Source organism: Micromys minutus, assembly GCF_963924665.1.
Source record: "Micromys minutus genome assembly, chromosome: 8".
NCBI lineage: Eukaryota > Metazoa > Chordata > Mammalia > Rodentia > Muridae > Micromys > Micromys minutus.
This window is the reverse complement of record NC_137977.1, coordinates 68262624-68406802: the sequence shown is the minus strand read 5'-3', so window position 1 is coordinate 68406802 and position 144179 is coordinate 68262624. Positions and strand designations below refer to the sequence as shown.

Sequence of the window (144179 nt, the reverse complement as noted above, 5' to 3'; positions counted from 1 at the left end):
CCCGTGACTCTTCCACTCCCAGTGGAACCAGCCCAGAGAAGAGCTGCCTCTGTCCCAGACCTGGGAATTGGGAGCCTTGCTCTGCAGGCTAGACCATGTCACTAGCTATGAGACCCTGCCAGCCTGGACCTGGGCACCTACACGGGCTTTCACTTTTCCTTCTGGCACAAAGTGACCTGCACAGGCTCCCACAAGAAACAGAAACAGAAAGCAAGTCCCCGGTACAGGACGGACAATAGCCTTTAAGAAAGTCAGCCTTGTCTGGTGAGCTGCTGGTGGGTGGCATGAAGGGATGGGGACGGCAGGACACAGCCATCTGCAGCCTTCAGGACCAGAGCTTTAGGACTGCTGTGACCTCTGACTATGCCCTAGTGCCACAGCTCAGGGTAGGCAGGATGCAGTCTGTGCACAGCCCTCAGAAGTGCATCTGCAGGAGTTAGAGAGGCAATTCTCTAGATTGGAAAGGTGAAGAGAAAAGATGAGGCTCCGTCTTTCTGTACATGGTTAAAACTCCAAATTTTGTCCTTTTTCTCCTAATAAGCCACTAGCACACCTTCCAAATCTTCAAGACAGCCTATCCTTCTTGAGTCCCCTTCCCTGTAACTTGCAGCGTTTTGGTCCCTGTTCTGAGCAGAACCGAGATGGTAAGTGTAAGGCTTGCTGGTTCCTCTCTCTGTACAGTTGACTGGCTTTGTGCCACTGGAAACCTTCATCAAAGGTTCCCAAGGAGCACATGGCACCGCAGTGCAGTCTAATGCCCACAGCTGGGTCTTCAGAAGAGCTGCTCCACAGTTCTGCCTGTGGTCCACCCCAGCACTGTACTGAAACTGTCTCCATCACAGAAAGACACACTGCGTGCTGCAGACACTTGGTCCAGCTCGAAGGAAGATCTGCTTCGACGCACGGTAAAGTGCTCCCTAAAATCACAAGACGAAAAGCACTAAAGGCTGCCACTCCACATACTCCCCAGAGCAAATCACGCCCCTAAGGACACAACGTTCTATTGCATTCAATTCCAGGGGAAAAAGTAACCCTTCTTTGCCAGCCAGGCAAGATTCCTAGGGACACACTGAAAAGCCTCTCCACACAGGCTCTGAGTGCCCACCCACTTACTCACCTATGGACGTACCACACATGCATGCACTTCTGGGTGGACTCACAATGGTTCATCCATGAGTACAGATTTACAGGCAGAATGACTGGTTCATGGGCACGTGTACAGACACACACATTTGCAGGAACGCTCATAATTATGAAAACATGTGTAACCCCACTCACATATACACAAGTCTATGCGTATTTACACACAACATACTCATGTGTATACAATACACAATTATATATACAAATCCACTCATACTCTCATGGGCGCACACATTATTTGCAAGCATATTTATCTGTATGCCCACAGTCACTCTTTGCTAGTGGCAGACAGGGAAGAGCAGCTGCCTCTTGTCTCTAATGGCAAGGTATATGAACAATCCTCAGAGGGGTGCATACTGGCAGCTCTAATGAAACTCCTCCCTTTGTCACGTCTGAGGGAGTGACAGGCTAACCAGATCAAACCAAGTTGGGCAGGAGCAAGAAAGGTCCTATCATGGCCACAGAAGGGGAGTTTAGCTGCACACTTCAGAAGAGCACACCTATGCCTCCGACAGCTCATTTGCATAGCAACTACAGAAGGAGTCACTTGGCGGTCACTTCTTCTGTCCACTCTTGATGACAGAGAGGCTACTTCTTCACCTCCTGAAGTTCTTTCAGAGTGGCCTGCAAGAGCCATCGAAGCTTCCAGAACACACTGGAAGAGGCTGTCCAGGAATTCCCAGAGGGGCCTCCATGGTGAACGCACTCCTGAACGGCCTGCTGTAGCTGTAGCCGAAGCTGGGGGGAGATGGCGGGGCTCCTGTGTGATGAGGAGAACCAGTGCTGAAATATTTTATCACAGATGACCTGGCGGAGGGAGGAGAGAGACGTTAATTCAGGGGAGCGACTCACTCTTGACATCTCCGAGGTCTCTAGGACACCCTTGCCTCGTTCCTTTGGGGACAGTGCTACAGAGAGGATCATAACACCTGCAGGAGTTTCCCTCCTAACCCTTCAGCCAGGCAGCACTGGGAACCACGGGGCGCCTGAGAAGCTCTTCAGACTCCATCCATACACTATTTGCTTACAGGGTCCCTGTAGCGGTATTAAATGATGTAAAAATCACCATGCCACACTACCTCCTGCTACTCTCTGGCCCCAGAGGTTAGCCCCTGTGGCTAGCCCATGCATCGACCACCCATCTAATTCCCATGGCAGGTCATGCCACGCCAGCCCAATGTAAAGACTACCTATCCCTTGGCTCTCTTGTTGCAGACTCTGCTCACATACACCCCCCCCCCATGTCGCTATTCCCAGTAACCTGGTAAAATCAAAACTCTAGAAGCTTGTAACTTATTAATCAGATTTCCATCAGTAAATTCTCACTCCACAAAGTGTCCACACAATAAACTTAGAGCCAATTGATATTGATATAAACTGCCCACCTAGAGAAGATAATTATCCTGTAATTATCTATTCCTTGTAGGATATTCATAGCTACTTGTGACTATTTAAAGCCACACATGTCCAGGTCTTCCTTCTCTTCCTTCATCTTGGTTTCTTCTCCCTTCTTCCCTATCTTTCCTGCCTCTCAAAAACTCTGCCCGTGCTTTTCTTCAAGGCACAGGCCTTGCCTTATCCTGTGCCCGCCCTCACCTGCATATAGACATCAACCCACAGGTCCCCAGTGGGGACCATGCCTGGGAGCTACACAGAGGACAGTGCTTAACTTTCCCTTCTGGCTTTCTGTTTGCCTCATTTACCAAACACCTTCATACCTAAGAAGCATTTTTGACATCTATGTTCAACTCCTTGCATAGGTGTTATTTTTTCAACATTTTGATTTCTTTTGACTATTGATTACCCTTTTCCTATGCAAAAAAATTTTAGTGTCTAGAAAGATATACCATGGTTCCAGTTCTCTATAGCAGAGTCATAGGCAGGAGCTGCTGGGTAACAAGTAAGCCCTAATCCCTGGCTCCCCCAAGAGGCCACAGCTCCTCTGAACATTGTCAGAAACTGAGTCTGTTTTCATCAGACGTGTGCAATGGATTGTATCTTAAGTGTGCCTCAAAGACCCATATGCTGACGGCTTAGTCACCAGCCTGTGTTGCTATTAGGATGTGTTGAAGCTGTTAAGAGGTATGACTTAGGTCCTTGGTGTGTGCCTTGCAAGGGATGCTGGGATGGAGATCTCTTCCTCTCCCTCTTTGCTTCCCTGACACCATGAGGTAAACAGCTCTTCTTTGCCATACACCCCAGCCAGGATGCTGTGCCCCACCACTGGCCCCAAAGCAAAGGATCAGGCTGACCATAGACTGACCCCAAACTTCCTTCATCATAAGCTATTTGTACCAGGTGTTTTATTTCAATAAAATACTGCCTGGTAAACATGAGATCTTGTTACAAATGCTGACTTATAACCTGACCTTTTTTTCATTTAGTGCTTTATATTACATCCCAAAGGAAGCTCATTTTCACTTCTAGAGCTGTGTTCAAAGACAGTAGTCAGGCACAGGGATGAGTGTGTCCACCTCCACTCCAGAGCCACAATGTAATGTCTTGAGAAGGGTGGACACACTCATCTAACTCCCTAGAGCTTCAACTGGTACTTAATAGCATTTTAATGACTATTCCCAACTGGCAAAAGCATATTTTTGTTGAGTTTTAATTAACATCATTTTAATTATGTCTTTAAATGATGAGATGAGATATGAGATAATTTCCTAAGTCCTTCAGCTGTTTGGATTTTTCATCTGTGTCTCATTATACCTGCCCTCTCCTGCCAGTTTTCTTTGGCTCAAGGTTCCACTTGCTTCTTAGTGAATCTGTAAGAGCTGTGTGTGTGTGTGTGTGTGTGTGTGTGTGTGTGTGTGTGCATGTGTGTATATGTGTTTGTGTGTGTGTTTATGTGTATATGTATGTGTGCATGCATGTTTGTGTATGTCAGAGGACAACTTGCAGGGGTCCGTTCTCTCCACTATGTGAGTTCTAGAAATCAAAACCAACGTGTTGACAGTTTGCTCAGTGACTTAACCCACGCAGCCATTTTTGCCAGTCCTTAGTTTCTCCATGCAAAGACTTGTGGATGAGATCAAACACGGTAAAAACCATCTTGTCCGCATGGCTCACGGGCAGCAGAATCACAGATCCCGTCGGAGCGACTGAGATGGACACCCTGCAGCCCACGTCATTGATTAGCCTTCTTAGACACAAAACGCCAGTGACCAGAGCACTTGACTCAGAAGTCTGTAGACCCAGAGGTGACAAAGCCAGTCTTGCCTGGCCTGGGCTAGAGCCACCCAGTGGACAGCTGTGTTGCCTGGGTCTCTCCTTCATGACAGGAAAGCCCCACTGTGTGCTTTCCTGGGCACCTGACCTACTCTGCCGCTCTTCAGCTCAGGAGTCCCATCAGACCCTAGGTGCAAAGCTCTTGGGAAGATGGACTAGAGAGAGCTGTGGCTGGAAGAGCGAGCTGAATGACAGAATTAATAGGTAGACGTTATAGGGCAAGGGGACTGAGCTCTCATTCTTTCTCTCTTTGTGAGAACTTACAGGAAGGCAGACACTTGCAGACAGAACGGATTAGGGCTGAGGACAATTTGGCCGAGGACATGCCTCCTTCTTATGGGTCATTGAGGTGAGTGTGGCTGATCTGGCTGGCCATGCAACTGTCCCCTTCCTATTTCAGAATTCAGAGTGCTTCCTGCTCCCTGCTCTAAGTGGCCAACCTCCTAGAGAGGAGGGACCATTCTTCAGCGCAGCTTGAATCTCCAAACAAACTCTCAGAGGAAGCCCCAAGAGGAAAGAGATAAATCCACTGGGGGCTGTGTTGGGACCTCCACCCACCAGATCCCGATGGACCACTTAGACAACAACCACACAGGTAGTAAGAAAGAGAGTGTGGTGAACTCCCAGCCCCCTGCCCTGGAGGCTGCAATGAACCCAGAGGCATGCAGACACAAACATCATTATCCCCAGCTGTCTAGTCTGCTCACCTGCAGGTTGCTGTTGACACGCCGGGCTCCACACTTGTTCACTCGCAGATCACACTTGGAGAAACAGTCGAAGAAATTGCAGTCTTCATCCCCTGTGCAGTTTTGCTCAAGGATTTCCCTCATTTTAGGCTCAAAAAAGGCCATGTCTACGTCAATAGCTACCACCTGAAATCAAAAGAGCACGGACAGCCGTCCAATCAGAACGTGGGACACCCGGAAGAGCCTACTTACGGCTCTCTCCTGTCCTGACAACAGTGGATCACAGTTGACTGGAGGGTTCACTGCAGAGCTGTGACCACAGAGTCCACCTGTCAGGAGGAAACGCCAGCTCGTGACTTGTTTCCCGAGGGCATTTGTAAGTGCTTCCTTTGACACAAGCTACTAGCATAGATTGTGTCCCAAAGTTTTACTGTTAAAAAATTCTTTCATGTCACTAACTCAAGCCTGGGACCAGAGACTGTCTCCAGCGATAACACTTCCATCTTTGGGCCTTTTCTGGATATTAAAAGTGGAATATGTACAATACTTTAAAATAAATTTTCTTTCTGTTGCTTTTTTAAAGATTGTTTCCATTTGTACTTAGGTATATGTGTGTATTTGTGTGCAGGTGTGCCACATGTGTGCAAATGTTTGTGAGGCTGAAAAGAGGGCGTTGGATCTCCTGGGGCTGGGTTACAGGTGGTTGTGAGCCATCTGACCTGGGTTCTGGGAACCAAAATCAGGGGAGCAGCTTGTGCTCTTAACCACTGAGCCATGTCTCCAGCCTGTACCTTCTGTTTCCTTTTTGACTGTCTATGACATCTGTCAACATAAGCAACAGAAACAACCAGAGACGCTTTCCCAGACAGTACTGATCTTGGGAACAGAATGGCAAAGTGCTGTCAGGGCATGAGTCGCAGGTGCTGGTGAAATACAGGCTCCCTGTTAGAGGTCAGGGGACGGAGGTTTTAAAGGCAAAAATAAGGGAGCACAAGAGATAGCTAGGTTACTAATGAGTAACCTGAGTTCAATCTCTAAAACCCATGTTAAAAAAGAAAAAAAGAAAAGAAATGTTGGAATTCCAGACCCATGGAAGCAAAAATATATCCCTGGAGTTCAAGAGTTAACCAGCCTAATTATTATTATTATTATTATTATTATTATTATTATTATTATTATTATTATTATTTAAAGGTACACGGCTCCTGAGGAATGACACTGGCCTCCACACATACACAAGCAGGCACACTCAGACACACACATGTGTGAACAACCCAATACACCAGGCAAAAGTAAGAGGGTGACACCAGAGGATTTGAATGAGTGACTGACACAGCATGGCATCTATCCAAGGGTCAATGAACAGCAATGGGCCGGACATCCTTGTGACCTCGAAGTATCTTGTCCAAGGCTGTGGTGGCTTCTGTGAAAGCCACTAGATTTGACAGGGTCCATGTGACACGATCAGGCATCAGGCACAGCACCCCCCACCCCTGCTATCCCCTTGTTTATGTTTGTTGTGAGAATTCCATTTTGACCCTGTTAAGTTTCACATTTCCTCACAGCTCTCCGGGTGAAGATTACAAATGCTGCAAGAGATACAAAATTGAGCCCCAAAGACTATGAACAGTCACAGGCTGCTGTTTCTGGCACATCCGGTCCCCACATCAACACACCAGCCAGATGGGGAAACAGTACTGAAGTTAGGATCCGCATATATCAGCCCCGAGCCAAGGGCATCAAGCACTAATTCCACTGTCAGAGCAAGAACTCGAGGACTGCCAGAATTTCAGATTTATCCTTCTGGCTTTCAACCAAACGGGCTTCAAAACCAGAAAAAGAATAACTTATAAATTATGCAGATTTTCCTCCACCACCTGGATAAAAAAAAAAAGTGAGCTCAGATTTGCAAGAATCTGGAGTCTGCCCAAGTCCAATAGCTGAAAGCTTTGAGATAAGAAGTCATTTAAAATGTGACATCTTTGATGGAACTGGCTTCCACAAGCCCTCACAGGCCATTGTGAAAATGTCGGTCCCCTTCCCCCTCAACAGGGTAGCATCTCAGAGAGGGTTCATTCCCTGGTGTCATTTGGCTTCGGAAGGGCGTGTTTTCTCATTTCTACCTTTGTTTCTTCTCTTCACTCAGAGCCATGGGGATTATCAGTGAAACAGCAGAAGGGACATAAACTGTTTTAAAACCTGCAGAACAACGAGAGAAAAGTACAGAGACCCCTCCCTGCTCTGAGATCTTTGCCTAATAACAAACTCAATCCAGGCAAATGGGCCATTGCTATCTGTTTGTTTTGAAGGAGTTAATCTTTTTTCAGTTTTTTATAATATCTTTTTTTTCCTTAGCCATTGGCAATTTCACGCATGTGTTCCAAGTATCTTGATCATATGTACCCTGAGTCCCCACATACCTGCTGGTATCAAGCCTGCCAGATGTCACACCCACCAATATGTCCCATTCTTACATCCCCCACACACCTGCCAACATGTCCCCTTCCTACATCCCCCACACACATGCCAATAATGTCCCCTTCCTATGTCCCCACACACCTGCCAACATGTCCCCTTCCTACATCCCCCACACACCCACCAACATGTCCCCTTCCTATGTCCCCACATACCTGCCAACATGTCCCCTTCCTATATCCCCCACACAAAGGCCAACATGTCCCCTTCCTACATCCCCCACACACCTGCCAAAATGGTGTAAGTAGTGTCTGCTGTGTGAACCTGGTCTAGACACCAGCCTGGAAACACTGCTGATAATCCTCTCTTCTCCACTGATCTCCCCACACACTTCTGCTCCCCCCACTCAGAGCAGGAAGACCCCTTGCTTGTGAGGTTTGGGGTCACCTTCTGTACTGGCTGGTTCTGTGTCAACTTGACACAAGCTGGAGTTATCACAGAGAAAGGAGCCTCAGTTGAGGAAATGCCTCCATGAGATCCATCTGTAGGGCATTTTCTCAACTAGTGACCAAGGGGGGAGGGCCCAGCCCACTGTGGGTGGTGCCATCCCTGGGCTGGTAGACCTGGGTTCTATAAGAAAGCAGGCCCGAGCAAGCCAGGGGAAGCAGGTCAGTAAGTAACATCCCTCCATGGCCTCTGCATCAGCTCCTGCTTCCTGACCTGCTTGAGTTCCAGTCCTGACTTCCTCAGGTGATGAACAGCAATGTGGAAGTGTAAGCTGAATAAACCCTTTCCTCCCCAACTTGCTTCTTGGTCATGATGTTTTGTGCAGGAATAGGACCCTGACTGAGACACCTTCCCTTTACGAACTACTCATACTTCATAAATCCTGAAGGCCTGTACTGGGAGCCTTGGAATCTTCTATCCTTGTGTCTGTCTCACCTATAAGAACCCCTCCCTTTCTTTAGGCCAGGAGTCAGCCAGGGATTAAAAATAGAGCTCACCTTTTGGAAGCAGTGGTTCTTAATGACCCCAGCAAAGGTGCTTTGTTTGTTAGCTGCTTGTGTATGTGTTTCTGAGACAGGATCTCATCATGTATCCCAGGCTGGCCTTGAACTCACCACCCCCCTGCTTAGTCTTTCTGAGTATTGGATTGGCTCACAGTTGGTACCTTGCCCTTGTCCTGAGCCTCAGATTCAGTAGGTCTGAGGTAAAGTATGAAAATTTACACTGCTGCACTGGTAAGATGGCTGGACAGGTAAGGGCACTTGTCACCAAATCTGAGGGCCTGATTCCAGACCATATGGTATTAAGAACAGAACCGACTCCCACAAATTGACATCAAACTTCTCTGCATATGCTGTGACATTTATGCCCACCACATGATAAATAGGTAAAAATTACCAAAAAATAGAATTTGCATTGCTAGCAAGCTCTGTGATGTTAAGGGTAACCACTAACATACCCGAGGGTGGAGCTGACTCCTGGTAATAGTGTGAGCCTCACCAGCTCCTCCCTCCCTCCACTGTGGATCACAAATAGCCCTGATGTCTCTCATGCAGGCAGTCACAGCTTCTAGAAGCGTCTAGAACCTACCAGAACTACCTCCACCTCTACCTTTTCCCTTCTAAAGCTGTCCCTTGGGTCTTCAGCCCCTCCAGGGCACCCACAAACGGGGAGTTGGGAGAACACAGTAGAATCGTGGACACAACACAGACGGAAAGTTTATTTCCCTAGACTCCAGGCTGCTTTTGTATATTTTTAAAGATTATTTTATGTATATGAGTACACTGTCAGTGTCTTCAGACACACCAGAAGAAGGCATCAGATCTCATTACAGATGGTTGTGAGCTACCATGTGGTTGCTGGGATTTGAACTCAGGACCTCTGGGAGAGCAGTCAGTGCTCTTAAGTGCTGAGCCATCTCTCCGGCCCTCCGGGCTGCTTTTAAAAGAGCTATATCAGTACAGTACAGCCTGCCATGAAATCCCATGGCGCAGCAATAACATTGTTACTGATAATTATAACAAGAACTCAGGGACCAGGATGAAGAGTTTATTCCTCCACCATGAGCCAATCCCCCAAATGAGCAATTTGATTTGAGCAGCGCTTGCTGCATAAGACCAAAGTCATTGAGTGGCCAGAGCACAGCCCTCCCCACTGCCTGCCCTATGCTTGTGACATCACGGGCTTCCTGTCACCTCATTCTTTTGGGTGGCCAAGCACCTGCCCATGGAGGCAAAGAGACCAGGGGTAGGAAACACAGCAGGAACCTAACATATTACTTTTAGCCCGGAGAGGAGGGAGTCGGAATCTACCCTATCAAATATACAAGTCTTTCCGTCTTTTCTTATCTACCACAGTCTATCTCTGGGGCAGCTTGCATAGCCCCAGAGTTGCGAATGAAAGGGCACTTCCGGTCTGCATGAGCTGCAGGGTTAGACATCCCCCTCTCCTGCCCTATTGTCAGCACACTGTCGCCGAGGACACAGAATGCCGGGCCTGGAAGAACAGTTCTCCGCACCACGTGCAGCTCAGGAAGTCTACCCTTTGCAGACCACAGATCCTGTAGCAGCACTAACTGGCCATCAGAGCTGCCCTTGAGGAAGTGTGACATCTCCTCCGCCCCCTGCCTGACTCTGCCTCCCGTGGGTATCTTCACTGGACTGGTCCTCTCCTCTAGGAGCCAAAGATGCATCTGTCTAAATCCCTTTGTCAGCCTGGCAAGGAAGTGGTCTGGAACAGGAGTCACCAGGAACCACAAGGCCAAGAACTCACTTCCTCCCACACAGACCAGAATCTCTTCTCTTACCACAAGCCTGGCCGCCTGCTTCCACTCACCGTGAAGTCCCTCTTGATGGCAAAGTTCTCAGGTTTGACATCACAGAGGTGGAGGCGGTGGGAAAAGTCACTGTCGAAGTGGCTCACCATGTCCAGGAAGCTGAGGGCGATGTGGCTAATGGCCTGTGCTTGGCCAGAGTCATCCAGTGGGAAGAGAGCCTTGTGGTGAGGGCTGCCAGCAGCCAAGTACTCCACTGCGTAAAAGTGACCACAGGACCCCAGCACCGGTAGGATGTGGCGGCTCAGACTTGGCAGCAAGCTGAAGTACACATATTCCTCCTGCTGGAGCAGTGACCACGCACTGGCCAGCTGTCGCTGCCAGCCGGGGCCTTGCCTGGCCGGCCACAGGGGGGCGATGCTGTTGTTGGGCAGCTCCAAGCCTAGTGTGTTCTTGATCTCCCCAGCCACCATCAGGAGCAGCTCAGCCTCGGGGATGCCTGGGGCACTTGGCCCTGCTTCCTCCTCCAACAGGCTGAGGGGCGGGAAGCTGGAGAAGGCTTCCCTCTTGGATTTGAGGACAACAGTCCGGCCGCGCCACTGGGCCTGCAGCACCTTCTTACCGCGCTCGTAATACAGGCAGCGTTGGTACAGCAGCTCCCCGGCCACGCACAGGTCCTCGCACAGGGCGCCCGTGAGCCAGCCACCGCGGTAGTCCTGGCACTGAAACAAAGGGGACAGAGGGTCACGGCAGGGCAGGGATGGGGGCAAAGGACAACACAGATTGGCACCTGTATCCTGGGCCTAATTAGCTGAGGAGAGAAAATGTCCATTTAACAGTGTTGGAGGCCACCTGGGAGGTGTGTTCAGGTGACCACCTCGGCCTGTGAGTTCCCCAGGCAACCCAATGGAAACACTGATTAAACATTGCACAGAGCATGCGCCGGCAGTTCCATGTGCTGTCACTCTGTTATACAGCCCATGAGCCCACATTCATTCACCTTACTCCTTACATGGTCCTAAGACAGTCCTTTCACCCTGTTCTGCTCGTTGTGAAATGCTTAGATGGCCCACTGTGGAGTAGGCAGTATGGCAGGCACACTGAACAGGCCTCAAGTCTGACCGCGAGGCTGCAATGTTACCAGCTTACCTCCCACTGGTCAGGGCCCCTCTGTCTGAGCTGTTCTGTCTTCTCTGCGCAGTGACTCTTCCTGCACAACCCAGTGAGACGCACACGAGGGAAATACAAAAGATGCCCAGAGCCAGGCTAACAAGATGACCTTTGAACCATGATCAGATATGTCAGCATGTTCTCTGCAAAGGCGGGTGGGTAGTTTCACATTAGTCAGCTTTATTGTTTCTGAGTTGACTGTAAGACGTGCCTTAAAGTCAGGAAAATAAACTCCTGGTGCTTAGACGCAGATAATTTCAACCCCAAAAGCTGTCCAGAAACCACAAGCTTTCATGACTCATTTTGCCACATGTGGTGTCAAGTGGGGCAGAAGCAACGGGGCATCTGCAGCCGCTGCTTGACTCTGACTGTATACATCCTAATGTGCCGGGCGACTGTTGCTGCCCCGCATGCAAAATGTAACGTGCACACCACACTTCCTCTGGACCGTGAAAAAATTCCAAACCACAAAGTTGTCAAGAAGCTGTGGAATTCTATGAATATTAAAGACAGAATGTCCAAAAGACCTGTTTACAAAGAACACACCTGCACTTGGAAGTGATGCCTGGTTGTCTGACCACTTTAAGACAGTGACTTCACAGCAGACCCAAAACCTGAAGCCACAGAGCCATGCTGCTCCCCCCCACAATAACAGGTCTCTCCTTATGATGCCCTTTAGATCTCTGTGAGGCACAGAGACTGAGGATCGTGCCAGTCAAACCCCATGAACAGGTCTCATAACAGGCTCCCCAGAAAGAAAGCCTGGGACCCAGAGCGGGAGAGGTGGCTCGGCAGCCCATCCTGTTGCTCTTGCGGAGGATCTGAGTTCAGTTACCAGAACACACATGGCACCTCACAGCCATCCGTTCCATTCCAGAGGAAGGTCTGACACCCACTTCTGACTCAGACACCAGGCACACACATGGCACACATAAGTAAATGTAATTAAAGCTTCTATACATGAAATAAATTAAAAGTTTAAAATAGAAAGTGCTGGGTCTGATCTCCCAGCTAGAGAGTAGTACCATAAATCCAGAGCTCTGCTGCTGCTGATGCTGGTGGTAGTGTGTGTGTGTGTGTGTGTGTGTGTGTTTGTGTGTGTGTATGTTTGTGTGTGTATGTGTGAGTGTGTATGTGTGTGTGAGTGTGTATGTGTGTGTGTATGTGTGAGTGTATTGTGAGTGTATGTGAGTATGTGTGTATATATGTGTGTGAGTGTGTATGTGTGTGTGTATGTGTGAGTGTGTGTGTATGTGTGAATGTGTGTGTGTATGTGTGAGTGTGTATGTGTGTGTGAGTGTGTGTGTGTGTGAGTGTGTGTATGTATGTGTGAGTGTGTGAGTGTGTGTGTGTGTATGTGTGTGTATGTATGAGTGTGTGTGTGAGTGTGTGTGTATGTGTGAATGTGTATGTGTGTGTATGTGTGAGTATGTATGTGTGTGTGGGGGGTGAATGTGTGTGTGTGCATATAGAGGCCAGAGATTAACTGTGAGCTTTCTCCTGTATTGCTCACTACCTTCTCTTTTGAGACAGGCTATCTCAGTGACCTGGGAACTCACTGTTTTGGCTACACCCATCTGCCAGTGATTCCAGGCTCTGTTGTCTCTGCCCTACCCCCATGCTGGGGTTACAGGTGGACACCACCAGGCCTGACACAGTGACAATCTAAGCTCAGGCAGCATGTTTGCTCAACAAGAACTTCACATCTTCTGAGACATGTTCCTAGCCTCCTTGGGCTGCGTTTTTATGTCGTAAGGAAAGTGTATAAGCCTACTCGGGTAAAATTGTTTTACGTGACCTTGCTTGAAGTTGTGCTCCTGTGCTGTGGTGTTGGCGGGACTTGACAGAATGTGGAGGAAATGCTGTCCTTTGACCTTAGTTCTGGGACCCTTTTCCCAGGCACAGGGGCAGGAAATGAGGGTGGGGAGGTAGTGTCAGTCACTCCTAAGTCAGCACACAAGGAGCGTCCAGTCAGGCTTCTGGAGTCTTCCCAGATAGTCTTGGGAAGGGTAGGTACTGAGACAAGCAGTGAGTGCGGGGATGTGGTCGAACCACCCACCACCTGTATCTGGGTTTCCCGACGGTGTCCCGTGTTTACAGTTTCATGTCTCTATAATAAACCCGATAAGAAAATGCAACACTCCCACGAGATCTTTTAAATTAAACAAGAAAATCTGTGTGATACCCAAAAGTGTCTTGGATCAATTCTGCAAGCGTTTCTCTAACATTGCTGCGTTGGTGATTTGATTGAGGATGCTCTGGCACCAGGTACCAGCAGAACTGGAAGGAGGAGTGCCTGGGTGGTGGGGGGAGAAGACAGAGCGGCATAATCTCACAGTGCTGCAGAGGGAGAGAGGAGCCAGTCCCCGATGAAGCCTAGAGAACAGGCGCTGGAGACCAGGTCACAAGCTGGGCCCTGGCTCTGCCCCCAGCCAGCCACAGAGCTGTTCTCCTTTGCTTATGAGTGTATGTGGCAGGGGAAGCTTGTTGCAGTAAACATTAAAAGGATGTCTTCTCCTTTTATCAGCCCCCTGAGGTCTCCCTCCACGGACCTACTGTGGAGCAGACCGAGCTCTGTCACATGTCCTGAACCACCATCTCCACTCCGCGCCCTTCCCAGGTGGTTCACTCTGCCCGCCCTGTTGCTTCTGTCCCGGGTGGATAGGACCGCTCTGTCCCGGGTGGATAGGACCGCTCTGTCCCGGGTGGAAAGGACCGCTCAGCCCCGGGTGGAAAGGACCGCTCTGTCCCGGGTGGAAAGGACCGCTCAGTCCTGGGTGGAAAGGACCGCTCAGCCCTGGCATGTTCCTTCCCTTCACCGCCCAGCACAAACATGACTCCAAAGCCTGGTAGCTTATCAAGCAGGTTTATATATTAAATTCTCAATCAACAAACCCTCTACACAATAAGCTTACAACCAATGGACGAAGATACAAACTGCCCTTCTATATGAGATAAAAAGACCCACAGAAACCCTTAGAAATAATGACAACCTCGTCAAGCTAGAAATGTGCCGAGAGACATAAACATCTGCCTCCATCTTTGTTCCTCCCGGCTCTTCATTTTTCTCTCCTCTTCTGCCTTCCTAGACCTTTCCGAACCTGTCTCTCTTCTGTCCAATCATGTATCGCCTTAACATAAATCTACAGGAGCTGGCCCTTCTCTACAAGTGACTGTCACAGTCATGAGTTACTGTTGGGACTCTGTAAACCCCACCCCTCAGTTACCTGGCAATAGCTTCTCTTGCTCTCCCTCCCCTACCCTTCTTCTTCCCCTTCCCTCCCCCCCCATCTCTCCATGTGCTCATGGCCGGCCTTTACTCCTCTGTTTCTCTTCCTCTCCCTCTCCCTCTCTCTCTCTCTGTCTCTCTCTCTCTCTCTCTCTCTCTCTCTCTGCCTCTACTACCCTCTTAACTCGCCCATGACTTGAATAAAATCTATTCTGTACTATACTGTCTTGTGGCTGGTCCCTCAGAGGGAAGGGATTCCCAACATGGGCCCCTCAGAGGCATCTCCCTTCCCCAGGCCTCGCTGCACCTCCATGGGCCATATGCCCCCCCCCAACTCTCTCCATCCTTTTCCCAACAGTTACACCTGCAGATTTCGGAGCCAGAGAATCCCACCAGACTGGTCTAGAGCAAGGCCTTGAGGGTTAGTCCCCATCTAAACACAGATTAGCATTGACAACTTTCCAAGTTAACCCATTTGTGAGTGAGTACTCCTGGGACCACGTCTCCACTACAGCTCCCTGGCTTAGGTCACAGAAGAAATGACAACTTTCCAGGCTCCTGAGTAATACCAGAGCACAGTATGAAAGGACCGGAACACAACTCGGTTTAGTGTCAGGCTGGGTTTGCCTCTGGGCATGTAGAATGAGGACAATTGCTCAGTGTCACAGGACGCAACACAAGGTCCAACAAAGTCAGAGGCACAGTCCCTAGCATGGAACTTCTGGGCAATGTAAGCTCCTCTCTCCAGCTTCCCAGACCTGGTTCTGAGAAGTGTGCTCAGGACTGCCTGGGAACATGGTCTGGCCTCAGTGCTAACAGTGAAGGGAGCCTCGTCATTAGACAATGAAGCAGAGGGTTTTTTCTGCCACGGCAAGCATCCAGAGAATCAGAAAGGGTGCTTCAGAATGAAGAGCAGTTAAAACCTGGGCCTGAGGCCAGACTGGAAAAGTCTATCGAAAATACTATTCCAGGGCTTGGACGAAGGCTCGGTGGGTGAAGTGACTGTAGCCCAACTGTGAGGCCTGAAGGTATGTTAGCACTAGTCTGTAGTCCCAGCGCTCTCTTGGCAGAATTGGGGAGGGGGCCGAAATAAGAGACTCTCTAGAATACAAGGTGGCAAACAACAAAGTGACCCTGTTTTCAAACAAAGTAGAAAGTAAGGCCTTCACCCAAGGTTGCAGTCTGAACTGCACACGTACTATGTAGGATGCATTTACAGGCGCACGTGCACACACATACACACACACACACACACACACACACACACACATCTAAAAACTTTCATTCAAGCTTAGCACAGTGATTTACACCATGGTCCTAGCACTGGGGAACCTGGGCAGGATGAGGCCATAAGTTCCAGACTAGCCTTCTGTAGAATGAAACACTGTTTCAAACAAACCCCACCCAAAACAGTCACAACCTGTCAAATTCTGAGAAAACTTCCCCACTCCCAGTTCCATCCTAGGGTTCTCTACCCTGCCCCTCGAATTTCTCCTCCCATTTGACAGCCATGTAAGCACTGTCTGTGTTGGGTCCACCAGCATATTGCTATATATACAATTCTGTTTCACCAATGAAATGCCCAGGAAATTCACCCCTGCGAATTTGGAGGGGAGTTTCCAAACAGGAGTCAGGGAAGCTTAGAACAATGGTGTCCCTTCTAAGTTTGTATCAGCCTAGGGAGTTGCCTGGGGTTATAAAAGCCTGAATTCTTTCAGGGGATCAACACACTGGCTTTTTGTTGGCAAACCTACTGTCAAAAGGGGCAGGATGTAAAGTGGGGTGATCAAAAGCCCCCAAGCCTGCTGGCTATCACAACTTCTCAGTGGCCCAAGAAAGAAATTCACATTAAGAATGTGGCTCAGATGCAAGCTCTTGGGTGCGGTTTACTGCTGCGCAGCTGCTCTTACTTTGTGTCATGAGCTTGTTCAGGTGGAGATGCTCCCCTGAGGCTGGCTAGTTACCAGTGCTAAACTACGCTCTCGAAGCTTGGTGTGTCTGTGCCTGATGAATGGGGAGAGACTTAGTCCAGCAGATAAGAAACCAATAAACTCAACATACAAATTTCAAGCTTAAAGGGTAATTTGGAAACTGTCATTATGTAAGTGCTAAAGGCTGAGTTATTTTATTAGCAGCATAACCTATTGTTTCAGCAAAGACTGTTTCTTTAGGTCTGTACTTAAAATCAGACTATTTCTCTTCCTCCTCATCAGTAGGATTACAAGCATGGGCAACCGTGCCTGGCTTTTTAAGTGGGTTCTGGGAACAGATCTCAGATCCTCATACTTTTGAGGAAAAATCAACCAAGCTAGCTCCCTGGCACCTCTATTGGCACAGTTCAGTATTAATAAAATTCATGGTGTGTCTATGTGTCTTGTGCATGTACACAGACACACAGACACACACACACACACAGGGGGGGGGGAATCTGTCTTGTTTTTTAAAACAAAAACCAAAACAAAGAAAACAAAGCCCCAGAATTTTCCATGTAGACAACAATGCTAAATTCCATAGCAGCTAACTAGTCCTAGGCAGTGTGTCTGAATATCACAGCTATGGGCAGACTGCTGTGGAGGATGACGACTCCCCTCAGCTGATGTCCAGGGTTTGCAGTGTCGAGGCTTTCAACTCAGGGTCTCTACTGTCCAAGGCACCAAGTAGAGTCTTGAGTCCTCAACACATTGACATTCTTAAGCAGGACAACGGGCTTAAGTGTTCCCATCTGCAAGAACAACACTCTTGCTGTTGGAGTTGGTTGAGTGAACCAGACTGGTCTGTACTTCTTTCTGCCTGTGCTGGGCGGCGTGGACATCAAGAGGCACTGGCAGAGAGCTTTTCTGCTCTCTATGGTGATCTGCCTGCAGAAGCTAGGGGTGCTAATGCTTCCCGGCCATTAGCCCAGCAGAGCCTCAACACATAGCTCTCCAGAGAAATAAGGCCCTAACACCTCTCAGCCAACCCAGGAGAAGTGCTCCTTGTGCGGATGCTCTACAGCTGATAAGTCACACAAAGGGGACAGGGATTGAAGGTTCCAAAACAAGTCAAGCTGGCTTTCTAAGCAACTCTTGTCTTTGCCAATGTTGGAAACCCCTGGGGTTACAGACCCTCACTACAGCCTCTGACCAGCTCCTGTACTACCTGGTCACTATATTCTGCAGGTAAGTTTGCCCCAGCAAAGCCACCTGACACTGTGGGGCCTGGGAACATAGGCTGTCAGCATGGGAGCCTCACCAGGATTCTTGGCTCTGCCAGAGAGAACCTCCCTTTGGCTCTAATTTCTTATGTGCACTGGGTACTCAGAGTGAAAGCTAATGAGAGTCTGGAGGCCAGTCAGAAAAATAACAACCGCTTTTATTATGTGGGATGAAAGCCAGGCAAAATGCAAAGTGCCCAGGGAAGCCAGGACACAGAGGTGCGATTCAGAGCCAGTCCTCAGAAGCCACCATGCCAACCTCTGCTTGGCAGCTGCACTGCTGGAGCTGCGTTTTAGTCTGCCCTGATTTAAGGTCTTGAGTAAAGTGAGTCAGGGCACTTTCTCAGTTTGGCCTCAGCAAATGCAGAATGAGGAAGGGGGAAGGCCGTGCGAAAGTAAAGAGAGACACTTGCTTCAGTGAAGAACAACTCACAGAGCACCCACAGTGTCTTCCAGAGCAGTTCACCAGACACCCCGGCAAACAAACTTTGGGAAAATGGCTATGGGAATTTGGCAAGAGTTACGCCTGAGAGCTGGAAAAGACAGAATCAATCTTTTCAGCTCCTTGTCAAACTAAAAACGAACCCATATGACTGCATTGAAGATGTATTGGTAAAGCTTCTAGACAGAATTGGTTTGAATTTACAGCCTGGGATGCTGGGAAAGTTATGGCCACCAATCACTTAAATCCTATCAGGCAATTTAATTCCCATTAGAGTTTTCTCAGCATGACCAAAGGTAAATAAATAAACAATGGGCTTTGTTTCCAATTTTAATCCACAAGATTATATTAAGCTTGTAAATGGGACCTGGGTCTTAGCCAAACTATTAAATTTTGTTGTCTTAGTCAGTGAGCTTCACCAAAATAAAAGGAAATTCTATTTGGGGGATTTTTAGATGGCTACTGGGGAAATTAATGTTCCCATCTGCAAGAACAGCAAATGCTGTCAGAGTTTACATCTTACAGTTTAAACTTGATGAAACTTCAGTTGAGCAGTGAGTGGTCAGAACGTGTGAGTCCCTGGGTCGAGGAAGCAAGTTAACACGGTGACAGGAGCAACATTTAGTGAGGAAGCATGCTTTGGTGGCTTAATATCCCCATCTGCTTGAAAGAGAGAGAGAGGGAGGGAGGGAGGGAGGAAGGGAGGGGGGAGAGGGAGGGGGAAAGAGGGAGGGAGAGAGAGGGAGGGGGAGAGAGGGAGGGGGAACGAGGAGAAAGGGAGAAGTGGGTGATAATAGAGGTGAAGGAGAAGCAGGAGGAGGGAAAAATCCTTTAAAAAGTTAGTGCTTAATACTTAATCCGTTTCGAAATTCTTACAATCTGAAAACAAAGAAACACCCTTTTAAGCAAGTGAACTGAACCCCCACCCCCAAAAGCTTCTTGGAGGTTTCAAACCAAATGCTCAGGTAGTCAAGATTTTAGGACTTGAGTAATCACAGTGGGAGCAAATACAGATTACTTTCTCCTACATCCTAGAGGTCGGACCCGCCTTTACTCAAGTCTCTTCTAAACATGAATTCCTAAGCAGAGACCAGAAAAAAAAAAAAAAAGCATTTTACTTCATAGAGGAAAGGCCAGACCATTCAGCAGCCCCTGATGTGTCTACAACAGCCAGGACTAGTTAAGGAGCAGCTCAGTTAAGAGCCTCTGACCTTCCCCCTATAGGGGACCAGGGTAGAGCACTGAACAGGGTTGACCAGGCTGGCTTCATGGCGCTGGTGCTCCTTAGGTGTCTGCCTCGGGAACCTCTGAACCCAACATCCAAAGGCCTTGTCTCTAGGTCACCAGGAGGAGGAGCCCACGCAACAATCAAACAATAGGGTTTGATCAGGTGGGGGTGATCCGGCAGCCCCATGGGATCACGGAAGGACGGTGGACTAAGGAGCGAGATGGCCTAGGAGAGAGGTGTATCCTCCAAACCTGGGCACCTGAGCTGGATGTAAGCACCACAGACCAGAAATCGCCCTGCAAACTTTTAGGCAGGAATACTGTCCCAGGACGCAAGACTAATTTTGGAGAAAGGAGGATGGATACCCGGATCGCCCATAGCGAACTCCTAGCTCTTGCCTGGGTATTTCATACGCACATAGGGACCGACCTCCTTTCCGCTGGGCGGGTACCCCCACTCCCCTATCCCAGGATGGAGTGGTCGCTAGGATGCTGCAGCATCGCAGGTGACGTGGACACCGAGACCCGAAGAAGGGGTCTGGGAACCCGACCCGGACGCGCGACACTGGGCAATGCGGCGGCGGGACCTACCAGCGCAGCCAGGATGCGCCGGCTCTTCTCGTCGGTGCAGCGCTCTGAGAGGACGCTCGGGTGTGCACGGAGCAGCAGCGCGGCTGCCAGCACCCAGCCGGCGGTCCACGCGGCGAAGGCGAGGAGCGCGCCCCGCCGCCAGCGCCCGCACCGTGTAGCCCGGCCCCGCGCGCCCACCGCCCGCGCCATCGCCAGCCCTGCGCTCGGGTCGCCGCTCCGCAGCTCCAGGGGCGGAGAGGGGGAGGGGCGGCGGGAGGGGAAACTGGCCTGGGGCACCGTGTAGGAGTCCCAGCACTGCGTGGGGATCCGCTCCCGGCTTCTGCCACCTACCCACCCTGACCACCCTTGTACTTTCTTTTCCACTTTCTTTCCCCCACGACTAAGCCTCCCACTTCTCCGCAGGGCCTCACCCCTTCCCTCGTTCCTAGACTGCCGCCCTCTGTCCAGCCACTAGACTTGCCCCTTTCCCAGGACCCCATGGGACCCACTCCAACCCCTAGGCTGCGGCTCTCTGTTCATCCCCACCTTCTCCGCCAAATCTGACCTCAGCTTCTGATCCCTCCCCGCCTCCCGGGGTGACATCTTGAGGTTTAGAGAGAAGAAATGGGGGCAGTGAGGGACGGTCTGGAACACCCAGACAGCCCCTCCCCAAGAGCGCGGGGTCACACTGCAGTCTCCCGGACTGGGCAGGACTTGAGGGTTCCTTGTACGAATAAAGAGGGAGGAGCTGTCAGCACTAACGTGACCCTGACATAAATTCACCCGTGAGTTTTCGTCTGCTAGGGTCTTTGTAGGGCCAGCCCCTGTTCTCCAGTGTATGTATTCTCTAGCAAAGAGACCACAGTGGGTGGCATGCTCTGAGTCCCGAGAGGTATTGTCACTTTGAAAGGCCATAAAAGAGACAGGGCCTCTGGCTCTGGCATTCACTAGACAAAAAACGCAGCAGGGTTACTGCAAAGTCCATCCCAGACGCCCTCCTGCTGCCCTGTGCCCTACCTTCTCTAACTGTTTCTCACCCTGATCAAGCCTTCTCTAATAACCTCTAGGGAACTGGTGTCCTAACTTAGTCTATTCTGCAGGTCTCTGGTTCTGGGATAGGTGCCTCCCAGAATTTTAGAACAAATCGAATGCTCAGGATGAGTTGTAAGACCACGGGAAGATTCCAAAAACTCACAAAACTCAGGAGGCACCTCCCTGTGTCCCTGTAACAAGTAAGCAATTGTTGGGACAGAGGAGAATAAGACACAGTTTTAAAAATAATAATTTTTAAATGTTTCTTGTGGTTTTGAGATATTATAATTTTGTCTTTTTCCCTTCCCTTTTCTCCCTCCAAACCCTTCCACATATTCTTCTCTACTCTCTTTTAAACATATGGCCTCCTTTTTCATTAATTTTTGTTACTTGCATATATACGAGCATATATACATACATATGCATATATATACACATATATATACACTCTGCCCATTCTGTATGTTAGTTATGTGTATGTTTTCAGGTACACTCATTTCCCATCAGATAACCAATTGGTGTGTTTTTCCTTGGAGAAGACTATTTTGAAGACTATTTCTCTCAATTCTTTTTTTTTAAACCCAGGAATAAAAACTATGGGGCATGGAGGCACATTGTTAATCCCATAATCCCAGTATTCAGGAGGCAGAGACAAGCAAATCTCTGTGAGTTCAAGGCCAGCCTGATCTACATAGAAAGTCCAAGATAACCAAAGCTGTACAGTGAAACCCTGTCTCAACACACAAGCCAACCTGCGGAAAATGAGAAGCAAACCTTGAGATTAAAATTAATGTTAGGATTGAGTTTGACTCTGTGATTTTTAGACTACAATACTAAGCAAACTTCCCTTAGCACTTTATACAAAACAACAACAACAACAACAAGGTGACTCCCTAACAGAGAGATCCACTTAACGGGGTTGAATGCAGTTAGAGCCTTCTCTGGATCCCTGGACCACAGGACATACACCGCACTGCTCTTGTGTGCTTTCTGTTCTGCACAAAGGTGAAGTCCACCAGAGCTCAGATCTCTGTGCCGGTAGCCTGGGGGTGTGGAAAAGGACACCTGATCGTACTCAGTCCACAGGGACTGATCAGACAGGAGGCAGAAGGACCATAGGAGAGTGTACAATGTAAGCGGATGAGGGGGGATCACAGCAACTGGATTTAAACTCGTTCAAACTCCTTAAAGAAACTATGAAATCTCAGCTACTTCCTGACTCTCTTACCGCACTGGACTCATAATACTGACAAACGGGACAAAGATCCTTCCTATCACAGTAGCAAACTTCCTTTATGCTCTTCATGAAGTTGCTTTCCTTCACCTTGAAGGAAACGTAAAGTTAGCTCCGCATTACCACCGGGTCAAACGTCCCATGAGCAGAGAAGAGGGCCCCGGATCCTTACGACCCACACCCAAGTCTATCATTTTGTCGGTTTCATCACTATGACAAACATCAGAGAAAAACTATTCTAACAAGGAAGGACTTATTCTGGCCCATGGTTTCAGAGGCTTGCTTCTGTCCACAGTAATCTGGCTCTACGCATCCGTGATGCAGACTATTAGAGGCAAGAACGGCTGCTCAGCATCTGGCAGCCAAGATGCAAACACCAGATAGGAAAGGCAGGGCATTAGGTTAATCCCAGGTGACCTCCTACCTCCAGTCAGGACCTACATCCTGCTTTCTATTGCCTTCCCATAACTCCATCAGAACATGGATCAATCAACAGATTAATCAATGGATTAGCTCAGAGCCCTTTCGACTTCATCTCTTCTCGATAATAAGAGCTATCAACTAGGGACCAAGCCTTCAATACAGGAGCCTTTGGGAGCACATTTCATACACAAGACAGACTAAGGACTCGCTGACATTCAACAAAATGAACACATCTTGTTTCTGAGATGTTCTGTTTTATTTGAGCATCTCTGGCATAGCCTCAACACTGCTTGGTCACTGGACTGGAGATCCTCAGGGGTGGGGCTGTATCTTACTGCATTCTGTAGTCTCAGAACTCAGACAATACCCAATACAAAGAAAGTATGCTGGCTGAACTGATAAGTGGAAGAATGGTGCCAGCGTTTCCCCCAGAAGATCAGAAAGCTTTGAGCGCGCTGAAGAATTTTTCTCAAGAAAGTGCTTCTAACAGATCACTTTTTAAGATGTATTTAATTATTTAATGTATGAGTACACTGTTGCTGTCTTCAGACACACTGGAAGAGGGCATCAAATCCCATTGTGAGCCACCATGTGCTTGCTGGGAATTGAACTCAGGACCTCTGGAAGAGCAGTCAGTGCTCTTAACCACTGAGCCATTATCTCTCCAGCCCTGGATAAATATCTCTAGCTGATTTCTGGAGGCTATGTTGCACAGTGCAAGAGCACTGCAGAGAGAGGAATGTGTTTGAACATATCCTCTGGGTTCTGAACTCCTCCCCTGATGGCTGAGCTTGTCACCCAGGGCAGGGACTGAATTTGTGGCTTGTAGTCGATTACTGGAAGAAACTGTAATTCTGTAACTTTCCAAACACACGAGGTTATTAGTTCTCGTTCTGCTAAATTACATGAACTTACAAACACTTGTAAAAACTCCTTGGCAAAGAGAAGACTCACTTGCGACTGCGGAGTGCTATGTTGGTTGCATTCACAGGCTGTTTATTGATGCTGGAGAGCCAGATGCACAGGCTGGGAAGCAGTACTGGGTAATGACTTTCTCTGGACGGTCACTGTTGGGGGCCTAGTCACTCACTGCTCAGCTCAGGACTCTCATCCCTGTCTCATTATTGCACACATATTTACTGCTGTAGAAATGAACATGGAAAACGCCCTGGAAGACCCACTTTTCATCAGTATGACAGAGATACGGAAGCAAAATGGTGCCTAGGAAGAGCCTACTGGTTTCTGCCATTCCTCAATGATGTTTTCAAAGTATGGGTCAGTCCACTAATTAGGTCAGAGCCCTCAGGGTCCAGGCATTTGCAGAAAAATCCCACCTCTGGTCACTGGCACAAGCATACAAGTTTTAGGCATAATTAATACCTAAATTATCACACTCTATCCATAACATTGCTGTTTACACAGGTGTCTTGCCTCATGCACATGGGGCAAGTGAGGGGACAGAGAGAAGCAAGTTCCTGGCTATCTTGGGAGCAGTGAAAATCTCTAGAGGACACCAGAGTTGGAGTCACTATCGCATCCCCGGTTAGAAATGTTAGTGACAGCCTCCGCCTCGGACCCTGCAGATGCTGATTCCTAAGAAGAGTCGGATTGCCATCTACAAACTCCTTTTTAAGGAAGGAGTGATGGTTGCCAAGAAAGATGTCCACATGCCCAAACAAACAAGAATGTGCCCGACCTTCATGTCATGAAGGCCACGTCGTCTCTCAAGTCTCGAGGCTACATGAAGGAGCAGTTTGCCTGGAGACATCTCTACTGGTACCTTACAAATGAGGGCATCCAGTGTCTCCGAGATTACCTGCACCTACCTCCGGAGACTGAGCCCGCCGCCCCGTGCCGAAGCCATCCCCAGACTGGCAGGCCTCAGCCCAAAGGTCCAGAGGGTGAGCGGCCTGCAAGAGTCACAAGAGGGAGGCAGAGAGAGACACCTACAGAAGGAGTGCTGTGCCCCCTGGGGCTGACAAAGCTCAGATTAACAACCAAATTCCAGTTTAGAAGCAGCTTTGGTCGCGGACATGGTCAGCCACCTTGGTGAAGATGCAGATCATGTTGTATTGAATAAACTTTAAAGAAAAAAAGAAGAAACGTTAGTGATGTCTGTAGCGATCGCCTATCTCGCCAGCAAGAAAGACACGCCACAACAGGATCCTTCTACAGGCGTTTATTATGGGTTTGATTGCAGTGGCGAAAGACCCCCAAGCCCAGAAATCAACCCTCCTCATATATGCTTAGGAGGAATGTATCACTACTTGATTGGTGCATTCTGTATGCCCTAATTAGCATACTGGGGACTAGAGAACAAGCCAGCATGAGTCAGCAAAACAGGCATATGTGCATGCGCAATTAGGTTGTTTATCTCAAAACTGGACATCCTCCCTTCAGGCTGAGCGCCATCTTGTAATGGCGAATGCAGTGGTTTCCCACAGATGTCATCACCGTAGAACTACCTTTCCCAGTTCCCACTTTGTGGTTTGTTAAGGGAAATGGGCCCCATTTTTAAAATGAGATTTTATTTTGTATGAAAGTCCATGACTTGCCTTGTTGAGGTTCCAAGCATACTGGAAATTGATATACCAAAGGACATATTTCTAAGTGTTGGGATTCTGTAAACCCCACCCCTCAGTTACCTAGCAACAGCCAGGTATACCCCACCCCTCAATTACCCAGCAGTGGCCAGGTATGCTCCGCCCCAGTGACCTGACACTATAAAAGGAGCTGCTTGACCCCTCCTCTCTCTCTTGGCCTCTCCTGCCCTTGTGCTCTTGCAGCCTTGCTCTCCCATTTCCCTTCCCCCCTCTCTCCCACGTGCTCATGGCCGGCCTCTACTCCTCTACTCCTCTACTTCTCTCTCTCTGCCTCTACCACCCTCTTAACTCTCCCATGACCTGAATAAACTCTATTCCATACTATACTGTTGTGTGGCTGGTCCCTCAGGGAAGGGATTCCCAACATGGACCCCTCAGAGGCATCTCCCTCTCCCCCAGGCCTCGCCGCACCTCCATGGGCCATATGCCCCCCACTCTCTTCATCCTTCCCCTAACATTGGTACCGTGACTCGGATCGTTAACCTTTCACAACATTGGTGCCCCGTCATCTTTTCCTTACATTGGTGCCCTGTGACTTTTCCTTTCATTGGTGCCCCGTCATCTTTTCCTTACATTGGTGCCCTGTGACTTTTCCTTTCATTGGTGCCCCGTCATCTTTTCCTTACACTAAGGGGTGAGAAGAAAGGTACTGACGTGGTACCGCCGTAGAAAGTGAGAGCCTAGAATCGTACAATGAGCAAACCCTGTCTGCCAACAGATATGACACAGAGCGTGGCAGAGAATGTTTCCGGGAAAATATTGCTGGAGAATATCTGTCATTTTTATTTTCTTCTATGCCCAAAGTTTCCTGGGAAAATCACACTTGTTCACCGGCCACCCTGGAGTTTGTCCACATGACGTATGCGAGGTGGGTTGTGAAGAACCTATCAGGGCTTCGCATCTCCCGACCACGTGGCTGGGCCAGGCAGCCTCAGCATCAGAAGCCGGTCAGAGCCAGGACTCTGTCCTCGAGCTTGGTGGGACTGTTTGGCGAGATAGGCCGTGTTTGCGTCCATTATTCGCTTTGTAACTGTTTGTACAACTAGGATTGTATAACGGATGTCTTCCGTACCAATCTCATCCTCTGAGGTTCCTTCGTGTGTAACACACATCACCCCTTCATTTCCTTTATATCACAGCCGAGTCCACTGTACAAATATAGTATTGAATCTTTAGCACTTTGTCAGCTCGTGAACTTCTAAATGCTTCCCCATTCTTTGCCATTGCACATAGCACTGTTGTGGGAGTTTGTGTACATGTCTTTATGCGGGTGTATGTTTTTATTTCTGGATTCCTGGAATTGTTAGGTATTAAGGTGTTGCAGTAAATATTAAAGAGTGATTTCTATTGCTATCGGCCCCATGGACTTACTCTTCTGGAGTCGCTCCAGTGTAGAGCCAAGGGCACGGACTCTGTCACAGGGTCTGGAAGCCGCCCTCTCCCCAAGATTCCCTTCCCAAGTGGTTCACTCTGCCTGCCCAGTTGCTTCTGTTCCGGGTGGATAGAACCGCCCCGCCCCAGCATGTTCCTTTCCTTCACCGCCCGGCACAAACGACTCCAAAGCCTGGTATCTTATCAAGCAGGTTTATATATTAAATTCTCAATCCACAAACCCTCTACACAAGATGCTTACAACCAATGGACAAAGATACAAACTTGTTGAGGGCCGAAGGCTGCGCCCTTACAAGATGGCGCTGGTTTCAGGTGCCATGAATCAGCTAGTGTGGTAAATAACCACTGGGCACATGTGCAAAGAGTGGTGCGAGCCAAGTCACCGCCCATCCCGGGGCGTCACGATCAGACCACTAGTGGGCAGCCAATCACACAGCAACACGCCACCATTGGGGGTTATAAATTAGGGTGCCTTTTTCTGCTCGAGGTCTTCCTCTTCAAGATGCAATAAATGTTTTGCTGCAGAAGGATCCTGGTGTCCGCGTGCGTTCTTGATGGCGAGACAGTAGCGTGGGACACAAACTGTCCTTCTATATGAGATAAAAAAGACCCATAAAAACCCTTAGAAATAGTAATAACAACCTTATCAAGCTAGAGATGTGCCAAGAGAAACAGACACATCTACCTCCATTTCCATTCCTCCCAGAATCTCCCTCTTCTCTCTCCTCCTCTTCCGTTTTCCTAGCCTTTTCCCTGCCTATCTCTCCACTGTCCAATCATGTATCACCTTAACATCCACCCATATCAAAGTAAATTTATATTTAAGTTTTAAGTGCCTCTGTGTGTGTAGGGAGGGGTAGACTACAAATGTGTGTGGGAGAAGAGAGTTGTATACATGCACATGTGTGTGAGGAGGCTGTATATGTGTATATATGTGTGAAGGTGTTTATGTGCAGATATGTATGTGTGTGTGCATGTGCGTATGTGTGTGAGAGAGGGGGGTGTATGTACATGCATGTGTAAGGGGGTCATATGTGCACATATGTGTGTGAGAGGTTATGTGTGCACATGTGTATGTGTGAGACAGAGTTGTATGTGTACACATGATGTGAGGGGCTATATATATGCACATGTGTGTGTGCACATGTGTATGTGAGAATGGGTGAGAGGATGATGCTGAGAGCCCTGTTCTATCATTATCCTTTGAATAGAGGTCTCTCCTTGTTTTTTTTTTTTTTTTTTTTGCTGGGGGCAAGGCTGACAGTTCTCAAGCCCCAGCTGTACCCTTGCCTCTTCCCTCCATGACCTGGGGAGACAGGCAAACTCAAGACCATGCTCAGCACCTTAAGTGATGTCAGGATCCAAGCTTTGGTCCTCATTGGTCAATCTTAGGTTGGCCAATATATGTGTCTAACCACTGAGCCATCTCCCATCCCCTAGACTTAAGTTTTAAAGAAACAGCCAGTTGATTTTTCCAACATGTTCACAGCATTTCACATCCCATTGGATTGATCAAGGATGTCAATGTCTCTGTGCCCCACCAACAGGCACTCATTAAACTCACTAGAGACATTCTAGGGTCAAAGCAGTGGTATGTCCTGAAATTGTGAATGGTATTTCATGAAGAGTCACTGCTTTTAGTTTAGAGGGCAGGAAATGTCCTACAACTTAAACAAATGGTTCTGTTGTCCCCTGCCTTAGTCAGGGTTTCTATTCCTGCACAAAACATCATAACCAAGAAGCAAGTTGGAGAGGAAAGGGTTTATTCAGCTTACACTTCCACATTGCTGTTCATCAGCAAAAGAAGTTAGGACTGGAACTCACACAGGGCAGGAACCTGGAGGCAGGAGGTGATGCAGAGGCCATGGAGGGATGTCACTTACTGGCTTGCTTTCCCTGGCTTGCCCAGCCTGCTTTCTTATAGAACACAGGTCTACCAGCCCAGGGATGGCTCCACCCACAATGAGCTGGGCCCTCTTCTTTGATCACTAGCTGAGAAAATGCCTTACAGCTGGATCTTATAGAGGTATTTCCTCAATGGAGGCTCCTTTCTCTGTGATGACTCCAGTCTGTGTCAAGTTGACACAAAATGAGCCAGCACATCCCTCAGTTACATCCATCTATGACAGAACCGAGGTTTAAGGGTACGGTTCAAGTCCTCAGGACTCACTGAACCCAGCTTGTCACAGAGATCTGTGAGTGGAGAAAAGCATTGGCTTTTCCCAGTCTGGGGTTGTCAGGAATGCTGGGCCAGCTCCTGGGGACACCGGGACTGCCCTTTTAGTCTCAGAACACCAGCAACATTGATTAAGGCCCAGGAGCTGCAAAAGAGCAGGCACTTCCTGCTCCTTTCTTCCTGTTGGGAGAAATAAGGGGAGTCTCTCCACAAAGTCTCCAGTACTTTGTTGTTAGCTGGGCTTGACCAGAATGCTTTGCACCAAGCAAAGTACTGTGTTCCTCTTTGGCTGAGCTTCCTTTGATGAGCCTCTGGGGTTTTCTAACCACCCACAGTTGCACTATTTTTCTGTGACTAAACTCTAGGAAACACACAACCTTTCCTTGACCCCCCTCTGTAACAGGTCCCACTGCAGTTTCCAACTGCTGCCTTTAGTTCACCACACCCACAGCTGCACCTTGGGATTTCCCTCCAGAAGGTAGACACCCCCATCCTAACCCTTTGCACATGGGTGTCTGCCTGTGAGTGCTTGTCCAAGATGCACATCAACCCCACAAGAATGATGCCCAGGGAAAACTGTGTCATGCAGCCTGGCACTGGGATGCTTATGCAAGCATCATTAGGAAAAAGTGACATCCCAGAATTGTCATTTCTCATTTGGCAATGGCATGTAACTCATTGCCAAGGTCTGTGCTCAGTCAAAAAGTATGCATGAAGGGGCTGTGTGACCCTGACTCTTCTGGTGAGAGTCGGCCCTCTGTTGTACCAGGAAGCGTCTGTGAACCCCAAAGACTACCAAGGAGCCGATTCTGATGTAATCACATTAGGGTCTTTATGTAGAAGTTTGAGCTTGGGCCACACCACCATCTCTGACAGCAGAATGGGAAGGTACAGCCCCAAAGTCTTAGGGGGACAAGACTTTATAGGAAATAGTGAGCAAGTGAAGGCAGTTTAGCCTGGCAAGTATCTAACTGAATGTCCAAAGCAAGGCTGTATTCAATCATGAAGGAACTGAAAGTACACCTGAAACTATCAGACTAATCTCTGGCTAACTGTTGCTAGGAAGTAGCTAGGGAATAACTCTAGCCATGGGGCTCTTGCTGGTATTTGGGTATAGCTTGGGTTCAGCTGTGGGCCAAGTTCTCAGGTTTTTTTTTTTTCTTTTAAGATGGAGGCTGGTTCCAAGATGAAGTAGATCTGGCTTCTTACCTCCAGCTCCCTGTGGGCCTAGGGTGTGAAAATCAGAGAATCCTAAATGCTTTGCCTGTAGTTCTCCTTACCAAGGGGTGAGGGGGTTATTAGGTGTCAACATGAGGAGCCAGTGTCATGCCTCCTGCACTGCTGGAAAATGCTGTCAGCCTTGTTAGAGGTGGAGACAACTTGGAAAAGCACCTGTCCACACTGTGAGCCCCAGAACCCAGGTAAAAAGAACCCGGGCAGGCGGTGTGTGCTTATAATGAATGTCTACGCTGGGGAAGTGGAGACAAGCAGATTCCGGGAGCTCACTGGTCAGCCTCGCACACCTAGCAAGCTCCAGGCCAGGAACAGACTCAAAAACAAGGAATAACATTGGAAGTTGACCTCTGACCTCCAGAGGCACCCCAAGAACATGCCCCTATGCTGGGGGAGAAGAGATCACTTTATTACACAGAGAAGTTTGTGCTACCTGGTCCTACTCCCCAGGTCCCACAGTTTTTCTGAGTTTATGTAGCTTTGATCTACTCTACTGGGGAACCTCGAAGGCAGCAGTGATTGCAGCACCCCTAGTAATGTCTTAGTCCCCAAAGCAACCTTTCCACCCCTCTGATACAGTAGTGTTGGCTTTTTGTTTTTAAAATAAAGTTTGTGTGTGTGTGTGTGTGTGTGTGTGTGTGTGTGTGTGTGTTGGTGGGGGTGACTTTTATTTTGCTTTGTTTTGAGACATGATCTCATGTAACCCAGGCTTGCCTTGGACTTTGTAAAAGAAGATAGTCTTAAACTTCCAATCCTCCTGCCTCCACTTCTGAATGGTTGAGATTTCAGATAAGAGCCGCCACAGCAAATTTAAACTTGGATTTGTTTGTTTGTTTGTTTATTACGGTTGTTTGTTTGTTTTTAGAAGAAGGTTAACTTTACAGTACAAATAAGAGACATAGTGGGCAGTAGATTCCTGCCCATGCCCCACCCTTTGTGGGCGTGGCCCTCTGTTGTCTCCACCCTCCACCTGTGGTGGGGGAGTGGGGGAGTGGGGGAACGTGGGGGTGGGGGAAGCACCAGGAACTACAGGGATGCTTCAAGCTCTAAGAAACATTCATTTTTATGACAAAGAATTCAAATCTTTCATCTCTCCCACCCCATAAAACCTCTGTTTACACTAAGACCCTGGTACATTCTTGGACTAAAGTGGCTGGTCCCTTCCCCGTTCCTCAGCTTTGTACTGAGGCTCTATAAAGCTAGCCAATGGGAAAAGACCGTGAGGTTGGATCCAGACAATGGAAAGAACTGAGCAACCACAGGCGTTAGAATAAAATCCCAGTGTGCTTTCCCGCACAGATGCGCTCGCTGATGTGCTTGCTGTTGAGAGAGCAGCCTCTAGATCAGGAGTGAAGGTCTCCCTTTGGATGGGGAGTGAAGGTCACCCCTTGCTTGGAGTGGTGGTCTCTTTCTCTGAGGTCTGGAATTTACTCCTAACAACACTTACCCAGAGTCCGTGGTATCAGTGTAGGTCACTCCGGGTGTGTTACGTCTGTGGGTCTGAGTTTAAACAAAGGCTTACTGCCATGCAACCTAAAATGCAGACCAGAATCTGCAGGGACAGTTGTTGCCTGATCACCCCCACTCTCCCCCACACCCCCTGTTAACCCCTGATCTTTTTTATTGGAATCGAGCAGTGTATAGTTTTCAGGTTGGCATTTGGGTCAATTTTCTTCTAAGTCCTTCTGTGGCTTGAGCCCTCATTTCCTTTAGCATTGAACAGTATGCTATGACAGAGACAGGTTAGTTTATAAACTCGCCTAATGTGAAGCTCTTTGTTTACTTCCAAGTTCTGGGAGCTATGAATAAAGCTGCTGGAAACGTCCATGTGCAGATTTGCATGTAGGTGTTTGTTTGCAGCTCATGGGGTGAAAATGCACAAGGGACATTGCTGGTGGAACAGGGCTGCTTTTGTTAGGAGCTTCTAAAGTCACGTCTCAGGCCTCTGCACCATGGTGCATGCCAGCTCCTCCTCCTCCCCCTGCTGCATTGGGACTGGAGCAGTCTGGCTTCAGGTGCTCCCCGAGGGTAGTGTCTCTCACTGTTTCAACCTTCATCTCTCTGATGACACTCGGTGGATCTGTAGTGGGCTTTGTCAGCATTTGCTTAGGAAACAAAGAGAGCACAGGAACAAAAGACTTGTTGAAAGTATTTTAAATTTTTCTTGGAATATTTCATGAAGAACAATGCCACTGTCACCATCAGAAACCTAGATCCATCAGAATTCTTTTTACTTGATCTACTTCAAGAACTAGTTTATGGCGACTTTATTAGAAAGAGCCCCTCCTTCATTTGCTTTGGGCTGGCCCCTCTGGCCTCACCTCCGGTTAGCAAGTCCTGTGCACTTGCTCAGCCCCTGCGTAGTCTGTAAATTCTGGCCTCTCTTCTCCCACCTCTGTCAAGCTCTGAAATGTTACCATGGAAGCTTGTCGTCTTTGATGTTCCTGTAATCAAATCCAGGACTATTTTCCCTCTCCTGAGCCAGGCCTTCAGTCTCCTCAGTACCCATATACACAAATAAAAATAAATAATTTTAAGTCATATTGGGCACGATAGCACACATCCTTAATCCCGTACTCTGTGTCTCTGAGAGTTTGAGGCCAGCCTGGTCTCTATAGAGAGAGCTCCAGGACAGCCAAAGCTACACAGTGAGACATTGTCTCAAACAAAACGAAACAAAATACCAAGTTTCAACTGTGCTGATTCTTACATGTTTCTGTTGCTCTCAGAGCAGATCAGCAGGGTTCCTCTTCCGACTTCTGCACACAGCTTGGTCCAGTTTCTTCTTGATCACCACCTTCTCTTTGAAGGACTAGGGAAGCCGCTCACCCCCAGCCACTCCCTATGTCCTGTGCCTTGTGTTACATTTCTGAATGATCCTGGCACTGAGACAATGAAAAAAATATAAAACAGCAACAACAACAAACTCTTCTGAAAAATGAGCTGTGAAAGCAGCTCATAATAGATTAATGATATTATATATTTCCTTTATCAACATTAATGTTTAATGATAAAGCAAGTGCCTGAGAGAGATATATTGCAAAACATAAATGTGTACTGTGTGCACAAATCACATTGGATTTACTGCTATGGCTCTAAGTGGCAGTGGCAGTCAATATACCCTCAGTGAGCAGCTACTGCCACGAACTTTGCTCATGCTCCACAATTCACTCTGACCTCATTAAGAACTAAGTTCCACTCTCCTCAGATGACCTCTGCTGATTCCTGTTCTGATTTTCCCTTCATGGGTTTGACCATGGAATGATGAAAGAAGATGTCCCGAAGAAAACTAACCCTAGGTTAAAAATTCTGCAGATCAATTGACTGATTAGAACCTTAAGATTGTGGAGAATTGGTCCAGAGAGGTAGCTCAGGAGTTAAGAGCACTGGCTGCTCTTCAGAGGTCCTGAGTTCAATTCCCAGCAACCACATAGTAGCTCACAACCATCTGTAATGGGATCTGATGCCCTCTTCTGGTGTGTCTGAGATAGCGACAGTGTACTTATACATAACGTAAATAAATAAAAAAATTTTAAAAGAAAAAAGCTATGTTTTTAAAAAAAGATTGTGGAGAATTAAAAGAGTATTTTATGAGCCAAAGTATCTTGGGCTATTTCTAGTTCTTTTAGTAGCCATTTAACACCAGTCTCTGTATTTGATCTAATATCCTATAAATTATTTGGAATGTATTAATTTGTAATTAGTGAGCCACTTGCTTTTCATAAACTCCCAAACTAAAAATCTCATCTGATAGCCTTTGGGATTCACAAGAGAGATATTTCCAGGGTGTAGAGATGTCCTCACTGTGCAGAGATGTCCCCCACTGAACTGGCACCAACCCACATCATGTCCCCACCAGTGTGCTTGGTAGCTGGATAATTAAGGGATGTTTGGTGTGTGACTGTGAAAGTTCATGCAGCCTCTTACTTGATGGGATGCACTTCAAGTTTGTGAGCCACAGTTATAGTATGACCTGGTTCTTATTCTGTTTGGAACCTGTTTTATTTTGACCCAAGCTAAATTATAGTTTAGATCCAAAGTTTCATGTGCTCAGGTCTTAGCCCCTACCTTGAAACTGGGGAGACAGCAAGATCTTTAAGAGGTGAGGCCTTGTGGGTAGGATTTCTGTGGAGGTGTGCCTTCAAAAGCTGTGGAGAGACCACAGCCTCGTTCTGGGTTTTGCTGCCGCATGTGTGCCCCGTATCATCAGCTATCCATAAGGAATACTGCAAGGACTCATGGGAAATCGTAAATAGCCATGCAGTCCAAGAAAGAGAGAGGAATGAAACTCTATCGGCCAGAGAAACAAGTACAATAAGACGAGAGAGGAGGGTAGTGTGGCTGTAAGCACTTCCCTGCCTGGATGAACAGGTTGCCTTGTGCTGAGAGACCACAGATGAGAAAGAAGGGGGAGTGGCTTCTCCATGGCAATTTGAGTAAGAATGGCTCCCGTATGTTCTCATATTTGAATGTTTGCTTTGCACTTAGTGGACGATTTAGGAAGGATTACACATTGTGGCTTTGTTTGGGGATGTCTGTCTGTCTCTGTGTCTGCCACTCTGTCTTTCCTCTCTTCCTGTCTCACCCTAGCCCCTCAGATCTTAATTTTCAGCTAAGATGAAGCTCTCTGCCGATCCAGCTCCAGCGCCAGATCTGCCTGCTACTGCCACACCTCCCACTGATGCTCCCAGAACCACCTGCAACTGTAAGCAAACCCCCAGCTAAATGCTTTCACTTTTAAGTCACCTTGGTCATGGTGTGTCTTGGCAGCAATAGAACAGTATCTGAAATACCTTCATTGGTTCAGCCCTCACTGTGCTCAGAGGATGATCAATCTCAGTGAGAATTATCTAAGTCTCCATCCAGTTCCAACCTATTAGTAAAGGCCATTAAACAAAGGAGTATGATGGTATAGCCTTCTTGATATTATAAACACACACATACACACACAAAGACACACACATACCACATAGACACACATATATCTACCACATACACCATACACACATAGCTATGCACATGCATACACATACATACTACAGATACACAGACACACATAGACATACATATACCACACATACACACATATCATACACATACATGGACACATATCACATACCATGCAGACATATATATAAAAAGACATACACACACACACACCACAGACACACACATATACCTCATGCACATACACATACCATACATACCACATGCACACACAGACACACATACACATGTATGTGTCTATACATACATAGATACATATACAAGACACACACACATAAACACATACAAAGACATACATATAAACACACACAAAGACACACACCAGAAACACACACAGCATACACACATAAACGCACAAGCAGATATACATACCACCACACACACAAACACACACACAAAGATAAACACAGGGAGACAAATACCACACACACACACACACACACACACACACAAGAACACACATACATACATACCACCACATACGCAGAGAAATACACTCACATACCACATATATACAGACATGCACATGCACACACACTGATACACACACAGATACATACAAAGGCATATGTATACACACCACACACAGAGAGAGCACAGCACACACACACATAAGCACACTTACAGAAACATACCACCACATACACATCACATACACACAAACACAGTTTTTCTTTAATAAAACTTACTTCTGCTTGTTCACTTTTCTCTGTATTCACTTCTGCCTCATTAACATGAGACAACAAACCCAAGAGCCAGTGGTCCAGAGAAACTCCAGTAGCAGCTGATTGTCACCTTAGTCACCACAGTTAAACCAATCTGCGCCCAAGGAAGGTCCTGCCGATCAAAGAACCCACATTACCAGAACACCCCAAACTGCTGAACTAGCGACAGATTAGCAACTGATCATGGACTGAACCTCCAAAAGATAAGTCCAAATCAACCTTTTCTCTTCATAAGCTGATTGTCTTGGGTATTTGTTACAGTAATGGAAAGCTGAGAAACAGAAAGTGCCTCCTCTAATTCACATTACTAGAGGCAAACCTTTTCTTTCTTTCTTCTTTTTTTCTCTTCTTTTTTTCTTTTTCTTTCTTTCTTTCTTTCTTTCTTTCTTTCTTTTTTTTTTTTTTTTTTTGGTGTTTTGAGACAGGGTTTCTCTATGTAGTACTTGCTATCCTGGAACTCACTTTGTAGACCAGGCTGGCCTCAAACTGGCTTTGTAGCTGAAGATGACCTTGACTTTCTGATTCTCCTGCCACAGCTTCCTGAGTTCTGGGATGACAGATGTGCACAGCTGTAACTGACCTATGACTTCGTCCCTTTAAGATTAACTGTGTATTGGCATCATGGTTTGTGTAGCTGTTAATCACAGGATAGGCATTTTGGTCATTTCCATTGGGGATAACTTGATTAGTACTGTTACAAACACGTATCTAAGCATCAGTTTCACTGTGTTATAAAACAGGGTTGGCTGGTTGGTTGGTTGGTTGGTTTGTTGGTTGGTTTGTTGGTTGGTTTGTTGGTTGGTTTGTTGGTTGGTTGGTTGGTTTGTTGGTTGGTTTGTTGGTTGGTTGGTTGGTTTGTTGGTTGGTTGGTTGGTTGGTTGGTTGGTTGGTTGGTTGGTTGATTAGTTAGTTTGTTGGTTGGTTGGTTGGTTGGATGAATGGATGATTGGCTGGTTGGTTGACTGTTTGTTGGTTGATTGGATGGTTGGTTTGTTGGCTTGATAAATGGATGATAGGTTGTTTGGTTGGCTGTTGGTTGGATGGTTGGTTTGTTCATGAGTTGCTTTGTCTTAATAGAAGAGAAAACAAGCAGTAGGAAAGTGTTCTGATAAGTCATTGGTGTGTCAAAGCAAGAACCACAGTTCTCATCTTAAATGAAATAAGAGATAGCTTATTCCAGAGACATTTTGACTGACCATAGCTTGGGAACACAAATATAGGTAATCCCAAATTCCAAATTTCAACATGAAAGCAGTTTCATGATGTTTTATAGTTTTACAGAACAAAGAAAGTCACAAACCAGGACAACTTTAAATTTTATTAGTGAATATATATAAGAGATGGTACAGCAAGATGGGAGGAGCTTTCCTATTTTATTAATTTACTTATCTTATAAAATATTATTATAGCTCACAACATTTGTTACATAATATAGGATAAATACACAATTGTTTCTTTTTTTTTTCCTAAGAAGGACTGAGGCTTCCATATTTTGGCCTTCCTTCTTTTTGAAATTCATATGGTCTGTGAGTTGTTTCTTGTGTGTTCAGAGCTTTCTGGGGCTAGTGTCCAATTATCAGTGACTGCATACCATGTGTGTTCTTTTGTGACTGGGATCCCTCACTCAGGATGATATTTTCTAGTTCCATCCATTTGCCTAGGAATTTCGTAAAGTCATTGTTTCTGATAGCTGAGTAGTACTCCATTGTGTAAATGTACCACACTTTCTGTATCCATTCCTCTATTGAAGGACATCTGGGTTCTTTCCAGCTTCTGGCTATTATTAAATAAGGCTGCTATGAACATAGTGGAGTATGTGTTATTATTATATGTTGGAGTATCTTTGACGTATATTCCCAGAAGTGGAATAGCTGGGTCTTCAGGTAGTACTATGTCCAATTTTCTGAGGAACTGCCAGTCTGATTTCCAGAGTGGTTGTACCAGCTTACAACCCCCCCCCAACTGTGGAGGAGTGTGGGAGGAGCTTTTATATGGGCCCAAGATGCCATTTGTGCTGACAGGTTTATGACAACTTGACACAAGCTAAAGTCATTAGAGAGGAGAGGGCCTCAACTGAAAATATGCTTTCATAAAATTAGGATATAAGCAAGGCTGTAGAGCATTTTATTAATCAGCAATTGATGGAAGGGGCTCCACCCATTGTAGGTGGTGCTATCCTTGTGCTGATGGTCCTGTGTTCTATATAAGAAAGCTGTACTGTATCAGAAAGACAGAGTAAAACAGTAAACAGCACTCCTCCATGACTTCTGCATCAGCTCCTGCCTCCAGGTTCCTGCCTTGCTTGAGTTCCTGCCCTCACTGCTTTTGATGATGAACTGTTCTATGGACCTGTGAGTGAGATAAACACTTTCCTTTCCAAGTTGCTTTTGGTCATAGTGTTTCATCACAGCATTAGTATCCCTAAGACTCCATGTGATGACCTTCATAGCTTTGGAGGTCATGGAAACAAATTGATCTGCTAAGTCAAAAGACTCCAAGACGTTTCTCTTTGTTGCAATGTGTTAGTTCTGACACAGAGGTGAAGAAGAAATGGCTGGTCCTGGGGCTAAAACTAGCCCAAGTTAAGGTAATTAGCCTCTAAACCTGCAACATTCCAACTTCTCCAGTCCCTGCAGACAGCTGCTTTTCAGGAGTTTTTATTCACAGATGTTGATTTTCCTTACTGGAACTCCTTCTATAGACCAGACTAGCCTCAGACTCAGAGATCTGCTTGCCTCTGATTCCTGAGTGCTGAAATCAAAGGCATACACCACCAAACCCTGCCACAATTTTATTTTTAAACCAACATATGAACAATTAGCTGTGTGTTACTGTGTTATGAGTTACAACACATGCAAAGATTTATGGAGCTGCTATCCCCAAGAGTCCTTCCTGCTACCCTTGCTTTCCTTCAGAGTGTGGGAGGGCAGATGTGTGTTTGAGTGTGCATGTTGAAGAGTGTGGCTGTGGAAGGTAGAGGTCAGCCTCAGGTACTGTTCCTCAGGAAATCTCCATCTTATTTGAGATGGTCTCTGGGGCCAAGTTCAAACTAAGTAGGGTGACTGCCCAATAAGCCCTAGAAATTTACTAGTCTCTGCCAGCACAGAGATTGAAGTATGTGCCACCAAACCTGGCTCTGTAGTGTGATCTGTGAATCCGACTCAGGCCCTCATGCTTGTACAGAAGCCACTTTACTGTCAGCCATCTTCCCAGACCCCTCTCTCCAATACTCGAGACTCTTACAGTCATCTTCCCCAGACACTTTACCCCGGCATCAGCCACATTCCCAGCATCCCATTCATTTACCATGTTATACATTTGCTTCAGTTCATCTTGAAGTATTTTCTAAATTCCCCTGTTGATCTTTAAAAATTTGCTCATTGTTTATAAAAAAGAGTATATTCTTTCATTTCTACATGTTTGTGGACTTCCTTCATTTATCTATTTTAATTTCATCTCATTGTGGTTAGAAGAGAATCTTTGTATGAATTTTTTTACCTCACATTACAGCTTGTTCTGTGGCTCCAGATGTTGCATACACTAAAGACTAGACTTGAGAAAAATGCATATAATGCTGTTACTGAAATGTTCTGGGTACCACTGGGTTATAGGAATGTTCAAGGCTCTCTTTTCTTACCCATCTTCTGCCTGGCTGTTCTCTCTTTTGTTGAGAGTTGACCATTAAGGTCTCTGTTACTATTGAATTGCCTCTTTTGTGTTTAATTCTGTCCATCTGTGCTTTGTGTAATTGGGCTCTCTGTATACTGATCATGGTTTCTACACCATAGGAGGAGTGTGTGCGATTATGTTTGCATTTCTAAAGCCTTATTCCCTGATTCATATAATTATAAACTATAACTTACGTGGTTGTTTTTATTGGATAGTTTATGTATTTACATTTTAAATGTTACCTTCTTTCTGGTTCCCCCTTCTCCCACTCCTCAATTTACATAATTATGATGTCATTGTCTGTAGTAACAATTTAGTCATAAAGTCTGTTTTTTTTTTTTTTGTCTCAATATAAATAGTCTGTAGAGATAATATCTTATTATTGTATGGAGGCATTGTTTGTCAATTTTAAAAAACCTCTGGTTTATAGAAAAGGGTACAATAGAAGGTGAGACATCCTGGAGGCAGAAAAAGTTCTGGGACAGAGCCAGGTGAGGATTCCCTCTGGGGACATGTGAGGAGACAGACAAATGCTGCCTGAGCACAGGTGACCAGCCACGTGACAGGTGTAGGTTAGATTAAATGGGAAATAGTTAAGTTATGATCTAGTCAGAGAAGAGCCTAGCTATATAGCCAAAATATTTGTAAATGTATTTTGAGTCTGAGTCTTATTTCTGGGAGCATGTGTCTGAGAGGAAGAACCAGGACCAAACTTCTGCAATAGTCCTTTTCTCTTTGGGGTGTTGTTTATTTTGTATATTTTCTTTCTTTTCTTTTCACTCCCTTACATCTTTGAATTCAAGGTATGTGCCCTATAGATATGTTATAATAAAGAATGCAATTTCCCTCTTTCCTTGAGTTAGTCCAATTGGGCCATTCAGTTACCTAACCCAGCTATAACTTGTATCTTTTATTGGAGATTTTGGGGAGCCCTTGCAGAATAAGGAAATCTGGGTCTCCTCTTGAGGCCCTTAGTCTTGTTAATAAAATAATTTAAAATAAGATAAAAAGAAAACCAAAGGGCAATTTTATTACAGTTCAAAAAAGAAACCTCATGGGAGAAAACTGCAAATCTTGGCAGCTGCCTGGAGGAGAAAGGAGAAAGGAATCCTTGCTATTTGGGTTAATCCAGCACAGACATAACCATGTGGTGGACTAACACTCACATGGGAAGGGAGCTCTGGAGTAAGGAAGGAGCCCTTGGTGTCGGGGGAGGATGCTTGGAAAGAAGAAGGAAAGGGAAACACTGATTTCTCAGAGAAGCAGGTCTCCCCAGAACTCCAGGATGGTTCTGTAGCAAGTGCAAACCTTGCGGACTCTGGGAAGGCAAAGGGCATGACAACACTGGAGGGAGAAATATTCCTCCTGTCTTCTCAGGATAGCTTAACGTGACCCAGCCCTAGGACTGGGGCAAGGGGGATACCTCTGAGAAACCCATGTTGGGAATCCCTTCCCCCTGAGGGACCAGCCACACGACAGTATAGTATAGAATAGAGTTTATTCAAGTCATGGGGAGGGGAGTTGAGAAGGTAATAGAGGCAGAGAGAGAGACAGAGAGAGAGAGAGAGAGAGAGAGAGAGAGAGAGAGAGAGAGAGAGAGAGAGAGAAGAGGAGGAGTAGAGAAACAGAGGCCGGCCTTGAGCACATGGAGAGTAGGGGTGGGGGTGAGGAAGGAATGGGGAGGGGGGAAGCAAGAGCAGGAGAGGACAAGAGACCAAGAGAGAACAGGAGAGCAAAGAGCAAGAACACAAGAGGCCAAAAGAGGGGGGGTGGTGCAAGTAGCCCCCTTTATAGTGTCAGGTAACTGTTGGTGGGGTTTACAGAATTCCAACAAGTGTGTTGTATGTATACACAGGGCTTGTTTCTTGTCTCTGGTTTCTTTAGTGTGAACCTTGTCAGATGGACCACTGCCAACACAGGCCTTGATATGTGCCAGAGCATTAGGTGATTTCAATTTACTTTTATCAAGAGTTTGGGGGCTATTTACATCCTGAAATAGGATAGAGAATTTCTTTCCTCCTTTTCCTATTTAAAAAAAAAAAGCTGAAAAGTCATTTCCAAATGCCAATAAAACGGTATACAAATGATGGGTGTTTTCAAACCCCCCACAACTTTTCACTTCTCTAATAAAATAAAATGCAGAGCTGGAAAAGTGGTTCAGAAAGTAGAGTGCTTGCTGCACAAATCTGGGGAGCTTCTGGGCACCCACAGAAAAGGCCAGATGTGGCTCCACACATACCGTGTTGGGTGGAGACAGGAGGCTCAACAAGGTCTGCTGGCCTCCAGCCTAGCTCACAATCAGTGAAAATCATGTCACCGAGGAATACGGGCAGAACTGTAGATCAGGCTACCTGGTCCTCAGGCCTTCACAGCATGTGTACGTACACCACACTCAGAGACACACACAAGAGAGAGAGAGAGAGAGAGAGAGAGAGAGAGAGAGAGAGAGAGAGAGAGAGAGCTAAGCTAGGTGTGTTAGCACATGCCTGTGATCCTAGTATCCCAGGAAGCAAAAACAGAAGGATCAAACCGAGTTTGAGGCCAGCCTCTGTGTAATGAGTTCCAGACCATCCAGGGATGCATAGTAAGGATCTGTCTCAAAGAAGAAAGAAAAGAGGAGGGGACAAAAGAAGTCTGCAGAAGCCAACCATTGAGCTGAGAACAGGGTCCCCAATGAAAGAGTTAGAAAAAGGACTGAAGGAGCTGAAGGGGTTTGCAATCTCATAAGAACAACAAAACCAACAAACCAGAGCTCCCAGGGATTAAACCACCATCCAAAGAGTACACATGGATGGACCCATGGCTCCAGCTGCATATGCAGAGAATGGCCTGCTTTCTTGAGCATCAATGGGAGAAGCCCTTGGTCCTGCCAAGGCTGGATGCTGCAGTGTAGAGGAATGTCAGGGCAGGGAGGGGGGATGGTAAGTGGGTGGGGGAGCACCCTTATAGAAGCAGAGGAAGGGGAGATGGGATAGGAGGTTTTTGGAGGGGAAACCAGGAAAGTGGATAACATTTGAAATGTAAATTTAAAAAATTAAAAAACAGAAACAAAAAAAAAATCCAGCAGAAATGAGTGAGACCATTACCTTATAACTGCTCTGACCTCCATAGGAATAAGCTGCCCCAACTAGACCTAAGTGAAGATTTATTTTTTTTAATCACATAATGCCACATGCAATATCCCTGTATTTTTGATCTGAAGAAGGCTGCAATGAAATTAAACTCAGTTTGACGTAATGTACACTGGTGAGTTTAAAGAAGGAAACATGTATGTGGCTGTATAAATGTATGCACATGTGTTTAGGATGAGTTAGTAAGCATAATGTTCAAATATTTGGTTATTTTTAAACATAAGTGAGAAATGAGAAGTAGTTAGCACACATCAGGCCAAGTGGCACACGCCTGTAATTTAAGGACTCAAGAGCCAGGGGCACCAGGAATTCAAACTGAAGGTCAACCTGGGCTACAAAGAGAGTTCAAGGTCAGCTTCAGCTACCTAGAGAGAACCCCCCCACACACACACACTACACGGGGGGGGGGGGGAAGATCAAGACATAGCCTGCAAGCCAAGGACATTTCCACAGAGATCAACTTCCCACTCCTAGGCCCCCCTTCATCAAGTTTCCACAACTTTCCAAACCCGCCACCTGGAGACCAGACTTTCAATACAGGAGCCTTGAGGGACATTTCACATTCAAACTCTAACAGGTGACAAATCCAATTAGCATTGTTCTTCCTGAAGCTCCAAAAATTATTTTGAAATTGTTACAGTTCCAAATCTAAACTTGAGCAGAGCAGAATAGGGCGGCAATTTTAAGAGACGAGGAGAAACAGGCTAGCATAATGCCACCTGACGGCCCCACATGAGACCCCAGTGGTAAGGCCTGACACACAGCACTCATCAAGGCTGGGCAGCCCCTGCTAAGGTGTGTCTGTAGCCCTTAGTGTTCCTGTGGGTTCTTTCACATCCTCAGTCTCAGACGGTCTTCTGTTCCCTTCCCTCACGTACGGAAACACTCTGTAACTAGAAATGACGCTATGATTTCTCCTTTACTTCAGAAAGATAAAAGGCTCTGAGAAGCTGTACTTAAAAATGCCAAATGGGAACGGACCTACATTTTGGAAATGCTGTGAAATTTTTTGAACATTGGCTGCCTAGGTTTTTGTTGTTGTTGTTGTTGTTGTTGTTTTAGCCAGAAAGACACAAAACTGACAAGTTTATTTGACTTTCAGGGACTTGCTGTAACCTCGAGGTGACATTTGCACAACTACGGATGCTCCTTCTCACCCCCACCACATCACCAGTTTGGCACGCTGTGAAGTCACACGCTGTGAAGTGAGCATCGAGACCCGTGGGACCAGAGCTCAGGAGCTGCCCAATGTTCAGTTCAGTGCTGTTTCCAGATTCCGTCCTTCATAAATCTGATTAGTCCAAAAAGCTAAAGAAAAGCTCTACTTCAGACAGAAGAGATTTAATTCAAGGATCAGTGTGATGGCTGTTCTTACAGATGTGTGTCAATATGACCACATCTAGAATTAATTAAAACCCTAATGGCAGAGTGTGCGTGTGAGGGATTGTTTTTTTCTTAATTAAATGATTTGAAGTGGGAAGACATACATTCAATTCAGATCTTTCTAGAGGTGGGAATACCCACCTTTAATCAGACTCCATACCTTCTGGCACGATGTATATGGAAGAAGATGTCCTGCTCTCTTTGCCTGCTTGCTTTCTTTCCAGCAAGCCCATTCCTTCACTGGCCATAGAGCCTGCTTCTCCAGGATTCCAGTGTAGCTGAAGACCAGCTGAGACCTGCAGCCTTGTGGACCGAACCAACTGCTGGATTCTTGGACCAGTTAGTATGGTAGACAGTCATTGTTGGGCTGGCTGCATTTCTAATCACTCAGATATATATGATTTAAAAACCATATAATGAATATATATTATATGTGAGACATTAGATATTAATCTGTATAGTATAATTTTTATGCATTCATTTCTATAAGTTTTCTATGTAGAAAAACATGACTAACACAATCAGTGAAGAGATTGGAACCAGTCAGACCAGCTGATTTAAAGCCACAATAAACAACAAAGTATGAGCTGACACTATGTGTACCCCTTAGTGGCTAATGGGGTGTTTCCGCTTTTCTGACCATTGAAACCATATGGCTCATTCAATTTTACCTTTTTGTGGCCAGAGGCTATAGAGTAGATATTTCAAATATTTGAGTTACTGAACTTCAAAAATTCTGACATATTTGTCAGAATTTACTCAAGGCGAGGTGTTCTTTATTATGGGTACTCTAGCAGGTTTGGCCACGTGGGTGGCATTTTGATGAAAAAGATATGTAAAATATGAAGTTAACTTAATTGATGTTCCCTTAGGCACTCGGTAACCCCGATTCTAAGTTTAAAATCTTGAATGTGTATGAGCACATCTAAACGTGTCAGATAAGCAAAACCCTCTAAAACAAAAATCTACTTCCTTGCCTTTTTCTGCAAGGTTTTCCAGCTCCACTGGCAAAGAAGATGAGGCTGGCAGGTTGGGAGGAGGGAAACGAGCCGGGCTGAATCAGAAGCCTGAGATTATAAATGAGATGAACTCTCATCCAGGCGACACTGGCCACCTTCCAGAAACGGTAGTCCCAGTAGTCAAACATGGATCCCAAGCCTTAGCCACAGCTGTGAGAATGGGGGGGGGGGGGGTGACAGGTGGAAACATTTCAGAGGCCATCCTTGGGGTCTCTTCAGAAAGTTGATGCTTAAGTAGAAAGCCAATATAAGGTCTTTTTCTGGTAGTGGACTATCACCCTTGGCAATTTAAAACACCGTTGTTCACTTATTTTGAGAAAAGATCTGAAATCCCAGGCTGGCCCCAACTTACAGTCCGGTTGACTCTACTTCCTGAATCCGAAGAGTACAGGTGATGTGGGAGAGGCCGGCCCACAGTGGGCGGTGCCGTCCCTGGGCTAGTGGTCCTAGGTTCTAGAAGAAAGCAGGCTAAGCAAGGAGGGGAAGCAAACCAGTAAACAGCGCCCCTGCATGGCGTCTGCTTCAGCTCCTGCGTCCACGTGTCTGTCTCTGCTGTTGATGAACTGCACCAGACTACACCTACAGGCCAGTCTTACCGGTCAGAAACCTTTTCCCAGCTCATTCTCAGTCAGATTCACAAGACTCAGTGCGTGCACATCTTGACTTCTCTAAAGGGTACTGAGGTCGCTCCTGACGCCCCGAAGGAGACTGTTCCCCTGCAGCAAGTGTCTGGGTTCTGTGGCTTTTCTCATCTCTGATCCAGATGGTCTTCTAAAGAGCTCGCTTCATCGGGCCAGGCTCACCTGCTCAGGATGGCAGGATCTCAGAATTCTGCCGATCACAGAGGTGGCAGGAACTGAGGTAACGTTTGGCTTTAAACACACAAGCATGTCTTACTTTGTTGCAGTCTTAAATACTGATTTACTTATTTGTATAATTCTTATGTGCATGTGTGAGTGCCCACTTGTGTGTATGTGTACCTTATTCATGGCCGATGCCCACAGAGGCTGAATAAGGGCATTAGATTCTTTGGCATTGGAGTTACAGACAATTGTGAGCCACCATGTAGGGACTGAACCCAGGTCCTCTGCAAGAGCAGCAAATGCTCTTAGCCACAGAGCCATCTCTCCAGCCCCCTTTAATAAACTGAAGGTTTGCTGCAGGGCACAGGAAACACCGTTAACAGGGTAGCTCTGATGTTAGCAGTTTGGAGCAGTAACAACAATTTACACATGGAAGAATTTATTTGTTTTTCATATAAGTGGCTTCAGGGCCACCAGGAATTGGGACTTCTTTTTTTTTTTTTTATTTTTATTTTTTTAACATGAAAATACATGGAAAATACATTGGTCTCTTATCTGTTACAAATAAGACTCAAATTATTAATCATAACAAGAAGTGTTTCTTGAGATATTTCCATCTACACAAAAGACTAACAGCTTATTATTTTTTTTAAAGATTTTAAACATTTTTTGCTTAAAATTATACATTTTTGTCAGTACTGTTTTTTCAGACATTAAAATAAATTTTACATAAAACCATGTGAATATGTTTTTTAGTCAGTACTTGATTTTTTTCAAGGGCTTGACAGTATGCATTGAAAACGTACTAGTTGCAATAAGCGTAAAGTACATGCAAAACAAAACGCAACATGGAAATAGTCAAAGTCTTCTTGTTTTGTGAATATATGTATAGTTTTTGTTTTCTTTATTTCTTGGACTTCATACAGTCTGTGAGTTGTTTCTGGGGGAGTGCAAGCCTCTGGGGTTAGCATCCCACTATCAGTGACTGCATATTATGTCTGTTCTTTTGTGACTGGGTTATCTCACTCAGGATGATCTTCTCTAGATGCAGCCATTTTCTTAAGAATTTGGTTAAGTCATTGTTTCTGGTGGCTGAGTAGTATTCCATTGTGTATATGTACCACAATTTTTGTATCCATTCGTCTTCTGAAGGACATCTGGGTTCCTTCCAGCTTCTGGCTATTATAAATAGAGCTGCTATGAACATTGTGGTGCATATATCTTTGTTGTGTATTAAAGTGTCTCTGGGGTATATGCCCAGAAGTGGAATAGCTGGGTCTTCAGGTAGTACTATATCCAATTTTCTGAGGTATCGCCAGACAGATTTCCAGAGTGGTTGTATTAGCTTGCAACCCCACCAACAGTGAAGAAGTGTTCCTATTTCTCCGCAGCCTCACCAGCATCTGCTGTCATCTGAGTTTTGGATCTTGGCCAATCTGACTGGTGGAATTGGGACTTCTATACTTATTTATATTTTGTCTTTTTGTTTGTTTTTTTTTTCTTTTTGGGATTTCATGTAGTCGACCCCAGCCTTGAATTCTCACTGTGTAGTTCAGGATGACCTTGAGATCAGGCTTCTGCTGCCTCTACCTCCATAGATCATGCCCCATCTTACCCAGCATAACATTATGGCTAGTTGGTTATTTTCTAAATGAGTGTCTTAGTTCACACCTTTAACCCTCTGGTAGGCAGGGGCAGGTGGACCTCTGAGTTTAAGGCTAGCTGGGGCTACAAAGTGAGACCCTGCCTTAAAAAAACAAAACAACAATGAAACACAGAATATGCCAAAAGCAAATAAGGTTATATTCAATAAATACAGATTAAACATTTACAACACTATTTATGTACTTCAACAAACTAATACTAAAAATCATATAAATATAAGCAATACAATGTTTTTCATGCTAAGATGCATACATTTTAAAGACATGATGCTATTGTACATTTCATAAATGAAAATAACGGATGCATATTTTCTTAGGCCGTGGGTAATCAGAAGGTAACCCACTGTGATATTTGCTTTGTTGCTGTGATCTGGCAAAAAATAAACTAAAATAAAATCAATCTCCCTTGAGTGCACAGGCAACCTGTGGTATTCCATAAGTGCACAAGCTGGTTCCAGTGAGACTATGGAAGGTTTGGCGAGTTTCTGCAGGTCAGAGGAGTGTTTGGAGCTGGGACATTAGGTGGGATGGACACAAAAGCCAGAGGATTCCACAATTAGCTCTAGAGTTAGCCAGAACGACCCGTGGTAAAGAGTAAGGAGGCGGGGCTCACGGCATCCATCCCCCTCAGTCAGTTTATGCCTTCTCCTTGCTCCGCAATAACTTCTCTATCTGTGATTCTGAAGAGCATGCTCTCCAAATGGGTTACTGTACCCAGGAAACCGTTTGCCAGAGAGGTGGATGCTGTATCGCCTTCATGCCCAGTTATACTGGTTCGTCAGAATCCGGTGGGGTTCTGGAGATGACACTATATCGTTTTGGGAACTAAAATGATTGCAGCAGCTGGAAGGATGCTTAAATGGGTCAATAAATAATTCCGTGATGCTTACATTCCCTGTGTTCTCCCACGCACCCAATCTCTTGTCTCCAATAAACATAACTCTCTCCTGTTTTCTCTCATAATGTCCCTGTTCTCTCTAAATTCAGTAAAGACAACATACATACATATTTAGCTCCGGACACGCAGCTGTATTGTTCAGCCTGTAATGCACTCTTTATTAAGAAAATGGCCTGCACTGCCACCTGCTGGATACTGAGAGACATGACACTTGCTGTTTGGGGCGGAGCTCACTTTGGTCCCCGTGGACCCTGAGCTTTCTGTACAGTTTGAGTTTGCAAGTTGTTCACATTTCACAGGGGGCTGTCCCTGGAACTAATGGTTTTGGGAGCATGCAGGAACCATAGTGTGCCCGCGTGTCGGAATGAGGCGCTGGCCCTGTCTTCCGCCCTTTCTATCTCTCGTCAGCGGAGCATGTCAATGCCTTGCAACCCCAGCATCCAGAAAGGCGAGACTGGAGGGTCTTGAGTTTGAGGTGCCCTGAGCTAAAAGCAAGGCCTTGTCTCACACCCCAAAGCTTAAATCACTTCTCTGTGGCCATCCGGTTTTTCATCTCGGCAATAATTATATTTACAGATAAGTGTACAACAGGTCTTAAAACATCAGCAGAGTTGATGGAAGCACTTCCAATATTTTACATTTAATGTCTAAAAGTTGTTTGTGAAAATGTGAAGGACGAGGGGGATTTTAAAAAGTCATTTCTGTACTGATAATCATAACAGTCCAGAAGAGAGCAGTTTTCTTCAAACATAATCTCATGAAACCAAAGCTGGATTTGAACTCCCTGTGTAGCAAGTCCTACTGCCTCTGCTTCTCAGATACAGGTATTACAGGTATGCACACTGTACTGGCTGGTTCTGTGTCAGCTTGACACAAGCTGGAGTTATCACGGAGAAAGGAGCCTCAGTTGAGGAAACGCCTCCATGAGATCCAGCTGTAAGGCATTTTCTCAACTAGTGATCAAGGGAAGAGGGCCCAGCCCATTGTGGGTGGTGCCATCCCTGGGTTGATGGTCCTGGGTTCTATAAGAAAGCAGGCTGAGCAAACCAGGGGAAGCAAGCCAGTAAGTGACATCCCTCCATGGCCTCTGCATCAGCTCCTGCTTCCTGACCTGCTTGAGTTCCAGTCCTGACTTCCTTTGGTGATGAACAGCAATGTGGAAGTGTGAGCTGAATAAACCCTTTCCTCCCCAACTTGCTTCTTGGTCACGATGTTTGTGCAGGAATAGAAACCCTGACTCAGACACCCGCCATGCCCAGTTCAGAAGGGGATAAAACAGTTTGGACAGACATCTCAGTGTAAGACCACTCCCAGAGGACTCCATTCCTGGAACCAACTGAAACTCCAGGGTATGCGACACCTCTGGTTTACACACACGCACTATTGAAAACACCGTAAAAATAATTTGATTATAGACATTTTAAGTCAGGCACGGTAGCACACACCAGGAATCCTGGCACTTTGAGAAATGGAGGAAAGAGTATCAGAAATGCAATGTAGTACCAGCTACACAGCACCTTTAAGGCCGACTCAGGCAACCTGAGCTACATGACACTTACCACAAACCCATCAAACCAACAAAATGGAATGTTTGCTAGAGTGCTTGAGATGCTGAGTTTAATCCTCACTGTTAAGATAATAATATAATATATATCATTAAGCATCATTAGTATTATTATGTAACAACAATAATTAAAAGAGGCCATGAATTGAAGAGATCAGGGGACATGGAAGAGGATGGCAGAAGAAAATGAAGAGGAGAAAGTGATATAATTGTATTTTAGTCAAATACAAATATATATATATATATGTATATATATACATATATATATTTAAGGAGGAAATTTAAGGAGGAAAAAGTCATTTTACTTTAGAACATGTGCACTACACAAAACTGCATTCCTGGCAACAATGAAAGAAAAATCCCAGAGCTATAAAAATGAGACGGCTCAGAGGTTGAGAGCGCTTGCAGAGGTCCCAGCTTAGATCTGTCTAGCACTGACAGCTCACAACCATCTATAACTCCAGTTCTGGGAAACCTCACACCCTCTTCTGGTCGGCACCAGGCACAAAAGCAGTGGTCATATACACATTCAGGCAAAACACTCATAAAAATATTTTTAATTAAAAATGTGGGAGGGGCTAGCACAATGTCACAAATTGGTAACCCCAGCACCAGGGAGACTGAGGTTAGATGTTAGAGAACTTGTTAGAAAGGTGCTAGAGAAAGCATCATTTCTGTGAAAGGTGTGCAGTCCCAGCTTCTGCTGGAACTAGAGAACGACGGGAAACACAGGTCCCGCTGGAGAGCGTGGCAGACTCCTGGAGAAACTGAGGGCGAACGCCTCAATTTTGGATTTCAGCGCGGCACTTAAGGAGACTTCTAGAAACCCTCCTTGAAGCAACAGGCCTGGCGCTTTGTATAGTGCTTGTCGCGAAAAGGTGCCCCAACAGAGGAGGGGCGTGGCTACGACAGGTAGGGCGGAGTCAGCGCTCTACACTAGACGGGGACAAGAGGGCGGGGCGTCTAGGGGGAGGGGCTATCCCGAGGAGACCTGACATTGGCTGTTGGGGTGGGGAGCATCGTCAGGGCGGGGCGGGCTGGGGCGGGGCTAACCCCAGGCCTACGGACATTGGCTAGTGGGGCTTGCAGTGACACGTGGTGCGGAACCGGCGCGGTAAGCGGGCGCTCTCTGGGCCTTCCCGGGAGTGTGCGGGGGATCGGGGCCGGATAGGTGCAGGGCCGGGCGGTGCCTGAATCGCCCTGGTCTGCTTGGATGCGTGGGACTCCAGGGCATCCAGGTGGGGGCGGAGGAACCCGGGAGGTCCCCGATCTCTAATGCAGTCAGCCCAGGCCTGAGTCACCCCAGGCCCTGGTGCGGGCCCGCAATTCCGGCGACCTTAGCCCAGAACTCAGGCCTCTCCTGCCGCTGGCTCGTTAGGATCGACCGACCTCCAGTAGTGCGAGGTCATGCGGCCCACCCAGTTCGCCCTTAGGCGCCGATGAGCTGACCATCCCGGCCAGCCTGCATGGCGACTTGGGACTGGAGGGTTTCAGGGAGCAAAGGCTGGGCAGTCCTCACGCCTGTACTTGGAGAATGTTGCCTGGCTCTCCTTGGGTGCAAAGGCCCTGGGGAGGGTCCAGCTGGACTTTGCCTCTAGGATTGATCCGCAGGAGAGAGTTCTCCCATTGCCATCTTGCTGGTGCTATCAAGCCGCTCATTCATTTACTAGTTGCAGTGTACTCATTTGTAAAGTGGAGTAGATGTTTGATATACTCTAACCCCTGAAATCCCGCGACCGCCAATCTCCAGAGAGTCTTGCCATCACGAACTCCGTGTAACGAGGCAAAGGTCTTTGTGATCCTCGAGAAGGACTCATGACTTAGAGATAGTGAGGCTGCTGGTGTATTTAGGAAGATGCTAGGGCGAAGTGAAGCCGGAGTTATCAGACGCCAGCGGGAGGGAGAGTGGTCGCTGGTCAACTTGCTGGTCTGGAGGGACAGTTTAGAGGAAGGGCTTATTTTAATGTGCTGTGGGAACTCTGTAGGGTAGTTGAAATCTCTGCTTACTGCCCTCCGACCAGGACTTTTTTGCATAACAACATTAGTGACAGTTTGTTTAGCTGCGCCGAGGTGGTAGGTATTTGTGTAAGGACCAGGAGCACAGGTCAAACGCACCGCACCGAGCATAACAGATGGTCCTGCAGGGTAAGAGTTCATCATGTAAACAGACACCTTCCCTATGCACAGTTGGTAAGGGATGGGGGAAACCCAACACTGATAAACACCTGGGCAACATCTGGAGTCTCCCAGAGGCCCTTTCGGTGATGCTGCGTGAGGTGTCCTGGTTCTAGAAAATGTTCTTCTATTGCGTTAGGTTTTAAAAGGAGGAGGAAATTGTTAGGGCACCATGGCTCCAGCAGTTCGGTCTCCCACCCTGGCAGCTACTACATTTGCTATTTGAAGAACTCGGGGTTTCACTTCGCTTGGCTAGAGAATTTCATTGTGCTGAATGACTGCCTCACCTCCTGTCGCAGAGAACCGACTCTGTCCTCTGTTCAGAAACAGCCCTGGGATCCTGGACCGGGAAACAGTGCTCTTTACCATGTATGGTATGCAGGCATTTCTGTAGCTCCGCTTGAGATCCTGCAGCAATGACGTCAGGTCACTTGGTTGTCACTGCCAGATGAACTTTCTCACACAGGAGAGCTCCGTTTCTCCTATGCTGAGTTGTGTCCAAGTCTGGCACCTGAAAGAGAAAACTACAGTTGCAAACCCCAGTGCCTGAGTCATTTGTAGTTCACGTTGATTCCTATTTTAAAATCAGTTCTGGAGCTGGAGAGATAGCTCCGAGGTTAAGAGCACTGACTGCTCTTCCAGAGGTCCTGAGTTCAATTCCCAGCAACCACATGGTGGCTCATAATGATCTATAATGTGATCTGATGCCCTCTCCTGGTATACAAATGTACATGCAGATAGAGCACTCCTGTGTAAGATAAACAAATCTTTAAATAAACAAAAACGGAAAAAAAAAAACAAAACAAGAAAAAGCAGTCCCATGAGTTACTTTCTCCTGCCTCTGTAGAGTGCAGTTCTGGGGTCTAGATGCTGAAGCCTGTGCCCAGAACGCTGGAGTTGGGGCTCAGTCAGTAGTTTATAAAGAACCAAATCTCCAGGTTCTATCCCCAGTACCACATAAGCTGGGTGCCTGCTCGTAATTCTAGCATGGGGAGGTGGAAGCAGGGACATCAGTTCAAGGACAGCCTAGGCTACATTGGCTTTGCCTTTTATTTTTAAAGGGGGGAGAACTGTCCAGAAAATGCAGACACTGAGTATATCTATGGTCTGTTCATACATGAATGTACCCAGTAGTGAGCAATTTGAGGCTTACAGCTCCTTGGACCTTGGCCATTTCTCTGTTGAAAACATCACACATCCTCTATAACTTCCTAAAGTACACAGCTGCTCTCCAAAGCTGCCCTCTTGTGAGATAGGAGCTTTCTCATCTTTGGCCCCTTTAAGGAGGTTGAGTGCAGACTATGGCTGAGGCAATCAGTTGTCCTCAGCTGAATTCATCTTTCTGGAACCTCCATCAGGGTGTGGGTTTGTAGTTGAAGATGCAGAACATTGATGGTGTGTGTGTAAGTGGGGCTGGTGCTTGCTTGCTTGCTTTTTGAGACAGGTTGCCATTAGCTGGCCTGGGATTCACTAGGTATAGATCAGGCTGGCCTCCAACTTTCAGAGACCCACTGCCTCTATCTCCCCGGTGCTGGAATGAAAAGTGTGTGCTGCCACGCCCAGCCTGAACCCTTTTTATAGAGATGTTGGAAATGATAACTCCCTGTGCAGCAGTAGAAGGTTAATAGTTCACCCCTTGCTTTAAGAATATAAAATTCTATCTATAGCTTTGTTGGTAGAGTACCTACCTAGCATGCAAGAATCCTATATTTGATCCCCATAAACACATAAACCTGACTTGGTGGTTTGGGCCTGTAATTCCTTCAGAAGGTAGAGGCAAGTGATTCAGTCTCAAAAAAAAAAAAAAAAAAGAAAAAGAAAAAAAGAAAAAAAAAGAAAAATAAGGACAACCTTTTAAGAAGTAAGTGCCAGCTAGGCATGGTGGCACATGCTGTTAATCCTGGCCCTCAGAGGCCGATGAATTTTGGTGTGAGACCAGCCTGGTCTACACAGAAAGTTCCAGAGCAGCCAGTGTTGTGTAGTGTGACTGTCTCTCAAAAAGAAAAAGCACACAGTAAATCCATGTGACTGCAAAGTACCCACTTTGAATTTTCCTCAGAGTGTCTGCCACTGGGGCGCTTCTCCTTGCACAGATTTTAAGGGGGCTTTCTTTGGAGCAGAAAGACCAATCTGAGCCTCTGACTGGCTCCTAAGCCCTTGGCCCTGGAGTACAGCCACTTCCGGGGCAGTCCTGTGATAAGTGTCGCAATGTTGTGCTGACAGGGTGGAGCACTTCTCAGTACGCACAGTGCCTCTGGCCACTGCACTTCAGTTTCTGTAACAGGTCTGACACATTGCTCCCTCCCGGCTCAGTTCCAGAGGCCTGAAGCCTGTCTGAAAGATGTCAGCCCTCAAAGCTGTCTTCCAATACATCGATGAAAACCAGGACCGCTATGTCAAGGTGAGGGTCTGTCTCTTCTAGTAGTGAAACCTGCTTTAATCTTGTCACGTCAGAGAGCTTTTCAAGAAGCAAATATGTGTTGTGCTATTTTGATCAAGTATTTAAATTTTGTTTCTTCATCTTCCACTGAGTTAAATTATCCGTCTCTATGAATAAAGCCCATATTTGTCCCTAATCTCATCTAGGGTCTCTTGTGATAGTCAGAGATTTTTTAAAAGACAAGTTTGAATTGAGCATGTTCTGAATGATTATATGATATTATATTTTAATCTGTTGCTCGGTTTTTACCTGACAGAATCATGACTTCAGTTTACTTTTCAAAGAACCATTTTAGACAAAACCATTTGACTCTAAAACGTACACCTTAGAAAATGTGGCCACCGTCAGAGAGACTAGTGAACCTGGATTATGACATCACAACCCGTCCTCTTTCTTTCACCATTTTGTTGGCTATAGATAAAAACTTATTGTATGGTTTATAATTAATCATATGCTTGGTGGCTAAAAATACACATTCTGGCTTTTTCATTATTATTATTATTTCTACTTAGTTTTGAGAGTAAGGCAGTACAGTTTTGTTGTTGTTTAACCCAAATAAGGAGCAGGCAAGCTGGGTCTGCTCTGCACGTCAAGTGGAGTAGCTATAGATTCAGTTCATTGGTGAGCTCGCCTCGGATCCCTTTCCACTTGCTCTCTGCACACAGAAACTTGCAGAATGGGTGGCCATCCAGAGCGTGTCCGCATGGCCAGAGAAGAGAGAGGAGATCAGAAGGATGATGGAGGTGGCAGCTGCGGATGTCCAGAGGCTGGGGGGCTCTGTGGAGCTGGTGGATATTGGGAATCAGAAGGTATGAGCCCACCGGGCTGTAGCAGACAGTCCTTCCTGAGGGGTGGGGAGACGCTGGAGGCCTCTATCTTCCTCGGGCAACCTTCAGCTGCAGATGTTCAGCTCTTCTTCAAAGCAAACTTGTTTTGGCTCCTGTGTACATCCCAGCAACTGTCCTGCTTTGGGTGAGTTACAGGTTTTCTGATCATTCAGCACATTTTATTCTGGGAAGGAGAACTAGGAACCAGCAGCTCAAGAGTAAGTTAAAATGACTCTCATTCTTAAGGGCTGAGATAGTTTCCCAGAAATGAAAGCTTTCCCGTGTGGAAGTTACACGTTATCTGAGTCCCTTTATAAAGATCAGCTTCCTGAGCCAGGTCCCCTTGTGCGTGCAGTATTGCTTTCTGTTTAGTGTTTCCGTGGGACTCCTGAGTGTGGGGACAAATGGGCCTTTGGTTTGTGAGCCTTCTCTTGGGCTCTTTTTCTTCTGTTTGTTTGTTTGGTCCTTTGGAGTGGTGGATTCGGTCTTATCTTATATCTTACTTTGTTATGTTTTGTTGTTCTCTTAAACTCCTACTCTTTTCTAAAGCGAAACAGAAAGGGAAAGGACCTGGATGTGGGAGAAGGGGGGGGGGGGTAATCAGGATATATTGTATGAGGAAAAAATATTTTCAATAACACACTTGAAAACAAAAGCATAGATATGATGTTCGCATGCTGATGTTGTCCCCTGCAAACTCCTTGTGATAGGTTGTTGTCACCACAAGACTTTTCTGGTAAACAATAGGGGCCAGCATAGGCACAAAGGCTGTGGTGCAGGGGTACAGCCGGCTTGGGCCACAGTTAGGGTCACAAGTGGTAACCATTGACCTGTAAAGGAAGGAGAAGACCCAAGACCAATTTGTCTTTGTGTCCTGAGTGCCCTGGAGAGCTGGCAAGCCCAGGGGTGCCCACTGACACCATTCATTTACCTGACGCTATGTATTCTCTCTCTTTTTAAGTGTGTGTGTGTGTGTGTGTGTGTGTGTGTGTGTGTGTGCGCGCGTGCGTGCCTTTGTTAGCAACATGTCTGCTGGTCCCCAAAAAAGTCTGGAATTGATCATCATAGTCTCTGGTATTGAGGTGGTTGTGATGCCTGACAGGATCTGGGGCCTGAACTCAGGTTCTCTGGAAGAGCAGAAAGCACTTTTAACTGCTGAACCTCCTCCCAGCCCTAATTCCTTCAATGTCCTGGCTGGTGGTCTTAGATGTCTACATGTGGAATTTCAAAAATGTAGCATTAAGTTGCAGATTGTAGTTGTTTTAGCCCTTCAAATGTGAGTTAAGTAGTAGCTCACATCTAGGCTACATAGTGTTTCATTACATTGTTTTCTTTTTTCTTTTAAAGCAAACTTATGCAGTTTATCAAACTAGCTGTAGATGTGATTTAGTTAATGCTGATTGGATTTCAGGAAAGTGAATTCTTGTTAAGGGTTGTTAAAAGATACGATCTTAAACCCTACAAGGCAGGCTGATAGATGACAACAGACAAGCACATCCCAGCTAGGTTTAATAACATCTGCGAGACACTCCCAGCTCACTAACCAGACTGCCCTCCATTGCTCCCTCCCGCTCAGCTCCCGGATGGCTCGGAGATACCCCTTCCTCCCATTCTGCTGGGAAAACTGGGCAGCGATCCGCAGAAGAAAACAGTGTGTGTTTACGGGCACCTGGACGTGCAGCCTGCGGCCCTGGAAGACGGGTGGGACAGTGAGCCCTTCACCTTGGTGGAGCGGGAAGGTGAGGGTACCAGGGCCTGCCCACCCTCACTTTCAGAGATGTTACACTTGGAAAGTCACTAATATTTTCCTGGGTTTTTCTCTTTCCAGTACACTTTTGTTTTACGAAAACAAAGTCTAGAAACTGGGCTCTGGAAGTTTCTCATTTGTGCCTCAGTATTGAAAGCTCCGACATTTTCTTTTCTCGAAAGTCCTTGGTGAGAGCTTACCAGGTTCCCTTCAGCCCTAGCTCCTAGTTCAGGATCTTCATTGTGACTTGAGGCTGCTCCTGAAGGCCGGCCACTCCTCACTCTCTCCTGCATTTGCTCAGTCAGCCTCTAGTCTCCATTGCCCCTGAGATACAGCACCTTCTAGCTTTGAGCCTTGCCCCTCAGGGCTGAATTTCCACCCCAACTGGCTAAGGAGGTTGTCTTTACACGTGTCCTGACTCTGTGGACTGTTACATGGCTGTGAAGCATGCAAAGTTGTTTTTATTTAACACGTTCTTTATGAAACCTCATCCCATACACTGTCCCTCCTCACAGGACTGTGTATGTCCCGTTGCTGTTGGTTCCACAGGCACTGGATTCCTCAGATCCACATCTGCATGGTAGTTTATGGCCACATGATTCCAGCTGTCTGGACTGGGACGCCTCTCTCTCTCTCTCTCTCTCTCTCTCTCTCTCTCTCTAGGCTGGATGCCGTCCTCCCAGCAGATTCAGATTAGCTATCAAAACTGGGATGGGAGTATATTTTGTGCTGCTTCTGTGGTGGCACATGCTTCTTTCTACATGTTTGCTGATAGCTGGGGAGGGAACACAGGTTCCAAAGGTGTAGCTACCTGTAGGGGCCATCCTGTGAAATGTACTTCCTGAAATTGCACGGTGAATCTCTGTCCCAATTCTGTGCATCCTGGTCCTAGACATTGCTTTGAAAGGGAAAGATAGCAGGATAACATGACTGCTGTTTGGATTTCAATGAATTCTCTCTGGATTTTAGCATAGGGTTAGATGGAGATCCGGGCTTTTAAAGCTAAAGCCCCATTGCTCAGAACAGCTGTGTGTAGCTGTGCCTAGGCATTATCAGATGACCACTTGAGAGAAAGTCTTTTGATTTTGTTGTCTCTAATTGAATCTGCTGATTGCTATTCCAGGCAAACTGTATGGGAGAGGCTCCACGGATGATAAGGGGCCGGTGGCCGGATGGATGAACGCCCTGGAAGCCTATCAAAAGACTGGCCAGGTACATCCCATATCAGATTCTGTCCACCCTTAAGGTCTTGTGAGTAGTAGTGTAAAGATAACATAGAGGAGAAAGCAAGCCCCCACCTCAGAGAGCTCAGGGAACAAAGATCGAAGATTACAGCTGTTCCCAGCTCTAGGAATCATTAAACAGTTAATTGTCATACAGATGCTCAAAGGTTATGACATCCAGCAAGGCCAGCACTTAGAATGTGGTCTTGGTCTTTCTCCTTTCTTTCTGTGCTGAGATCAACCCCAGGCCCTCATGCATCCTGGGAACTGCTTTGCCCTGAGCGGTGTCTTTGTCCCCAAAGGGGATTTTGCTTTATTTATTTTATTATAGATGTTTTGGGGGCCTTTTGTTGTTTATTTTGTTTTATTATTATTATTGTATATTTGTTGGCTGGTTGATTTTGAGATAGTGTCTTACTCTGAGTCCCTGGCTGGCCTGTCACTCCACCTGCCTGTCTCCCCAGTGCTGAGGTTATAGGTATATGTCACCACACCCAGTTCCCAAATGTGAAGTTTAAGTGTGTTTGTTTGTTGGTTGGTTTGATAGATAATACAGGCGTGTTACATTACACAGGTTGACCTTGAATTCTTGACAATCCTGCATATTCCGCAAGTGCTGGGTTTACAGCCTGTGCCACAACCCTGACTAACACAGGCTGTACCTTTGAGTATGGCCCCTTGCCAGGAAGTTACAGACTTTGTGATATTAGGCAAATTCTTTTCTCCATGTGATTTATATTCTCCTAAAAATATAATAGATTATTTTGAGTTTCTTTCTTCAATGTTCAAAATTGGTAAAGTATAGAAAATGGAAGGAACAAGGCATTTCTAGAAACCTAGTCTTCAAATAGCTCCTAGTCCTGTTCCCTAACTAGGTTTTTTATTATCTTTAACCTGACTGTGGTCATGCTGTCTGGTCAGCTTTTGCAGATGGATTTTATCGCACAGCATGATAAAATAAGAATAATTATTTTTTTCAAAGTCTGGATTATCAGATCTGGAAAGGAGCCTAGGCTTTGTCTGGGAGACCATTTGCAAAGGAGAGAAGTTTTAAGAAACAAAACAAAACAAAAAACCTCTTGACCCATCTGACAGCTGACCCAAGAGCAAGGCACAGAAGCCAGGCTACCTCACCCACCGCAGGGCTCCACGCAGTGTTGGGAGGCACTAAGGGAAGGGCAGAGCACTGAGCAGTTTCATCTACAGTTGCTCTGTATATGGAGGTTCCGGGGAAAACCTCACCTGGGACAGAAGAGATCAGAACAGTCTCACTGAACTTTGCTCAGGGCAGCTGTGAGCTGGAGACTGCCAGGCATAAGTGTCTGTGGACCCCATGGATCTGCCCAGTGTGTGGCGGCTGTCTGTGAGGAGGCCACCTGCTTCATCCTGCGTACAGAGCTAGAAGAACTCAGCCCAGATTCCAGCACTGTGATAAGATTCCCTTTAAGCACCTCAGGACAGCTTCGCTTCTGTGAGCAGAGGGTGCTGGCAGTGCCTAGTATATAGGAAAGGTCTCAGTGGTTCCTCGGGAAAATTTTCCTTCCTGATTCCTCTCTTTTTCTCTGTGTGTGTGGGTGTGTGTGTGCATGTGTGTGTGTGTGTGTGTGTGTGTATGTTTGCAAGTGTTCTCTGTGTGTGCATGCATTTGCTCATGGGAATGCATGCATGTGGAGGTCTTGGTTGAGTTACAGACAGCTGTGAGCAGCCATGTTTGTGCAGGGAGTGGAACCCCGTCCTCTGGGAGAGCAATCTGTGCTCTCCAGGCCAATATTCATTGTCCTTCTCCCTGTTGCATGGCTTCCCATTGGCTCACTCTGTGAGTGGCTTGCCTAAGCACGGCATGGGGCTTTTCCTTCTAACCCTGGACTCCCAGGGGCCAGAGGGAGGAGATTTCATATTTGAAGCTAAATTTCAAAAGTCTTCCATGTGTCACTTCTGCAAGAAAAGTAAGGAAACTGCCTTCTTCCCATGCCCTGTCGCAGGAAGTCCCTGTCAACCTGCGGTTCTGCTTTGAAGGCATGGAGGAGTCTGGCTCCGAAGGCCTGGATGATTTGATTTTTGCCCAGAAAGACAAGTTCTTCAAAGATGTGGACTACGTGTGCATTTCAGACAATTACTGGCTGGGGAAGAATAAGCCATGCATCACCTACGGCCTCAGAGGCATTTGTTACTTCTTCATCGAGGTACGAGCGTAGTCCTACAAACCTCACCTTGTCTCTCTAACCCCTAAGCCTCTCTGTTCTTCTTTGCCCTGACCAAGGCAAATTCCAAGAAGCTAGTCATACATGAAAGAGGAACTCGGTGTCTCCCAGGGCTATTTGTGTTCAATAATCCATCCTAATACCCCAGGCGTGGACTTCTGAGATCAGAAGTCAAATCCCATGGCAGTTTTAAATTAAGACAGTATTATCTCAATAATAATAATGTATCAGAGCAGATGAGATGACAGTGAATGCTAGTTTTTTGGAGATGGACAAATAGGCCTTAAGAACCTTCCTGTAAAAGTTAAAAACGTTCACGCTTCATCGGGTAAGACCTAATCCCATCACAAAGTCACCTTGAGAATGAAGGCCCTCGGCCAGCAGAGGAAGGAGAGGTGGATTCCTCCTGCTGTTGGAGATCCTCGTCCTCTGGGATGATGGGTGGGATGGTGGGCGGGCCTGCTGGAGGGCTTCATCACCTGATAGGACAGAACCAGTGCTGTACTGTGGGGAAGGAGCATGACCTTCCCTGTTACAGATGCTGGTCCAAGCGAGCACACACTGCTTACCTGTCTTGCCTGGTTATGAGACTAGTCAGTTCTCAAATGGGTCTGAACTAGATCCTCGTGTTGATGACATCATGCTCCACGCTTGGAGTTGTCCTCAGAGTAAGCTTGTGCAGGGTCTCTGAAGTGACAGGCGCACAGTCAGCCCTGGCCACTGAGACGGTGGCCTGACAGGAGAGGCGTCAGTGAGGGAGGGGTGAGTCGGGCGAGGTGATCAGGGAATCTTGCAGCTCTGACTGACTAGGAGTCAGGATGCCTCTATTTATACCGGTTTCACACAGCGAAGACTAGTGATTATCCAAGAAGTATAGTTTGTAACATTCTGTATCTGTGCGTGTATTTGATTTTTCATTACATGTCCAGGGTCACAAGTACAATCACAATTAGAAAGTATAAATAGAGCAGATTTTATTTCATTATTAGCCCTAAAGCACCCAATTCAAAGAACCTAAAAGATGTCTCTGTCAAAGCAAACGCCTTTATTATATGACTGCCTGCAGCATGTGCAGTTTTAAAACACTCCAGACAAAAGAAATTGTCTGAATGATTTATGAGTAGCAGATACTAGCAACTAACTCCTTTTAAATTCTTTATCATCTGTGCTATAAAGTGGGAACAGGTTATTTTAGTCAGTCTGTCTTATTTACTGAGTTCTATTTCTCCAGGGGTTTGCCCAGTATGACCCTATCTGTAAACTACATTTTCAGAGAGCTCAAACATATTGTAAAAGGAAGCCTTGATCTTTTACTAGCTTTCCTGCAATCAGTTTGTCAATCACAAGCCTTGTTTGTTTACGCTGCTCTGATTGATTATACTGTCGAGTTTGCCTAGGAGCAGATACCCCAAGAAGATTCCTGGAGTCATGGTCTCATTTAGAATTCCTTGTGATCTCCGGGGCATAAGGAAGACTTCCAAATAGGTCTAGATGAAATTATTTCCTAAAAGCAGAAGGGATAGTAAGCTTAGACTTTTCTAAAAAGACTCAGATATGAAATGAATGAGTCTAAAACCTATAAGTGAGGGACAGAAGGACAGAGATTGTCGCAATTGGCTCAGCTTCACTGGAACTGTGTCAAACAGCTCTGCTGGATTCGTGACTTTCATCATTTCCAGTGGATTTGGCTATACCAGACAGGATTCTGCCCTTTTTCAGGGTTAGAGAGGCTACTTTGCAACATACTCCTGAGGCCAGCATCCCCTGTACCCGTGCAGCCAGTATCCCCTGTGCACATGTGGTCCGCACATCAGGAGTCTGATGTTCTAACTGGGAAGTGTTCTGCTTCGATGCTTGAGGAAGCAGATGTGGACTGAAAAACTGCTGGTCTTACCAGTGTCCTTTATTCAGTGCAATGTCATAGGATTAAAATAAGCTCCCACTAAGCCACCAAATAAAGTGACCTTTGTTTCTGCCCAGGTGGAATGCAGTGACAAAGACCTCCATTCTGGGGTATATGGTGGCTCAGTGCACGAGGCCATGACGGATCTCATTTCACTGATGGGTGAGCTTGGGCTTGGTGCTCTTTGGGTTGTCAGCACTTCGTCACTTAGGGAAGTGGGCAGAGTACTTTAACTATGTGCATGTGACTAGTGTGTTCCAGCATCCTTCATGGGCCCACTCAGCCGTGTTTCTAATTAACTTCCCTTCCTCTGAGGATTGTTTTATTTAAAGGGCCCTGTGTTTCATTCCTGCCTTTGCCCACTTCCTGTCTCTCCTGTGTCTATCCCATACCTCATCACCATGTATAGAACTGCCCACCCTCCTCTATCCAGTGGGATGTCCCTAGGTCCTGCTCAGCCTGTCCCTTAGGTCATGGTGTTTTACATCTCTCAAAGGACATCTTCTTTGATCTGTCTCAGTGGACCACAACTTGGTGCCCCTGCTGGTCATCTCCCCACCCCCAAGAGTAAGAGCTTCCTTCCCTCATCCTACCAGCATAAGGCTAAGGGGAGCTCTTGTCCCCATGTAGTTTGTAACTTCCATTCTCTCATCCCCCTCCCAGAACGAGGGCTCCCACAGGTGAAGCAACATGGCACCTGGAGTCAGAGAGTCTGTTACACTCATGCTCCCTGTCAGCTTTAGCGCACCTTGTTCTGTGGGCAGTGTGCACCATGAAGAGATGCTTGGCTGGCACTAGGTTTTCAGGTTCATGCCTTGGTGTACAGCTGAGAGCTAACTTAAGCACTCCGCCTGCTGCTCAGTCTCTGACAATGAGCAAGCAGGGGTCCTGCTCACCTTGGGGCTACTTAACTGACTCAGTAGCATCCCAAATGCCCCTGGTCTCCTGCTGTTCCCGTTGCCTGGGTATGTGCTGCTGTGCCTGAGTTCCTGAGAAGACTGTTTATGTGCTGCCCCAGCCAAGCCTTCCACCCTCTGCCTTTTCCCTCAGGTTGTCTGATAGACAAAAAGGGGAAAATCCTCATCCCCGGCATCAACGACGCCGTGGCTCCTGTGACTGACGAGGAATGTGAGCTCTATGACCACATTGACTTTGACATGGAAGAGTTCGCCAAGGACGTGGGAGCTGGGACCCTTCTGCACAGCTCCAAGGTGCTACTTGGCCCATCCCTTTCCCTGTGCAGACAGCTGGTGACATCTAGTGTCAGAGGTTCATCCTAGGGAGCCTTCGCTCAAGATCCACTTCTGACTAGCTGAGGGTTGGGGGAGACAAGCAGAGCGAGCAGCCCCTCTCCTGCCCCAGGGGGCGTTTGCTTAGTGTTTAAGGACCATGTGTTCCTACGGGGCCCACAGATCAAGCCGAGTGCAAAGGCAGAAGCTATTTGCCGTTACTTAACTATTAGGAGAAAAACTTTATCTTGGTTCATTTCCAGCCTCAGGAGGGTGGATTTCAGTTCAGCAGCTCTTTGTAGCCAACATTAACAGAATCCTGCACCAGCCTCTTGTAGGCCCCAGAGACAGGGTCTGGGAGGAGAAGGCCAGGCTGGGCTCTTGAGTTTTCCAACTTTTCCAGAGTCCAGGGAATAAATAACTATAAACAGTTGCTCCATTGGCTGGGCGAAGGCTGAAGGGCCTGGCTATGAGGTGAAGTCAGACCTGCTTAGAGTCTGTGAGAGCTAGCTGCTGCTCAGTCAGACAAGTGCGAGCCGAGGAAGAGAGACACGTAGTCGAGGACTGGAGGTTCACAGCATGCCACACCCCCACATCATTCGCCATCACCCCGTGAGGCTGTTAAGGCTGCACGGCCCTCTGTGCATGTGATAATAGTAGTCCCAGAACACTAGGTGGGTATCTGTGTCCTCATCCGAGTGTCTTGTGTAGACATCCAATCTCCCTCCCCCCTCCGGGTTTCCGCAGAAAGACATCCTGATGCACAGATGGCGGTACCCATCTCTCTCCCTGCATGGAATCGAAGGGGCCTTCTCCGGCTCTGGGGCAAAGACTGTGATCCCCAGGAAAGTGGTCGGCAAGTTCTCCATCAGGCTCGTGCCAAACATGGTACCGGAAGTTGTCAGCGAACAGGTGTGTGGAGATGAGGGAGGGCGTGAGTGGGGGTGAGGGTTGTGGGGTACACGTGGCAGCAGAGCGCAGCCGTGACGTCGAACTTAACCCTGGGCAGAGCCTCCTCCTGACTCCTTCCCCCGACATTTGCTGTAACACGCAGCATAGACGCTGACAGAGACTGGCCATATGCGCACACACGGTGCTTCGGGCTACCGGGACCCGGGAAATACGACCTGACCTCACCCCACAGGTGTAAAGCTAATGCTCATGTGTGGCCACATTTTAGCTGAAAATACCAGCAAGTCGCCGTAGAGGCTCCTGGGAAGAATAGCCTGATGCTTCTCCAGAGGAAAGTGGTTTTTATCTCGAGGCTGTTCACATTCAGGCTGGGTTTTCATTCCTCTGTTAAACTTACCTAGAAGTAAGACACCCAGAAGTGTGTTTCCTAGATGATCCTAAACCTAGTCAGCTTGCTGGGGAGAATTCACCATCCCAAGTGTCACCGAAGGCATTTTAGGTTACAAATGTCCTGTCTGTTTAGTAAGTCAAGTCAGACCGCATGGTTTTTACTTTAAATATCATCATAATTTGGTATATGTGTGTCAAGAATGTCTAGACTCTAGATGCTGTGTAGGCCCATTGTACCCAACTCATTGTCGGCTTCTAGATAGACCTTGTAGACTCCTCCCACTGAGCCAAATGCCAGGTCTGAACCACCATTTGTCTGTTCTTACCGTTTAGGTTTCAAGCTACTTGTCAAAAAAGTTTGCTGAACTGCAGAGCCCCAACAAGTTCAAGGTGTACATGGGCCATGGTGGGAAGCCCTGGGTGTCTGACTTCAACCATCCTCATTACCAAGCGGGGAAAAGAGCCCTGAAAACAGGTTGGTTGCCATTCCGAGGTGGATGCCAGGGCCCTGGGTGTAGCATGTTGTAGATGCGACAGTGTCTGCAGCGCTCTGAGCAGGGCTGGAGTGTGGCTAAGATCAGGACCTAAGTGGCGGCTCTGACATCCTGGGCCCAAAACTCATCGTTTCTTTATTTTCCCAGTGTTTGGTGTTGAGCCTGACTTGACCAGGGAAGGTGGCAGTATTCCCGTGACTTTGACCTTTCAGGAGGCCACAGGCAAAAATGTCATGCTGTTGCCAGTGGGCTCAGCAGATGACGGTGCCCACTCGCAGAATGAAAAGCTCAACAGGTGAGACGGGTCCGCAGGTTGGGTTTCATCCTCTAGGATGAGGTGGGTCTGGAATCATGCCTCTTGTCCCATGGGGGTTTGGCAGTAAGACCTGGCGAGCCAGGCATAAGGCCTTGATAATAGTCATTTGGAAATGAGGTTCATCTGGTAGTCTTTGCTCATTGCTCTTCCTGTAGCACCCACAAAAGCCTACAAGATGCATTTACTTATTGTATGTATGTGAGTACACTGTACACTGTCACTGTCTTCAGACACACCAGAAGAGGGCATTGAATCCCATTACAGATGGTTGTGAGCCTCCATGTGGTTGCTGGGAATTGAACTCAGGACCTCTGGAAGAGCAGCCATCTCTCCAGCCCTTATTCTTTTTGAAATATTACACTATCATCATTAACTGCTCAAGCCCCCTTTGCCTCTGACAGAGATACTTTGGGGTTCCTCTAGTCTACAGGATGGAGAGAGCCTCTGATCCACTGTTGGGGGGACCCAGGCAAGCAGGCTTCAGGCAGTGCAGGAAAGTACAGCCCTGTAGCTGCCGAGGAAAACAGGAAGCAGAGGCCCAGTATAAGGAATCACAGGGACAGATACCTGGTTACTGGGCACTGGGTCAAAGAGCTAATCTTCAGAAATAATAGCCATTTGCTCCCAGGATACTGGGTGAGACCAAGCTCTAGACCAGGGCCTGGTCTTCTTACTGTAGTGAGTGATGGGGAAGGAGGGGTCACACAACCACCAGGCTGAATTAGAAAGCCAGGCCAGACAAGCCAGAACAAGGGCGCTCCTTAGAGAGAAATGAGGACAAATCACCATCCAACTGCACTGACTTCTCGGCCAGCAGCCGATAGCGGGGTTGTTTACTTGTTTGTTTACTTGTTTGTTTACTTGCTTCTCTATTAGGCTCAACTACATAGAAGGAACCAAGATGCTGGCTGCATATCTGTATGAGGTGTCTCAGCTGAAGAACTGAGAAGTCTCATTTTCCTTGGAGGACTGTTCCTGCCCAGAAACAATCTGCCCTCTCTTTCTTCTGGCTTTCTTGGGAAAGTGGAAATTTCTTTTCCCTCTCTCTTTCTCAGGTCACAGGCAGACAGGCAAGAATGGAGACCTTGCCTCCAGCTGTCACCAGGGTAGAGCCAACTGTGTCAGGCAGTTGGACGTGTTGAGTCCTGAGGCTTATTGGGGACATCTGACTAGTCATGATTGGGGTGGGAGGGTGTCTCCATGTGGTCAGTGTGACTTCACCTCCAGGAAGTAGCCAGAGTCTAAAAGCTCCAAGTCTGGGAGGTACTGCTCATCGTGAGGCTCAGGGAATATTCCGGAAGGAAATGAGAGCATCCAGTAGCTCGTTGTATTGTAACAGCACCATGGTGACCCATCACTGTGCTCTGAATCCCATCTTAAGACCCTAGCTGACTATCACTGGTGTCCCCTCCTGTTGCTGTCCCCCAGAATTTGTCCCAACAGTCCCCAGTGGAAGCACCAGTCCAGTTGCAGCTACTAATAAACGTGACAATGAGCCTCTGAAGGAACTGCCATGGTCTGACTTTCTTGGGGAATACACATGCAGTTGTTCATTGGTGTGTGACTTGCTTTGTCACACATATACATGTATTGGACAGTGTCTGGGTACCTGTCACCTCATATTGAAAGGTGATGGCCAGAGCTCATAACATAAGACTAAGGTCCACCCTTCTGCCTCCACATCAAATTCTTAAAGTGGCAGCCCTGGGACTTAGGCAGCAAGGATGAGCTTGGAGCATCTTGTGGTGAAGGATAATGGTGGAGATGTAGAAGCCAGCCTAAGAGCACACAACCCAAGGAGTAGCTGAAAGGGGATATTATGATAGTAGAGGATGAAGAAGCTGAGGCAGAAGAACTGTCATGAGTTCAATGCCAGCCTGGAGTATAATGTGAAACCCTGTCTCAAAATGGTAAACAAACAAACAAAAAAAAATCACTTCTAAGTTATACCTGCAGAAGAAATAACCAACTCCCATCTCTACTGATTCAAGTAAGTTTAAGTACTGAGCAGGGCGAGGATTCTTGTAACACTAATTTTTTCAAAACCTATTTTTAATGATGGCTCTTAAGTGGTTTAACCTCCCTTTTAGCCACCACCCACCAGAGGTAGTAGGAAAGAAAGGATACTGGGGAAATGGACCTGTTTAGAAAGGTTCTTTGGACCAACTCCTGTCTATGCTGGCTGGTAATCAACCGTTCAGTTCAAAGGTCAGGAGCAGCAGCTCTATCCAGTCACAAATACTTCACGGATATACCAGCAGTCCAGTTCAGGAGTCGGATAGCAGAGACCTCAGCCTCGGCTGCAGGAGGGACCAGGAGGAACACCAGAAGTTCTCAGTTGTGCCTCTCAGAGAAGTGAAGATCGGCAGACTTGAGACTAGCAATTGGAACACAGCTCTAAAAGCAAGCCAAGCTCAGCCTCTCATTGTCAGTTGAGTCCTGTTTATACCCTCTAAACACCACGTGTCCTCCACGTGTCTTGTCTGAGCTGATATCACTCTACCAATCAGCCCGAGTCCATGGAGGTGGCAAAAGAGCTGCTTGTAAGGTGGACCAATACATGCATGTTGTCAGCAAAGAATCCTCCAGCACGTGCCCTTTCACATGCTTGCTTTAGTAGAACCTTCCTTTCAACTGTATCTGCTTCAGCTAATGTTCCTTTGTGTGTTTGCCCCAGCAATACCATCCAACCGACTTCCCAAAGAACTTCTAAGTTTCTATTTCAGATTCTTGTGAAGAATTCCCTTTCGATAATGTAGAAATAAAGGAGGAACCTCACTGAATGACCATAGTTGCTTCAGATGAGGTCACTGAAATTTGTACTAAAATGCTTAAACTTGGGATATCTGAAAACGTTTCCCTTGGTTCCTTCATTCCTAGGGAAAAACCAGTGACTTTACAGTAAATACCCAACAGATACCTGGATCAGGTGATCAAAGTAAGCATCCTGCACCATGCCCAGCATCCCATATCCTGAAAGTGTTTCTTTAAGGAGTGTGTGTCAGCTCCAAGGATTTAGGCTCAGTGAGAAAATATCAGACACTCTGAAACTACCAAATCAATTTGGAGCCCCTCACACCCTCCATAGTATAGAATAGAGATTTTGGACATCATAGCATCATCTCTGAGGGCTAGGCCCCTGCATTCCCCTTGTTCTCCTCTGGGCTCACAGCCAGGATATCAAGAGTCTGATGCCACCTCCTTCTTCCTAGCACCTTGTCCCCTTCTCTATTAGTCCTTTCAGAGATGTGCGCACCAAGAAAACAGTCTGCCATCAATCACCTTACATGCCTATGTTACTTAAACATTGAACTGTCTCTCAGGGTCCGTGTAGGTGATCTCTGTGTCTAGTGAGGAGTTAAAAGCTTTATCCAGCAATAGTGAAATGGCCGGTATTCAGCAGCGTTTCCTGGGGGAACTGCTGTAGGTGGAAACAGTTCCACCCTTATGGATATTTACAGCATAGTTTCCCCACAGCAGGAACCCGGTCCCTGGGAAATGCACTGTGTGGTTTAGAAAAGGAGACAGTTGTCTACCACACTGCTGACCTGATGGAGTATGGAGGCTCTTCACGACCTAGAGGAAGTCAAGTTGTTTCTGCCCTTGTCACGTTCTGGAATCTGGGTCAAAGCAAATGATGCCATAAGGTTCAGATGGCTGTGAGCTAGTTAGGATCCAGGACAGACGGCTGCAGCTTCTGTCTCAGTGACTACACCGGGAGTGCTCAGGCTTCGGGCCTTCCGGAGAAGTTGGTGCATCAGGGCTGGTATGATGCCTGCTGTGTGTCTGCCCTCAGTTCCTTCTGCTGTGCAGCTCTCCTGTCAGGTTCCTGTCAGGGACCTTGACCTCTGCACCACCTCCTGCTGGAGCAGCCTGTGGGAAGAGTAGAAAGGAGAGGGCAGGAAGGTCTCCTTCCTTGGGCAAAAGTTGGGACCAGGTTGCATTTAGTTCTCCAGAGTAGTCACTTGGCCACCCCTAACTGCATGAAAGGCAGAAAATGGGTCTCTGAGTATGGGGCAGGAAAAATGGGTCAGCAGTTAAGAGCACTTGCTGCTCATCTAGAGGAACAGAGTTCAATTCCTAGTACCCACGTCAGGCAGCTCACAATTGCCTGTATCCCAGCTCGAGCAGATCCAACACCTTCTTCTGGCCTCTGCAGCCACCTGTGCACACACACACACACACACACACCACACACACACATACCACACTCAAACAGACACACATACACATACCACACACACATACACACATACCACACACACAGACACACATACCACACACACACACACATACCACACACACACACACATACCACACACACACACAAACACACACACACACACACATACCACACACACGGCTGGGTATTGTGGCACACCTTTAATCTCTTCACTCAGGAGGCAGAGGTAGGTGTTTTGTGAGTTTGAAACCAGTCAGGATCACACAATGAGAGCCTGGGACAAAATTCTAACAAGTTTATTTTTTCTACCATAGCTTATGTATCTCAGAAAAATCTTCCAAGCAGTATAAAATTACAAGGTGATTATGTTCTAGTTTTCTTCTAGTGAATGATTATGAAAAAAAAAAAAAACCAGTATGTTCCTCAATACCTTTATAAGAATAACATTACAGGTAAAGTATTCACAATAATATGGGCAATTGTAACCAAGCAACTAGTTATAGATTAACAAAATATAAGCAGGCAAGATAGCTTCTCAGCCTGTTTCTCCTACTGACAGGCAGAATTTATCTTTAAAAACTCATCTTGTAAGAATCTTAAAAGAATCACAACTCTAAACTTTTATATAAAAATCAGTCATAGCTATTTTTTTAAATCCTCAGAAATATTTGCTCATTAGTAATTTTTATTAAACCATATCAGGAAGCAGAGGGCATAAAGTGGATATGAGAATTCAATCATCATGAGTCCAGCCTCAGTGAGAATCAGCTGGTGCAGCCATTGTTCTAGTTCTCTGGCCTTAAAAGGTCTCCGGCTTAACTACAAGAATGTGCCTTTCTCAATTTCAAATTGTTCCCTAAGATCTTCTGCATCAGAGCCAGTAGCAAAACTCATTGTAACCTAGCTTCACTAACAATTTTAGTTTTTTTCAAATGCTCTTTAAGGGTGGTGGTCATTGTTTGCCATCTACGTCTCTAAATCCTTTTCTACGATGGTTATGCTGGAGCAGTAATGCCCGCAAGAGATCAGGCACTGCTGTTGTGAGAGCCAGAGATACTGTCCAGTGAGGAGCTGGAGCACCCTTAGTGTTTTCATACGATTCTTCAATTAAGAGGGACGTGAAAGCAACAAGCTGAGCAGAACTCCACAAGAGCATGAAGCCCTCAAAACACATGGTCCTAGGAGCAATGGCTCTCCAAGGCACACCCACCATGACTGTGCTAACCAGTGGGCCACATTCCATGAGCTCCAAAGTCATTTACCATTCCTCCTGAATGGCCTTTGGTAGAGACCGGCATGTAGATATTTCTCTGTTTCACCTCCAGATGAAGTAGAATAAGACAGAAAAGACCAACTATTAGATACTGATTTACTGATTGATTTAGTGACTTAATATACAGTGTATACCAACCATTTGCCAAGCATGGCTTCACTTGCTACCTGGAACAGAAACACTATTGTCCTTAACAACATGCCCACTGCCGTGTAGGCTTCTGTAAAATCTTGCTAGCTTGCCTGCCACACCTTGTGGTGTTAGAGTATAAAATGCTAATACAAACTAGACCTGGCACTGAGACCTTTCAGGAGCTGTCCTGGCTTTGGCTTTGGTCTCCTAGTGACTCCTCTCTTCCACTCCCATTGGTGTTAGAGAGCTTATTCCAGAGAGAGTCCTGTGTCACATGGAATATATATAAGCAGTTTTTACCCAGCTCAACACTTTATCCTTTAGGCCAAAATACCAAACAGGAAGCAGGTCTAGGTCGACCAGTTGGCCCTGGTCCTAGTGACAGGTTTTAGAATTTGAATTCCCAGTGTCAGGGCTTTAAATACGGGCAATTCCTAGTCCTAAAGACAGTGGACATACAGGTCAAACATAATCCTCTTGAGGTAAGCTGCCCTTCCTATCTTCAGTCTAACTTGCTGTACTTGGGAAAGTCCTCACAGGGAGATAGACAGCACTCTGTGTTTGAGCCTGGTGCAGGGCCAGGTTATGAGGACATCACCTTCGTTTGTGAGTACCAACCAAGATTCCCTATCCACTGTTTAAACCCCACTCTAAAATGAAACAACTGATGGCACCTTAACATTTTAATGAAAAATGCACTTGAAACCACACTCATGTTTCTGCTGAACAGCAGAAGCTGCAGCTTGACTAGACTGTGAGTCTCAGGAAGGCACAGCATGAAGGAGAGAGGCTCCTCCTGTCTGTCCTGAGTCAGACTAAACAAACCACAGCCTGCCTAGCTGGGATATAAGCCACACAGGCCTGATTAGGGCTCCACTGCACGTGGTACTCCATCAACTCCAGCTCTCTGGGTTATATTGTTTGGAACATGAGCCACCAGTGTGAACCCTGGACCTAAATTGGCACCTTTTAAACCAGGAGGAAGCTAGTTCTTCTAGACAGAATAGTTAGAGAAAAGAGAACACCTGTTACTCAAGAGGTGCCCACAAGAGGAAATTCCAATGTGTATAAATATGGGGCAGAGAAACCCTGTGCTCCCAACGCAATATAAAAGGCCTGGCTGACACCCTGTCCCAAAAGGCAGACTGACAGGCAAGCGGTGGTGGTGCTTGGAAGGCAGAGGCAGGCAGATCTCTGTGAGTTAGGGACCAGCCTGCTCTACAGAGCAAGTTTCAGAACAGCCAGGGCTATACAGAGAAACCCTGTCTTAAAAAAAAAAAAAAAAAAAAAAAAAAAAAAAAAAAAAAAAGGCAGACTGACAAAGAAAACACCAGCCAAACACAAAACTCAGAGAAAGGGCTGGTAGGTTGATGATACCTACACACTTCATGTGTGCTTTATGTGTGTGTTTGTGTGTGTGTGTGTGTGAGAGAGAGAGAGAGAGAGGGAGAGAGAGAGAGAGAGAGAGAGAGAGAGAGAGAGAAAGAGAGAGAGAGAGGCAGAGGAGGAACAAATGGAGCCTGGGGAAGAAACTGGAAGAGAGTAGGTGCTGTTTAAAAGAAAGCAAAGAGCTGGGAAGCACACAAAATAGCCTGAGGTGAAGTTCCCCTGGGTTCTGAGCCTTTTGTTTTCAGCCTCATCCTTTCCCTTTGTTGGTAGACTTCAGGATAGTTGCTCATTCTTGTCTACACAGGGAAGTTCACCAAAAGGCCCTATCTTCATTTTAAAGAGGAGGAGGACCAGAGGAATCTCAAGAGTGGGGAGGTAGGAGGATGGCTGTAGAGACGAGGTTCTGAGTTGTTCTCCATCAGAGCGCCACACTCAGGGTCTGTCATCTGGGCCACCAAAAGAGCAAAGCCAAACAATAAGTGTCACATAGCATAAACTGCATGGGGAGTTGCTAAAAACTGGCACTTCTGTTCACAGTTAGTAGAACATGTTTCTGTCTTAGTCAGGGTTTCTCTTCCTGCACAAACATCATGACCAGGAAGCAAGTTGGGGAGGAAAGGGTTTATTCAGCTTACACTTCCACATTGCTGTTCATCACCACAGGAAGTCAGGACTGGAACTCAAGCAGGTCAGGAAGCAGGAGCTGATGCAGAGGCCATGGAGGGATGTCACTTACTGGCTTGCTTCTCCTGGCTTTCTCAGCCTGCTTTCTTATAGAACCCAGGTCTACCAGCCCAGGGATGGCTCCACCCACAGTGGGCTGGGCCAGGGATGGCTCCACCCACAGTGGGCTGGGCCAGGGATGGCTCCACCCACAATGGGCTGGGCCCTCTCCCCTTGATCACTAGTTGAGAAAATGCCTTACAGATGGATCTCATGGAGGCGTTTCCTCAACTGAGGCTCCTTTCTCTGTGATAACTTCAGCTGTGCTAAGTTTACACAAAACCAGCCAGTACCTATGTCGAGGTGCGCAAACAAAAATGTCTGAAATCTTTAAAGAAAAATGAAGGAACACCGCCCCCATGCAGGAACCAGGACTTAATACTTCATCAGGTGTAGTGAATTAATCAGGTTGGCGGGTTAGACACCTGCAATCCTATCGCTCAGGGGTTTCCACGGCAGGAATCCAAGGCCAGCCTGAGTTATACCACTGTCTCAAGCCACTCGGCAAACAAACAATGGGTGGGGATGGAAAACAGTTAGTGAGAGATTTTCAACATGAAAACAGCTGAAGAAGCAGCGACGTGGGGAAGGGTTGTTGGAAATGATTGTTCCAACTGTCACACAGAGACTTGAACCAAACCAAAGTAACTCATGCGGAGAGCGTTCCGAACAGGACGAGCAAGCGCACCAGGTGAGAAGTTCACTTAGCCTCTGTGCCAGCAGATGGGTGGAGCTCAACATCATAATCTGTACCAGAGAATCAAGTTTCGGGATTGGGTGACCGCACTGGCAGGCTAGCCGTCGTGGTTAGAAGATGCTGTTTCTCACAGTCCCTTCCACTTTGTCATACATTTTCACTCTTTTCTTTAAATTCTGACAGCCTGTGCTGACATTCATGCTCCGAAGTCTCCGGAACAATGTTTGGTGAGGTGGGGGTGGTTCTGGTGAGCAGCTGGGTGGGGCGCCTAACACAAGGAGTTACATAACACGAAAACAGGATCAAACCAGACTACAGTAAGGTCTGTTAGAACTGAAGTCTTCCCTCCTTTCTGTTTCCAACCCCCTGGTCCATAAGGCTAGCAAAGGAGTCATGTATCCTCAGAGTCTAAGCTAATTAGCCTAGAGCAGTATAGCCATGAAGGGCTGCGTGTGACTGTTCCTCTGAGGGCTGTACTGTTAGTGGGGAAGGTAGCATTGCCCTCCTAATGTTGCACAAACTCTGCTTTTCCCTTCTGGAGTCATTCACCTCCCTGAGCCATCTTACAGACCAAGTCTCATCATGAGCTACTTCCTTTACTGCTTCCTCGTGTAGTTGACAGACCGTTGTTGATCGTAGTAAAACTGTTTGATCCAATCTACATTTATCTTGATAGTGGACCACTAGAACAGTCCTAACTCAATGCCAGCAGCTACCTGGTTCAGAGCCATGAATTAATTAAGAAGGCTCTTAGGTACCTCAATAGCATCTAAGTGGACATGGGGATTGAATGGCACCTCCCCAAATCTAGATGTAACACCATAACAATATCAGAGTCTATCTAGAGTCTGTTTGGTGGCAGATGGACCAGAGATGATGTCTGCTGGGGGCCAGGTACACAGGAAGAGGGGATGGAGGGCATCCTGCAGGCTGATTTGCAGCCAGCACACTTCTTTATTTATACAGAACTCAGTGGGCAGAGATAGATTCATGTTGTTCCAAAATATTGATCATTTTTTTTTGGTCCCAAGACATGTGTTTTAATTTCTTCTTGGTCATAAACTTAGTCATTATTGATAAACAGTGACAGAACAAAGTTATCTTTCACAATCATTTTCCTCATCAACCCAACTTTTTTAAGAATCTTATGGTTTCAAGGGCACTAGACAGGAAAAAATATCTAGACAGCCTGGGCAGGTTGCCATATCCCAAGCAGTGAATTATCAACTTTTAATGGCCAGAGTGTTCATGGCCATTGGGCCCAAGAAGGATCTTTAGGCCCAATTGCTGCACTTGTTACTCAATGTCTGCCATGACAGAATGTTTCTATTCTATAACCTTGTAGAATTTATTCATATGTCTAGTCCTGATCATACGACACCACAGTGGCCCCACCTGAGCTAACTTTTCAAAGAAAGAAGGAAGGCATCTTAATACTTCATTCTTTTATCATTTTTCCAAACCATTCTTTATCCATCAGCATAAGTCCCTGTATTGGGCAGAGATAATTTCAGGCAATCTGCCTTTGTTGCTATGTATTTTCTGTGAGGGGCAAACCATATGCAGTCCCCAGTCTTATATGCCACATAATCACCGGAGCACACCGAAGAAGACTGTAATCGGATCTGCCTTGCTTACCTTTTTATGTTTGCTTTGTTCTGATTCTCTTGCTCCTGAGTGAGTTTTCTTTAGAGCTTGATTCATCTCTTTCATTTCACCTGAGGAAGGAGAGCACCAAGGGTGTGATAGTCCCAGTGACTTCCCAGAGCCATCATGAGTCCCCTGAGAATCTTAGCTGCAAAATGGCTTTGGTTATCTAAATCTCTATTTTCAATTAGACTATTTCTAACTGCACTTTACCAATATTAGAAGCAGCAGCACTTGGCAATAGAATAGCTTCAGCCTGATTAATTAATTGGTCACTATAAGTAAACTACATCTAAAAAAATACCAGCTACCTTGAGCGTATCTGTGTAACCAAATTGGAAGCCCTGGAAGGGTCTTTCTCGGGGGTTTTCTCTCCCATGCATTGTTTCCTTAGGGCTTGTCTGTTAACCCTTTTAGACACAGGACAACTCTGTAATTTGTTTGCTTCCTGTATAGAGAGTTCTATGCATCTGTAAAGCTTCAGGGACAGTGTCACACACAGCCCATGGACCCCAGGGACTCCCTTGGTGGAGCTGACTTAGGATTTCTGTCATTGTAGTTCTTGAAGGCAGGAGTCATCTCTCTTAGATGACTTTTAAAAATCCCCAGCTTCCCTAATTGGTCATCCCTTGGGGTGAGAGTGAGAGAGACACGCTGGGTGAGGAGAAGGCAGGAACTGCATAGGGCATAGATACCTTTGCCTGCAGACCTGCTTCTTTTGCTGCCTTGTCTAAGATTGCAGCGGACTGTCTTGTTGATGCTCTGGAACATATACCGTCACAATCAGTCAGTCTTTCTTTCTTTCTCCATTTCCTCCCTTCCTTTCTTGTTTGTTTTGAGACAGGATTTTTCTACATAACCCTGGGTGTCCTGGAACTATGTAGACCATGCTTGACCTGATCTCATTAGGATCTGCCTGTCTTTGCCTACCAAATACTTAGATTAAAAGTGTAGGCTATCTTGCATGGCTTCCCATCAACAACTCTTTAGGTAACATTAAACCATCTAAGATTTCAGATACACAGCTCCATTTTGTTTCTTTATTATTTCTTACATAGTACGTTTTGTCCCTTCTTCTTAATAAAGCCTCTAATCTGCCCACATTTTTTGTTGTTTGTTTTTATTTTTGAGACAGAATTTATCCATATACCCTTGGCTGCCATAAAACTCACTTGGTAGACCAGGCTGGCCTTAAACTCAAGATATCTGCCTGTCTTTGCTTCCCTTGTACTGGAATTTAAGACACGGGGCACCATCGCCTGGCCTGCCAAGATTTTTTTAAATATATATACTAATCTCCAAAGACAATTAGAGTTTGTATAGATGGCTTCTTATTTTTCTTTTGGGTATGTTAGGGTTTGGTGAAGAGCAAACAGTTTGCAAATAATCACAAGTTCTTTAACTGTCTTCAGTTTCTGTTCCTGTGATAAAGCATCACAAGCAAAATCAACTTGGGAAGAAGAACTGTTTTATTTTATAGTTGAAGTCCATTGTGAATATAAGTCAAGGAAGGAAACTGGAGGAATGTTGATTACTTGCTCTTCCTGGCTTGTTATATACCCTAGAACCACCTAACCATGGGCAGAGCCACCCATTAGTTGGGCACCTCCCACACCAATCATTAGTCAAGAAAATGTCCTACAAGCTTACCCACAGATCAATATTATGGAGGCATTTTCTCAATTGAGGTTCCCTTGTCTCAGATGACTCTAGCTTGTATCAAGCTGACAAAGTACCAGCCAGTACACGGTCTATCAGGGAACAACTACTATGCCTTTTCCCCACTGTGACTTGAGAGAACCATCTGTAAAGATTTGGAGTCCTTTTCAGAGAGTTTTCTGAGGTCAGGATGAACTTGGTTAGGTATTCTACTTGATATAGGCAGTGGTGTTCTCAGGGGGTCTGAGTCTCACTTCAGACAAAGAATATGTTGGATTTGAGGGAACTGTTGGTAGTAAGGGTCAAATCACTTCACGAATATTGTGGCTTCATACTTGAGGATTCTAGGGTCAGTCAACCACCCTTGAACCTTTAATATGATTTGATACTGGCACTGTTTGTCAAGGAGCCTGCAAAGGTTAGCTCTCTGCTCTCCTTGGTTAATAGCACAGTGTTTGATGATATAGCTGCTGCTACTGTTTGCCTACATGTGGGTCACTCTGTAGTTACAGGGTCTAGGAGGTCAGAGAAGAAGGCAGCTCATCTCTGGCTCTATGATTGCAAGTTAAGACTCGGTCTTAATTAGGGTTTTATTGCTGTGACAAGACATCATTACCAAGGCAACTCATACAAAGGTAAATATTTAATTGGGTCTGGCTTAAAGTTTCAGAGGTTCAGTCCATTATCATCATAATGGGATGTAAGGCAGCATCCAGGAAGACTTGGTTGGAGGAGCTGAGAGTTCTACATCTTGATCTAAAGGCAACCAGGAAAGGACTCTAAAGCAACTTCAACATTCCGGCTTCTTGTTCCGTTATCTGGTATACACACATGATCTTTTGGGCTCCTCCAAAGGGCTTGGGTCACTACTCTAGGTCTACCCTCTGTAGCATTCTGGGCTCTGGTAAACTCTATTCCACTGCTACTGCTGTTCTTAGTGGTCATCTTGGGGTTTTCTGCTGCAACAAGGTCTCACTAATAGCCTCTCACCAGCTCTCCACATGGTGCCAAGCCTCATATTCTTTGCATAACCCCTTCAGTCATGGGTCATCAACTGCAACCGAGGCTACACCCTCACCTGTGCTCTTCCCTGGCCTCTCACAGTGGCAAAGTTCCCCTGCTCTTCATCACCCCTGTAAGCCTTTGAAACCAATACCACCTGGGTGACTCTTACACAGTACCAAGTCCAGCTAACAACATGAGATACAGCCTTGACTATCTCTAGAACACAGCTTCTTTGTGCTCTCAGAAAACACTGCCCAGAAGATTTCACCTCAGTAATGTTGATATCTACTTAATCACCACTAGTTTCTTAGCTCCTACTAACCACTGAGAGGCCAAACCTACTCCATCTTGGGACTGGACTCCATTAGAGAGAAGGAAAAAAAAAAAAAACCCTGAGAACTTGACCTGAAGCTGAGCCCAAGCTGTACCCAAGTACCAAGAAGGACTCCATGGCTTGTCCTTGGCCCATACCCTAGAGTTACTCCCTAGCCAATCAAGATAAGTCTGATTGTCTCAGATGCACTTTAAGACTGTTTATGATAGTTCATGATCTTGCTTCAGAGCACCCCCTGTCAGCTTACAATAGTCATTCCACTTGACACTTACCAGGCTGGACACTCCCCACTTGCTCCCATTTCCTATAAAACATTGTTCTGATGAATATTCAAGGCTAATTCACCAAACTGTCCTACTACATCAGGGCAGACAGTGAGTAGGCCCAAACTTGATTTTTAATGAAGAGATCCTTGTGTAGTTTCACTGGAGTCAGCTCCTAGGTGGCCTTTTTGAGGCTTGTGAACAAGGCACAACACCAGCATCAACTGTCCCAGTAACCCCTTCTATTCTTGACCCTAATCCCAGAACTACATGGCCGAAGCTGCCAAGTCCTTCTTCTTGCTGGGGCTGGAAAATCCCCAACCCCTTCTATTACATCATCAACAGCTTTCTGTTTTGAATGATTTCATTGACTGACTAAGCTTGTCTTGAAACTGCTTGGCTGTCCTGGAACTTGCTCTGTAGACTGACCATGAACTCAGAGGTCTGCATGTCTCTGTCTCCTGAGTGCCAGGATTAAAGGAGTGTACCCCTACACCTGGACCTAAGTTGGATTTTTTTTGTCATTGTTGTTGTTGTTTGATTTTTAATTTCTTTCACAAGATCTTTAGGAGTTCTAGATTGTAGTTAATTCCATATTTTGTCAAGCTGACAACAGAGAATGCCCATCACATACTCCAAAAGCCATTCCTTTGATTATATTTACAAACAGATGGAAGGGTTTCTCATGTGAGGGTAGTTCTGGTACTGGGCTGCAACAAGATTTCTTCAGCTCTGGGCAACTTGACCTCTCAAGGCCCCATATAATGGGAGTGGCTTTTCTTGTAGGATTTTAAAAATGAGGGTCTTGGATTTTAAAGGCATTGGTCAATCATAGTCTACAATAGTTGATTAGTCCAAAATTTTTCTGAGGTCTGTTTTTTTTTAATAAGACTTATTTTAATTGTTTGAGGGGTTTGCCAAAATCACAGGTATGCTCAGTACCTGCAGAGGTCAGAAGAAGGCATTGGATCCCCTAGAGATAGATGGACATATGGATGGTCCTGGGCACATGCAACTACATTGGTGCTGAGAACCAAACCCAGGTCCTCTGCAAGAGCCACATGTGCTCTTAACCTCTGAGCCATCTCTCTAGAACCATCTAAGGACCCCCAAATTTTGTTTGTAAAGCGAAGTTACAAGTTAGTAATTTCCTCTGTTCAATTAGCCCAAACTTCATTTTCTCTTGATAATTAAATGTCCTAAACATGGGAATTCATTTTCAATGAATTGTAATTTTTCTCTGAAGACCTTTAGGCCCTGTTGTCCCTGTGTTCATTCCTCTTGGGATGTCTCTGACAGCAAGAGGTCATCTACATACAGAACCAGGTTTACTGGGAGGAGCCTCTCCTCCTCCTCTGGTTTTGATGTTACTTTATTTTGTTTGGGAAAGAATCTTACCATGTAGCCCAGGCTAGTCTAAAACAGACTATACAGACTAGGATGGCTCAAACTCACAGAGTTCCCCAAAAGCCCTGTTTTAAAGAGCTGTTCCAAAATGTGTCCCAATAAGATCAGTCTGTTGGTGTTGCTTGTTTCCTATCCATTTGAAGACACCCCCTCCACACACTCGAAGGTGAAGATGTCCTGACTATCCTCAGCCAAAGGAAAAGCCCCAGTGGCTCTTTCAGGTCAACAACACTGAAGCAATGATGATGGTAGAACATGGGGATTGGGAGACATGGGGTGTTGGCCGTGGACTGTCTTAGTTTCCTGCCCAAAGGTACAATTGGTGGAAACCATCACACATTCTCACTGTTAAGCCTTAATTCTCGCTGGCAAGTTAGACAGAGGCCTACAGGTCTTGAGGAGGCCATGTCATGCCAAACCATCACTAATGGTGTTGATCCTCGTCTCCCTCTAAGCATATGGGACACTGTCCTCATCTAACGCCCATCCCCACAGATTGCAGGAATCTTTAATATAGATTAATATAGATTGCAGGAATCTTTAAATCCCCTTTATTTCTAACTTTGTGTTAGACCTCAAGAAAGGTACCTTTTTCTGCTTGCAGACTAGAAAGGCACCAGGTAATGTCTCCTCTCCTGCCAGCAATGGCAGATACAGTTGCCCCTGCTTCAGTGACTTGCGCCGGCTGACCTGAAACTACAAGGAGTTCAGAACTTGACATCAGGCCCTCCGGCACACTTAGCTTCTGGTGGTTTCTGGCACATTAAAGCTTCACCTTGAAAGGTTACTTAGAGTTCTCCAAGCTGTGTCCCCTTTGTCAGTCTCCAAGTCAGTATTGTGTGGGCCTTGCCTTCAGCAATGGGGATGAATCTAAGTCAAACTTGGCCCCAGCCAAAGCTATCAGGCCAAACTGGCTGATGAGACTACAGTAGATAATGGTGCAGAAGTTTAGTTCTAGTGGCTTTGCTGTGCATGCATGACAGTGACAGACTTACCAAGGGAATAAGGGCGGGGCTCAGTCAGAAGTGAGAAGGTCTGTGCTCTCATAACAGTACTGCACTGCACTGTGGTTGAGCAGACGGGCAAGGCTAGGAGAAAGAGTCCTACCTGGGGAGCTGAAAGGTTGGGGATCCTTTCATCTTTTTAGCAGTAAGGGATGGGGTACTGTTATCTCAGGGCCTGTTTATGTGTGTGTCTCTATCTGAGGGTACAGAGGTCTCACTGTCTTGCTAAGTAGTACATTTTATACAGCTGTTGTCTTTCTAGAGTCTGTCCTTTCTGGGTCAAAGTCTAAATACTTGTGTAAGATATCACAAATCCCTGGGTCAGGACTTTTAGGTCAGCTTGTAGGGATGTTTGATTATATCTGCCTATACATTTCTAGGGAGCTTTGCTCCTTAGACCTGCTGCCTTCATCTTGAGGTAGGGTGGCTCATTGAAGGAGGCCCCGCCTTAACTGCCCCCTGCGTCCCTGCCACTCCTCTCTGCAGGGATCCTTGGACCCTGTTCTGCCAGTATGGGATTAACACAGCCCAGAAAAACCTGAAGGTTTGTTTTCTTCCTTTGTATTTTTTTTAAGCCAATCACCGTGAAAAAACCGGGTTAATAAACACACATTTCCCCAGTCAATAAATGTATTGAAGTGGAAGCAGGGCTGAGCAGGCTTCTCCACACAGGAACGTTGGAACAGCAGGACACTTGGTAAGTAAAGATTTGGGTGCCTAAATTGGTGCTGTTGTAGACAACCTCTGGCAAACAGGGAAATGAAGGGTCTCAGGTGCAGGTTCAAGAGACACTAAGCAGGACTGTTGGGCAAACAAGTTTCTAAGAAGTCACTAATGCCATGAGCAGACAGCAGTGGGGGAGCTCTGGGTATAGTTCTGGCCTCAGCACCACAGATAGTGCAGGCTCTGAGGAGAATTAAGCCCTTGTAGCAAAGGTAGAGTCCATTCTTATAGCTCCAAGAGAGTAGGAGAAAACTTTGCACCGTGAGCCTACAGCCAGGTTCCCTGGATCCCCAGCAGGTATCAGGCAACTTAGCTGGGCAACAGGATATATGACCACCAATAGCCTTATGATCTAAACTCACTTCCCCAGATGAAAAATCCTGGCACCTGGAAGTCTGTTAGCTCAGGCTTCCCAGACCAATAGGGTGCCTGTCTGTGGGGGAGGGGCTGCTGCAGACACCGTGGCCTGGAGCGGTGGTGTAACATACATGCCTAGCTTTTCTGCTCATATTAAAAGAAATGAGGGAATGGTTTTATAGAGGGAGGGGGCAAAGGTTAGTGAGTATCAGTGCAGAGACAGCAGCACCATCATCCCCCCTGCGGACCCTTCATTGTCTCGGACAACTTGTGGGGTAGCAGGTTCAGTTCCAGCTCCCTGCTCTTGGATATTTGTGTTGCAAGTGGATTGTCATTGGTAATGGTGGCTCTGGTCAAGGTGGTTCAGGGTCGGCTGAGCACACTTGTTGAGTAGCCTGAAGGAAGAGGACAAAGAAGGACAATCCGATGCCATGTGGGGTAGGAAGTCTGGGCAGCAGCGTCTAACGATTTAGATGCTTTATGACTCCATCCAATGTCTCAGAAGGCTGGTTAGATCCTCCAAACTGGGCCCCTTTGTTCCACCCTTGATTGTGGAAATGCATTCAGTCTAAACTTAGTTTCAGTGTCAGCTTTGGGTCATATTGACTGATCAGACCACAATACTGGATGGTATAGAAACTTGTGGTCCTGTGACTTTGCCACATGGTAAAGCTAAGACGATTTTGAGGATCTGCTCCTTAAGGAAGGTGGGCAGCATGGCAGGGCATAGCTGAGGATGCCCTAGGAGGAGTTTAAAGTATCTGAAGCTAAGACTGGGACACTGGAACCTTTGTTCCAAATACACTGCAACCAGCACTAGTAAGCTAGAGACAGTCATCTAAAGAAGCAGAGACCAGGCCTTTGTTCCAGAGCCCTCACTGTCCAGTCTCCTTCCTGCTCAGCTCTTCCTTCTGCAAACACAAAAGCCAAGAGTAGAATGGTTTGAGGTCCAGCATGGCTATAACACACACACACACACACACACACACACACACACACACACATAGAACTTTGGTTCCTGGTGGCTTCATGCAACTATGAAATCCCAGTTCTTGTACCAAAAGATATGAGAGCTGTTTGTTTCTCTTCTGTGGTCTTTTTCTTTACCCCAAATTCTCTTCTTTCTCCTCCTCCTCTTCCTCCTCTTCCCCCTCCTCTTTTTTCTCCTCCTCCTCTTCTTCCTCCTCCTTCTCTTTTTCCTCCTTCTGTATTTAAAAACAGGGTCTAACTATGAAGCCCTGGTTGTCTTGGAACTATAGACCAGGTTGGCCTCAAACTCAGAGAGATCCATCTGCCTCTGCCTCTGAAGTGCTGGGATTAAAGATGTGTACCACCATGTCCAGCCTCTTTTCTTTTTAAAAGTAACCTCACGTATCTTTTTTTTTTTTTTTTTTTTTTTTTTTTGAAGGAAATGGGTTCCTGAGCCTCCACCCTGCCGGAGGCCTATGGGTAGCTGCTGGCTTCTGAAGAAGAAGCATTTTTCTTTAAGTTTGTGGTCCCTGGTAGGTCTACTATGATCCCACAACTAGGAGTATAGGAGCAACACAAGTTTACTGGACGGAATACTTAGAGAGAAAAAAAGACACAATTGGGGGAGGTGAGTGTTTGGGAAGAATTAGGGGGAGGGCTAGGAATGAACATGATTAAATTACATAAATTACACAAATTCTCAAAGAATTAATAAAAAAACATTTGAATTAAAACTTTCTTAGTAACGGCTGGATGAGAAATACATTCAAATGTTAACTTAGACAATGGCTTGCCAAGGATCTTTCCATCCAAGATTGGAGATGCAGCTTGATGATGTAACATTTGTACAAAGCCCTGGTCAATCCCCAGAACTGAAGGGGAAAGATACCAGCATTTTATAGCCCTAAAGAGCCCAACGGGAGTTCTCCTTGGTACTTGAGCTCCCCCCTTCCCGGCTTTTTTTTTTTTTTTTTTTTTTTCTCTAAGTTTGTGAGAGGCTACCGTGGTTGTTTCCCACGCCATCCATTTGCCCCTTGGCATTAGGATGTAGCTAAACCAGCAGTGTCTGGATTGAGGCAGAAGACAGGAACAGGCCAGCAGCGCCACCTGCTGGCCAAAAGTGATTCCATCAAGAGCAAAGCTCAACCTCTCCTTAGATATACTCAGTGATAGTAATACTGGTATGTGGATGACTAGTACTTTATGTCTCTGTATTAATGCATAGAGCTTACAATTTAGCCAGGTAAAGCTTGCAGTTCGACTACTTGTTTTTGGTTTGGGGTTTTTGTTTTATTTTTAGTATATGCACAGGGTTGAATCACTATTGCCACATCCCTTCTAGAACATTCTTACTGAGAGGAAACTACTTCCTCATTGACAGTCACTGCCTGTCACCCCGGTAACTATTCCCTGGCTCCTGGCTCTGTGTATCTGTCTTATTTTGCTCTTTTATATAAAGGGAAACATTCAACACGTAGTCCTTTATGTTTATCTATGTCTCGCAGCCTATATTGTCAAAGCAAGTGCTCACCCACTAAACTATCCTCAGTCCCACCAATACCCTTTATGACCAAGTACTTTATCATGTTCAACAGCCAGATAACATTTCTCTGGGATACATAGCTGTTGTTTATCCAGTCATCTGGTGAGGGCCTTTTGGTCTGGTTCTGCCTTTTGGCTACTATAAATAATAACACTGCTGTAACCATATTTTTTCAAGTTATTTTTTTGTGTAACATTTTTATTTCTCTTGAGTATATGACTCAGAGTAGAATTGTTAGGTTATATAGGAACATGTTTAATTATGTGCAGAAGAGTCAGACTGCTTTGCTTTTATGGTTTCTTGTTGTTTAGTTTAGTTTAGTTTGCTTGCTTGTGTTTTGGACATGAAGTCTCAGTTTTGTAGCTCTCGCTGTCCTGGAATTACCACCACATCAGGCTAGACTGCTCTTTCAAAGGGTGGGATCATTGTATTATTTGTTTGTATGTTTATTTATTTACTAGGAACAGGACATGGGCAGTACAGTGTGTGCACATGCATGTGTGTGTGCATGTGTGCACGCGTGTACATGTGTGTAGGTCAGAGGACTTGGACTGGTTTTTCCCACTGTGTGGGTCCAGGGACTGGAACTGAGGTTGTCAGCCTCAGTGGTGAGAAGTGTCTTTGCTCAATGAGCCATCCTGCTAGCCCAGCAGGTTTTGCCATCAGCATACGAAGGTCCCAGTTCCTCTCTCCCTGCACTAATGCTCACTATCCAACTTTGATTTTTAGTCACTCTACACCGAGTTGTGGGTTTGCTTTTTCCTTAGTGGCAATATCTTGGCACCCTTGTTGATTTGTGTCTTATTTTATTAGACAGGTCCTAAATGTGCCACCCAAGTGCAGACTCAGTCAGTTTGACTTAGGATCATGTCTGGGCCAAGGAGAAATTTTTTCCCTAAAGGTATCCAAGGACATCAGGGTAGAGTCATTCCCCAGGAGTGGCCAGAGGGTGGGAATGACAGATTAGAGGACTGGGAAAATGGAGGACAGTGGCTTGTGCACGGGACCTCTTTAGAGACCAGGGAGGGGAGAGACTTCAGGGTACAGAGTGAGAGAGACTGGCTGAGACAGACCAGAAATGGGATATTCCCAGCTGGTCCTCGGTGTTACTTATAACAGGGAAACTTCTAAGTTTCTTTGTGTGTGTGTGTGTTTTAAGACACTCCAATTGTAGGAACTGTGGAGGAAACCCCACCATTCTGCACAGGATTTAGGTTTTATGAGGTTTTCCCATACATATCTGCTTGGTTTCACCTGGTGCCCCCCCCTTCTCAACCAAAGCCCCTCCCACCTTTCTTTCAGAACTGGTTTCATTTATGGGAAATTAACCAGAGGTAGATTGTATTACACAAATAACTTGAGTTTCCTAGCTTAAAGACAAACCCATTGACTGCCACAGTTACCACTAGCATCTGTGTCTCCCCTTGGTGTACAGGATGGTTTTGAAGCCTCTGAGGTCTAATTCAGATCCATTGGTATCAGAAGGTTCTATGCAAGCTGCTGAGGGAGAGGAGAGATCAGTCATCTTACCCAGGTGTGAGGCCTGTGAACTTCAGTGATGACTAGACCCTCAAGATATCCTTGATGATGCATGAATGATGTTCTGACTTCTAGAGTAACTAACAGCTATGCGATCAGCCTTACAGCCTGTTTAGTGGGAAATAATTCACTCCTGGTAATGTTAGCCTAGTCAGCTGCAAAACAGGCCATAGACCCTAATAGGGAATTTACTGGCATCATTTCCCTAAACAAGTGCAATTATAAATTGAATTCCAAATATTTGCATACTCACAGATGAGTGTTGTTCCTCAAGAAGCTTCTCTTTTAAATTCATTTTTATATGCATTGGTATGTTGCCTGCACGTGTGTCTGTATGAAGGTTCCAGATTTGCTAGAACTGGAATTACGGACAGTTGTGAGTTGCCTTGTGAGTACTGAAAATTGATCCAGGTCCTCTGCAAGAGAAAACAGTGCTCTTAACTGCTGATCATCTTTCTAGGCCCAATGAAGCTTCTATTTTGCAACAGCTGAGGATGGTTACAGGAGTCCACAGCTGGTCAAAATGAAGATAACAAGTGACAATAGAGTGCCAAGTCAAAGCTGATACATCTACAATATAATCCTATACTTAAGCCTTAGATACATCTGCAATGTAACACTATATCTAAGCCTTAGATACATCTGCAATGTAACACTATATCTAAGCCTTAGATACATCTACAATGTAACACTATATCTAAGCCTTAAATACATCTACAATGTAACACTATACCCAAGCCTTAGATACATCTACAGTGCAGTCCTATAGCTACAATGCCTGCCCTATATCCAAGCTTTAGGAAATCGGTAAGAGAGAGAAAGAGGAGAAGAAAGACTGTAAGAGCCAGGCAACTAGGGTGCCTGATCTACAAAGTGTCCCCAAACCTGATGGGAAGCATGCTCCCACGAAGTCTCAGCACTATGGCTGATTGAATAAGTCTGCCATCATGACAAAACTAGCTGATGTGCTAACATGGATGGAAAAATCAACAGTCCTACCCATAGATGAAGAGGTACAAGGGTGTTGGAGATACCCCACATTAACATTGAGATGCCTGAGACCCTGATGACAAGGAAGCAAAACCTTCTGGGGGTACAGTGTCTCAGAGATTGAGGCTATGGCCTCTTGTGGGCCCCAGTATAAGTACTGAGAGGCCCCAAGACCTGCTTCTTTGGCATAAGCACCTTGTGATGTCATTTCTGCAACTATTCTAAGTACTTATCTATTCACTGTTCCTTCTCCTTCCACCTTCCTTGATTAAACCAGTATTTGGTGACCTGGCAAGACCTAGTAGGAGCCCACTTGATATCCAGAAACTAGATGTTACCAATAATGCTAAAGTGAAAGCTGTTCAGAATTCAAGAGAAATGTGTGTTATGGTCACTTGATCAAGGTGGAAATGAAAGTGACCTGGTACCTTGGGCAGACATGAGTAAATTTGGGACTGCCCCCAACCCCCGTCGTCATCTGAATCCTGTATAATTAAAACAGGACGTTTTATTACAAAACTGAGGGTGGAATAACATGCAGATATTTCTCAGATAGTCAGCAATAGGTTCCTTGGGTTCAGGGATGATAATGGCAGCCCCCTAAAAATTCTTCATTCAGGTTAAGTGAGGATGTTTTTGTAGATACAGAGGAATCCTGGATGTTTGACCTGGATTGGAGATCCACAGACTTCAAGGTTAGCAGTGTGACCTCATGTCTGCCTTTTTATGAAACCACACTGCCACACGTGTCTGAAAGACAACGGCTCTGCAACCATAACACTGCTGACACAGACCTCACCAGACACTAGAAGTCAGGGGATATTCTTTTAAAAACTGTGCTTGCTGCCAAACTTTTATGTTTGAGATTTCATAGTCCCCCCCCCCTTTTTTTTGTTCTAAATCTGCACTACTCTGTATCACAAGAAAATGTTGGCACAGGACAATAGAGAAGCATTTACACACACCCCCCATGAACTTTGTAATCCAACTTCCTTGTATGATTTCAATAAAAGACTGGGGCTGAGTCAAGTCTATCTGGGCATTCTGACTCCTGAGTTCAGAAAGCTCTCACGGAAATGAACAAGCCTGTCAGCTTCCTCAACTGATGTATTTTCTTATTTGCCTACCAGGTATCCTTAGTCCCTGACAGCCCCCGACACTTGGAGGCTGGACCCCAGCACAAGTGGTTGCTAAGAGTGGGAGAATCAGTTTCCTCCAGGAACAAGCTCCTAGATGGGCTGTCCAATCCCATGTGGTCAGCCCTAGATGTGTGTCTATTTTAGCAATAGTAAACAAACTCAGTGGGTTGCGTGTGTTTGAATGAGAATGGCTTCAATAACATTATGTATTTGGAAACAATTCTTGCAGTGGTCCTCAACTTGCCAAATGTGAGACCCTTTAAAGCAGTTTCTCATGCTGTGATGACCCCCAACCATAAACATATTTTTGTTGCTTCCAACTGTAATTTTGCTACTGGTATAAACTATAATATATATCTATTTTCTGATAGTCTTGGGTGACCAATGTGAAAGGGTTATTCAACCCACAAAGGAGTTGTGACCCACCAGTTGACAAATGCTGATTTGGTGGAACTGTTTGGGAAGGATTAGGATGCATGGCCTGTTGGAGGTGTTTCATGGAGATGAGGTTTGCAGTTTCAAACCCATGTCATTCTCAGTGAGTTCTCCCTCCTCCCCCCCCCTCCCTCCTTCCCTCCCTCCCGCTTGTGGATTAGATATAAGCTCTCAGCCACTGTTCAGTGACATGCTTGCCTGCCTGTTGACACACTTCCTACCATAATGTCATAGGCTCTATGCCTCTAGAACTGTGAGCCCCCAAATTAAATGCTTTCTTTCATAAGTTGCCATGCACATTGTGTTTTGTCTCAGCAATATAAAAGTCAGTAATAAGAAAGGGGAGGGTGAGACAGGCAAATCTCTGAATTCAAGAACAACCTGGTCTACAGAATGAGATCCAGGACAAGCAGGACTATACAGAGAAACCCTGGCCATACATAAATAAGAGCAACAGCATATGTCTTTGTTAGTCAGTAGTGGCTCACACCTTTAATCTCGGCATTTGGGAACATGGGAGGCAGAGGCAGGTGAATCTCTGAGTTCTAGGACAACCTGGTCTACAGAGTGAGTTCCAAAACAGCCAGGGCTACACAGAGAAACCTGTCTCCAACAAACAATCAGTCAAACAACAACAACAAAGCAGAAAGAAAGAAAACAAAGAAGACATTATAAATTTTCTATAAGAGTGGGTAGATGTAGGAGGAGATGAAGGCAAGTGGGAGGGGGTGATGTAGTTGAAGCATTAATGTATGGACTTCTCAAAAGAAGAAGAGGAGGAGGAAGAGGGGGATGCTCATAATCATTTGTACCTCTAGTTCCATAGTCTCTAATGTTCTCCTCCATGGGCACCAGTCATGCACATGGTGCACAGCCAGACACGCAGACAAAACACCCACACCCATAAACATTTTAATTAAAATTTAATCTTTAGAAGTATTTAGAAACCCAGTAGTTTCGAAAAGGGTTTTGGAGAGTGGTGAAAGATGTGAGGACGTACACTTCGGGTCAGACCGTCTCTGGTTACATCAGTCCAAGTCACGCGGAGCAGCAGCTTTGAGTAGCAATTTTATGAAAGCGTTTGAAAGGTCAGAAGCCCAATGCTGGCATTTATTTTAATTGTTGCCAACCCACAGGCTTCATCTCGCGCTGCAAAGCTGCTGTGAGCCAATCACAGGCTTCGTCTCTGTCTGCACTGCTGCTGTGGGCCAATCATAGGCTTCGTCTCTGTCTGCACTGCTGCTGTGGGCCAATCACAGGCTTCGTCTCTGTCTGCACTGCTGCTGTGGGCCAATCACAGGCTTTGTCTCTCTCGGCACTGCTGCGAAGGCTGAAGCAGAGAATGTTCTCCTCATCTCCTCCACACTCCGGGCTGCTGGAGAAACTCTTCCAGTACATAGACCTCCACCAGGATGAGTTTGTACAGGTAGGAGGAGCCACGTGTGATGCTCTGCTTGTTCCCTTCAGAATCTGGTGGCAGCAATTTACTGAGAGATGTGGAATTTTGTGCCCAGAGATATGATTCCATTCAAAATGGTGATAACTTCTTACTAGGATAAAATATCAGGACACATTAGATTTGTAGCAGAGATCCTTTAGTCCTGGACTCTAGAAAGACACTCTCTGTCCCTGGCTGGTGTTGACAGCACCTCCGTGAGATCATGATTATTCTAGTCCATCTTAGCCCACAGATAATATTCCTTAGCTGCCGACGGTCTTTTACACGTCAGTGCCAACCTTGATAGTCCTTGCTTCATTTCTAACACCAGCCTGGTTACCAGGACAGGGGAAGAAGAATAGAAAGGGGCCTTGGAGTAGTAGGAAAGCAGTAGTCGCTGCAGGTCCAAGGTCTTACTGGGCAACTTCCCTCCCCCGTCTCCAAGGGCTCTTGTCCTTCTGTTGGCATCTGGCCCAAGACCAAGCTTGGGTGTTTTTTGGTGGTTTGGTTTTTTTTTTTTTTTGTGTTTTTGTTTTTTTAAAACAGGTTCACATGTAGCCCAGGCTATCCTGAACTCAACACCTGGTAGACAATAGCCCTGGATTCCTGATCCTTCTGCTTCTGCCTCTCGGGTGCTAGACTGTAGGTGTGCTCCATTGTGCTTGACGCCCCACACCGTGTTAGTGCACTGGTCGCATCCATCTACCAGTAATTAAGAATATTGTCATGCAAACAGAGACGAAGCCTTTGTGTTTAAGCAAAGGTACAAGGTTGACTCCCCAGGCCAGTGTTCCTAAACATGGCCTCCAAGTAACCCTTCCTCCTCTGCAGTGGTCAGCTGACAGGAAGACCTCCTGGGTTTCTGGAATTCCAGCAGAATTTCCAGAGTCAGTTGAGATACACTGTCTAGTGCGAACTAAGGGCAGGTGTGGGCTTTCTGTCAGAGCATTCTCTCTCCCAGCCTCCTCAAACTTTTCATTCCCGTCAGGGGTGGGGGTGAGTGTCAGCAGTTCCTGCTCTACACACTCTGGGTGAAAAATGTAAAACTTATGTTCCCTAAATAAGTTCCCTATCATAAAAACGTAATGCTATAGCCAGGAAAGAGAAATCAAAAAGTAAGAATCGGAGTCAAGGTCAGCTGCAAATAGATACCGCTTTCCCATTAACAACGGTGGTGCTCCGCTGGGCATGTGGGCGCACACCTGTAGTCACAGGACCTATGAGGCAGAGAGAAAAGGACTCTCATAAGTCCTCAGTCATTCTGGTTTACATAGTACCGAAACAGAAAAAGTTTTGGCGTAAGCAGTTCAGGTTCCAGTAATGGACCGTGAGTGATGATTATGAATTATACACTGTGGGCGCCCTCAGCCCTCAGTAAATGTTGTAGGACCTTACAACAGAGTGGCCACTGTCTGCCCGGAATTCGGGAGCACCCTCCTCTTATTAATTTATTTGCTTCTTATTTTTTGTGAATGTGTGTGAGCCTGTATACCGCATGCCTGCTGGAATCCTTAGAAGCCAGAAGAAGGCACTAGATGCCATGATTGGCAGTTACATGAAGTTGCGAGGCACCATGAGAGTGATGGAAACCGAATCTGGGTCTCCTACAAGAGCAGGAATTGCTCTTAACCAGTGAGCCAATCCCTCTAGCCCACTCTTCTTTACAGTTGGAAACCTGAGGCTGAGAGGTTAAGGAGTTCTCGAAGGCATGTAATGCCACAGCTGAGGCAGGCAGGGTACCGAAACTCACATTGATGAGTTCACGCCCTGGTCATGCTGCCAAGGATCGAATGTGTAGAAGAAGGCTGGCTGCATTCTCTCAGTGGACTCCACCATATTGCTGGTGTCAGACACTTCTGGTCTCCAGGTTTTTAATTAAACCCTGAGCTCATCCATCAAGGTTGTGTATGTGCTTGTGTGTGTGTATGTTTGTGTGTCTCTGTGTGTGTTTGTGTATCTGTTTGTGTGTGTGGAGGGGTGTGTATGTGTGTGATTTCCTCAGGTGCTGTCCACTTGGTTATGTTTTGTTCTTTGTTTGTTTGTTTTGAAACAAGCGTCTATCAGACAGTCTCAGCGGGAGAGCCACTGAGCCTCTGAATCCACAGTCTTTGTCTTACCTGTCCTAAGGCTATAAGCATGAACCACACTGTCCCGCTAATGTTTTACAAAGCCAGCTATGAGGGACAAAATTAGGGTTCTCATGCCTGTAAAGCTCCACAGCTGAAATGTTTCCCCACTCCGACACTGGCTGTCGAGCATCCCTGAGTTTTTAAACTAATCTGCAGGAACTGAAGAGGAGTTAGAGGCTCGTCTTCCATCAGCCCCGACCCGGCTCTGTGCCCTACCTGATAACCTCCTCATTGTGTTTCCTCGCAGACCCTGAAGGAGTGGGTGGCCATTGAGAGTGATTCTGTGCAGCCCGTACCACGTCTCAGACAGGAGCTCTTCCGGATGATGGCCTTGGCTGCAGACAAACTCCGGAACCTGGGAGCTGGGGTGGACTCTGTAGACCTGGGTTCTCAGCAGGTACCAGGGGTCTCCTTCCAGCTCAGGACACTCCATGTCTGTGGCCATCTTCCTTCGGTGGTGTCAAGAGATACACTTACTCAGATCCTCGATGAAATACCCAGAGTCCAGGTTTCCCATAAACGTGAAACATCGCATCTAGTCTACAATGAGATTGTGCTGGGGATTTCTGGTCGTCGCAGGGCTGGGGGCAGGCAGAGAAGAAAGTGGAGGCCATGAGTGTGGGCCAGTTTGGTATTTGTTACACACTTGCCCCTCTAGTTCTCCAAGTACTTACCCCTTGCCTTTTCTTGCCCCTTTCCCTGAAAGCACTGTTCGGAGAGTGTGCTCTTTCCCTGTAACCTTTCTACTTAGGGTTCCCATTGCTGCAAAGAAACACCATGACCAAAAAGCAGTTCAGAAAGAATAGGGCTTGTTTGGCTCACACTTCCACATCACTGTTCATCTTTGAAGGAAGTCATGACAGGGACTCACACAGGACTGAATCCTGGAGACAGGAGCTGATGCAGACGCCATGGAGGGATGCCGCTTACTCATTCACTTTCAGGACTTGCTCAGCCTGCTTTTAGTACCCAGGACAACCAGACCTCACTCACAACGGAATGGGTCCTCCCCAACCAATCACTAACTAAGAAAATGCCCCACGTCTGGATCTTATAGAGGCATTTTCTCAATTCAGATGTCCTCCTTTCAGATAACTTTAGCTTGTGTTGAGTTGATATAAAAACACCCAGCACAGAACCATTGCTTAGAACTGCCTACCATTCTTCCAGGGCAGATATACATTAAAGCATCCAAGGTCTCCTTTCCCACGGAGAACTTCAGACCCATCAAAGATTAGATTTCCAGGATTTGGGAATCTGCTGCTTTAAGCCATTTGAGATCTGAGTTCTTGGAGAATATTTCCAAACAACTATATACAATTTGGCATTGTATATTGAATAATTACTGATTATTATAAATTCCAATTTTATAATAGAATATAACAATTTATATTCCAAGAGTGCTAGCTATTGGAAGGATATTAGGTGTCTTAGTCAGGGTTTCTATTCCCGCACAAATATCATGACCAAGAAGCAAGTTGTGGAGGAAAGGGTTTATTCAGTTTACACTTCCACATTGCTGTTCATCACCAAAGGAAGTCAGGACTGGAACCCAAGCAGGTCAGGAAGCAGAAGCTGATGCGGAGGCCATGGAAGGGTGTTACTTATTGGCTTGCTTCCCCTGGCTTGCTCAGCCTGCTTTCTTATAGAATCCAGGTCTACCAGCCCAGGAATGGTACCACCCACAATGGGCTGACTCCTCCCCCCTTGATCACTAGTTGAGAAAATGCCTTACAGCTGGATCTCATGGATCAACTGAGACTCCTTTCTCTGAGATAACTCCAGCTTGTGTCAAGTTGACACAAAACAAATCAGTACATCATGAAATATATTTTGCTTTGTGGGTGTATGTGTGTATGTATGCATGTGTGTGTGTGTGTGTATGTATGTATTTGGGACAGACTCTTACCATGTAGCCTTGGCTGGCCTTGAATTCACTCTATAGACCAGATTGGTACAAAGACAGAGATCTGTCTGCTTTGGCTATTTAGACCTAGGAATAAATAAATGCATCACATAGGCAGACATTGCATGAAGTTCAGAGATGGAGAAAGGGATCCTCAGAAAAGATGATGTAAGCTTTACAGGGACTCAAGCGTAGAGACAGGACTTTGTTGTGAATGTTCTAGAAGAAGAGAGAGTAGGTACTCTTTGGGTTTTGTTTGTTTTAATGTTGTGATTACTGTCCCACAGATGCCTGACGGTCAGAGTCTTCCCATCCCTCCTATCTTACTGGCCGAGCTGGGGAATGATCGTAAGAAGCCCACCGTATGCTTCTATGGGCACCTGGATGTTCAGCCAGCTCAGAAGGACGACGGGTGGCTCACAGACCCCTACACCCTGACAGAGGTGGATGGTCAGTGTCATCTGGTCCCAGGACTGATGGTTCAGGACTGTACACAGGTACTCAGGATAGTGGAGAAAGAGTCATGGTTTCAAGCCAAACACTAGAAACCATAAAAAGTGGAAAAAAATATAGATCAGTAGTAAAGTGCCTGATCTACATAATCCAGGTCCTAGATTTGATCTCTCTCTCTCTCTCTCTCTCTCTCTCTCTCTCTCTCTCTCTCTCTCCAGAGAGAGGGTTAGAGAAATTCTGTTTTCATATCAAAGAAGTTCATTTTCTTCCATTTGTGGAAGCACCGGTGAACCCTGTATCTGTGTGACTCTGTGGGGTGAGGTCCCAGGCCAGAGAGGACAGTTGTCTAGGTCACAATTTATTTTAGCATAGCTAATTTTTATATTGTAAAAAAAAGAAGAATGAAAGAAGAAAAGCCAATAGAGATAGGCACACATCCACATTTCATTATTCCTCCAGTGGACAGACAGATCTCAGCATGAGAGACTGTGCTGGGTACTGTTCAGCAGCAAGCACTCTGGTGTATGAAGGAACCTGGATAAAACAGCTGAGCTCTAAGACTAGTGAGGGGTGTGCTTGAACAAGCTTGCCTCATATACTGGTGTTGAACACCCTGTTTGTATATAAGAATTTATGTCTTACATTGCTTTTGTTTGTTTTGCTGGTTTGTTTAAGACAGTGTCTCAAGCTGGCAAAACAACACACACACATAATAAAGTAAAATAAAATCTTTAAAGAGGATAAATTATTCTGGAGTCAAATATGAATGACCGTGGCCCAGGAAAGCAGATTCACATGTCTCAAAATAACATGCTCTACTGTAGAAGCAGTTGTCTGAGAACTGAGAAACTCATCACTTTTGACAGATACAGGGCCAGGGACCACACACAGGTGGGTCACATAAGTCAAGAAAAAAAGTCTGCAGAAGTTACAGATGCTATCTGATGACATGTTTTCCTTTTGGATTGGTGAAACTTAGGGGTCTACTCAACATACGTTCTCCAAGCTTTGGGGTTCATAAGGATGTTCAGGTCATATATAGGGCTGGAAAAAAATGGGGTCCCAAGAGAACTAAAAATATCCCCCAAGTGTTTGGCTTTGGTCTGCAATATTTTAGCTAACTGTAATCACAAAGTTCAGTCACTTGGCTTTGTAAAAATTTCTAATACAGGTAAGGATTGTCTTTTATCTCAGAATTTGAGTTCCTATTGCTTATGTAACTTGACAGACATCCCTGTACCATTTCAAATGTTTTCTCCTTCCATTTTCAAAGGGAAACTGTATGGCCGGGGAGCGACAGACAACAAAGGCCCTGTCTTGGCTTGGATTAATGCTGTGAGCACCTTCAAAGCTCTGCAGCAGGTAGGTAGCCAGCTGCGCTTGAGAGACGGTGGCAGCCCTGAGGCAACTGTAGTCAAAACAGCTCGGAGTTGCTTGCCCTGGCCTCAGAGCACCTCACTGCATACTCACATCCCACAATGACCCTGAGTACCTATCATGCCTCAACTGTTTTAAAGAGGAAAGTAAAAGCTTGGGAAAGTTACTCAGAGCATCCCAGCCAGAGAGCATCATTCTGGAAGCATGGATCCCAGCCTGCAACATCAGCCACACCAAAAGCTGAACATGGAGCTCAGCAAGCAAAGGCGCTCAAAGCCAGTGGCTGGTTTTGATCCCTAGGACCTAGAGGTGGAAGGAGAAAATCACACCCTTTACATGTGTACTGTGGTGTGTGGTGTGGAAAAGCAGAGTACAGTGCTGGGGAAACTGTTCCATGGCTACCTCAATCCAGGACTTCAGTTCAGACCCCCAGCATCCGCAGTGCAATGCTGGATGAGGTGACGTATTTCTACAGCTCCAGTGCCAAGGTCTGGGAGATAGGTAGATCTGGGAGCTTGCGGATGAGCCAGACTTGGTAAGCAGTTCAGTGAGAGACTCTTAAAAAGAAATAAGGTAGAGAGAAATAGAAAGATTTGATGTTGACCTCTGTTCTCCACATAAGCATGCATGGTTGAGTGACCCTGTACACCCATGTGCACCCATGCATACAAGGCTCTTACACAGACAGCCTATGACAAAACCCACGAGGAGCATAACACATTCCCTAGTACCATGTCACATTTCAGTGAGTAATCGTGAGACCTGGTTTTCAAAGATACACAAATTTAGTCAGACAAAACTTTGAAGGTGACATCCCATATCCAGGATATATAAAAACCCTAAGATCCATTTTGTTGAAAGATCAAAGACTTTGAGTAACTCAAAAGTAGATTGAATGCATTTGAAATATAACATTCTTAAAGGAAACTTATCCCGAGGTCTAATCATCTTTCAAAGGAAAGAATTCTCCTTTACCATGCTTAGAATTGTGGAACCCAAAGAGCAATTTGTAACCAAACCTTTCTTCAAAAACACCTCAGGTGAACTAGAGAGATCATGCAGTTGGTAAAGTACTTGTCATGCAAGCATGAAGCCTCATGTTCAAATCCAAAGGACCCACATAAAAGGCTAGTTGTTCATACCTGTAACCCCAGTGTTTAGGAAACAGGAAGATCTCCCAACTCTTTGGCCCGCCAGTATAGCCAAAGTGATGAGCTCCAGATTCAGTGAGAAAACTTGTCTTGGAAATTAAGATGGAGAATAACTGAAGAGCACATTAGACATAGACCTCCAGCCTCCACATGCGTGTACCCACATGTGCACACACCTATTGACATACATATCACATACATGTGTGCGTGCGCACATACCCATACATGCACACACCCTAAACTCACATACACACGTACATGCACATAAGCACTGATGCACACACACCAGACTCACACACATACACACATGCACACAGTTCCTTCCTTTTATGGGAAAGGATGCCTCTGTCCTGTCCCTTTCTGTCCCATCCTGCCACCCCAACTTTTTGAATTACAGTCAGGCATTGCAGAATGAGTGCCATGGTCTTTAGGGTCTCTTTTCCAAAGCCTGTCCTAGCAGTAAATCGAAGCACCCCATGGAATCTGCCTGCTAGCCTTACTTTGCTTCTCCTCTGCTGCTGTTAACAGAGCTTCTGGGAGGACAGACAACCCACACGTAGAATATAGATGAGTATTTTGTGTATCTGTACCAAATGCAAGCTTATACCTAAAACCTTGCTTGAGCACATTGTACAGTCTCCGTGTTCTGCTGCTAATCCAGGATCTTCCCGTGAACATCAAGTTCATCCTGGAAGGGATGGAAGAAGCTGGTTCTGTCGCCCTGGGGGAACTTGTCGACAGAGAAAAGGACCACTTCTTCTCCAATGTGGACTACATTGTGATTTCAGATAACCTGTGGCTCAGCCAGAGGAAACCCGCTCTCACCTATGGAACCCGGGGGAACTGCTACTTCACGGTGGAGGTACGGGCAGGCTCCACCTGTGGAAGGAGACTGGGGCTGTGGACAGGATAGGGGAATTATGGAGGACCTTGAAGAAAAAGTCAGGACATTCTCACTTGGGGCTCATGGCCTGGGCAGTCACAGAGGTCTTGGGGCTTGAGGGTGTGGTTCACAAACTCCTGAAATCTTAGACTGAGTATATACTAAGTGTATTTGCTCTAAAGTCCTAGAGGTTTCTCTCAGAGCTGAGGGTATAGGATCTGAAGGCAGCAGTAATACCTACCAGATGACTGCCTAGTCAGAAGCTAGGCTAGCACTTTGTAACATCCCCTGTTGTTGTGATCCTGCTGGCCTTGGTGGCAGGGGACCATAGTGCTATGGTCACAAGGTAATAAAAGGCTGAGGGCATCAGAAGCATCATGTTGTGACACACCCGAGCCTTGTGTAGATGTCTTTATGTCCGAGCTTTGGTTTCCTATCTCAAATGTTAGCATAATCCTCTTACCCCGCCCCAAGATTATTCTTCCTTTTAAACTGTTTTCAGTAATACAGGCAACCTGTAATAGCACACACAATTTATAAAATAGAGTGGATCATTAATTAGCCACTTTAGTTTTCTCACATGAAAGGTTTCTCTCCTGGAAATGATGGAAATATCCAAGCATAGGCACTTATGAGAGTTAAATGACTTATGAGATTCATGAACTGGCTAGTTGTGGTGGCACATGCCTTCACCCCAGCACTCAGGAGGAGAGGCAGGCAGGCAGGCAGGTCTCTGTGGGTTCAAGGCCAGTCTGTTCGACATAGGCAGTTCCAGGACACCCAGGGATACACGGTGAGATCCTGTATTGAAAGAACAAAAACAAAACAAAAAAGGGTTTGAACCAGATATAAATATGTTGCATCTTTATGATTTTTTGAAATGACAATGTGCATTTTTTACAGCTGAAAAGGCAATGCTTGGGGATATAGCTCATGAAGAAGCACTTGGTTGTCTGTGTGCCTGGTAACTCTGCTCCATCTCAGCACTTCATGACAGAGTCAAAGAGGGAGAGGGAAGGGGGAGGGGAGGGAAAGGGAGGGGAAGATGAAGGAGGCAGAAGAGGAGAGGAGAAGAAAAAAGAAAAAGTGGGAAAAGAAAACATGTTCCCTTTGTTGAATGTTAATCAATGTGCTGATGCTAACCCCAGTGGTTCATGACTGAGTAAGTCAGCGCTAACTTACAGGAACTCACTGTGAGGAGACACAGGTACTCAGGGAGATAGTGTGGGAGGGCTGGGAAGACAGAAAGCAGAAGTTGGGGTGCCTGGTAGAAGTCTTTGTCCACAAAGCTGGCTGTGAGAAGAAACAATGGGGTCACTGCTGGAAGGAGCACAGGCTGAACCCCAGAGAAGCTTCCTGAGGCCGTGGAAGGAGGGGGGAGGGGTGAAATCTTGTGCCAAGGAAGGAATTAGCCTCTCTTGAGAAGGTGTCAGGTAGACAGAGGGTGAGGATGGTAGAGCATCTTGTTTTGCTGTTGGCCTCTTTCCGCCCCCTGCTGGGTAGGAAGAAGATTTACACAGAGCAAATTGATGGCCATGGGCTTATCTATGAGTAAGAGACCCGACTAGAGCCTCGGCGTCGGGCAGTATCAAGGGTGTGGCATCATGGGTCCATGTAGGTGGATCCTGTGCTCTGCGTCCAGAACAGGGAGCTCCGTGAGGAGTGGTTTGATGCAGGCTGTTAGCTGTGATGTAGAGTAGTGAGAATGTGTCCCAACAGAGACCACAGAACACTGGAGATCATGAGCACAAATGGAACTGGATATCCTAATGAGGACCAAGATTGGTCAGTGAAGTAGCTCAGGATTTCAGATGCGAGGCTGTCTACCCAGCACGATTTAGTTAGTCCGGGTGCCTACTCAAGTAAGCCTTCCCTCTGACGTGAGCAGATGGGAAACCAGTCTTCCACAAAGGGTGTGTGAGGGCAGGGGAAGACTGCTGGGCAGGAATGGCAGAAGGAATGGACTGCGGACAGTACTAAAGCTCACGTGGTAACTGATGGCTCAAGCCACAATGAAGTAACCGTAGATGCTGAATTCTGTTCCAGGTCTTCAGAAACTGGAAGCACATTCTAGCGGCGTACACTCTGAGCAACCACAGTTTTAGGTTTAGGTTTAGAGGAAAGGTTCATAGCTACGAGGATGACAACTGATGACAACTGAGAGGTAGGGGGTGGTACATGACACCGTGAGAGCCACTCCAAGCTTCTGAGACAAAATCATTCATGGAGGAAGCTGTAGAAGAGATAGGCAGAAAAGAATCACGAGGAGAAAATCAGGGAAATGACTCTGGGTGAGAGCACTTGCTGTGCACTCATTAGGGTCTGATTAGCCATTACCCACGTAAAGCTGGAGATGACCATGGGTGCCTACAACCCTTGCATTGGGGGATTGGCCAGCTTCCATAGGCAAATTGTCGAACCTCAGGTTCAGTGAGAGATTCTACCTCCAGGAAATAAAGTGGACCGTGTAAAGAGAGACACCTGACATTCTTTGTTCACAATGCACACCCTTGCACACAAGTACACACACACACACACACACACACACACACCCATATACTCACCATACTCCACACACACACACACACACACACACACACACACACACACACACACTCCACGTGGGGCAAGTGGAGAAAGAGAGTGTTACTAAAAGAGGCATCAAATAATTGAGTACAATCAAAAAGAGAAAGAACTCCCAGAAATCAAGGTAGGAAGCATTCCAAGAGGTGTCCTAAAGAGCATGAGACAAAGCCAAGCTGAGCAAGCCAGCGATATGAACGGCAATATTTCAGCCAAGGATGGTCTGGCCATCTTAGATAGAACTGTGCTGGGGAGTAGTTGGACAATGAAGGGTCCCACGTCATGTGACTGGGAAACATAAGATGTCTGTAGGTTACCCACCTGAGTCCTGAAGTCCCACTAGGTATACCAAAGGAACCATGGCATGGGTACGTTTATTCTCTTTGATCTACTTTACAGGTAAAGTGTAGAGATCAAGATTTCCATTCAGGAACCTTTGGTGGCATCCTCAACGAACCAATGGCGGACTTGGTTGCTCTTCTAGGTAGTGACACTCTGCACACCAGTTCTATTTGTTCTCCTCTTTCTAGATCATCTCTGAGAAAGGTGATAGTAGGAGAAAAACTATATGCTTAACCCTTTCTTCTCTCCCGTGTTCCCTAAGCTGGTTATGGAGCCCATGCTGTGTGTTATTTCTTTTCATGAACTGACAACTCTGCTTTTACTTATTTTCTATATATTGATTTATTTAAAAGAATTTTTGTATGTAAGTATATATGTGCAGGTACACAAATGTGTGCATGTGCGTCATATGTGTGGGCATGTGTGTAGAGGCCAGCAGTCAATCTTGGGTGTCATCCCTCATTTCTCGTGTGTTGCCGAATTTTATTTTGGGGAGATTGGCATGCAGAGCTTACCAAGTAGGCTAAGCTGACCAGGCTACAAAAGACTTTGTCTCTGCGTCCTCAGAGCTGAGTGTGTAACTGCATGTCACTGTGGCAGATTTTCATCTTTTGAGAAAGGGTCTCACTCTTCAGCCTTGACTAGCCTGAAGCTTGCTATGGGGAGACCAGACTGGTCTTAGACACATGATATCTGCCTGCCTGGGCTTCCTGAGTTTTAAAATTAAAGGTGTGTGCCATATCTCCTGGCACAGTGTCTGAATTTTTTTACATGGGTCTAAGGTATAAATTGAAGTTCCGATGCTTCTATGGCAAGCATTTACTGCTCAGTCCATCTCTGTAGCCCCCAAACCTTTTTTTATTGACTATTAGCATACACTGGAATATTAGGATATATCTTTGGCCATACACAAAATAAGGATCTGAAGAAGTTATAAGAGCCATTCCTGATGCCCTCCAATGCTTCTAGAGCATGGGACAGGAATGACAGCCCCAAGCCAGCTGAAGCACAGGTGCCATCTTCATAGACAATGGAGAACTTCCTGACTCCAGATTAATGACAACTCAGAACAGAGTTAAGTGATGTCATGAGTGAGGCTCTATCCCAGCCGTCTCTGTGCCGTAAGTAGAACCCATAATAGCCCAGCCCTCCATATCCAGGGATTATATAGGTTCTTGGTGGGAGTGACTAGTTGTGGTCATGCACTGCCACAGATCAGTTGCATGAAGTTTAGCATGTTGCTTGATTATTTAGTTTTGGGTTTTCCCAGTTGCAAATGGGCATCATTACATGTCCACCTAGTAAGTTTTCTGATGGTTACTGTTGTTATCTAACACCATGACCAAAAGCAACTTGGGGAAGGAAAAGGTTTATTTGATTTATGCTTCCACATCACTGTTCGTCATTGAAGGAAGTCAGGACAGAAACTAAAACAGGGCTGGATACTGGAGGCCATGGAAGGGTGCTGCTTACTGGCTTGCTCTTCGTGGCTTACTTTGCCTGCTTTCTTGTAGCAGCTAAGACCATCAGCCCAGGGATGGCCCCACCCACCATGGAATGGGTCCTCCTACTTCAATCACCAATTAAGAAGATGCCATATAGGCTTGCCTGTAGCCTGGTTTATTTAGGCATTTTCTTAACTGAGAATCCCTCCTCTCAGATGACCATAGCTGTATCATGTTAACATAAAAGTAGCCAGCACATAAGTGTTATTTTGAGGCTACAGTAGGATATGCATAGAGTATCCAGAGATGATTAATGGTCTGTCCTGGCCAGAGAAAACAGCTCTTATCTTACCAAGGACTCCCGAGATGACAGTGCCAAATATCTGAGTGCTACTTGGCATCACTTTTCAAGGTTGATTGGCATAGAGATGCCAATGTGTTTGCTGACTGCAGTGAACCAGACCTCTGCTCATGACCTCCAACAGGCTGAGCAGTCTGTGCAAACAGTGGTGTTCTCAGAGGTCCTGTTTTCCCAGGCTTCACCCACCTGGTATCTCTTGGCAGCACCAATGCTGCCTAAGCAGAGTCCCCAGGAAGCTAGGAAAACTTAAACTTGAGGGACTTTGCTTGTAGGAGCCTCTTCCACAGCCCCCGTGTAGGATCCTCACAAGTGTGTAGCCACACTTGGTGGATTTGTTTCTTTTAAGGTTCACAGGTTGCACAATACCTCTGTTTACCACATCTGGCAATGTGTTCTTTATGCAAACTTTTTCCTTTGGGTCAGATAGATTGTCTAAATCCTACATGTCAATGTCCCTGGCAGTTAGTACCAGACAGATATAAGCAGCCTGCATGACCAAACTTTGAGAGGCCATTATTAAGGTCCTCATTAGCAACTTTATTTATAGCATTTCCTTCATTGTGACCCCAAATTAAAATTAAACAGTGAAGTCAATCTACATTTTAATTACCTATCTATGTATCATCTATTTATCTATCTATCCATCCATCCATCCATCTATCCATCCATCCATCCATCCATCCATCCATCCATCCATCCATCCATCCATCCATCTGCCTGTCTTCTATGTCTATTTCTATAGCTATTCATTATTTAGCTGACTACATACCTATTTTCTTTGTATTTTTAATTTTTCTAAGACATTAATATAGGTAGGCAGTAGCTCATGCTTGACAACTTCAGCAAAAATACAATAAGCATTTCACCTTTAAAGATTCCTGATAATATACAACTTAATATTTTGGAGCAGGGATAACTGATCTTTTTGCCAGATTAATTCCTCCTTCCTTTTTTCATCATCAAATATTTATTTATTTTTCTTAGTGTTACACTGTAGCTCAGAATGTCCTGAAATTCACAACAATCCTCCTGTCTTAGCTGCCAGGTGCCTGGAATAAATCACTATTCCCAGTTTCATATTGTTAAATCCCAAGCAATGCATCTCAAGCTTTCCCTCAGAGATGAGGAATGTGTGACATCTCCTTAGAGTGTTAGACTTATGGCTTTAAGCCAGGTACAGAGTTCCACTTAACTTCACAAAAGGAAAAGTTCATAAATGGAACAAAAGCACATATTATACTTCTGTCTGCTTTTGGCACAACCCGAACAGTCCACAATAACGTACCTTCTGGATTTGTGCTCCATACACCTTCTGAGTGCTTGTAGACAATCACAGGAAAGCAAGGTCGATTGCTAATGTTAGTTAAACTGATAGGGAATCTTGCTTGCTGGCATGCTGTGCTGTGGTGGAGAAACATCAGCAGGAGACTAAATGCAGTGCATTGGCTTAGGGTTACATCGAGTCACAATGTCTTTGGAGGAGGTGGTTGTCTTATGTCATCTAGTGACTGTCAGGTAACAAACACATGGGGCATGTTGCTGATGGCCATCATGATGACCAACAGTAACAAATGTTCACTGAACACCTCATGGGTAAAGCCTGTGCTACCCCTGGCTGGGGAACAATATAGAATCAAATAAGTTCCCTGTCTCCAACCGTCAGAAGTTAGGTAGGCAGAGAGGGGGGAGAATGGAATACTGTGCTCACAGATAAATCTCCAGCAATCAGTGGCTTCTCCTCTTCAATTTTTATACTCTGCAATTTTTTAAAGATTTATTTATATATGTAAGTACAATGCCACTGTATTCAGACACACTGGAAGAGGGCATCAGATCTCATTACAGATGGTTGTGAGCCACCATGTGGTTGCTGGGATTTGAACTTAGGACCTCTGGAAGAGCAGTCAGTACTCTTAACCGCTGAGCCGTCTCTCCAGCCTTACTCTGCAATTTTTAAAGATCACAAGGACAGTGGAAAGACCATTGACCCAAGAATGTTTTTTTTCCTTCTTTTTACTGTCTTTGTTTTTGTTTGGTATGGTTCAGACAGGGTCCCTTAGCTTAGGTTGGTCTTCAATTCAATATGTAGCCAAGGATGACTTTGAACTCATGACCCTCCTGACAGAGAGCTGGGATGATGGGTATGCACTACCATGCTTGGTTCATACATTACTAGACATGGAGCCCAGGGCTTCAGAAATGATAGGCAAAGCACTGTATCAAAGGAACCCTAGCCCCAGCCCTGTTTGTCTCATCTTCTGAGACAGAATTGACCATAGATCTCAAATCATCTTGCCATTACCTTTCAAGTACTGAGATTACAGGGAGTGTGAGCCACCATGCCTGGCTGTCAAAGGCATTGTAGATATCTAATATCTAATATTATTTAGAATGTCAAAATTCCAGGTTCTCCTGGGAGCAATGGTTTTTCCAATGGGGGCTGCGAGGACAGCTCCTTCCCCCTTCATGTACTTTCCAAAGTGACTTTATGGTCTCAGGATCATGATGTCCGTGGAAAGTGAGCAGGAGAGAAGCTATTACCTCATGATAGGGCAAATGTATCACCGGTGAAGAACAATATAGTTTCCCTAGTGCAATATTACTTCTAAATAGCAGATGTGAATATTCCGAAGGGCACCTCTATGGATCTCCTTAATCAGATTTCACTGTAAGTGAACTACAAGGGAAGAGAAAAATGGGTAAAAAATCTTTTCTCAGTCAACATGTATGCTCACAGGCATTTTTCTCAGTCTGATAGTGGAGAAGATGGTGGTGCAGAACAAATATTTCAATGTTTAAATCCAGTGTGTACCAAAACATCTAGTTATGCTCAAACCCCAGCATAGCCCACTGAGGATGTCTGGGTTATCACCATCTTCATCAAGAATGCTACTGTCAAGCATCACAGTTCTTTGGGTTAGTCTGCCTTTGATGCTACAGTACTCAGATCTACTTGTCAAAAGTGCCAAAATAACAAAAGTTCTGCCAAGTTCTATAAAAAGTTTAAGTGCCAAGATGGCATCCCTCTTTCACACGATCTCCTGGGATCAGCTACCCTGCCTGGCTATGTGGTCTCACTGGTTCCCTGGGGCTCCTCCCCCTGAGTCATCATCCCTCCTCAGAGATCTTTTTGATGCATACTGCTTGACTCCATGGCTTTTTTTTTCCTGGCTGGAGTTATGAACAGGGCCTGAGTCACACATTTCCTGGTCTGTCCTTCATCTGAGACTGTGAGGAAAAGCAAAGAGGTGCATGCTCAAGGAAGGCCTTGTGATTGTTTTATCAGTGATGCTTTTATGGTATTTTTTAACACATAAAATCTATACTAGCGAGGGTCTAGTATATGCTATACTTCAGCATCTGTCTGTCTGTCTATCTGTCCGTCTGTCCATCCATCCATATGTGTGTAGGGTATATGTACATATGAATATTCCTGTTTGTGTGAGGTGTGTGTGTGTGTGTGTGTGTGTGTGTGTGTGTGTGTGTGTAAGGGAAAGCTAAGAAAAGATTTTGGGAAATTTCCGTTTCTTGATAGGTTTATATGAATATATGTGTAAAATACATGCATGCTTATATATTTATGTATATTTAATGATTTATAGATAACATTTCTTAACTTGGAATAAGGTAAAATGCAGCATGAGGCTTGCTTGTGATATTAAAGGTGCAGAGCCACATCTTGGCTCTGACATTGCCTTGGTAACCATTGGAGCAGTCTGACTCAGGCTGAGCCTACCTTGTGAGTATTGTCTTTTTGGCACTACAACCTCTTGGTTAAATGAGATTGTTGCTACTGGTTCTGGCCAGGAGTCAGAAGCAATCATGGGGCTCCTTTTGCCATGGTGGTGGTGGGGGTGTCTTATCTGGCCATAGGACCACAGCATTGGTATTTGTGATCTTTGCATCTCTTCTTTAGGTAGCTTGGTGGATTCATCAGGCCACATCCTAATTCCTGGGATCTATGATCAAATAGCTCCTATTACAGAGGGGGAAAAGACAATGTATGAAAATATTGATCTGGACCTAGAAGAATACCAGAAGAGCAGCCAAGTCGAGAAATTTCTGTTTGATACCAAGGTAAAACCATAATTCCACACATGATTCAAATGAGGATGCTGCTCCCAAATCATGTTCTCCAAGTGTCTAATCAGCACCACACAGTGTGGGTCCATGCATCTCGGTACCCAGGCAAAGGTTAAATTACAAGTCAGTTTTGACATTCACGGTCACTTTCCTCTGGTCTGGATTGGTTGTCCTAGGCAGCAGTTGGTACAGACTTCAACATCTAACCATGAATAATGACTCATTCGGCGGCAGCGTCTTTCTACGGCAGTTTATTAATTTAAATCTCATTCCACTTTCTGTCAGAGAGCTGAACTTTCTGAATGTTCAAAAACTGGGAGCCACTGTCTGAAACACCAGCTCCAACCCTTGTAATCACTCACTTTCTCAGGCATTACCATGACCTCTCTGGGCTGCTGGGTGAGCTACAACATTCCCTTCTCGGGGCTGTGAGGATACTTAGAATTCAGAGCAGAAATTCCTAAGGAACGTAAAGTTCTTTTTCGTCACTTTCTCTTTTTTTAAAAAAGAATATTTTGTTTGCTGAGGGCCGAAGGGATAACTCAGTGGTTAAGCATGTGTTGCTCTTGCAGAGGACCTGAGTTGAGTTTGCAGCCTGAATAGAGTTTATTTGCAGTGCTATGGGAATGGCCCTAGGCTTTGTGCATGTTAAGCAAGTACTCTATTCTTGAGATATACCCCCAATCATTGCTTCTCTCTCTCTCTCTCTCTCTCTCTCTCTCTCTCTCTCTCTCTCTCTCTCTCTCTCTCTCTCTCTCTTATGTATGTACACATGTATGTATGTATGTTTGTATATATATGTATGTATGTATGTATGTATCTATCTATCTATCTACCTATCTATGTATTTTGAAACTAAGTCTCATTATATTTCCCCAGTTGGCCTGAAACTCACTATGTAGACTAGGCTGGTCTAGAACTTACTTACAGAAATCTGTCTGTTTCTGTGCTGGGATTAAAGGTGTGTAAAACCACACCTGACTTGCTTTTCTGATTTTCTGAAGCTGGGCTCATAGTCACTAAGAAGCCAAGGGTGACCTTGGATTTCTGATTATGCCCAGATTATGTTGTAATGGGGACTAAACTGAGCTTTGTGCATGCTAGGCTAGCACTCTGCCCTACTGGGCTACAGTCCAGCCCTCACCCGAGCTTCAGTCACATGTTGTTTGCGTGGTTTAGGAGGAGCTCCTGATGCATCTGTGGAGGTATCCGTCTCTCTCCATCCATGGCATCGAGGGTGCATTTGACGAACCTGGAACTAAAACGGTTATTCCTGGCCGAGTCCTAGGAAAGTTTTCAATCCGTCTCGTGCCCCCCATGACTCCGTCTGTGGTGGAGAAACAGGTAAGAAGTGTCTATTGTCACTAGACCCAACAGTGCTTCTGGGTCCCATACACTAAGGCTAACTAAGCAGTTCTGTAGTTATTGCTGAAGTTCCCCCCCCAATACAAAGAACAGAACAAATGTCAAGAGACCCCCACCAGTCCTGCTTGGGGCAAATCTATTCCCTCAATTACACATGCAGTTACAGAGGTCAGAGAACTAGCCATTTGGAGGTGCAGTGACGGGAAGTTTTTAAACATTAGATGACAGCTATAGAAGGAAGACTGGTTTTCACAGAGATGGAGTGGGCAGGGGACTATGCTTGGCTGGAACCAGAAACTGTTAGGCCCAGGCATTTCTTAGAATGTTTGAAATCAGTGAGTGGAGAGGGCTGTCATAAAAACAGCACTATCTGGAAGGGGTGATTGATATATGGGGTTATCAGCCCATTATTAATTTACCCCCATTTGTTTTCACAGGGAGGAGAATCTTGAACAAGGGAGTGCCGGAAATACCTCAACATGTTTCCTGGTCTCCCTCCCTTGTCAGTCCTCGCTGTCTTAGTCTTGGGCTCTAATTGCATTCTAAAATTCTCCTTCCCTCTTCCATCTGTCCTTCCTGCCTGCTACTTTCCTTCCTTTTGGAAGCAACTGTCCTTCCTGCCTGCTACTTTCCTTCCTTTTGGAAGCAACACTGTTTTGTCTTATAATACACATTCTACAAGGGCAGGACCTTCCTTGTCTCGTTCGAGGCCACATCCTCCTCGGCACCTCGGGGCCAAGACATCCTAGCTGAAGGAATGATGGAAGCAGTCATCTGGAGGCTGGAGCCTCCCAGGGTTAGGGTTAGGGTTAGGGTTAGGGTTAGGGTTAGGGTTAGGGTTAGGGTTAGGGTTAGGGTTAGGGTTAGGGTTAGGGTTAGGGTTAGAGTTGGGTTAGGGTTAGGGTTAGGGTAAGGGTTAGGGTTAGGGTTAGGGTTAGGGTAAGGGTTAGGGTTGGGGTTAGGGTTAGGGTAAGGGTTAGGGTTAGGGTTAGGTTTAGGGTTATGGTTAGGGTTAGGGTTAGGGTAAGGGTTAGGGTTAGGGTTAGGGTTAGGGTTATGGTTAGGGTTAGGGTTAGTCGTCAGTCATTGGAAAGGAGTAAGGCAGATTGTTTAAATGCCTCTTTCACGGCTTAGCTTGAAATTCTTCCACTTTGTGGAATTTCCCAAGATGTGCAACTCCTCCCAAATATTCACTAGAGTGCCACTAGATCAGAAAGCCAACGTCATTGCAATTACGGATCTGTATTTCATTATGGTTCATAATTTGTAGCAAATATCACTGAGCTGCCACTGTGGATGAGGAACTGTGCAGGTATATAGGCTGAGGGGCAATTTTAGCCCATGTTTCCTCTTGGAGTAAAGCTCAAAGGTCTGGAAGCCTCTGTTCACTGTCCCACACCCAGTGGTTTAACTAAGAGTTCACAATGCTCCAACTCGTCAGATGAGGGTTTCCACAGGCTTTTGGGTGGAACACTATACATTCTGCATGAACATAGTCCAGCATTCTTCTTACTATTTACTGTGTCACCTTCTAGGTGACTCAGCATCTCGAAGTTGTGTTCTCTAAAAGAAATAGTTTCAACAAGATGGCTGTTACTATGGTACTAGGACTCCACCCATGGACAGCAAACATCAATGATACTCAGTACCTTGCAGCACAAAGAGCCATCAAAACAGGTGGGGCTTATATTTTTATTCACCCATTTGCAGCAGGGCCAGGACACTTTTAAAAGTCAAATACCAACTGTCTTCTTTATCTGTGGCGCACTGGTTACAGTTTTCTAACCAGATAGAAGCAACAGAAAGAATATGCATTAAAAGGGAGTTTATCTGACTGCTTTTCCTGAGGCTGTCTCGGCATTCCAACAATGGCCGAATTACATTACATTGTGAGGTAGCTGCTTACTCTATGAGACTGGGTGCTAACTTGATGCAGAAGGCCTGGAAGATTCCTGGAGAGCTACTGGTCTTCAGAGGGGTTACTCTGTTTGTCTACATTTCGTGCACTCCATTGCCCCAACCCATGCACTGCTATCTCCCACATTCAGGGTGGTTCTTCTCTCTACCAATTAATTCTCTTTGGAGACACTTTCCCAAATGCACATAGTGCTGTGCCTTAGCCTTCTAGGTGGTTCTAAATCCAATCACGCTAACAATGATGATGAACAATCACAGCCACTTAGCTACTAAACAGTAAAGCCAGGGTTCAAATTCAAGTCTTCTAGCAAAATGATAGATTAGTAAAACTTAATAATCTCCTGAAGGAAAACTTACATGTTGGCCAACACATACAAAATATTCTTTTGATAGCATGGGAGACACTTAGGGATTATAAATGGAGAAGCGGTAGTCCAGTGGAAAGAGCATCCCTATGAGGATCTCTTCTTGGTCATAGAAAGAAACATGCTGTAATGGCCTCTGGGCAGTGTGAAGCAGGGATTAAAAATGAGACCCACTATGTAAAGGTAGTTGTCTCCTGAGAGCACTGCTTCGTGAGTGTGTGTGTGTGTGTGTGTGTGTGTGTCAGAGACAGAGTCAGATAGAGATATAGAGAGAAAGCAAGAAATTCACCATTTTGTTGTGCTTTGAATGAATACAATTGTCTCTAATAATTTACAATCTTGGACCCATCCTTACTTAGGTTTGCTACTCCAATTTTTATTCTGGTTATGGTTCACCACATTCTAAGTCTATAGCTGGACTGCTTGGTTCATGTGACCATAAATATGGGGTTCCCACAGAAGGGCTTTATGGAGCTATATTACTCCATAAAGATGGAGATTCTTGGTTGTTGACTACATCTGGAATTCACAAAACCCAAATGTCTGAGCGTATCTGTGAGGGATTTTTTTTTCCTAATTAAATAATTTGAAGTGGGAAGGCCCATTTCTAATGTGGATCTTTGAGGTAGAAAGATCTGCCATTAACCTGGCCCACACCTTCCACTGGAAGTCTATACAAAGGACATAGAAGAAGGAAGCTTTCTCTTTGCCTGCTTGTCTTTCTCTCACTAGTAAGTCCATTCCTTCAGAATAGCCAATGTCTGTTTCCATGGCAACAATACCTTACTAGACAAATGGAAGATAAATTGAGACCTCCAACCCTGTGGACTGAGCAAAATAGGGAAGCCTAGACCTTTTCTATCAATTCTTTAGAGATATTTTATTTTATGTGTTCTGAGTGTTTTTGCCTGTGTCTATATATGTGCACCAACTGGAGGTCAGAAGAGGACATCAGATCCCCTGGCATTGCTGTTATGGTTGATTATGAGACCTTGTATGTACTATGAACCAAGATTTTCTGAAAAGGGCAGTGAGTCTTTTTAACCACCAATCCATCTCTCCAGCCTTGCCTAGACCTTTTAGAAATGAAAACTTTGCTGGGATTGAGAGACAGAAACCTGAAAAAACACAGAATAAATCCAAGATGTAGAGCCACACTCTCCTATAGCACCATTTCTACGTCCTGTTGTTGACAGATATTCTGCTAATAACATATCAAAGAGAAGAGTCAGGAAGGCAACTAGAATGCCACTGAGAACTGATGTGTTTGAAACAACAAAGGTAGATACCATATAGAGTTATGAAACACATTGACAGGAATGCATAGGACACTTTTTGGCCTGTAGTGAGTGGCCAAAATCAGCCACCACAAAGGGCACAGTATTGTGTGCACAGGAGGCTTCTTCCCCAACACTTCCTGTGATCCTCACAACAGTCTTCAGGTATCAGAGGAAATGAAGGTTTATAGATACATTTGCTAAAGAGCACTGTGTTAGCTGCTGAGAGCAAATCTGCTATAATAACACACATTGCTCCTAATAACATCCTCCCTTGCTTTTGTGACTAAAGAGGAGGGGGCATGGGGCTGGAGAAATGGCTCAGTGAAGGGCATGTTGCTCTTGCAGCTACCCAGGTTCAGTTCCCTGTACCCACATGATAGTTCCCAGCCATCAACTCTGGGTCTAGAAGGTCCAACACCTTCTTCTGACCTTTGTAGAGACCAGACATTTTTGCGGTAAATACACAGAGAAGCAGACATGACACCCATGTACATAAAGTAAAATATGTCAATAGATCTAGTTTTAAAGAGAAGAAGTAGCATGCTTTGCTTCATTTCTTTATTTTCCCTTTCCACTCCTCCACCGGCATCTTTTTCTCAGAGCTCGTGGTTGGAGCTAATCTCTATCCAGGGCCAAGGGCAGCAGTTGAAAGTCCTTCATGAGTTACCTTGAAAACTAGAAAAAAGATGATGACATGAGGTTGATAGTTAAGGACAGCTTTCTTCATGTATGTCGCCATAGGATGATGACAATGATGACAATGCCAATGACAAAACTCTACTTCCTTAATATTTAATTATGATTCTGATGATTGATTTTAACTGCCAACTTGATGCAACCAAGAACTACCTGGACAGAAAGTCTCAACACAGAATTACCTAGATTGGGTTGCCCCGTGGGAACGAGGACGGGGGATGTGTTGATGAAGTTGATTGATATGGTAAGACTCAGTCTGCTGTGGGTAGTTGGTCACACACAAGTCCAGCACCTGGGAGGCAGGGGACTTTGAGATTGACAGGTCTGAGCAATATAGTGAATTCTATGCCATCTTGGGCTACTTGACAAGACTCCAAAGAAATAAAGAAAACTACACATTACTATATTCACAGTCTTGCCATGATTCATTCTAGTGCCTTCTTTCTTTGCCTGTGTTTTTTAGTGTTTGGAGTCGATCCTGATATGATCCAGGATGGGTCAACCATTCCAATTGCTAAAATATTCCAGACTATCACACAGAAGAGTGTGATGATGCTCCCCCTGGGGGCTGTGGATGACGGAGAACACTCTCAGAATGAGAAGATCAACAGGTGAGCTGACCCTATAAAGGCAGGGAGCTCTATGTGGGCCTGTCCACTAGCCTTGTATGAGCCTGGACAATAACAGACCTGGTGACTTAAGGTCAGAGGTTTCCTAAGGTTGGGAATACCAGGTTAAGCCTCTTTTCAGACCACTTCGGTCCTTGTGTGTCCTGTGGCAGTATTAGAGCTGAGGAGGAGAAGGGGGTGGATGGTCCTGCTGGAGACAAGCATGGGCCTCTGGTGCTTCTTTCCCCATAAGTTCACCAAGCCCATGGGGTTTTACAACATCCCCTAAGATACACTCGATCATCTTCTCACTGGAAGACCCTCCCCTAACTCTGTCAATGTATGGATTTGGATTATATAAACCTCCAAACTAGGGATAAGCAGGAATGTTCCACGCTTCAACCCCTGCCATGTTATAGGTGAGAAACCAAAGAAGCACAGGAGGGGCAGTGCTCTGCAGGAGCCCTGTCGGCAAAGAGGCTAAGGCAGGGGATAAAGCAAGAGCAGAATTAATGGGACTTGTGCTGGATCATGATTCATTGCCTACTCTTCCTCTCTTCCTTCTTCTCCCCGCCCCACTTCCTCCTTCTCTTCCTTCCTCTCCATATTCTGAGACAGAATCTCATTCTATGCCCCCGGCTGACCTGGAAATATCTATGCAGACCAAACTGGCTTTGTGGTTTCTATGTTCCGTTTACCTGTTTTCCAAATGCTGGGATTTGTCATTTGATACCACATCCGGATATCATCTTTATGATAATAATGCCATTTTTCTTTTGTGGCTGACTTTTGTCCTAGGATCTTGGAAGCACGTTAAGTACTTTACATGGATAGGATTTATAACGCGTGCAGTTTTTCTGCACACATGGTTAGGTGCTTTGCCTTCTCCATGGGAATGGAGATGTGTTTCCTTGTTCTTGTGTGTTGTTAGGCGGAACTACATACAGGGGTCAAAAGTATTCGCTGCCTTCTTCCTGGAGTTGTCAAAGCAGCATTCGGGACTACAGGCATCTTCCAGCTAGCTCTGACCCCTCGGGCATGTCTCCGCCCTCAGACCCTGGGCGGAGCTGGAGCAGGGAACATTCAGGAAGTGTGGAAAACGAAACCTTTGGAAAGCACAGACATTGGAGATGGTTTGACAGTCCCTCTGTCCGTAACTTCCTCAAGTCACAGCTACCTGAGCCGCTGGTCCACAAATGCACTGCAACTGGCTGGGACTACCTTCTATACAGGTGGGACGCCTCTTCAGTCAATTGGATTCTCACTTTCAGTTTTGGCTCAGTCCTCCGTTCTAGTCCGTGAGGAGCTGTGGTTCCCAAGCACTGGACCCAGGGTCTCGGGACCTGAGTCACCTTCGCCTGTTCCCTTAATAATGGAAGTGGTGGCTTTCATCAAGTGATTTCCTTGTGGACTCACTTTTAGAAGAGTTACCAGGGCATGTCTCTGTGTTAACTTCTTGCCTCCCCTTCATTTATTTTCTCCAGATTCTTCAACATTCTGAAGCTAAATGACCAATATTCATGCCCCCACACCATTTGGAATCCTTGTGCAAAGATGATTCCCCTCCCCCCTTTAATTAGAAACTTCTTCAGCTTTGCGGTGATCGATGCCACCTGCTCAGCCCCCTCGCCTGCCTCCCATACCTCCTCCCCGGCAGTAAAGCTCCCTCCCTGCAAACATGTACACCCACCGTTCTCCCAGCAAAATTCACCCCAATGGAATTTCTCTCACTCATTGAAAGTTTGCTCGATGAGCTTATCTGAGTTGCTTAAAGCTTTGAGTTAACACCAGCGTTAGACAGAGCACTAATCAACCCTGACATCAGCAAGACATTCTCGATTTAAAGCTCTCTGCTAAATCTGCCTCCGTTCATCGTTTTAGTTAACTATTTTGTTTGGCTTGATTGGGTTTGATGGTGTGAACATTATAAAAAAGTTAATTTTTTTTTAACAGTCAAGGGTTTGTAAATAAACCAATTCTTATAAGTTAATTACTTAAATCACATTAATAGAAGAGAATTTGAAGGTTTATTTTAAATGCTTCTCTTATGGTTCCAAATAAAAACATTCCATAACATCTTTTCCTTCATCTTTCCTGTACCTGTTAGCTGTTGGAATGTCACTTTTCAAATTGCTGTCTCTCGTTTAGGATGGGTGGCTGAGAACATGACGAAGTGGGCAGCAAGCTTGCTTGTACAAGCCTGTGGACCTGGGTTCGGACTCCTAACACCAAAGCACAGCTAGGTGTGTTGGCAAGCATTTATACCCCCAGCACTCGGGGCAGACGGTGGTCAGATTCCAGAGAATCCCTGGCCAGCTAGTCTAGTCAATCAGTGAAAGACTAAACAATAAATATATTCATTTACTCTCATCCCTGGAGGCTCTTGAGACCAATAGTGCCTTGGTTAGTTATTCAACAAACGGAAGAGGAGGAGGGAGGGTAAAAAAAATAAATAACAAAACTGGACCGAGGAAATGTGAATCTGGAAATGTAAGAGTCCAGAGTTCATGTTTCTCTGCCAGCCGTGGTCAGGGTGAACTCCTTAGCGAATCCCTACCAGTTTCTCTACCCTCTTCTAAGCCACGTGGCTACTGCAGCCTGGAATATATTGTGAGATCATTATACATAGAGAGGGGTGAGAAAATCATCCTGGGGACTGGTCAAGCCAATTAGCCAGTTTGTTATAAGGAGGCAAAAAATTGAGGGTAGAGAACATTAAAATATTTATTTAAAAAAATGTCAAAGTAAATATATGCACATAGGCTAGGTGACCATTCCCTATATCCTACCCTGCGGCATGCTGTGACATTTCCATCCCAAGGGCTTTTACTCATAAAGAGGCATCGTGACCATGGCAACTCATAAAAAAGAAGCACTTAATGGAGGTTTGTTTACAGTTCTAAAGGGAGGGAGGGGGAGAGAGACAGACAGACAGACACAGAGAGACAGAGACAGAGAGACTGGGCCTGGCATGAGCTTTTGAAACCTCAACACCCACTGCCATTTAAACACTTCCTTCAGCAAGGCCACGCCTCTTGATCCTTCCCTTGTGGGGGGCATTCTTATTCAAATCACCACAATATCATTCAGATACAACCTTTCGGAATCATAAAAAAGCAACTATCAAGTTTAACTAGTAGATGTAGTACAATCTATCGCTACTGTCAAGTTTAGGGGTTCTTGAGTGTTAGTTGGGCGTTGTAGGTGTACTGAAGGAAATTAAGGAGGCTTTGAAATGTCTGGGTTCCATACTGCATTCATGAAAATAGAATGCAATATCTAGAAGCCTATCGTGAGTGTCCACTGGACTGTGCAGAGGTTCTGGTCATTGCCTTGTCTCTGCAGCTGAGCGGGGAGAGGGTCATGCAGCAGGAAACACAGTGGTTCTACCCCAGCCCTCTTCTTGCTCTCAGGAAGTATATCCAGCACCCCCGTGGTTTTCGTATTAGCCGAGTGGACAGCTGGTCTTCTCATCTGACCCACATCCACTAGTCTGCCTGTCTCATATTGGACACACTGATCATCCATTTGTCATGAAAATGGCTGCTCACCCCAACCTTTTCTTCTGTGGAGTGCTGCATCTTGGTAAATGGGCCTTGGGCCAGGTAATGAAAAAGCCTGGAATTTCCTTCACATCTGTCTTTTGTCAAGACCAGTCAATTCCATTTCTCAAAAGCCACCACTTCCTTCTATTCCTTCTGTCGCCTTTCCTAGCACCAAGGCCAAGCTGCTTTCTTTACCTTTTGTTGACTTATCACAAAGATTCTTTCTAGGTTTCCCACTGGCAGCTTTTGTCACACTGAAGGCTAGGTGTCATTCAAATCCAGAAGAAGACTCTGGAGTGGCTGTGTGACCTTACAGTGATTTTAACACCACAGAAAGGTCTCTCCACAATCACTTCCACTACCTCTGCTGGCCTCACACCTTCCCCTTCTAGCTGTATCCGGACAACCCGGCTCTTCTAATCCTTCCAGTTCCTCAACCATTAAGAGCAATGCAGGGGCTTCTCTGATTCTCCTCCTTCTCCAGAAATATTCCCATGAACTTCTAGGGGTTAGACAGTCCTTGTACTGGCTGGTTTTGTGTCAATTTGACACAAGCTGGAGTTATCACAGAGAAAGGAGCCTCAGTAGAGGAAATGCCTCCATGAAATCCAGCTGTAAGGCATTTTCTCAACTAGTGATCAAGGGGGAGGGCCCAGCTCATTGTGGGTGGTGCCATCCCTGGGCTGGTGGCCTTGGGATCTATAAGGAGGCAGGCTGAGCAAGCCAGGGGAAGCAAGCCAGTAAGTAACATCCCTCCATGGCCTCTGCATCAGCTCCTTCTTCCTAACCTGCTGGGTTCCAGTTCTGATTTCCTTTGGTGATGAACAGCAATGTGGAAGTGTAAGCTGAATAAACCCTTTCCTCCCCAACTTGCTTCTTGGTCATGATGCTTATGCAGGAATAGAAACCCTAAGATAGTCTGCTTTCCCCATTATTTTTCAGATGTCAGCTTAGTGTGTGCATACACACGAATGTCACTTAAATGAACAGATTGGGGGAGGGATTAGCTCTTTCCATCTACCATGTGGATTTGGGGGATTGTCTTAGCGTTTTATTGCTGTGAAGGGACACTTTGACCATAGCAACTTTTATAAAGAAAACTGGGGCTGGGTTACTGTTTCAGAGATGTAGTCCATTATCATTATGGTAGGAAACAGGCAGTGTGTAGCAGAAATGGTGCTGGAGGAGCCTAGAGTTCTACATCTTGATCTATAGGCGGCAGAAAGTGATTGTATGTCACACTGGGCATAGCTTGAGGATGTATTAGAGTTCAAAACCCACATCCACGGTGACACATTTTCTCCAAGGAGGCCATACTTCCTAATAGTGCCACTCCCTATGGTCTGAGCATTTAAACACTCGAGTCTGCTGGGACCATTCCTATTCAAACCACAACAGGATCAAACTTACATCATCAGACTTGGCAGCGAGCACTTTTACCTGTAGAGCCATCATTAATCCAGCTGTAATTGTGTGCTCATCTATGCACATGTGTGTGTGTGTGCAGGTATATGTGCACATGTGTGTGCATTCATGTAGAGGTCAGAGGTTAATTGTTTTCTACCTTATATTCTAAGACAGGGTCTTCTCTTGAACTTGGAGCTCCAAAATTCAGATAGATTGGCTAGCTAGCATATCCCAAAGAGCCTCCTGTCTCTTCCTTCTCTACAGGAATATTCATAGGTTCTACCTCGCTCTGGGGAGCTGCATAGGTCTCATATGGCTCATCACAGCTACTCTGATTTATGACAATAATAATCTTGCCTAACTTGAAGGAAACAATCATTTAACAGAGGCCAAAAGAGAAGCCTGTGTAGGCAAGACCCCAGACACACGAGCGCCATAATATCCTAAGCTCTTTTCAACATAATGCCAACATTTCAACACTGGCAGATTTCATAACCAACCAACAAACCAATGAATCAAAGTCTTGTTGAGTAATCATCTAATTGGGTAAGACTGTTGTGCCATCCATGAGAGCAATGAGCTGAGCTCATCCTTGTAAATGCCACACACACAGTATCTGATCTAGCACCAATCTGCTGGGTTTCTTTGTATGGAAATAAGAAAGGCTCAAAAAGTGAAATCTGTGTTGTTTGATTTCTTATTTTGTGGGTAGTTTCACCTACAAGCAAAGTCCTGAACAAACTCTGTTGTCTGAGCCAAAGGACTGTTGTGTTGAGTGAACAGGATACCATACCACTTTAGATGTCTAGTAGTAAGAGAATTCAATGTGAAATATCCATCCATCCATCTATCTATCTATCTATCTATCTATCTATCTATCTATCTATCTATCTATCTATCTATGATTTATTTTATACATGAGCACACTGTAGCTGTCTTCAGACACACACTAGAAGAGGGCATCAGATCCCATTACAGATGGTTGTGAGCCACCATGTGGTTGTTGAGAATTGAACTCAGGACCTCTGGAAGAACAGTCAGTGCTCTTAACCACTGAGCCATCATCTCTTCAGCCCTGTGAACTATATATTTAAAGACTTACTTTTATTTATGTCTCTCTGTGTGTCTTGCATGTTCGTGAACACTTGTGCAGATGCCAGTGGAGGCCAGAAGAGGAAACCAGATTCCTTGGAGCTGGAAATACAAGTGACTGAGTTGCCTGTGGGTACTGGGAACTGAACTGTTCTTTGCAAGAGCAGAAAGTACCCTTAACCACTGAACCACATCTCCAGATCCAAATGTTAAATATTTTAAATAGTATTTTTTTTCCTATTTAAGTTTGACTACTTTGAATGTGAACGGCTAATGAACTAAGTTATGTTTTGGCCTTGAATATGTAAAATAATGTAGAATTCTTGCTTTTATGTTAATATGCCCTTAATTAGATTAACTTAACTAGATTTTTTTTCATTTTTTAAATGTACATTGGTATTTTTCCAGCATGAATGGCTGTGTGAAGGTGTCAGATCCCCTGGAACTGGAGTTACAAACAGTTGTGAGCTGCCATGTCGGTGCTGGGATTTGAACTCAGGTCCTTTGGAAGAGCAGCTAGTGCTTTTATCCCCTGAGCCACCTCACCAGCCCCAATGCACTAATAATGCCATGGGCTAAAAACTTCTGGCTTATTTGTTTTGCCCTTTCTGCAAATCCACATTGAATATTGTAGGTTCTGTCACAGAGCCAGGCAACCCTCTACCCAGCAACAATTCAGACTCTGGGAGGCAGAGGCTGGGCTTTGGACTCGGCTCCAAAGTCTTTGCTGATGAGTAAAGAGGCTAGAAACACAAGAGGTTTTCTACAGTGATGAAATGATTTGGTTTTTAAGAAAAGCGATGGTAGAAGTAATGACTGTAATTTCTTAGCAGTTACAATAAGTAAATAAATGTTCCTGAACTATTTTAGTTTGTATAGAAGTGAAGAGAAGAAAAATGTCATTATGTTGACAAATCTCATTTTAAAACACTATTCTAGTGTAATTCCTTATTCTAGATAAGAAAAAATATGTCAGAGAAATTATGCCTTTCACTGAATTAGAGAATATAAAGTTTTAAATTATATCACCTCCCACATTGAAATTCACCAAAAACACATTCAGAAAGAGCTAAGACTAAGATTCTGAGTGGGTGTTTAATATACGCATTTGCACTGTTTTCCTAATTAGGCATTTGGACTTAATAAAAAAAAAAATGTGACAAGGGACTTGAATATTAGATGACAATGTAAAATTAGTCACCAAGAATGACCAACCTCCCTTCCAAACTGTAAATTATTATTATCAAATAACTGGAGTTAAAGTCTATCTGCACCCCCACTTTCAGAACCATAAAGCAAAGATCTGGGGTACTTCAGCAGGTAGAAATAGGGGTGCAGAGTTCTTGAGAGTAGAGACACGGAGGGAAACACTAGATTCTGCATTCTATGCCTAATAACAAGCTAAGGACAGAGGAAATAAATGGGGTTTAATTTCTTCCTCACTGTAGCAAAAGAAACAAAGCAGTTCTTCAAGTACTGACTAAAGTACCGCCTGTTGGGGCTGGAGAGATGGCTCAGTGGTTAGAGCACTGACTGATCTTCCAGAGGTCTGGAGTTCAATTCATAGTAACCACATGGTGGCTCACAATCATCTGTAATGGGATCTGATGCCCTCTTCTGGTGTGTCTGAAGACAGCAACAGTGTACAGTATACAATCTACATAAGATAAGTCATTCTTAAAAAACAAACCTCAACTGCCTGTTAATGAAGTACAAACCATCAATGTTCTTCAGCACTTTCAAGGAGGAAGGGAAGGGGACGAAATGTGCTATGTGTCATACTGTCTTTTGTGAGAGTGGTTGTGATTGTCTAAACACTAGACTGAGCTTGGTAAATTTCCTACAGGGTCTGACAAGGCTCATCAGGTAGAGCTGCTTGTTGACCCCCTGTCTCCACATGGTGGAAGGAGAGAGTCAACTTCTAAAGGTCTGTATGTCTTCCCCATACATGTGCCATTGTACACATGTGCACTGTGCATGTTCACGCGCTCACACACACACACACACACACACACACACACTAAATTCTGATAAATTATTTCTCCACTTGTGCAACAAGCCAATTCAAGACAGATTAGCTTACATATTGGCAGGTTTATTGGGAAGCTGCTCTCAGGAGATTCCTCTGGTCCCAAAGACGGAGACCAGGGAAAGAGAAAGGGTGCACACACAGAGAGGGGAAGGAGAAGAAGAAAGAGAAACCAAATTCCTAAGGAGGGAAGGGAAAATTAAAAAGGAGCCTCCTCAAGGATATGTAAGTGGTGGTCAACTGCAGGGAGACAGGACTCTTTAAAATGTCTTTAAAAAGTCCTTTGAGAATTTTATATAAGCATCTTGATTCCTCATCCCTCCTCCGAGATCCACTTCCACCTCCCCACACCCTCAACTTCATGCGCTTGTTGTTTAGTAATGTGTATGACCAGCCTGTGCTGCCCACGCCCTCCAGAGGGAGAGGTTTTCCACTGTGGCATGGAGGATCTATTAGGGGCTACCTGGACCCTGAAAGAACACTGAATCTCTTAAAGAAATCTGAACGAACCGTCAATTTGTCATCGCTCCTTACATAGGGGTCAGGGCTCGAAAACCCTCTTTTGGTCCATGATGGAATGCTGGCCGGCTTGGTCTTGTGTGGGTCTCCTGCAGACTAGCACAGCTTTGGTGAGCTCTTGAGTGCAGTGGTCCCTTCATTTCTGTTTTAGTCTGGGTCCTTCTCTACCTCTGGCTCTGACAAACTTTCCACCCGTTTCTTTGTGGTGACCTTTGAACCTTGGTGTTGCATTTGTGGCTGAGCACTCCAGTGATACTTAGTCTCGGCATGTTGCAATTAGTGAGAACTGTTTCTATTGAGACAATGTCTAATTCTATAGACAAGGCTGGCTGGAAGTTCACAGAGCCTTCCTCTTCCTCTCAGACACTAGGGTTGAGAATGAGATCCACCTCATCGCTGAAGGCACACACTGGGATAAGGTTGTGACCACCATGCCTGAGACAGTCATCTCCAGTGTTGGAGTGTGGCTTTTTAGTGTTCCAGCTGACTGAATCTCCCAGGTACTTGTGGGTTTAGACCCCAATAAATCTCTTAGTTCAGCAAAGATGGGTTTACGAGGAACACCTTTTTGGTCTGTCTGTCTTTGCCCTCAGAATCAGGGGTGAATACAAACAGGTTTCCCCAAATATCATGTTCCACAGTAGTAATGTCTGGCTAGCCTGGAATTTGCTATGCAGATCAAGCTGGTCCTGAACATAGAGAGGTACACCTGCCTCTCGAGGGCTGAGACAAAAGGCACTGCACCACCACGCCGGGCCTTTTCGAAGTTTGTTTTTTAAAGTAATAAGATAACATTATACATCAATGTCCCTTTTGAATACATTGGTAGAAACGTGAAGTGGCAAGTGAGGAAGCCTCTCTAGGCACCAGATGCTATCTGATTGGCCGAAGGGAGGGGTCTGTTTGTACATTCCAAAGGGATTTAAACTTCTTCTCACTGGCAGTAGACCCTGGGTGGCTATTTAGAAGGATAAGATAGCCCAAGAGAGTTTGGCTCTGGAACTGCAACATTCCACCTCCCCCTCCCCCTCCTTCCCCAGTCATTTGTCATTTGGTAGTTTAACAATCAACCTTGTAAAATGCTTGTTCTTGGAAAGTGTGACTTACTGTTTGAGAGGAACGTCAGTTCACAGCTGTACTCAGTGAATTTTGCTCAGTGTGTGTTCAAGGTCAAAGTACTGCTGTCTTCAGGAAGCACGTGGGAACCAAGCAAGTTAGAGGTGTCCGGGAAACCAGAGCTTTTCACAGGTGTATTGTACTGTATTACATTATATCGCATTATCCTCTAACGTATTTATTATGCTACATTATGTCATTATACCATGTAATGTCTGTCATGTTATAGTGTGTTGCCCCCCAAGGTAGGAATTGGAGCCGAACTCCCCCCCCCCCATGTCTCAGGGTAGAAAATAACATTCCTGAGGCATCATCTTAAAGACTTCTGATCGGGGCTGGAGAGATGGCTCAGTGGTTAAGAACACTGACTGTTCTTCCAGAGGTCCTGGGTTCAAATCCCAGCAACCATTTGGTGGCTCACAACCATCTGTATGGGATCTGATGTCCTCTTCTGGTGTGTCTGAAGACAGCTACAGTGCATTCATATAAGTAAAAATAAATCTTAAAAAAAAAAAGACTTCTGCTAATTTTGAGTTTCTTTTCCACCACTTCTCTCACCTGTCATAAGATTTTAAAAAAAATCTCCCAGGAGGTGCAATCCAACACAGAAATAATCAGCCTGATATGGCAGGGAAGTGATCTGGGCTGATTGATGGTGTATTTCCCCTCTTTACAGAAAAGGGCTGCAAGAATATTAGGCCTAATTTCCTCCTTAAAACTTAGTCTTCGAAAAAAGTTAGTCTTTGAAGCTGGGTGGTGGTGGCGTTCAGGAGGCAGAGGCTGGCAGTTCTCTGAGAGTTCAAGGTCAGCCTGGTCTGCAGAGAGAGAGGTCCAGGACCACCAGTGCTGTTAGACAGAGAAATCCTGTGTTGAAAAACCAAAATAAAATAAAATGAACGTTTAAATTTTTTGTTTATTTATTGTTATTTTGTATGTAAGTGTGTGTGTGTGGGGGGGGGGGAGGGAGGGAGGAGAGTGTTTGGGTATGGATATCAAATTATGTGTGAAGGTTAGAGGACACTTTTGGAAGTTGGTTTTGTTTCTCCTTTTACCATGGGTTCTTGGCACTGAATTCAGACTGTTCAGCTTGGATAAGAAGCACCTTTACATGAGACATCTCGCTAGCCCTAATTTTATCCCCCAATGTGTGAGTGCATACCCTTAAACACTGTCTTTCATCCACAATGCAAATCAAAATCCTGAGGTTAACATTGACATGTTTTTTCTAATAACCAGACCTTACTCATATCAATACCTTATTTTTATTTTATATTTTTTTATACAAAAATTTCCAAAAGGGTTACTGTGTTGGCTAGTTTTGTTTCCAACTTAATATAAGCTCGAGTGACCAAAGAAGGAATCTCAGTTAAGCCCCCCCTCCCAACCCCAGTGGCCATATTGCAAGCCCGTGTGTGGCCTTTTCTTGGTTGAGGATTGATGTGGGAGGGGCCAGCTCTGTGTGGGCAGTGCCACCCTTGGGCAGGTGGTTTTGAGTTGTATAAGAAAGTTGAACAAGCTGTGAGGAGCAGGCCACTACGAACTGTTCTTCCATAGTTCTGCTTCAGTGCCTGCCTGACTTCTCTCAGTGATGGTCTGTAACGTGGAAGCGTAAACTGAATACATCATTTTATCCCCAGGTTGCTTTTGGTGTTTTATCACAGCAATAGAAACACTGACTAAGACAGAAGAGTGTTGTAATGAGACTCATAGCAAAGTAGTGAAATTAGAGGGCTTAATACAACTATATTAACAATCATATTAAATCTAAATGTTGGTACTGTGCCTCAGTCCCTGGAGTGCTTGCCTAGTATGTATGCCCAAAGCCCTGGGCTCACTCCGGCACCGCATTAAAATGAGCATGGTGAAGCCAGGCAGTGGTGGTGCATGTCTTTAAACCCAGCACACCTTTAATCCTGATTCACACAGAGAGTTCAGAGTCAGCCAGAGCCAGCAGGGAAGTACATGCTGCTCTTGCGTAGCTCAGTTCCCAGCAACCTCAGGGAGGCTCACAGTCATCACAACTCTAGTGTCTGGGAATCTAGTGCCCTTTTTAGTCTCCTTGGGTACCAGGATTTCATATGATGTACACACAGACAAAGAGGAAAACACTCTTATACATGAAGTAAAACTAAAGCATTCAAAGTCGTTTTACTCAAGGGACCCTGCCTCAATACATAGATAGCAATCAAGTCAACCTGGGGTATATACATATTCACATGTACACATATACCCGCACATGTGTGTTGATAGATGTGAGTACACATACATGCACATGTTTATATTTACACAAAATAATTCTAAAAATATCCAGAGACGTTTTGCTCCACATGTATGTCACCTTCTCTGGCTCCCACTTAGGAATGCTGATTCTGAGCTGGGCAGGGTGGCTCACGCCTTTGCTCCCAGCACTTGGGAGACAGAGGCGGGTGAATGTCTAAGTTAAAGACAAGCCTAGTTCTAGGCAAGTTCCAGGACAGCCAAGGCTAGTACACAGAGAAATTCTGCCCCAAAAGAATGTTTATTCTTTGACATTGTATATTGAAAATCTATAAACTTGTTTTTTTTTCCCACCTCATTATGTTCCTAATTAAGTGTCTTTGGTGTCTCAGAAGAGATTTTGGTTTTCTTATTATTTATTTATTATTTATTTATTTGACCCAGGGCCTTACTGTGTAGATTTGGCTGGCCTGGAACTCACTATATATAACAGGATGGCCCTAAACTCAAAGAGATCCACGTGCCTCTGCCTGAGATTAAAGGTGTGCACAGTGTGCCTACAGTAAGCAGCAGTGAGACTGCTAAGTATTTGGGAATGTTTAGGGGTGGAATACATGGACTTTGCTTTATAAGATGAAACGAGACCTTAGAGGCCAAGATTAAAACACAGTTGTGGTGCTGTGTGGTTTCTATTAAACCTGACTGCACTTAACTCCACATTGAAACACACCTCTGGGTATGTTTATGGGGGTGTTTCCTGCCTGAATGTAGACACATCAACCTACCGTCAGAGCCCGGAACTGAACAGAGAGACCAGCATTCCTTTCTGATTCCTGACCAAGGATACCATGTGACTAACTTTGTCATGTGACTTTCTCTATGTTACTCCTCTCATAGTAGACTAAAACTTTGTCTTTTTTAAAGGAATTTTTTATTTATTTTATGTGAGGATGCTGTAGCTGTTTTCAGACACACCAGAAGAGGGTACCAGATCTCATTACAGATGGCTGTGAGCCACCATGTGGTTGCTGGAAATTGAACTCAGGACCTCTGGAAGAGCAGTCAGTGCTCTTAACCGCGGAGCCATCTATCTATCCCTAGACTAACACTTTTAAAACTATGGGAAATACTTCCATAAGTTACTTTGGTCAGGAATGTTGTCACAAGTGACTAACAGCTTTCTTTGTAGGAATGAGAATGTCTTTATTGTAGTCATTGGTAGCAAAATGGTATGGGTAAAACATTTAGCAGTGTGTATCACAGAGTGGGGATTCAATATATTATATTTATTTTTATTAATTTTGATGGATGTTTGTATATTTATAAATACTGTAGAGAATCACCATTTTTTTTCCTGTTTATTAATCTATCTTCACTCGTCTTTTTTGGGCAACTTTTACTAGTTAAAAACTTTGTTTAATGTATTTTCACCATAGTCACTATGGTCTCTAATTCATCCCAGATCCACCCTCCTCTCCTCACTTACCTGACTTTGTGTCATGTTCAATTTGGGCTGCCCTTATACTCTTGGATGTGTGGTTTTTCTACTGGAGCATGGTTGACTGCCCCCTCACAGAGATCGTACACTCTTAAAGAAAAATGATTCTCTCTTCCAGTCACTAACAACTGCCAATAGCAACCGAAGAAGGAGTGAGACGTTGTGCCCACCTCATCTCTTCATTCTGGAATTTTGGTTTGAGCCTGCACAGGTCTTGAGCCTGCTGTCACAATGAGGCCACACTAATGTGTGTGCACACATGCAACCGCCGTTCTGTGTCCAGATAACAGTTTCGTTGCCATCACCTTTTAACTCTTACAGTCTTAGTCTCTGTCGTGTTGCTATTAAGAGTCACCATGACCATGGAAACTCCTATTAAAAAAAAAAGGATTCCATTATTGTCCGAGACCAGCTCGGGCAAACAACTTGGGTGCCCCCAGAGCCAGAGCGAGGATTGAAAGAAATGAGACAAGGTAGTTAAAGCTGCAGCATGACTTTGGCAGGACTTGAGGCCTAAGCCTTGTGGCCAAAGCGGAAGCTTGGTTTAATCCATCTCTATTTAAATCACTTTAATTACATGCAAAAAGGTAACATTAGTTCTGAGACTGGGATCAAGTGAGATAACAACCAAAGATCCTGCAAACATCTTACTGGAGGTCAGGTAAAAAAGTCGGAGACAAAAGTGGATACTGCTGTGCCTACATTCTGCAATCCACCCTGCGCTGAGCTGCATTCCTAAGGATACTGCCTGGAGCATCAAATATGAATATACTTCCCTATGCCACATTCCAAAAGGCCCTGCCCCGAACTACAGATGTGGATGTACTTATAGCCTCATCTTGAGAGCCCTACTTCAAGCTATAGATGCCAATATGCTTGATACTAGCCCTTACAGGGTGTAGCATAAAAGCCAGATTCCTGCCTTTTCCGGCCCCAAGATGTCATGGGATAATATTAATATTACTCGGCCATCAACTGATCAGAGGTGCCAAAAATGCTCTCCACACATTATGGCTTGCTTATAGTTTCTTTAGGTTTAGCCCATTATCTTCATGGCAGGGAACATGGCCACACACCTGCAGATATGATGGTGAAGAAGTAGCTGAGAGTTGTACAGCAACAGGAAGAGAAAGCCTGAGCCTGGCATGGGCTTTTAAGACTTCAGAGCCCATTCCTCTCCCCTCCCCTCCCTGCCAGTAGAACATCCCTCCAATATCTCCTAATCCTTTTCGGATATGTTATAGGTGTTCCATTTAGGGCTGAGCATTTCTTTTTCTGGTTTCCAAGATAGGGTTTCTCTATGTAACTGCCCTGGCTGTCCTGGAACTCGCTGTATAGACCAGTTGTTCTTGAACTCAGAGATCCTCCTTTCTTTGCCTCTCAAGTGCTGAGATTATAAGGTATTTACCACTATTCTTGGCTAGGGGTGAATATTTCATGGTCTTTGATGAGGTTGACTGATGAATTAATGTGTCTCTGTGTCATGTGCCTTTTTCCCGTTTTATAAGATCTCAGTTTTTAAAAGAAAGGTATAATTAAAAGTGGCTTCAAGCCACATATGACAGATCTGTGTAATACTTTTTGTTGACAATGACATTTCTCCCGAGGAAATGACCTCCTAGAGTCATACAGCATCCTGGCTTTGGTCTGTGTGAAGTGCTGGGAACCAAACTCAGGGTCTCACACCTCACAAACATGCTCTTTCACTGACCTGTCTCTAGTCTTTTTTTTTTTTTTTTTTTTTTTTTTTTGAGACAAGGTTTTTCTAATCCTGGCTGTCCTGGAATTCACTCTGTAGACCAGGCTGGCCTTTAACTCAAGAGATCTGCCTGTCTCTGCCTCTCAGGTGCTAGGATTAAAGGCGTGCACTATCACTACCCAGTTTTTGTCTCTAGACTTAAATTGTCAGATTAATGCCAATTATTATGTTCTTGTACTGAAATCACATGGGTGCAAGGATGAATTCAATCCTATGATGTTGTGGTATCTGAATTATTGACTCCTATTGTGGCTGGAGTTGGAAATGATCCTCAATGTCTCATGTGCTGTCACCTCTTTCCAGTCTGTTGGAAGTGCTTGGAAGAGATTGTGAAACTTTGGAGACATGGAGCAGAAAGAGATTACTAATGGAGGGCCCTTGAAGTTTATAATCATCTCTGATTTCTGCCTGAGGCTTGTTTTCCCAATCTGCCCAAGAGTAGCAGCAGCCACAAGCTTCTGTTAACCACTGAGGAAGCCACTACCCATTCCTTCCCCAGCATAGGAATGTATACTTTCAAACTGTGACCGGAGATAGATAAATCCTTTAATAGGTTGTTAGGTGTTCGAGCATTTTGTTACAGGTATAAGGATATAGCTTCCTGTCCAGCATCCATCCTTATTTTATTTATTCATTTGTTTTTTGGAGACAGGGCTTCTCTGTGTAGTCTTGGCTGCCCTGCACTTCACTTGATAGACCAGGCTGGCTGAGATTCAAGAGATCAGCATGCCCCTGTCTCTCTGCTGAGATTAAAGGCTCGTGACATAACCAACCCGTCCTTTCCTCCCATTCATTCCTTTCTAATTTTTATTTAGCTTATATACCCGTCCTATTCCCACTCTGCTAATTGTAGGCACTGTGGAAGGTATCACAGAAATGTCACATTGTACCCAGGCCACTGTACTTTGAGTCAGTACTATAGACTAGAATAAGGCTGACTCTTGAGTGATATTCCACGTTTAACCGTAATCTTGGAAACGGTTATTTGATTCTCTTAGATTACAATTCCCTATCGTGGATACCTGAATCACAATGAAAATTCAACAAGATTATTCTCAGGAACCATTAGATTCGCGGCTCCCTGAGAGTTTTAGCGCGGCTCACATGGGAGTTTTAGCGTCGTTGGATTATCTGTTTTCATTATTTGAGGTAGCACTCTGTCAAGCACAGCCTTAATATGGGGACCCCCAGAGGCTCTAGGCCTACTCCTTGGGGGACCCGAAGCGGAGGAAGGCTTTAGCGCAGGCCCCGCCCCTGCCCTTCCCAGCACCGCCCTCGGGTTCGAGGGATGGAAACGGCGCGGAGTGCTGTGGGGACGGTCCCGCTGAGCATCCTCGGGAAGGCGACTGCCCTCTCAGGAAGAACAGGCCGCCTGTGAGGCCAAACAGCTTCTGCCCTACAGATTGACTCTCTAGGCTTTCCGTTTCCCTTCCAGCAGAGGGTGGAACTTCCTGTTTTCTCCCGTAGGAACTTCCGGAAAGTACCGATGGGTTAAAAACAAGTCGACGCGCAGAGCTGCCGGCCATTCGAGGAAAAACAAAGAACGTGAATTTAGGCCTTTAGCCAAGGCAATTGGGAAATCTTTGTTTTTCGGTTATGGTGTTCTGTGCTCCATCCAGCGCAGTCGCCCTGGGAACCGCCGGAAGTCGCTCAACGAAGAGACAGGAAGTCCCGCCTCTTCCTCCCAGAGGGAAGACGGTGAGCCGGAGGAGTCAGTCAGAGGGCCTAGCAGGAGCGATTTCCCCGACAAACAGGTGAGTTATTCTCCGGCGGGGCGGGGGGTTTGGGGGCGGGGATGGTCCGGCGTCGGCGCCGGGTCCCCGGGCGGCGGCCTGCGGGCCCGGGCGGGTGGCGCGGCGTCGGGAGCCCGCGGGACCGCAGCGCTCCCGCCCCCTCCCCCGCCTCCGCCCCTCCCCGCCGGGCCGGACGCCGCCCCGCCGCACGCCGGGACCCACGCCCTCGCCAGTCGGCGGCGCACGTCCCGCTGCCCGGCGCCCTCCGCCCCGCGCTGCAGCAGTCGGCGCCGCGGCGGCCTCGCGCCCTGTCCGGCCCCTCGGGCACGGGTTTGCCCTCGGCTGGCGCGTTGACAGCCTTGCTCAGGGTCTCCGCGCAGCCCTCGGCTCCGAGCTCTGGCCGTTCTCGCTTCGTCCCGAGGGAGCTCGCTTCGGCAGCCGAGCGCTGCCCCGCGTCCGCTCTGAGGACCCGGCTTCCCTCAGAGGCTCCGGGCCGTCCGCTCCTGGGCAATCGGCTCCCCTGCCTAAGTCGCTGCCACTCGCGCTTCTTCCGTTACGCCATGCTGGTGACAAGGAGCCCCTGACGGAAAGGGAGGTCCCTGCTGTACGCGACTGTGCGGAGACTCTGGCCGCTCAAGCGGTCACTGACCAGCCTGGCAGTGGGCAGCGCGTCCCTTCCCACTTACCTCCGTGTCCTCAGGAGCACCGGTGGCGGTGCTTCCCTCTGATCAGTCTGCTGGGAGTTGGGAACAGTAGCTGCTGACCCCTGTTGGTTGTTTTGGGTTTTGAGTAGACCGTTCATATGAAGAGTTCTGGAATAGGATCCCTTGGTGGATTCTGTGAGCACACCACATACACACGAGGATTTCTTATGGGCAGTCATATCTAATGATGCGACTTGAGTTATAACTTTTTAGTCTATACTTGACAGAACTAGTCACAGTATGTACCTAATTAGTGGATGATAGTCCATTTTGAAACAGAAAACTGCTTAGAAAATACTCGAAGATCTCCTGTTAGTTGCACGTACTCTGCATAGCTCATAAAGCAAGGCAGCCTTGTTTAGTAGCAGTTACTCTCAATGTGTAAACATCCGTTAAGTAACTTAAACAACATTAATGTTCACATTCAAATGTTAGTACTGTCTTGTTATAAATAGGACTGAGTCAGTCAAAACCCATCACTACAGTTGACACCCAAGAGCAGTGAGTGTACTGTACCATCTTACCCTCAGAGAATAGAGTATCAACACTAGATTGTACTGTCGGTCTCTGTACAAAGTGCTGTAGCAGGTGTAGTGATTGTTTACAACACTGGTTCCATTAAAATTAGTTTTATTGAGAAAACATTCTTTTAAACTTTTTATTTTTGTATTTGTAGAAAAGTTGCAGGGTAGCACAGGGTGGATTTGGTACTAAAGCAGTGTCTTCACTTCAGAAGCAGCACCTCCAGTTTCCGCCAGCCGTCATTCTAGGTTCTGGAAAAGGTGATTTTGAGATCTGGTTTAGCAGACAGCTGTTTTAAGAAATGTGCTAGAACAGAGATCTGGGAATACAGAGAAAGTTATACCTACTTGCCTGTTGGGGTGGTAAAACCTTGCAGATAATAGCATTTGAGTTTGGTGGCAAGGGTTAGTAGGTATTTTGTCAAAGGATGGATTTCCGAAAAGGACGGACAGCTTTTCTTATTGGAGGAGAACTCTGGTGAAATAGAATCTTATTTTTTTTTCCTCCTTTCAGAAAGTTGTTTCCTAATTAGGTGACAGAAAGAATCCCAGTGTGTGTAAACTCATGAATGGGTGAAGCTGTGTAGCTCCAAGTGGTTCTTTGATACTATGAAACCATGTCAGTCAATGACAGGATGTTCCAGAATGCCAGACGGTGATTGAACACAAAGTTGTCTTCCCTGCTCTGGAGTTCATACAGAGAGCATGGCCTGCTTGCTTTGTGGCAGCCGTTGCTCTGAGTGAACTTTGAACTGGTGGATGGGTAGTGGAGGACTGAGCTAATTACTGGCATGGCAGCACAGTCTAGTGCTGGTGCAGCATTCTCTGAGTCACGGTGTGCGGTTCCACTCACTTCTTGGGTACCAACTATAGCGATGGGTTTTGACTGACTTAAACAGAAGAAGTAGATAGTTTTCAGAATTAAAGGGGCAGGCTGGAGAAATGTGTTTGAAGAGAGACTGGCTACCTCCCATATGTAGCCTGGTTGGAACTTTGCTGCTGACAAAGTCACCACTGGAGAAAAAGCCTCTACCTTTGTTGATAGGCTCTTGAATCCCTTCTGCCACAGGAACCTTTTTCTGCCTCTGCATCTTGGTGATGTTCAGAGTTCTAAGTGAGGACATAGAATTAGTCAAACTACCCTTGTTTCTAGGGACTAGAGAGAGAAAATATATTTTCTCATAATGAAGTCCTTCAAAATAGGAGGGTAACTTCCTACGGAAAAAAAGTTAAATATGACTTGCTACTACTTAGCTTGCTGGACTTCCTTTGTTAATTTACCATATTAAAAACTGGTGAAGCTGGGAGAAGTGGCATTTCAAGTGCTGGCTGCTCCTTACAGATTTTGTGTGTACTTCAGTGTTTAAGTATTGAGTCAGGGAGGCAACAGGGGGTCCCTGCTTTTGCATGTCTTGTGCAGGCCCCAGGTAGCGGGACCCTTTAGCTCTGTGTGTTGTAGTTTTTGGGTGGGTATAGGGAATCCTGATTTCTCTGCTCTTAGCAGTAACTGTCACTGCATTTTCTGGGTGCCATAGTGTCTTAGTTACTGTTCTTTTTCTGTGAAGAGGCACAGTGTATAAAAGAAACCATTTAATTGGGGAGTTAGTTTTAGAGAGTAAATCTGTGATCATCATGGCTTCCATCCATGATGGCAGCAGGTATGCACACCGCATACCGCATGCCGAATGCCGCCTGCTTATCTGAGATCTGCAAGTTCCAGGCAGAAAGTGCAAGAGCAGACTTGGTCTAGGGTTTTGAAACCTCAAACCTATCTGCAGTGACACACCTTTAAAGTTCTCTGGAAAGTCAGCTGTGTTAGATGGTGTTTTGGCAAGGCAGACTTATGAGGGAATGTTTAGCTGAAGCAGACACAGGTGAAAGAAAGGTTCTTCTAAAACAAGCACGTGAAAGGACACGTGATGAAGGACTCTTTGCTAATGACATACATGTTTTGGTGTGCCTTACATTTTGTAGTGAATTCCATTTGTTAAGACTTCTGGGGATGTGCTGTGGTTTGTTGCCACTTCCTCAACTCAGGTTGATGGGCAGAGTGATGTCAGCTGAGACAAGACCTGTGGAGAACACCTGATGTTGGAGGGAGTATAAATAGGCCCAATGGGCAGTGACTGAGGCTGAGCTTGACTTGCTTACATAGATAAACACTTCTTGGTCTCGCTGATCTTTGTTTCTGCTGAGAGAGGCACAGCCAAGAACTATTCCCGCTGGTCTCCTTGTGCTGATTTGGCTGAGGCCTGGCTATTCCTGCTGGGTTGTGCCATGGCTACTACTATCCGGAGACTGCTGGACTAAACTCCTGTAGTTTACAAGTGGATTAAGCTGCCGTTACTGACCTGTGAACTACGCATTTCCAGACAACACGGATGGGAGTTGCTCAAAAGAACCATTTCTAAACAGGTCCACTTCCCCCATATCCTTTCTCTTCCACTACCATCCAGTGGGTGGTGAAATAGAAGAGAAGTTAAAACATTTAAAAACCCTCATTAAAAGTAGATTTTGAAAAAAATCAAAGTTACAAACCTCTTCCAACAAGGCCATGCCTCGTCATTCTTCCTTGGAGTCATACCAGTGATGCAAACCTTGGCGATTACAGTGAGCCTTGTCCTGTTTCTCTTTATGGTATTATTTCTTTTATACTTGATAGTATTTTCTATCCTAGTTCACAACTTGAAAGGTGTTCTTACCCTCTCTTAGCTAGATTGCCTGTTTTTCAAATCCTTGTGATCTGTTATTTTTTGTCCCTACTGTAAATCATGTTAAAAATATGCTATGATGTTTTGAAATCTTCTTCCCTAAATATAAATTAGTCCATTACTTTTGAATTGAGCACTGCTCAGATTTCACATGGGCATACTGCAGGTAAGTTGTTTGCTAGAATGTAACAAGAATAGCCTTTAGTCTAATACTCAAGAGGATACATGTTCCCCTCTGCAGGGCCACAAATGAAGTCTTTACTCTTCATTTCTGTTAACATTCTGGTCTTTAAATGTACCAGAAAACCTGCCTGCTATTCTCTGTGTGTAACATTCTAGAGATTTTGTTTCTTTTGCATTGGCTGTGATCAAAATAGCTGACAGAAGCCTAACACTCCCCCCCGCCCCACCAAAAGAGGGAAAAGTTTATTAGCTCATTGTTTCAGGGAGCTGAAAGGAAAGAAAGCATAGTGTTAGGGAGCTGAAAGGCCAGAGTGTGGTGGAACTCATAGCAGTACGGGAAGCAGAGAACAGGTTAGAATCAAAGGTAAAACTTTGAAAGGCCTGCTCCCAGTGATCTGTTGCTCAGTAGTCTCTACTTCCTAATGGATTTGCAAGTTACCAAATAAGGATACAAGCTGGCACCAAGAGATAAAAATGAGCAAGTGGGGACATTCCAGATTCAAATATGACGCAGCTCATATCTTATGTGTATACATACAGATATCCTGATTAAAGATGTCTTTTGGTGAAAAGTGACTTTTTTTGTTATTTTACAACTGTACTTTCTCACTATTATAATTACATGATGCTTCCAACAGATCTGTTTAACTATCAATTGTTAACTACCTACAGTACAACCAAGATGTAGCTGCAAAGAAGACAGAAGTTGATGGCCATATCCAAGTATAAAAGGATTCACAGCTTCCTATAATCACATGCAGACTTTTCTATGTGCCTCTGGAGGAGAGTCTTGGGGAGAGGGTGGACATGGATGGATGGTCCCCAGCAGGGGGTTTCATTTCTCCTTTTTAGCATTATTGCTTTTATGTAGGTGGTTATTTTGTCATGCAATGTTACTTTTTAATAATCTGGCTTTCTTGTGTGTACCCCAGAGAATTAGAAGTTTCTGAAATACGAAGCACCTGGTATCAAGGAGTAATAAAAGGTAGTAAAACTCCAGGAGTCAATAGAAGAAACAACAGTAGTGTTTTGAGCTCCTAGTTTGTATTCTCTGAGCTGTGCTACATTTTATCAACTCAGTTTAGGGTGAGCTGTTCATGCCATGCAATGCAGCTCTTAAATGGTGTTGCTTGGGGTTCTAGTCAAGTGTGACTACACAGCCCCCGTTTATAGTCACTAAGCAAGCACATTGACTTTCACAACATTTGAACATTTACTCATCTAACATTTAACTTTGTTTTTAACTCTTAAGTTCTTAGGTGTCTGATGATAGACATTTTGCTCCCAGAGAGTCTCTATAGCCTTGTTATCAAACACATTGTTGTAATGTGTGATACAGCTCGAGAGGAGGTAGTTTCAGTTTATGACAGGAGTTAGGAAGGAGACTTGTGAGGTAGATGGTACCCTCAAAGAGGGCAGCATATTCTAGGAGACTGTCAGGGTAGCTGAGCAGAGCCCTGGGAAATGAAGCAGGGCTGAAAAGCAGGCTCACTCACTACTTTCATCCCTTAAAATTATAGCTGTTTTTATGTGTGCTTATCAGCACATAGGAACTTACTTACTACTATCTAGTTTATGTAATTAGAAACAGTCATGTACAGGCTAATAAAAGATTTAAATATTGAAGGTGAAACTATAAAGTATTTAGAAGATATTCTGGGGCCATAGTTGTTTGACTAACAGAGCCATGAATTAGTCACAGAAAGTCCAAGGAAAGGAGGATGATTGACAGTGTCAGTATGGAGGACGGACTGTCAGTATGGAGGACGGACAGTGTCAGTATGGAGGACGGACAGTGTCAGTATGGAGGACGGACAGTGTCAGTATGGAGGACGGACTGTGTCAGTATGGAGGACGGACTGTGTCAGTATGGAGGACGGACTGTGTCAGTATGGAGGACGGACAGTGTCAGTATGGAGGACGGACAGTGTCAGTATGGAGGACGGACTGTGTCAGTATGGAGGACGGACTGTGTCAGTATGGAGGACGGACTGTGTCAGTATGGAGGACGGACTGTGTCAGTATGGAGGACGGACAGTGTCAGTATGGAGGACGGACAGTGTCAGTATGGAGGATGGACTGTCAGTATGGAGGATGGACTGTCAGTATGGAGGACGGACAGTGTCAGTATGGAGGATGGACTGTGTCAGTATGGAGGATGGACTGTCAGTATAGAGGACGGACTGTGTCAGTATGGAGGACGGACTGTGTCAGTATGGAGGACGGACTGTGTCAGTATGGAGGACGGACAGTGTCAGTATGGAGGACGGACTGTCAGTATGGAGGACGGACTGTGTCAGTATGGAGGACGGACTGTCAGTATGGAGGACGGACTGTCAGTATGGAGGACGGACAGTGTCAGTATGGAGGACGGACAGTGTCAGTATGGAGGACGGACAGTGTCAGTATGGAGGACGGACTGTCAGTATGGAGGACGGACTGTGTCAGTATGGAGGACGGACTGTGTCAGTATGGAGGACGGACTGTGTCAGTATGGAGGACGGACTGTCAGTATGGAGGACGGACTGTGTCAGTATGGAGGACGGACTGTCAGTATGGAGGACGGACTGTCAGTATGGAGGACGGACTGTGTCAGTATGGAGGACGGACTGTGTCAGTATGGAGGACGGACTGTGTCAGTATGGAGGACGGACTGTGTCAGTATGGAGGACGGACTGTGTCAGTATGGAGGACGGACAGTGTCAGTATGGAGGACGGACTGTGTCAGTATGGAGGACGGACTGTGTCAGTATGGAGGACGGACAGTGTCAGTATGGAGGACGGACTGTGTCAGTATGGAGGACGGACTGTGTCAGTATGGAGGACGGACTGTGTCAGTATGGAGGATGGACTGTGTCAGTATGGAGGATGGACTGTGTCAGTATGGAGGATGGACAGTGTCAGTATGGAGGATGGACTGTCAGTATGGAGGACGGACAGTGTCAGTATGGAGGATGGACTGTCAGTATGGAGGATGGACTGTGTCAGTATGGAGGATGGACTGTCAGTATGGAGGACGGACAGTGTCAGTATGGAGGACGGACTGTCAGTATGGAGGACGGACAGTGTCAGTATGGAGGACGGACAGTGTCAGTATGGAGGACGGACAGTGTCAGTATGGAGGACGGACAGTGTCAGTATGGAGGACGGACAGTGTCAGTATGGAGGACGGACAGTGTCAGTATGGAGGACGGACAGTGTCAGTATGGAGGACGGACAGTGTCAGTATGGAGGACGGACAGTGTCAGTATGGAGGACGGACTGTGTCAGTATGGAGGACGGACTGTGTCAGTATGGAGGACGGACTGTGTCAGTATGGAGGACGGACAGTGTCAGTATGGAGGATGGACTGTCAGTATGGAGGACGGACAGTGTCAGTATGGAGGACGGACTGTGTCAGTATGGAGGATAACTGTGTCAGTATGGAGGACGGACTGTCAGTATGGAGGATGGACTGTGTCAGTATGGAGGACGGACTGTGTCAGTATGGAGGATGGACTGTCAGTATGGAGGATGGACTGTCAGTATGGAGGACGGTATATGAAGCAGACCCATCCAGAACTGAGCAGACAGTTGAGTGTCAGTACATATTACTACTATTCCAGTGGGAACACAATATATGTCAATAAGAATAGGAAACCAGGGGTAAGGAGGTAGCAAGTAAAAGTGATACCTACTGAAGCCCGATGGGTCCCCGTAGAAACTCAGGACAGGTTGGTGCATGTCTGTAATCCCAGTACTACAGCTAGGTGAACAGTAGACTGAACTAGGAAGCTTGCAGGCTGCTCAGTCAGGAAAACAACCTAGTAGCAGATAGCAGAAACAGGTGGAAGGGTAGAACTGACTTCCAAGCCCATCTCCCCAACCTGCGCACACACGCACAAAATATGAATGTAAAAATGTTAAATTAGTATCAACTAGGAAGAACAAACTGGTGTGTAATTAAAAAAATGTATGCGTATTCTATGTGTATTTGGTGCACGTCACAAGATGGCATTAGATTCCATTACAGATGGTTGTGAGCTAACATGTGGTTACTGGGAATGGAACTTGGGACCTCTGGAAGAACTGCTGAGCCCTCTCTCCAGCCCCTGGTGTGTAATTTGTACATTAGGTTGGTGACAATGTAAAAGGCCTGAAAATACCATTGGGAAGGCAGAAAACAGAATAGTACATTAAGACAAGGAGTGTGCATGTAAATTGGTAGTGATGGGCACTCCGATTCATTACTTCTCCTGAGTCTTTAGTTTTTTGCAGATAATATCTTGTTCTGTAGCCTTGACTGACCTTAAACTTGAAATCCCACCTCCCACCTTCGTGTTCACATTACTGCTCTAGTCTTCAGTTCACAGTGGTGATGTTTTCCAGCACTCATGGAGATTTGATGCCTACCTGCCTCCCTCCCTCCCTCCCTCCCTCCCTTCCTTCCTTCCTTCCTTCCTTTTTGGAGACAGGATCTTACTATATAGTCCTGACTGTCCTGGAACTTTGTATGTAGACCAGGCTGACCTCACACTCTATCTGTCTGTATTCCAAGTGCTGGGATAAAGGCGTGGGCCATTGAGCCCTGTGATGGTAATGTTCGATAAATGTTGTACCAGGGAAACTTACCTGAGTTCCTGAAGACAAGTATTAAAGTAAAGCCTTAGCCAGGTGTGTTGTGCACGGTTACAGTCCCAGCTGGTCTGGAGGCCGAGGGGTTAATTCATTACAGGCTTGAGACCAGCCACACTTAATTACCTGATAACCTTGACTATCCTAGAGTGAAGACTCTTTTTCAAAGTAAAAGAACATAAATATAGAGGAAAAACAAAGTAAATGTAGAAGACTGTGTATTGAGTTTTCCCCGTCTTAACTTTTTAAAGTTCAGAAGCACAGAACAAAGTTGCATTATTGTTAGGAATATAGACATAGTTAATGAAAAGCAGTAAGGGTTGGGATGTAGCTTCTGGGTCGTTCTTGTCTAGCTTATTCAAGGCATTGGGTCCACACTCAGCACTAAAGCAGGAAACACCAAGGGGAAAAAAAAAGACAAAAAGGAGTCAAGTTAACGAGTTACACTTTGTGGTAAGAGCAAAGTGGGGGAGAGAAGGTCTACATGGAGGGACTCAGTCCTAACATTGTGTTCTTAAATTGGTCTGTACTTCAGATTATTTTTGACTTGCACGCCTGTCTGTGTGGGCACTGTTTAAGTTTATATGAAAAAGCTGGAGATGAAGATGTGATCTTGAAGTGTGAGACATTCTGACTCCTAAGTGCTGTCAGGAAGACTGGTTTAGATGAATTTGAAGTTCAGTCCCCCCCCCCCCCCCCCCCCCAGCACGTACGTTGTTTCAGGCACTGGTCTGAGCACATTACTGACAAGTTTATGTGGTACTAAATAAATGATTTTCCTCATAGGGTCCCTCTGGCAGCAAGCTTTATCACCAGTGCCTTATATAGCTTGCCCATAGGCATGGTTATAAGGGGGCAAGTAACCGAGCTGTTCAGTGCCATGAAGATTTAAAGGAAAAACAATGATGCAGAGATAAATAGACAAACCAAACAAAAGTTAGGTCGAGACAGGAATGAATGAGTCCACAGGAAGACTAGTGAGGGTATTCTTCATTTCTTCTGAAGTTACTCTTTACCTTTGTGGGCTTGTTTTCAGAGCAATACATGTCTTTATCATTGTAGCAGGTGACAGGCTTCTCAGCTTTTCTGTCTAGCTCTACGTTTGTGTAGACAGTTTGTTGAGAGAAGGGGCCATTTTTGGGAAATCAGTACTTGCCAGTTTCCCACCTTGATTTTGATAGCCTTGTTTTCCTTTGTCATATTAAAATCCACACTGGGAATTTTGTTTTATAACCATCAATTAAACCATAACGTTAAGCTGTCATGGTGTCACTGACACCACTTAGAAAGTTATGTAGGAGGAAGAGAACTGTGTTTCCAGCATCCCTGTGTGTCAAGTACACTTCAGAACCAAGTAGCACTACTGTTTTTGTTTGATAACCAAAGTGCTAAATTTGTCAAAATCTTGAGAGCTGTTAAGTATTTGCAATTAGGGGATGTCATAATTTCTGATAGACTCAGTCTCTTATCAAGAAGGTGACAGACCACAAGAAATCTTCTACATACAACAGAGTCGTTTGCATTTAAAGCACAAGTGCTCACAGGTGATCCCTTCTAGGTATATGTAGAGTATATATGTAAGTCTATAGAGTATATATGTAGAGTGTATATATACAGGGATATGTGGTTACATGTAGGGTATATGTAGGTATATTTGGGCCTTTAAACACAGCAGTGTTTTGGGTACTCCGGCTCTTGTTTTACTGACATTTGTGATCTTACCGACATTGCTAGGTAGTCCCCATACTCTGATTCTGAACACTTCGGAGCATTTTTTGATGTTCATACTTCACTTCTGTTTTTTTTTTTTTTTTCTTTTGGTAAAAATAGTTTTAAATAAAGCTAGGTAAGGTGATTAGAAGCGTGGAAGGGAGAGGAATTCAGGGTGAGTGGCCTTGGTTTAAGCATCAAGTGTAACTCAAGCTCAGCATGTTCTTCAGTTACTAATTGTTATGTAGAGAGAACCCCAATAACGGTAACCAGAACTGTGTGGTTGAAATCTGGAAACAGTAAGAGCCACTTCTTTGGAAGTACACAGTTCATTAGTTGTTTCTGCTGATTGTGACTTATGGAGCAGAATTTGAGGTATATTGGATCAATTATTTTTCAATAAAGAATATCAGTTAAAGGAGTGCATGCTAATTTAAAATATAATTATAAGACCATTAGAATTTAAAGTAAGGTGGTAATGCAGTTTTAAAAATAGCTTAGAAATTTTAGGTCATTGAAGGAAGGAAATAGAAATGACAGTCTTTCTAAAATGAGATCAGTGATTTTCATTAAGGAGCTTCAGAAACAGGATGTGGTATCTTTTATGTATTTATTGTGACACCAGGGCAATGCTTGTTAAAGCGTGGTGTTGGAAGTAATTTTGTATAGCACATTATGGTCCAGACAAATATCTTTGGAGACCTGTGTGGTAGTTTTGTGTAAATATTTTCATTCTGTTTTTTGATTGGCTCTTACCTCCAACATACTTCTGCTTTACAGTTCTAGGGTCCAGTACTTAACATTAAATGTGTTCTCTTTTTCGGTGCTTGACTCTGTCTCTCTGTTTGTCACTTTCTCTTTCTGAAGGGGGCTCAGTGGTTTCTGAGTAAAGCTCTCCAAGAACTACCCAGAGAACCCTTTGAAAATATAGGTTTCTGTTACAGACAGAACAGGCTCTCTCAATTCCGAATCTCTCCGGGGAATTTCGTACCTTTGCTCACTAGCTATGTTTGTAAAGGATTGATTGGTATTGATGCCAGAAGACAAAAGCACAGCATATCAGATAAAGATCTATTTGGTCTCTAGGGCTTTGCATCACGCTGTGTGCATGTGCCTGTGTTCACAATGCAGATGCTAGCAGAGCTAAGTGATTACAAGTAGTCGTGAATGGGTGCTAGGAACCAAACTAGGGTGGTCCTCAAGAGTCATTGTCCTCTTTACTGTGAGAACTGATTGGTGGTGCTTTTCATTGTTCAGTGTTAGTCTTTCCAGTCCTTTTGATAAGTTTGACTGCTTACCGTTTTCCTCTAAAAGGTGGCAAGACATCGCTGGAGACGTTGTGGAGCTATGTAACCCAGGTGTCTAAAGTTACTCTGTTCTTCTATTCTCACTAGTTGTTTTATTTTATTTTTTACTGTAAAAGTAACGTATTTGACAGATGTGTCATCTCATAGGTTTACTGCTGAATAAACTCACCCTTTCTAGTCTTTCTGAGATCTGACCGGTTGGATCAGTTTAGATACTCTGGCCCAAACCCCTCTCTAAATTGACTAATTCAACCTGGCTTTTCTTGACTTCTGAGTTGCTCTGCTTCGCCTCAAACTAATTCTGGCAATCTGTTCTATGTTCTGGTTCCTCATTGTCTGGCCTGTTCTGTCTTCACATGTGTCTGTCTCTCTAAAATTACCCCAGGCAACTGCCTCCTGTGACCAGCTGGGAACTGAACGAGCTCACACACTAGGACTTAGCCCACTGCATTCAACTCAACTGACTGCGCTCCCTCTCTCTCTCTCTCCCTCTCTCTCTCTCTCTCTCTCTCTCTCTCTCTCTCTCTCTCTCTCTCTCTCTCTCTCTCTCTCTGTCTCTCTCTGTCTCTCACACACACATAAACACACACACTGCTCTCTTAAGTCATCTTTTCCTTACAAACTAACTTTACCTTCTTTTTGGGGGAGATTAAAGGTGTGTACTAAGGGTGTGTCTGCATTCCAGCCGTATCACACAGACCTAGAAGGTTTTTAGATGTGATCCCCTGCCAGAGCTGGCATGTTCTGGATTAACATTCTTGTACATTTTAGGTTTTTTTTTAAAGATTAATTAATTAATTAATTAATTAATTATATGTAAGCACACTGTAGCTGTCTTCAGACACACCAGAGGAGGGCATCAGATCTCATTACAGATGATGTGAGCCACCATGTGGTCACTGGGATTTGAACTCAGGACCTCTGGAGGAGCAGTCAGTGCTCTTAGCCACTGAGGTATCTTTCCAGCCCCACGTTTTAGTTTTTATTTAAGAACTATTCTAAATTTGATAGAAAAATGTGAAAATAAACCCAGAAAAATTTCTAGGATACCTGTCTATGTAGCTTTTACAGTGTTTATCTGTTGTCAGTTTATTATTTCATTCCCCTGCTTTGTTCTGTTGGAGATAAAGTCCAGGGCCTTGTACGTTAGACAAATCCTGTATCACTGGGTTACATTTCTGCCCCTTCAGGGATGTTTTCTCATTTTGTCTTTTTTCCTAGACATCCAGTCTTCATATACACATGCTCCTCCTCTCTCTGTGTCTAAATCCAGCTCCCACACATGTATGCATCATAACCCTTTGCTCAGGAATCCTCAGTGATAACCTCTTAAGAAAAGTCTTGACTGGGCAAGTTGTTGCTTTCCTTTAATGCCAGCATTTTGAGAGGCAGAAGCAGGGGGATCTCCGTGAGTGTCTGGCTAGCTGCTCCTACATAGTGAGACCCTGCCTCAAAAAAGCCAAACCAAACCATGAGAAGTCTATGTCCTTCCTTCCTTCCTTCCTTCCTTCCTTCCTTCCTTCCTTCCTTCCTTTCTTTCTTTCTTTCTTTCTTTCTTTCTTTCTTTCTTTTTTCTTCCTTCCTTCCTTCCTTCCTTTCTTCCTTCCTTCCTTCCTTCCTTCCTTTCTTTCTTTCTTTCTTTTTTTTGCAATACTGCAGTAGTCCTGTGAGTTTTGTAAATGTACATTGGCAGTAATTGTGAGTTGACATAAATGTCTTTATTACATTTATCATTGTCAGCACAGGATCTAGTCTTCATATCCCATCTTCATATTTCCTTAGCCTCCTATCATACTCTGTCTTTCAGGACATTGAGGTTGAGG

General features: G+C 45.5%; 3 protein-coding genes across 4 annotated transcripts; 2 read left to right on the top strand and 1 right to left on the bottom strand.

The window, feature by feature from the left end:
• Positions 1–1731: 1731 nt before the first annotated feature.
• DIPK1C (divergent protein kinase domain 1C) lies at positions 1732–20295 on the bottom strand (the record flags this gene model as incomplete). 2 transcript variants are annotated; one of them, XM_080920475.1, is made up of 4 exons in its annotated part: positions 1732–1950; positions 5082–5246; positions 10317–10976; positions 20107–20295. In XM_080920475.1, 4 exons carry the CDS (start codon positions 20293–20295, stop codon positions 1732–1734), a joined length of 1233 nt encoding a protein of 410 aa, XP_080776601.1. The 2 variants fall into 2 exon arrangements, with proteins under 2 accessions (XP_080776601.1, XP_080776602.1); XM_080920476.1 differs by lacking the exon at positions 5082–5246.
• A 30846-nt stretch (positions 20296–51141) lies between these two features.
• On the top strand, positions 51142–67390 carry CNDP2 (carnosine dipeptidase 2). Its single transcript, XM_080920052.1, has 12 exons — positions 51142–51155; positions 54530–54617; positions 55322–55465; positions 57060–57222; positions 58354–58442; positions 60436–60636; positions 62635–62719; positions 63608–63768; positions 64534–64698; positions 65422–65563; positions 65730–65877; positions 66775–67390. Exons 2-12 carry the CDS (start codon positions 54558–54560, stop codon positions 66842–66844), a joined length of 1428 nt encoding a protein of 475 aa, XP_080776178.1. The 5' UTR covers positions 51142–51155; positions 54530–54557; the 3' UTR covers positions 66845–67390.
• Positions 67391–74249: 6859 nt separating this feature from the next.
• On the top strand, positions 74250–115632 carry CNDP1 (carnosine dipeptidase 1; the record flags this gene model as incomplete). The annotated part of the gene is made up of 12 exons (XM_080920125.1): positions 74250–74289; positions 90446–90735; positions 93124–93273; positions 95070–95232; positions 96509–96597; positions 98425–98625; positions 101629–101713; positions 107294–107454; positions 108640–108804; positions 110361–110502; positions 113547–113694; positions 114623–115632. 12 exons carry the CDS (start codon positions 74250–74252, stop codon positions 114711–114713), a joined length of 1725 nt encoding a protein of 574 aa, XP_080776251.1. The 3' UTR covers positions 114714–115632.
• Positions 115633–144179: the final 28547 nt, after the last annotated feature.

Bases quoted from the DNA above. Each gene is read 5' to 3' on its own strand.
- CNDP2 (XM_080920052.1), top strand. From the start codon at position 54,558: ATGTCAGCCCTCAAAGCTGTCTTCCAATACATCGATGAAAACCAGGAC. The intron at 57,223-58,353 runs GTGAGGGTACCA...TTGCTATTCCAG, and splicing joins CACCTTGGTGGAGCGGGAAG to GCAAACTGTATGGGAGAGGC. The intron at 65,564-65,729 runs GTTGGTTGCCAT...TTATTTTCCCAG, and splicing joins GAAAAGAGCCCTGAAAACAG to TGTTTGGTGTTGAGCCTGAC.